General features: G+C 38.8%; 6 protein-coding genes and 2 long non-coding RNA genes across 8 annotated transcripts; 4 read left to right on the top strand and 4 right to left on the bottom strand.

The window, feature by feature from the left end:
• Window positions 1–7,643: 7,643 nt before the first annotated feature.
• On the top strand, window positions 7,644–15,715 carry LOC139131178 (alpha-N-acetylgalactosaminide alpha-2,6-sialyltransferase 3-like). Its single transcript, XM_070697148.1, has 5 exons — window positions 7,644–8,055; window positions 12,521–12,924; window positions 13,965–14,075; window positions 14,772–15,007; window positions 15,579–15,715. The coding sequence occupies exons 1-5, from the start codon at window positions 7,726–7,728 to the stop codon at window positions 15,713–15,715; spliced, it is 1,218 nt and encodes a 405-aa protein (XP_070553249.1). The 5' UTR covers window positions 7,644–7,725.
• Window positions 14,368–30,102, bottom strand: LOC139131177 (uncharacterized). The gene is made up of 7 exons (XM_070697147.1): window positions 29,973–30,102; window positions 27,134–28,218; window positions 26,179–26,338; window positions 25,091–25,309; window positions 24,572–24,673; window positions 23,144–23,353; window positions 14,368–16,267 (listed from the first exon to the last, which is right to left on the bottom strand). Exons 2-7 carry the CDS (start codon window positions 28,046–28,048, stop codon window positions 15,975–15,977), a joined length of 1,899 nt encoding a protein of 632 aa, XP_070553248.1. The 5' UTR covers window positions 28,049–28,218; window positions 29,973–30,102; the 3' UTR covers window positions 14,368–15,974.
• Window positions 30,103–32,832: 2,730 nt separating this feature from the next.
• On the top strand, window positions 32,833–41,327 carry LOC139130450 (probable iron/ascorbate oxidoreductase DDB_G0283291). The gene is made up of 7 exons (XM_070696240.1): window positions 32,833–33,106; window positions 36,655–36,770; window positions 37,445–37,517; window positions 39,086–39,202; window positions 39,896–40,093; window positions 40,392–40,502; window positions 40,859–41,327. Exons 1-7 carry the CDS (start codon window positions 32,951–32,953, stop codon window positions 41,033–41,035), a joined length of 948 nt encoding a protein of 315 aa, XP_070552341.1. The 5' UTR covers window positions 32,833–32,950; the 3' UTR covers window positions 41,036–41,327.
• Window positions 41,328–70,789: 29,462 nt separating this feature from the next.
• On the bottom strand, window positions 70,790–75,157 carry LOC139131187 (uncharacterized). Its single transcript, XR_011552073.1, has 3 exons — window positions 75,019–75,157; window positions 72,503–72,584; window positions 70,790–71,882 (listed from the first exon to the last, which is right to left on the bottom strand). It is a non-coding gene; the product is annotated as an uncharacterized lncRNA (long non-coding RNA).
• A 717-nt stretch (window positions 75,158–75,874) lies between these two features.
• LOC139131176 (uncharacterized) lies at window positions 75,875–81,672 on the top strand. The gene is made up of 3 exons (XR_011552067.1): window positions 75,875–76,108; window positions 80,617–80,691; window positions 81,101–81,672. It is a non-coding gene; the product is annotated as an uncharacterized lncRNA (long non-coding RNA).
• A 3,916-nt stretch (window positions 81,673–85,588) lies between these two features.
• On the top strand, window positions 85,589–123,923 carry LOC139132163 (ufm1-specific protease 2-like). The gene is made up of 15 exons (XM_070698553.1): window positions 85,589–85,837; window positions 93,933–94,004; window positions 114,120–114,282; window positions 115,138–115,235; window positions 115,901–116,114; window positions 116,445–116,722; window positions 117,113–117,200; window positions 117,998–118,149; window positions 118,391–118,493; window positions 118,647–118,793; window positions 119,865–120,043; window positions 120,601–120,699; window positions 121,126–121,228; window positions 122,636–122,760; window positions 123,614–123,923. The coding sequence occupies exons 1-15, from the start codon at window positions 85,589–85,591 to the stop codon at window positions 123,698–123,700; spliced, it is 2,157 nt and encodes a 718-aa protein (XP_070554654.1). The 3' UTR covers window positions 123,701–123,923.
• Window positions 104,708–112,446, bottom strand: LOC139131185 (solute carrier family 25 member 43-like). The gene is made up of 4 exons (XM_070697158.1): window positions 111,797–112,446; window positions 110,750–110,925; window positions 110,206–110,340; window positions 104,708–109,579 (listed from the first exon to the last, which is right to left on the bottom strand). The coding sequence occupies exons 1-4, from the start codon at window positions 112,320–112,322 to the stop codon at window positions 109,409–109,411; spliced, it is 1,008 nt and encodes a 335-aa protein (XP_070553259.1). The 5' UTR covers window positions 112,323–112,446; the 3' UTR covers window positions 104,708–109,408.
• Window positions 123,924–127,384: 3,461 nt separating the features above from the next.
• On the bottom strand, window positions 127,385–142,415 carry LOC139131175 (ubiquitin-conjugating enzyme E2 A-like). The gene is given in 6 exon segments (XM_070697146.1): window positions 127,385–129,753; window positions 131,946–132,034; window positions 135,165–135,254; window positions 136,100–136,125; window positions 141,969–142,049; window positions 142,232–142,415. Coding segments are annotated over 6 exon segments (465 nt in total). The 5' UTR covers window positions 142,276–142,415; the 3' UTR covers window positions 127,385–129,618.
• Between the last annotated feature and the right edge of the window lie 1,764 nt (window positions 142,416–144,179).

Here is a 144,179-nt window from a genome sequence, read left to right as displayed (position 1 = left end):
AAGCTTTCCCCACACAAACAAAACATTACCGTACACACTAATCCAAACTTCTCTACAAATATCCAAAGCGAAACAAACATTTCATTAACACAAACAATCGGATAAGAATGTAGGAACACATTTTCGAAACGAATCAAACACAAACTCGACACAAAAACATTTAGGATAGTTAGGTGGGGAGCCTGTTTCACATTTTTTTACATCTCGCTATACTGTCTATGATTCTAAAAATAAAGTCATCTGCCACTTTTTCTGTATACGCGGTTTGGCAAAACTCATCTCTTCAATCGAAAGTCGGGCGATTTCATGGTTCTTTGGGGCACTTAAGTGTACGTCGAGCTTAAGGAATGTAGTTACATTCGCGATGTTTTATTCGAAAATTATTTATTCCTTCAAGGGCAAATGCACATAATTTATGCTGTTGGAAATACTGGCCGCTCATAAACAAGACAATAAACTCAATATGCATTTTACTTATATTGTCAAAGTACCACCGACACCCACAAAAAAACAAATGGTTCAGTCCAGGTATTTGCAACTCTGCCATCCGACTGGTCAACAGGAAATCAACCATAGGTGTCTTTTGGCACGCGTATACGCCAGTCACCTAGGCGACGGTAATCTGCACCACTTATCACCATCGGGAAGGTACTCCTCCCCATATACCACTGGTGATCCCACCCTCAAGGCACTGCGTCATTCGACCAAGCATTGTTATTGTAATTTCCTGCATAAAATTAACAGCGAGGTCAACCGGTCAAACTCTCTTGGCATTTTTTGCCCACGTGTGAACACGTGGGCATATGTCGCAGCGATGTCTGTCTGTCTGTGTGTCTGTCTGTCTGTTGGTCCATTTTCTCAAAAACGGCTGAACGTATTTCAGTCAAATTTGGTAGACATCTTCAGAATTCAAATGGCTAGAACTGAAAAGGTTTTGGTGGGCGTGGCTTGGATATTAATGAAGTTATGAAAGTTTTAATTTTTCTGTTACGCCGCGTATGACAAGTGAAAACAATCGACTGTTTGAGGGCGCTGTGAAATGTGCTTGTCCAGGTTGGCTACAGCTGCAGCTGGATAGCTCTGGTTTCAACCACGGTCCCTCCGTGTTTCAACCTCGTATTGAACATTAAAAATATGATATTTTATTACTCATTCAACTCACTATTCAAGATAAAATATCGTTAGCAAATTAGCTTTATCCTTGGTAATTGATAGTTTCCCTCGCTGCTCGATCGCCAGAAATGAGTACATACGTTCTTAGCCCTGCGTACGATGCTGTGTGTTCCGCTACAGCTAATAGCCCCGCTCACCACAGCCCTGCAAAGGCCCGTACGTAGAGTTGGTGACTTCAAATCCATTTTTGGACTTGACGTAAAAAGCCAAATTACTGCCGAAATTCAGCGTTCTTGGCCCAAGTCATATCCCTGCCTACCTCAGCTACTCGATCGCTTCCAAAAATGCCAGTCTTTTATTCTTTTTTCGTAAATAACCGTCAATGTCGGCAACTCTCTCGCTAGCCCACAGGGAACTTAGTAATCTTGTTGTTGTTGTTGTTGTTGTTATTGTTGTTGTTGTTGGTGGTGATGATGATGATGACGATAATAAAAAATATTAAAAAACAATGTCTCATTCCTTGCTGTTGTTTGTCGATGTTGTAGATAATTGTAAAAGAAAACTGTAATCGTGACCAAAAAACGACGTAGGTCGCCCAACGTCACTCCCGTCCTATTATACAACCAAGGGTGGAATCGAGATGCCCCTGATCAAGGCTCATCAGCCACCTTCAAGGCCCAGAAAAAACACCCCATTCACGAGCGATCGATTGAAATGTGCTATCATAGGCACTGAAATTTATCTCACTGACCTAATTTGGGCTTCACTTGAACTACCGACCTGCAAACGAGTGGAAAAAACGGCGATTTCCAAGTCGTACCCGGTCAAATCGAACACATTTGAACTTCCCGGTCGATGGTGACGGCGCTTTCGTCACTGGGCATTTAAATTGACCAATTGGGGGCCCTGTAAAGGCTGCTTCGGCCAGCCGATTGTTTATGTTTCAATGCTCCCTGCTCGTACGCGTACATGTACGTGTAACGTTCAAAAGTACGCGAAAAAGTAGAAAAACCTTCATAGTCATGCAGATAACGGATACTTACCAACACTTTGTCAGGAAATCTGCCATTTTACTGTCGATAGTTAGAGCGTACACTTCCGGGTATTTGAATCCCCCCCCCCCCCCCCCGTTACAAGGATACAATGTACAAGCGTAATCAACATCCGGGCTCGTACTTGAGCGAGTGTACATTGTCGTTGTGAATGAGTATTCTAGGTGATAGTTTACAGTAAATGACGGATTGATTTGTCATTGGTATCTATATAAGTGTTATTCTACAAGAATGGAAATTGAATGAAGTTGAGACGGCGAAGTTTAAACTGTAGTGAATTTTGCGTTGGGACAAGCCTCCTCATGTATTGGTAATGAGAGCTGGCCGAAGCAGCCTTTACAGAACCCCCAATTGGTCAATTTAAATGCCCAGTGACGAAAGCGCCGTCACCATCGACCGGGAAGTTCAAATGTGATCGATTTTGACCGGGTACGACTTGAAATCGCCGTTTTTTCCACTCGTTTGCAGGTCGGTAGTTCAAGTGAAGCCCAAATTAGGTCAGTGAGATAAATTTCAGTGCCTATGATAGCACATTTCAATCGATCGCTCGTGAATGGGGTGTTTTTTCTGGGCCTTGAAGGTGGCTGATGAGCCTTGATCAGGGGCATCTCGATTCCACCCTTGGTTGTATAATAGGACGGGAGTGACGTTGGTCGACCTACGTCGTTTTTTGGTCACGATTACAGTTTTCTTTTACAATTATCTACATCGACAAACAACAGCAAGGAATGAGACATTGTTGTTTAATATTTTTTATTATCGTCATCATCATCACCATCAACAACAACAACAATAACAACAACAACAACAACAACAACAACAAGATTACTAAGTTCCCTGTGGCTAGCCCTGCGTACGTACGCAGTGTACGCTGTGCATTCCCTGTGTGCGTTCCTAACACACAGCGTACACTGCGTACGTACGCAGGGCTAGCGAGAGAGTTGCCGACATCGACGGTTATTTACGAAAAAAGAATAAAAGACTGGCATTTTTGGAAGCGATCGAGTAGCTGAGGTAGGCAGGGATACGACTTGGGCCCAAGAACGCTGAATTTCGGCAGTAATTTGGCTTTTTACGTCAAGTCCAAAATGGATTTGAAGTCACCAACTCTACGTACGGGTCTTGCAGGGCTGTGGTGAGCGGGGCTATTATTAGCTGTAGCGGAACACACAGCATCGTACGCAGGGCTAATACGTTCTCTACCTAGCCTCATGGCATGGAAGTGCTGATGAATAATATTACTTTGGGTCAAAGGTATTGAAGTGTCCAATCAGGTTCGTGCACAGAGTCCAAGGCCATGACCTACTTCATGTACTTCTGCACTGTTTTGATTTTGCTTCGCCAAGAAACGTATTCGTCATTGTCCATAGAAGTATGTTTGCTCTCCTTTGAGGTTGTTTGTGAAACAAATTCCGGGATAGGCCTTGGAATGCATACGATCGGCATCGCGGCAGTGCATGTAGCTAGCCCTACGAGTATGGCGAGAGTGTCCGGCTTTGGCTACGCCGCCTCCCACCTCCGGCAGGCGGCGTAGCCCCCGGCGTAGCCAAAGCCGGACACTGTCGCCATACTCGTAGGGCTACGCATGTAGCGTACCATGCTTGTGTAACTGCCGAGCTCAACGTGCATTCACGGTTGATACTCGTGTACAATCATGATGTGTTCAATTCTGATGAAGATTCATAAGTCTTACTTTTGCAGTCTTTTTTCCGTACGATAATCCCGACAATACGTGTTACTGTTAGACGAGGTGGCCATTTTATGATTCAATACTGCACAGCTACATAGCGTCACTATCGTGTGATCGAGGTACAGCATTGTTGAACGGGATACAGAAACTCTGCAGAGGGAGAAACGATCGTTGACATGAACAGTCAATGTACTTCAGCACGTAGTCCGCAGATAGCGGATCGAGAAAATAAACGTGTCCCAGTAAATAACGGAATATTTATGTACATTAACTCGATATTAATCAAATTTCCAGCTCATCGCAAAAAAATGTATTGCAAAGATTAATTTGTCACTGACAAATACTGCACTGTATGGAAAAAACAGTCTGTAGAATAGTTCAACCTCAAGTGGTATTACCCGAGACAAACACTTGTGTTGTCAATTTTGATTTCATTTCATAAACTTCATACTTCATCGAGTATCGTGTATTTCAGCCTTTGTGAAGCCATTTTATTGATATTTTCAATTTTTGTCTTGGCTTTGTTGTGGAATATGTTGAATCGTCTCCGTGGACTGTAGGCAAAAGTGTGACGGGGTCGAAGTGACTTGGGTACCTGGGGCCGACCAAAACCAGTGTGAATTACTGGGGTCAAAGCGGACAGCGGCCGGGATGACGTGTTCCCCAAGCGAGCTACCTTCAGAAGTCTGTTTCATCGCAAAAAACGTCAACTTTTAAAACCCGTCATTTATTTACTGATGTTATTCTCAGCATCACAAACATATACGCCTCTGCTATGTATCACAGCAAATAGTTATATTTGAGCGCCCCGTAAATGGGATCCTCGTTTTTTTGCGAACCCGGAAGTGTGTCTTGCTCAATGCATTTCCTACCCATAGCGAGGGAAACTGCCCGCGTTCCCATGCTCCCATGCACCCTTTTTCAATGCCAGTGCAACGCCATCTGTGCAAAATTTGTTGTGGTATGCTCCGTGTGATGGAAAACCTCTCTTATTCTAACAATGACGTAGTTGACTTTGGACTTCGATTTCGTAAATGTGATGTCCATGCAGTGAGTTTGGGTTGGCGCGCTTATAATGCAATCTTCGCCCGCCTGCGGTCCGATATCCCGCATTTATTAGCGATATTTATCTGTTTTGACTTGACCAAAGTTGGCAAAACTTGCTATGTACATTAAAGATACTATGATACAAGATTATTGAAAGTCATTTGACATTTTTTTCAGCCAATTCCCAATATGCATATTTAATGAACCTTCCAAATTAGGGATATATACTGGCATTTACTTGATAAAATTTGGCGAAACATGCTGTGTACATTGATCATTATACCAGGTTATAACAGTATTGAAAGTCATTTTGCATTTTCATGTCAGCTAATTCATAATTTGCATAAATAGCTAACAAGCTTTCACGGTTTGGCATATAGAGCTTGAAGGACTTGACCAAAGGTAATTACACATGCTATATTGTGATACAATGACAGTACTCAAAGAAATTAATTATTTTTATTTCAGCTAATTACATATTTGAATACTTAATGACCTTTAGATTTGATCTGTGGTGAAATTCATTGTGTTGATCATAACTCTTTAAATGTAGCAAAGCATGTAGCAAAGGTTCAAACTTGCACATAAATGCAATATATAATGAAACACGTGAGCATTTTCAGTTCATATCTGGTTTACTTTAGCCAATACCTTATTTGCAAATTTAATGAACTTTCCTAATTAAGGATATTTACCTGTCTTGACCAGACCAAAGCTGACAAATTGTTTTGTACATTAAAGATACTATGATACGAGATTATTAAAAGTCATTTAACATTTTTACTTCAGCCTATTCCTAATTTGCATATTTAATGAGAACATTTCAATCAATTCCTTATTTGCATATTTTAATGAACTTTCCTGATTGGGGATATATATTTGGATTTAGAATTAATCTGTGGTGAATATTATTCGTTATGTTGATCATAACACTTTCAATGAAGTTGCAGAAATGTGGCAAGGGTTCAGTTTGCATATAACTGCAATATATAATGAAACATGTGGGCATTTTCAGTTCATATCTGGTCTCTCATGTGTGCATATACAGACTGACGTTGAATAATTAACATAATTGTACTTGATTAGAATATGATGGTTAAAGGTGCATATTGTACAATGAATCTTATTTTAGAATATCACTGAAAATGTCCATCCACTATACATGGGAGTCTATGAGGAAAGTATGAATAATTTTCTTTCCAAAACAAAATAGGTAAATCTGTGTATTTATAGTCGACGTTTGATAATTTATTTTGAAGTACTTAGACTAGGATGGTTAAAGGTGGATATGGGTGCAAGAAATTGGATTTTGGAATTTCACCGAAATGTTGATTCACTGTACTATGAGAAAACTATGAATATTTTTTTACAATGCTAATAAATTTGTGCTTTTATATTTGTTTTATAGCTGATACAAATGTACTCGATTCAAATAGGATATTTTGAAGTTCAGATGTTGACAACAATATTGATATTGGAATTTCACCTAAAAGTATTATTTAACTTTTCATGGTACTGGTAGTCTCCAGGTTACTGTTAAATAATTTCCCTGACAAAACTTGTTGTATCTCTAATATGTGAGTAATCGGAATTGATCATTGCCCTCAGTGAGCTCGATTTACGATAAGACAAGCCTCAGAGTTGCCAAGGCAAGATGTTCATGTGACAGATAATTATACTTTTGTTCAGATTTACAGTTAAATGACCTCAAAGAATGAAATCAAGCAGTGAATCATTTTTATCTCCCAGAATATTTCTGAACACAGAAACTGCTCTTGGTTACTTAATTTTCATAAGTATCCGTCCCGTCCCCTTTGTAGTTTTCAAATATGAGGTGACCCCCCTGGATTTTGTCGGCCCACCCCTGGTCGTAATAACTGAACGCTCCCTTAAGAGAGTGTTTTTATTTAGAAATGAGACGTTCTACCTCAATGAATACACTCACCCACTCAACTCAGAGACCCGGTTGGGAAGGTGGGCCTCTGACCGACACCCGTTTAAAAATGCTGTTCGACAGGGTTTAACGAGCGATCTCACGCTCCACCTCCACAATATCGACGATAAAAACTTCAGACAGGTAATCCGCGAGAAAGACAAACGCAATAACAGTCCCTCCACATGGTATAAAACACGCTCTAACAACCTGGACAGAAGTGTAAATCAGAAAATTCGCGCATAGACCATTAGCCCTGCGTACGATGCTGTGTGTTCCGCTACAGCTAATCGCCCCGCTCACCACAGCCCTGCAAAGACCCGTACGTAGGGTCGGCGACTTCAAATCCATTTTGGGACTTGACGTAAAAAGCCAAATTACTGCCGAAATTCAGCGTTCTTGGGCCCAAGTCTTATCCCTGCCTACCTCAGCTACTCGATCGCTTCCAAAAATGCCAGTCTTTTATTCACTTCTCGTAAATAACCGTCGATGTCGGCAACTCTCTCGCTAGCCCTGCGTACGATGCTGTGTGCTAGCTGTAGCGGCCAACACACAGCATCGTACGCAGGGCTAATCTGCTAATAGACCATCTGCTGTTGGGCCCTACGGTTCGCGGAAATGCTTGGAAATGAACTGGAATAAAAGGGACGCACAGTTCAGCTCCCGAGAGATCACATAATACCGGTATAAACAAACCCACTAGTACAAACGCATATAGAAATACACATATTTCTGTGCGCGTTTGTGCAAATAGTCTTGTTTGTACCATACGTCATTACTATGTGACATAAGCTGACCTTTTTTGCGCATGCGCTCACTAAAAACAAAGCGTAGATGTACATTTCAGAGCCAGCTATGTTTATTCATGTTGACAGCGACGTGCGGGTGGCATGAAACTACGGAAACGCCGAATCCTTTTGATCGTCGCCGTCGCGATAAATGGTTTACTGCTTCTGTGGTACACACGCAGTCAGCTGCCGACAGAGAATGAGAGGGTTATGGAAGAAAGCGGCGACAACCGACGAGGATTTGATACTAGGTACACTGGCGACAACTCCCGGAAGCACATCCATAGCATGGAGTTACTGCATAGTGGTAATAACGTGTCCGCCGATAGAGCGCGACGACCGGCAAACAAAGAAACACGGACATCTCTCCAGCGGAGTAATCCGGTGAAATATTCGCCACATGGCTACGTCAGTATGGCGAATGAAAATAAGGTACGGGTGTTAATTTTAATATTAGGCACGGTCCCTCCGCAAAACCTGTCATAGACATTCGAAACAACCGTCTATGGTTAGGGACTTGTCAGTTTCTTCAGCCTGGGGGGGGGGCGGTGGATTCATGGGGGGGGGTCACCCTGTTTTTGACTTTGGTGATAGGGGGGGTCACCATGTTTTTGAAATGCCCAATAGGGGGGGTCATTGTGTTTTTGAATTTTGACACAGGCTCATCATTGCCTAAAATGCTAGTGTCAGCCACAAATTTCATCTTTCAGTCGTATTTTTCGGCACGCCCTTCGGGCGCGTAACTTTAATAATCAGTCATATTTTTTTAGCACGCCCAACTCTAACATATCAAGCATACATACATCAGCGATATCTGTATGTTCAATATTTTTCAGCGTGCTCTTCAAGCTCATTACTTTAATATATCAGACATTTTTCAGCATGCCCTTCAGGTGCATGACTTTAATATACAAGAAATATATATCAGAGATATCAGGATGTTTCATATTTTTCGGCGCGCCCTTTGGGCGCCATACTTTAATACATCAGAGATATCTTGATGTTTGCTAAGTGAAAGTGGACCATTATGAAATCTGCATTTCATATGAAAAGATGACAAATTCCTGATATTTTTCTGTTCTCTCTATGAGAATTCAGTATGAGAAAGCAACATGCACAAATATTTCACAATATATATTTGATACAGTGACTTATTTTAGAGATAGAAAAATGACAAGATATCTTTCCTTCTCATTGATGCAATTATTTTCCTTTGTTTCACAGGTTTTCTGTAGAAAGATGCTTTTTATGAACAAACTAACAGTTAAAAAAGGCAGTTTTTGTCATTATTAGCTGTACTTTTATGGTATCAATGTTACGAGAAAAGGTCATCTCAGACATTGCACACATCAGATTTGGGTAAAAAAGCTCTCTATGGCTCCTCAGGAGATTTAATTGGATGGTTGGCAAGTCTTAACACCCATCAAAGTTTGATTCACTGCTTTTTCCTCTTTGATATTAATGATTGACATCCATTGCTGTACAACAGTTCAGGACATCTGGTTAAGCATAGAAGTGTGAAATACATTCACAGCTCATTCAAAATACAGCTCATTCAAAATGTACTGTATTCAAACTTTAAGATTGACACTTTGAAATTCCTATCTTACAAGTGACATGTCAACAATTTCATTAAAACATAGAATGACTATTTAAAATATAAATATATATAAAATGTAAAAGGTCAACCCCGCTTTGGCTGGGTTGACCTTTTGATGAAGAGGACCCGCATAGCCCGCGTTACCCGGCCACAGATAGCTGCGTTTCCACAGCTATATTAGACCGTGCGTATTATCCAGTCATCATGATATGGTTATATTTATTGTTCAGGACGAGCCGGAGAATAACATAAGGGACTGTTCAGAATTTACTTCCGGGGGAGGGGGCACCCATTTTCTCCAGGAAAAATTAGGTGGGGGGGGCAGACAAAAATACTTCAAGCTTTTAGGGGGGGCCAAGGGAAAAAACATCAATTCAATATTTGCCCAGAATTTCTGATCTATACAATAATCCAATAATCCTGTATGTGCATCCAGAAGATCATGTGGCACTGCATCAATGCTGTGGTCAGATTGTTGAAATATTGTGTACACAAGAAATTTGCTGTAGTTCAAAAAGTGATCTCAGTGTGTATGAGGCTAGGAGAAATGTGGATAGGCTTACACATTGTGTATTTATGCTAATACTTTTGTGTCCCATTCATTCTGATATGTATAGTCAAAGATTTCTCGGTGACGGCTGGCAGAAAACAAAAAGAAAACAAATCAACATTATTGTTTCCTGTCATCTGAAAACATGACTATTTTAAAACTAAAGTTTGTTAAAAAAATTTGAAATATGAATGCTCTGTCAATTTTGAAAAATATTGCTTACAAAATGTGAACTTTGACTTACACAGGGTGATCTGCATTTTAATATGAACATTGGATTGTGAATGGAATGAGCAGAATAACATGAATTCATGTTATGGATAAGGTGTTTTGTTCAAGAAATGTTCTAAAATATTTCTCAGCATTGTTGCTTTCAGTGGCAGCTACTTGGTTTTATGGCAACCAAATTTGAAAAAAAGAGAAAAGTAAAAATACCGTCAAGGACACTATGTGCGCACATTCGGTTTGAATTGGTCCATTCGAGAATTATTTAAACCAGAAAAACAAGAATGACAAAAGCAAATAAGGTCTCCAACTTAGGTACTGGAGTATGTCTTACATAAAAGAGATTCAACTCAGTTTTTCTCGAGGGTCTATGTTTTTTGAATCAAATTTTCCTACAAATTGATACCATATATGCAAAATTATGTTCACAGCCTTCGAAACTGTCTCACAACATATTCTGGGTTGATGTAGGTCATTTAAGGTCACAAACTGAGAAAATATACAAATTTGGCAGTTTCGCAACACTTTGAGCTGAAAAGTTATCTAATAACATCCCTCAGGACTTTTATACCAAATTACAAAACTATCAGAAAAGTAATTTTGAGAAAAGTTTTCTTGACCAAAAATGACAAAATTGCCTTATTGTATATTTCAGGACAAGTTCCACATATCTTACTATTTTCATCTTTGGACATCTGTGTACCAAATATAAAAGCTGTCTGTCCAGGGGCTTTAAAAAGAGAATACTTTTTAAGATTTTGTGACCAAAAATGACAAAAATTGCCCCAAAATAGTAATTTTCCCAATTTTGTCATAATTTCAACAAATTAGAAGAGTAACACCCTTGCAAACATCCAACCCAAATTTGAGAGCGATTGGGCTGACGGTTTCAGAGAAGAATAATTTTTACTTAAAATGAGAAAAAATCACCAAACAATTCAGCAAAAATACAAAATTCTGGATATCTTCACGATATTCATAAAACTGTAGAAGGTTCACCTAAGGTACTTGCACAAAAATTTTCAAAGCAATCAAAAAAGCGGTTCTTGAGTTATTAATTGTTGACCATTTTCACATTTTCTAAGCTCATTTGCATAATTTTTGGCAATGCAGACTTCATTTGAACAAAATCCCATCTATAACATAGGATGCATCTACACATCAAATACCAAGCTGAAACGTGCAACGGTTCGCGTGTTTTTGATGTTGACGGACATACTTGATACATACATACACACATACATACAGACGCCACCGACTTCAGCTTATACGATAACCTCGCATTGGTATACCAAATGTGAGCTGAAAACTAGTTGGCTTTTGCCAATTTTAATTCCTAATGTTTAAAACTTTCACTGTGAGTCTGCAAGTTATTCAGCATCATCAAATGAAAATGTATGCTGACCTTGTGCATGTACATCTCACTTTCCAGAAATATCTGGATATCTGCAAATGATGTACCATTAAACTTCAAAGATATACCGGTATATCACTTTGCCAATTATCTGCTTCTCTGATTTTCTGTTCACCATTTCCAACTGACTTCTGTGCTTGTCTTTGTGTGCATCATATGTATCAGTGAGACATAACAAAAGAAGTATTCATATTTAGTAATTAACTTTTCTTCAGAAATTTAAAACCAGATATGTTTATTGCTAGCCTTTCCAAAAGTGTGCAAAACATTCTCTTTATAGTCACATAACCCTGAAATGTTTTGTTATATCATCGATTAAATGTCCACTACAGTTCCTGCAACTTGTTAGACTGGATATGTCTTAGTGTGTAAGCATGCATATATATATTAGGGGGGCATGAAAATAAAACAGGAAAGATGAGGGGGACAAGATTTTTTCTATAATTTACTAGAGGGGCCGTGGGAAAAATCACCCAGAAAATAGAAAATCCTCCAGCCTCCCCCTGGAAATAAATTCTGAACAGTCCCTAATATCACAATGTTAGTCCGAGTTAATACTAGCTCCACGCATGTGCGATGGGCTAGCATTGCCGCTGTGGGCGTATTCGAGTGAAAGGGTGCACGTTTTCGCGCTAAAATTGTCTTGCTGTTGGTTTGCAATGTGTTTACGTACTCAAGCCTTGGCTTGAAAAATGGAACTCCCCATATAACTTACTCCTGCCAAAAGAAGTATACGGCATTTTGGTACATTTGTACAGGAAAGAGAGAAAACCAACTCCGAACAACATTGCCCAAGTTTCTTCTTTCTGTCTTTTTTTTCACATTTTCTACTGGTATGAAGGTTTGGGTATGGCGATAGGGAAGTTCATCTGTCCAGGGCGAAGATTGTCGACTCCGCTCTTGAATATGCTGTACGCACAGGTTTTGGCAAATAGAAGGCTGTTTGGTGTGTAAATAAAATCAGTACAAATCCATGCCTCAGCGTCATACGAAGTTTCTCTTTTTTTACCATAACAAATAACCATACGCTAGTTTTGAAAGTGGTTTCCTACTCGCAATTAATGTAATTTTCACCATTTCGTGCATGTGTTTTTTAACCAAATTACAGAAACTCTCTCTTCGGTGCGATGTGTGTGCCCTAGTATCATCGTCGGGTCAGCTGCTCAACTCCAAGGCTGGAAGGGAAATCGACCAAGCTTCCTGCGTCATCCGTATGAACGATGCACCCGTCAACGGGTACGAGGAAGACGTTGGAAGCAAGACTACCATAAGGATAGTGTCATTCGTCGCCGTGAAAACGGAAAGGCTCGTCGACGGTAAAGTGCTTGAGAAGCCCCACAATCCGAACACCCTCGTCTTGTGGACGACATACAGACAAGGGATATCAAAAGTGATTCTCAAATTGTATGGGAACCTTTCAAGAGTGTATCCACACACCGACTTTTACTACGCGACCGAGGCACAGAATGACTTTGCAGATGAAGTTTTCCTGAACGAAACGGGCAAATCCCGGTAGGTAGGGACAGATAAAAGTTAGACTTTGGATGTGTTCCAGTCTTTTCTTGGTCTCACCCGCAACGTCTGCAGTTTGTGCAAGGTTGCACGTGTCAGAGCGCCCTCATATCGTTCAATATAAATTGTTCAGAAGACACTTATCGTTGTAATAGTGCAAACGAACACCGTCGTACTTACAATTCCGAAATGATGTATTTTGATATTTTCACTTCCGCCAGTGACAGTAATCTCTGATTAAATTTGAAGTTGATAATGTCGAAATGGAGAGAAAAGGTGTAACTTTGACACTGAACATCAAAACGGACATTTCTGGCGGGCGACATCCAAAGTATTTCAACTTGTGCTTTACCAACACGCAGCTAGGAATTGAGCCTCTGCCAATTTGTCATCGCACTCTTGGTCTACCAAAACATGGCATTATGCAGTATAAGGAAAACATGTAGGCCTAATTCGCGTTGAGCAATCAATTACTAAACACTAGTAGCGCTAAATACAAATTCAAACAGACGACGAAGTTTGAGATTTATTCCAGGGCCCCTCAGGGGCTTGTTATATTTTGTATGGCAAGCATGACCTTAGGTCTTCAGAATTAGTAAATAAAATCGCGTGCGGTCGCGTGACCTTGGCGACCATATTCAATTTTGCACAAATCCCAATTTCATATTGAAAAATCTTCTCACATGTCCAAAGGTCTGTTTATATAATGAATATAATATTTATTTATTCATAAAGCGTCTATATCCACTGTGATAAAAATTGATCAGAGACGCTATAAAATTACACTACTGTTTTAAAAATGTAAAATATATTTATGACGATGATTTGCCAAGAAAAATATACTGCTCAACTGTAGGTGTGCTAACGATTTTGGTGTACGTCGCAGGTGCGGCTACTCATTTGCAGTGTGACGTCACCAGTAAAAGTGAACGTATATATGGTTTTGCTCAAACTGTCTAATTGTTCGTTTTCCACCAGTGATGCAGCCATTCAAACTCCTAGATGTAATGGTTAACAACTTTGTTCTCCGTACTTTGCAGTGTCGACACGGGAACGTGGCTGTCAAGCGGATGGTTCACGATGCTGTTCGCTATGCAGCACTGTAACCAGATCAGGGTCTACGGTATGATCGATGCCGACCATTGCAGCAGGTAACTGGTGGTACACCCCTAGTACTTTCCAATGTCGCCAGAATTATATAAAACTTGTGACATTGGGGAGACTGTCTTCTCAATTTAACCGTCGCTTGTCAAAATTAATAAACGAAAATTCATGCAAAAACGAAAAAAAAAATCCTCTTTAACTACCATAATTTCCAGTAGTACTTTCTACGCAATTTTGATTTTTCTTGTTATCTACTATGTGAAGGAATCTTAAACGGGCAAAGTTGCTTTGAATTCGTCATTTCTTTCCTATATCTTCAAGCATTTGAGAAGTTGGTGGTATTGTTCGATATCTTTATTCGTACCTTCAATGCCACACACATACATACACAAACGAGATGAAAATGATACAGTAATTTCTGATATCTGCCAGAAAGGCTGACCGTTTATTCCAGAATCGACTAAAACTTTATTTCCGGTATCTACCATAAGGATATGCTAATGGACCAATGGTTATTCTAGAAAATAGTGAACTTGAAACATCGGCTGCATGAAGATGTAGCTGTAATTAATATTTCCGAGATGTAGTTCATCTCTTTCTGTACATTGTAAGGAACCCACAAAAGTAGGGATTTTTTCCATCAGTCTGCAATGTTATTTCAAGGTCACTTTCAACGGATATTAATTACAAAGTGTAATTTAATAACACTGTGAAAATAATGTTGGTACTTCATTTTCTAACAGACGAAAGAACATACACGACGCACCCTACCACTATTACAATAATCCCTTCTGGAGCTTTTGGACGTTGAGGGAGTGTGATTTCTATCGCCAGAACGAGGCCAGCAGGAATGCACACCGCTTCATGACTGAAAAATACATCTTTAGAAAATGGAGTAAGCGGTTTAACATCACTTTTCATCACCCTAGCTGGACCTTAACAGATTCTGAACCAAAAATTCCTGTTTTCTTGAATTCAGGTAAATGACTTACGATTTACTGTACTCATTGTTCTGTGTCTCTCGCTGGAGTCTGCGCAGTCGCTGAACACGGTATTGATAGTTTCACCATATTTCAGGGAGTCTTTGAATAACAGAATTGCACGTTGCTGTATCGCATCGATCCCAAACACATACACAGACAAACACTTGGAAAAAACTGAGTATTTGTTGAATTGAAAGCTGTTAGGTGAGTGGTTGAAGGGCCATGCATCCAAGTCTTTGTCGAATGAAGTGTTTATTTTCTTTACTAATATCTTATCACTTCTTCCTAGTATCCTACCTATGCATTTTTCGTGCGCACAGCGCAGCCAGCGACAGAACTGAGACTAGGTTGAATTTCCATGTAGACACGTGACCGGTAACCCGCAGCAATCAGCCAATTATATTGGGCCGGAGAGTGAGAATGTCTTCCCGAGTATAGTTACTAAAATATTGTTCATATATTTGACTTTGACCTTTACTGATACGGAGGTGTCGTTACAACAGGGTGATTGTGTATCGTGACCGTTCTAACGATCTTAAGTCTCATAATGACTTCCTTTATTTGCAGGGTGGAGCCGTGCTTGCTGTCATGGAAAAAACATCATGTTGCACTGGTATCTATTTTTCTCGTATTTACAAATTGCTTGTGTATATTTACGTGAGACATGTGCCTGGCCGGGCACACCATCATTGTTGATTGTGTGATCACGACTTAGGAGCGACATGCGTCGAATCGTCGAAAGCTCCCATGATTGTGACCTGCATGGTTTTGCAGTGGCTCTGCCGCCCTCGTTGACGGTAACAGCTATTTGTTCTAGTGGCTTGTTTGTTTCCAAAGATGACGACGACAGCGGTGATAACAACCAGAAATGCATTCGACCTAATATGGATTTCTCCTACGCAGCTGCCTATGCATGTTCACGTAAGGTGCAACTGGTTGTACGGTACTGAAAAACAAAGAACACTACTTAATATCTGCCAGTGCCTCCTTGAAAAGTGCAATATCATAAAGATCCCTGAAGCCGACATCCTTCTTCAGAGAACTATAGAAAAATTCGGGCGCCTCGCTGCAAATTTCCTTCAGCGTCAGAAGCTGCCGACCTGTATACTTCTTGAGTTTCGGTGCCAAGTGTCCTGCACCGTTCCTGTCCAACCACGTGGTGATCTCTGCGTAGCCCCACGATTCCACGTTGTCCTTTCCGGGATGTGACTCACCCAGATGTGGCGCGTCTTTCGCAGATTGAGCAACGCCGACTTCTGTAGAAGAAAACACAATAGTTGTAGAACACTGTCATTTATTAGTTTATTTTTTGTCAATTTGTGTTGGTTTGAATGTGAATGATTCATCTAGGTTTGAGAGGCCGACCAGAATTCAAGTAAGCCATGTTTTCGATGTTCATCAAATCACTGCTCTGAGCCTGTGTCTGAAAATTATTGAAGTACTTCACTCAATAAAAGACATCATGGCTCTACCTGATGATCATTGTTCATATTTGAAATCGGGTTGTCCAGAAACCAGAAAAATATTCCGTGTATCAGGCATATTCGTTTAAGGCCAAATAAAATTACGCAATTTCGAGAATAAAATCGAGAAAATTGTCTAGATTTTATGGGTCTCAGCAAACAGAAATATTAAATCTTCGACCAACCTAGCCGAAATTTCGAAGGTATGTTACTGGAAACGCATATTTCTTTATAGGTAGACTACAGACAAGGAAAACGAAACTTCACTTGACAAAAGCATCCTTAAAGAGAGCGGGTCGTCGGAATCAAACTCGATTAGGAGTCAAACCCGATTACCGAAAAGCTGTTTGTTTACTTCTATTGTCATATTTATCTCTTAACAGTCTCAACCTGTACAACACACACACTCTTTAACCGGCAATAAAATGGATAAAATGGAATGGAATTGCGCCTGTGTGACTTTCGTGTTTACAAACAGTGTGTTTCAGGCACGATATCTCGATGCACCACGTCAACATAGCTGCGCAACTTTAAATTTTACTGTGTACATTATGACAAACATGTTTTGTACCTTTCATCAATTGGTTTTAGTGTTTAGATGGTCGTATGGTACCAGACGACCCTTTTGCTTGGGATATCACAGTTTCGTTTGCCATTTTATTTCACTTTATGTTTTTTCCTGTGTTACGTGCAGAGAAACGAACAAAAGGGTGAACTCAGCAGTTAACGTTTAAACCAAATTTATTACAAAAATAAAACTAATTGCTAAGTCAGGGATAGAGTACAAGCTTTAAAAGTGTACAGACTACTTATCTCAGCTGGGACGGCAAAGCTCCAGTCTCAGAGTTGTAACAGTCAGTCGGATGAATGAACAGTCCTTTGGTTTGCAGGCTTGAAGCTACACAAAGTCCACAGTATAAATCCAGCGTTGACAGTGAAGGTCTTGAAAAGTCTTGAGAATGACTACTGCTGGAGTTTATAGTAACACACAAGAGACACGATCCCAAAAGTCTGACTGGAAGCTGTGCACGTCCCTTTTATAAAGGCATGTAAGAAAAATCTAGAACTTTTATTGACATGCTAATTACTGTTCTAAAATTATCTCCCTTACACAACTAATCAACTTTCCAGAACATTCCAAACATGACTAATTGAATTCAAGGTTGTGAGGTCATCAAGGGCAGTGACCTTGGGAATGTTCTAGACTAATTGAACTCAGGTCATGATGAGTGTGGGGGGAAATGACCTACATAACACACCCCCTCTTCAAAAAAAGAAAATTTTTCAAAGAAAAATCTTTCTTTTACAAATGTAATCTTGAAAAGGATTTAAGTACTCAAATTTTGTTTTACTCTAAAGTAAAATTTCTTGAAAGTGAACAACAATAAAATTTCTTGAAAGTGAACAACAATAATTTCTAAATACGAGAGAGACAGTCTGCAATTAAATTGTCTCTGCCTTGATATGTCTAATGTCAAGATTAAACTCCTGTAACATTAAACTCCATCTTAGCAATCTCTGATTTTTGCCTTTAAATTTCTGCAGAAAAACAAGAGGGTTGTGATCAATATAAACCACTATTGGCTGATTTGAAGAAGTAACATAAACTTCAAAATGCTGTAAAGCTAATATCAAAGATAAACACTCTTTTTCGATTGTAGAGTAGTTTCTCTGAGATTTGCTAAATTTGCAAAATTTGTTAAAAATAGCAAACAAGATGATCTGTCCCATGACTATCCTCTTGCAATTTGGTATTGGAAAACTCGAAATGGCACTGAACTTGGCATAAAGTATGCATGGCAAAGTCCGGTTATTTTTATTGAGTTCGATAAAGTCATTGTTCGGCAAATACTTGGCTTCCTCCTGGAGATATTCCGCTTTCGCAGGATTCAGTCCGTCTGGATGTTGTTCCACTGGATTACTGTCGCAGACATCTTCGGTGTGATAGATGATGTTTGTCCTCGTTGAAATATCTTGGAACAAATGTTCATGGATTGGTTCTTTCAGCTGTTGTTGTTGTTCTGGCTGGAGGTGTGCCAACTTTGTAGACTCCAGCTTCTCCAGGATTTCTGAGTTCTGAAGCTTGACCGAGCCCAGCTTTGAGTTTAGAGTATTTTCACTCAAGTCAGTTTCAGTATCACTATCTTCATAATGGTTTGAACTGACTGCACTGACAGGCTGAGTTATAGTAGGATTATCCCTATCCAAATATGGCTTAAGCATATTTATGTGACATAGCTGTTTTTGTTTTCGCCTGTCAGGTGTTGTTATGATGTAATTTAAATCACTCAATTTCTTATCAATTAGATATGGCCCAAAGTAACGAGCATGGAGTGGTTTGCCAGGAACCGGAAGTAGAACAAGAACTTTTTGACCTGGTTTAAACTTCCGTTTTGAGGTGCTTTTATTATATTTGGTTTCATTGACTGCTGAGATGACTCAAGATTTTCTCTGGCTAATTCACATGCTTTAGAGAGTTTTGTACGAAAATCTGACACATATTGCAAAATATTCAGACAATCATCATCGTCTGATAGGAATTTCTCTTTAACGAGCTTAAGTGGGCCACGGACTGTATGTCCAAATACAAGCTCAAATGGGCTAAAACCAAGAGACTCCTGAGTTGACTCTCTAACAGCAAAGAGCAGAAAATGAATTCCTTCATCCCACTGCTTCTCTGTGTCAAAACAGTAGGTCCTAATCATGTTTTTCAAAGTTTGATGAAATCGCTCAAGAGCACCCTGACTTTCTGGATGATAGGCGGATGACCTATACTGTTTAATGCCTAGCTGATCCATTACTTGTTGAAAAATACCAGACATAAAGTTGGAGCCTTGATCGGACTGGACACATTTAGGGAGGCCAATAAAGTGAAAAATTTGACTAAAGCTTTCACTATAGTCTTTGTCTTTATATTTCTCAGTGGTATGGCTTCTGGGAACCGAGTTGATGTACACATAATTGTCAACATGTACTCATTTCCTGATCTTGTTTTTGGTAGGGGCCCAACACAGTCTATTAGTATCCTACTAAATGGTTCTTGAAATGCAGGAATTGGCTGTAAAGGGCCTTTGGAATGGTCTGATTCGGCTTTCCTACCATCTGACATGTGTGACAAGTTTTACAGAAATGTGTTACATCCTGCCTGAGATTAGGCCAATAAAAGTGACTGAGAATTTTGTGATAAGTTTTCCTTACTCCCAAATGACCAGCCAGGGCGTTTCATGGGCCAGGCGCAATATTTCAGCACGATAGGGCTTTGGAACCACAATTTGATGTTTTATAGCCCAATCGTCATCAACCAAAACATCTGGAGGTCTCCATTTACGCATGAGAATACCAGATTTTGTATAACAGGAAACAGAGCTATCTGAAGTTTTACCTTCATCATCTACCCTGTCAAACAAGACAAAATATCTGGGTCTTTGTGTTGTTCTGCAATGAGATTTGATCTAGAAAATGTCTGACTTTGGTCAGCAGAAGTTTTACTGGAAGTTTCAAATCCACGAGGGATAACGGAATGATCCGTGTCAAACACCTGACTGAGAAAGGTGTCGTTTAAGTCAACATCTGTGACATTATTTTTGAGAGTATTTTGATTCTCGGAAGTTTTCTTTGACATGGCTCGAGTAATGGCACATGAAGGAAATAAATCGGGTATCTCTTGTTCAATTGGCTCTGGATCCTGATCTAAAGTAGGATTATCAGTCACAAGTGGATTAGTAATGACCTTGTCCCCAGCAAGGTCGTTTCCAAGAAGAAGGTGAATCCCTTCAAAAGGCAAAAAAGGCCTAATACCTAAAGTCACAGGTCCAGAAACAAAGTCCGAAGACAAATAGACATTATGGAGAGGAACAGGAATAAGTCATTGCAATCTACCCCTTAATAAGAACTTTAGAACCTGAAAATGACTTTTCAGAAAACGGCAGGGTATCTGCCAACAAAAGAGACTGGGAAGCCCCGGTATCTCTTAAAATTTTGACAGGGGTAGCAGAAGAGAAATCACTAGAAAGTGATATAAAACCATTATGAATAAATGGCTCGAAAATACCCATAATGCTATCTTGAGAAGAATTGACCTTGACCTCATTAATTGGGGATAAGAGGGGTTTAACCTCAGAAATGTGTGCACACATTATTAGACTCTAATTGAGTTGATGAAGAAATAAAGCCGGTTGGCTTAGATCCACTTTGACCACTTTGACCTTCACGTTTTCTTTTCAATTTGAAACAATCTGACATTAAATGGCCGTCTTTCTTACAATAATTACAAGAAAGTGTACCGAACTGTTTGTCAGAAGGAGATTGAGACTTGGGATCTGATGATGTGTGAGTGTTACTTAAATTTTGTGAACTGTTGTCATTTGATTTCCTACTCTCCTTTGAGAAATTCTTGGATGAAAAGGAGGAGTTAAATTTACCTGCATTGTTTCTGTATGAAAAGGACTGGGATGGTTTGCTGAGAAATGAAGATTTGTGGGTCAATGAATAATCATCGGCCAAACGTGCAGCGACCTCCAATGTATCTCCTTTTGTTCATTGATAAATGTCTTGATGTCACTCCGGATGCACCTTTTAAATTCCTCAATCAAAACGAGCTGTCGTAATTTGTCATAATTCTGACTGACCTTTTCAGAAGAACACCAACGATCAAACAGTTGTTCTTTTGTTCGAGCAAATTCAACATAAGTTTGATCCTTCACCTTCTCACAATCCCTAAATTTCTGACGGTAAGCTTCAGGCACCAACTCATAGCCCTTGAGAATTAATTCCTTCACAGAATCATAATCTGAAGCCTGCTCTACTGACAACTGAATGTAAATTTCTCTGGCTTTACCCACCAAAGCACTCTGCAAAAGCATAGACCAGGACTCCTTAGGCCAATTCAGACTCTGAGCAATTTTCTCAAAATGGAGGAAATATTTATCAACATCCTTTTCTTGGAAAGGGGGAACTAACCTGAAATGCTTAGTGATGTCAAACTTGTCTGAAGGGAAGAATTTTCCTGACTGTCCAAGCTCTAAACGTCTCATTTCTAACTGTAGTCGATGTTCTTCCAATTCTCTCTCCTTTTCTCTCTGTCTTTCTTCCATTTGTAATTCTTTCTCTCTCATTTGTAATTCTAGTTTCTTGATCTCCAAATTTGTCTGCATTTCTAATTCTAATTTTCTGAGTTCAGAGGTAGACTCGGGCTCATAATCTTTCAGGGTGGATTCCTCAAATTGGCCTAAATCAACTAGATGTTTGGCAATACGGTACTGTATTTCCCTCTTGCGCATAGATCTTTTGACTTCTACTTTAAGGAAATTGGCCAGTGTTATGAGGTTGTCTTTTCTGAGGGAATTAAATGTGTCCTGATCAAGGTCATCCATAAATTCGTCTGGTTTAAATTCCGCCATGATTAAATTTCGCTGAGTTCACAGTATACAGTAGTTTTGAAAAGGCTGTCAAAATGTTGTCAAACGGCTCAAAATATTCGTCTCCCGGACGAGCCCCCAATTTTGTTACGTGCAGAGAAAACGAACAAAAGGGTGAACTCAGCAGTTAACGTTTAAACCAAATTTATTACAAAAATAAAACTAATTGCTAAGTCAGGGATAGAGTACAAGCTTTAAAAGTGTACAGACTACTTATCTCAGCTGGGACGGCAAAGCTCCAGTCTCAGAGTTGTAACAGTCAGTCGGATGAATGAACAGTCCTTTGGTTGCAGGCTTGAAGCTACACAAAGTCCACAGTATAAATCCAGCGTTGACAGTGAAGGTCTTGAAAAGTCTTGAGAATGACTACTGCTGGAGTTTATAGTAACACACAAGAGACACGATCCAAAAGTCTGACTGGAAGCTGTGCACGTCCCTTTTATAAAGGCATGTAAGAAAAATCTAGAACTTTTATTGACATGCTAATTACTGTTCTAAAATTATCTCCCTTACACAACTAATCAACTTTCCAGAACATTCCAAACATGACTAATTGAATTCAAGGTTGTGAGGTCATCAAGGGCAGTGACCTTGGGAATGTTCTATAGACTAATTGAACTCAGGTCATGATGAGTGTGGGGGAAATGACCTACATAACACCTGTTACTTACGCAGGCTCAATGATGCCTGGCGTATTTAAGGAGGTTTTCTGTCCGCAAACAATCATTTTGCTCAAGAAACAGGGCATTTGATGTGTGTAACTGAGAGTTTGTTTTTAAAACGATCACGACTTTCGAATAGGCGTGTGCTTTTCCGCGCATGTCTTTGTCATGTGTTTTCACAACAAAAATCCCTCTGCTCTCTAATCCCTCTGCCCATATGACAGAGTACGGTCACTGCCTTTGTGGAGTGACCGTGCTTCGTCATATAGGCTCAATATCGCGGCAAGTGTTTTACCACACCGTCCGCTTAGTCGGGCTGGGCTGTACACAAATCCCAATTCGTGGTACCTCACACATGCACGTGCGCGGTTGCTTTAATGTAAATGTTCTCCGCTCCATTGCCTAGGCAACGACTGAAAGTGACTAAGTCGTGAGTCTTGTCACTTATAGGAATATTTATATAAGTTTTTAATATTTCGCCAAATTAAATGATCATGCAAAAAACTTATTTTCAATCTTCACTATATATAATCATAAACAACCATCGTCATATCACTTGTATCGCTTTTTTATTAATTATTCAGTCTTACCACTTTTCTTGACCACGACATCCTTGATTTTTCCACGGTCGCCGATCTCACGGACCAGATTTTGGAAATTTCTTCCTAGTAGCTCGTCGGAAGCGAAGTCGAAGTACAGTTTTGTTCCGACCAGAATTCCAAGCCAGCCGTCTGGGGAATAATTCCTCTCAACTCGAATTGGAATGTAAGATTTCTGCAGCTTGTATGTGTACTCGGCCTCTATAGGACAAGATTTAACAACAAAAGCATTTATAATGATTGTTTTCTTATGAATGATTCAAAGCGTTTTGCACTATCGTTGTTTCGTACACTATGAACAGGTGAAACTGTTGCTCGGTTGTACATCAAAAGTGTTGCTAGTCACACTCGGTAACATTTCCTCTATTTTTGATGCATGGATTGGTCAAACTGCCAAGTCAAGCAAAGCGTTGACGTTTCAATTCCAAACATTTCCTGTGCTATAAATTTCAACCTTCAATAATAGTTGTGTCTTGTATAGTTACTATAAAAGACACAACTATTATTGAAGGTTGAAATAGATAGCACAGGAAATGTTTGGAATTGAAACTTCGACGCTTTGCTTGACTTGGTAGTTTGACCAATTCATGTATTACCGTGAATTTACTATCATATACGTGCGAAACTAAATCATATAAAGAACAGCGTTGCCGCGGCCCTAAATGGATACCGGAACGAGACTGCCAATTCAGTTTCGCAGGAACTATGGACAATACGTGTACGCTCTGTGTAAATAACAATGAAGTACGCGTATTTACCAAAGTTCTTTGAAAGTGCATACTGTCCTCAGAACTATTATGCACTGAAGAATTGCACACTATCGGAACTAATTTGGGATAATTGGATCTTTTTTTTCAAAGTTCTCAAAAGTGTTAGGTGCCATATAGATGAATGTTGCAATATTACACTTAAAAGTACTCATAAAAACAAGTGTGTAACTTAAAAAAGAAAAGCTTACGAGCGTATATTTGCAGATTAAAACGACCTTACGTCACCATCCAATTACCCCAAATTAATTCCAATCGTGTTATTGGTCGAGTAGGAAATTGCGGTTAGAATTTGAAATCAGACGGAAATACACACTTAAAGGTATACTGTCCCCTGTTCCATTTTGCCACAGTTACCATGGAAAGAGAAAGTCTAACCAATCACAGATTTTAAGCGGGTGGCCACTTTTTCAAAAACAGCGCCCTCACACGGACATTTTGAATACCAAGGAGCGCCCTTTTGACCATATATGGGCATATTTAGATTACAGGTGACTGTATACCTTTAAAGCACTTACACATCACTGAAAGATGAGCACATCAAAGCGATACTTTTTAATTGGAATAGAAATCGAGCAAGTTGTGCAATGGTAAATCTTCATGTCTATAGCTATTTCAAGCACAATAACACTGCGTCATGCCGAACACTCACCCGATCTGCAAGGGTTACTGAATTTGTACTTCTCTGACATGCAAATTAAGACAACGTCGGCGCCTTGCACTGCCTCCGCCATCGCTGCCAGCGTGGAGCCACCTGAAAAGAGAAGCAAGTGCAATATCTCTTGTAACAGTAGAAGGGCAAATAAAATACACGATACAATTATTACGAGGGGAGTGTAGGGAGCGTCCTCGAGCGACGGATCTTTCAGTCTAACCCATGGTTACACTTCATATTTCTCATCAATAGATGAAAATGTATGTATTTTTGTACGTAAGTGGGTATAGGTAAGTACATGTAGGTATTTATGTGCATAACAACATGGATTTTCTCTCTCTCTCTCTCTCTCTCTCTCTCTCTCTCTCTCTCTCTCTCTCTCTTCTCTCTCTCTCGTGATTTCTTCCTTTTTCGTACTCAATATGTAGTAAATGTACCAATGATATTTTAAATTTCACAAAGAAGCCTCAACTTCTACGGAAAACATGCTCTGTTGCCACATCGAGGGTCGCTTACCCATTTTCTCAATATCCATCCACACATCATATCCTGCCGCTTGGAGTTTGGTTTTCAATTTTATCATCCGCTTCTGAACGTCCCAATTGTAGCTAATCATCACGTGACCAGTCGAGCCCCCTGTCTGTTGGCCAACTTCCTGTTCTTTAAGCTCCCACAGCGCGCCTGCGCAGGCCTTCTTCAGTCCGGCATCTTCTTCACCCTTAAGTCTTTCCAAAGCTGGAAATGTAATAGAATTATCCGACTAGCTGAGGCAAAAACGTCGTGGGAAGATTATAGATGAGGAATTATTATTGTATAAGAAGATGTTTCGAGACTTGTTCGTGGTTGTAGGGAGCTAAAATCGCAAATAACCTGGAGTAGATAAATGGTGTGAAAACGTAACTCCGTAACTCTATTTCACCTTCATGGCAAACCCTCGTGATCTTTGTCTGCGCATTCAAAATGGTAAATTCATTTATAATGTCATATTGTCTTGTGATTTATAAAGCGAACCTAACAAATGTGGTCGATGCACAGAAGTATTTACAGCAATAATTTAGTGTAATGGAAATTATATGCACCGGAAAAGAAGATCAAACTGATAGGTTACTTATATGGGGGAAAATTGAACGGCGTAAGCACAGTTTGGAAATGTAATTTCATTGGATCAGTGTTTAATATAGAATCTATTTGAAAACGGGTTGAAATCCGAGTCATTTTCAATACTGAACAAACTTTCATGAACACCCGTCGATCGATGACACGACTTCGTGCATATGTGCATTTGGTGAATTTTAGTATTAATCGGATTAAATATAAGTTATCACAAAGGCAGGTACATTCACGGTAACACTTAAATCGTCTTCAGTATAGAAAAGGGCATAGTTACAGTACTTCAGATAACCCAGGCCGCGTGAACAACCCTTGAAGAGGTGTGTGTTCGGTTGATGTAAATAGCGCTGATCGCAAATGACGTCATTTTGTCTCATTTGTATGCATAAATAAATATTTGTCCGCATTTTCCGCATAAACGACAAAAAAAACCTGCTCGTGTTACAATGCTACTTGTATGTCTTGGGAAAATTATTACATTTCACGTGACTAACCTTTCACACATCCCTTTGCTTTCCTTATTTTGTCTTTGTTGTCTTTGTGAAAAGCCAGAGTCCAGAGAGCGGTTGCCGAGAGTCGTTGTTCTTCCAGACTGTTACCGTCTTGTAACAGCTGCACCAGTAAGGGCAGAACACCGACTTCAACGAATGTCACCTATATACGGCATCGTGATGCGTGTCACAGATATAGAAAAGGAGGGTGTTAGTGACAGTAGCCAAGTTGAAACTTCATTTCCACCTTCGACAGCGTGTGGTTGCATGGCACTCGGTACTCAATAGTGAGTATCGGTGTTTTGGTGTGGATGATGTATGATTTGTTCGACCACTGACCACTGTCAGAGTTTGATGTCGTCAATTCGGACAAGAAACATATAAAGCGTTCAGCCATGCGTTCCCCGTTTTAACGATTCACACGAACCAGTTTAATTTCGTGATCATCAAAGTTTGTTCTCGAAGGTAATTATTCAAGGCAAGTGTAAGGAAAGCAATTGTGATTAATGTTCTCAGACTTCAAGCGTTTGGGTAGAACGCGCCTCAGGGACAGATAGTCGGACTCTCAAATTTCTACAATTCTTTTCTGATCTACCACGTGTGGGGGTTCATTTTAAAGCTCTCAGAGAAATAAAACCTTTTACCGGTTTAATTTTTTGAAAATCCAAAATTTTATTTTTCGCCCATAGAGTTCACACGGGAATGGCATTTTGAATTTCATATGTCGCAAAATGTTGGATAATTTGTTTAGTTCCAAACTTACACGGTGACCCCCGATTCTTACTGTAGATTTGGTAAGAGAATGTTGAAAGTTTCATTCCACACAAGTTTGAGCAAAAGTTTAAGCCTTTCACTCTCGAGGCGCACCCCTAATACCTTAAGATCTGCTGGTACACGCCATTAATTCCTGTACCCCATACCATACCATACCTTATAGACAGTAGAGAAACCTAGTCACCTTATTAACGTCGTTGAAAGCCAGCTTCGTCATTCCGTCCACCAGTTCGGTCACATGAAATCCATGTTCCTGCTCACGGTGGTCCTCCGCAGCAACGGCGGATTTCAGTAAAGCGACTAAGAATTCAATGTTCTCGTTTCCCGCGTTGATTTTGTCGTTCTCTTCGTCGTCGATGATGTAGGACAACGTCAACAAGGCCAGTGCCCTGTAAAGGAGATTGTCCAGCTCTAAGTAAAACTGAAACAAGGAAACTGCCCCTGCGTCTCGGAAGTAGCCACGGTTGTCGTTGCAGAGGCGTATGGCGTTGTGCAGCGTGGAAAGCACGGCTTCCAGATAACTTTCCTTGCGTTCGTCTCGTTCTGACTGCGAGGCGTACCCCTTCATCTGTTCGAGCTCCTCGATAAGGATCTTCACCAGTCCCGCCTTACCGACAGTCCGACACATTTTCGGCGACGAGTCGCACGTGTTCCCCAGAACCATGGTCGCTATCTCCAGTGCCCCAACATACCCCCAGAAGCTCATCTGTCCGGCTTGGTTCTCGTGCATCGTTGAGTGCCATTGCTTGTGCATTTTGATGTACAACGTTGGATAATCGCCCTGGACCAGGTAGTTGGCAAACTGCTCATGCTTCTCCGCGCTTTCCGAAAGATCATACAGCTCGTGCAGCTGCATAAGTCTGTTCAGTATCTCCGATTTTGACTCGTCGGCCGTCAAGTTTACCTCATTGGACAGAAATTCCAGAACGTTATCAATACTGGTGAGGTCCTTTTCAATTAAACTGTAATCAGGGGGACCATCGTCGACCTCGCCTTCCTGGTTTCTCCCTTCGACATCCCCGGCAGTTTCTCCTTCCAGCGGCTCATGTTTGAGCTCGGCTGCGTTGACTTGACGCGCTGAACTTGGAGAGCAGCCCATCACGCCGTATACCAGTCGATAGACAACAAGAGGTGCTGCGCATTCGCATTTACGAAATACACTGGTTCTGCAATTCGCCGGAGTACCGCGGTTTCTCAAAATCTCATTGCCTTTTCATCAGGGGATAGCCATCAAGCACATATATACAGATGAATCTTCGAGTAGCCAGTCTGTATATCAAACAAAAATATTGGTATTTTATCTTCGTTGTTGTGAATACCTAGCAGTGTAAAGTTGGCCTCATGGAGCCATCTTTTAGTTAAGTTGTTACGTAGATAAACTAAATGACTAAAATCTAACACATTTTGTAAAAGCTCAATTCCCCGAAATCAAACTTCTGGCCAAACGAAATATTCTGCCACTCGCTGTCTGAGGAACACTGTATAATTACTGGACCTTGTTACTATATAGCATTTTACACTGTTTCAAAGTAAGTAAATAAATAAATAAATAAATGAATAAATAATCAAACATCTGAGATGCGCCTAACACTGTCTAAGACCACTTACCCGATGAATCTTCCTACCCTTGTCCTGTGTCGATCAGAAGTGCCTTTTAAAGGCTAATATTTTATACCTTATCTAACAATATTACTCCAAAGTCAAGTTTATTGTCTCTCAGTGCAGGGCCAAGCCTATCGTACAGAATAATTGCAAAATGAATGAAAGATGAAGCCATAATGCATGGTCAGTGAATCTGGGGCTTATTATACACATAGAATATGGACACAGTGAAAAGCAATTTGAAGAAAATATATTCGGTAAAGAAAAAGGAATTATACAACAACAGTTTTCTCAAATGAACATTCAAGTCAAGCTGTTTCATCTAGATGTTGAAAAGCTTTCCATAAATACTTTGAAATTATGTGTGCGTCTTATGAAATGAGATGATATTGAATGCCTCGAGTATCTTTTGCATAATTTTTTTACAAGAAAGGCATATACTTTCCTGAAGGGGGAGCTTTGTAAACGGCGTCAAAATTGGTTCAAAAACAATTTACCAAATAAATCTTGTCCTGTATCGAACAGACACACCTTACAAAAGCTAATATTTGTTATACCAGTAAGAAATACTGAAAAAATGTCTGCATTGTTAGAAGATAATTTTCGGTGGTTGGTCGCACATCTCGTATATGTAAATGGAAAAGCCTGAAATTGCATGCCGATGAGGCAACGTTCAACATGACAGACTTTCAAAAAGGTTACACGTAAAGACATATACAGCTGTAGTAATTGACCTTGCAGGCTTCATTCGACTGCAAACTTCACCAGTTTGATTTGAATTATTGACAGTATGTCTAAAATCAAATAAATGCTCGACAATGAATACGGCATACAGGGGCCTCGAAAGCTTGGTTGGACGAAACTGTCAGCAGCATGGGTTTAAACAAACTACGTAATTTTGATTTATGAACGCTTAACAACATGAACCGGTACATTCAATGATAGACTTGCTCCAAGTCTGCGAGCATATTAATTTTTAATCAAAAAAAGAATAAATTGAAGGACCAAACTTCAGCAGACTGTCACACTAAGTGGTAGGCTGTTTTGTATATCGTGGGGTGAACGCCTTGCCAGCCAGTAACTCAGCTGCCGAGCGACTGGGAGCCAGTCTAATTCAATCAGAGTCCCTCCATAGAGAGACTGTGATTCAATGCATCGAACTACACCTCACTAAGCGTCCCCCAGCACTGTACAATAAATATGTCTGCCGCTGAATGACCCCTTACATTTTACGAAAGAACCGAATCAACGTACGTTCATAGTAAAAGTCAGCCCAGGACGGATCGCCGAGTTCTGCACGATGAAGTAAAAGGATAATGATCTGACATTGGTATTTACGCACGTACCAGTTAGGATATTCTGTGTTGAATCGGGGGAAACTCGTACATTGGGGGAACTCGTACATTAAAACTACGACTTACTCTGCGAATTCCAAGGTTTCTTTTTCCTTTGCTTCGACTACGTAATCTGTTTAGCCAAAACAAAGGCGCCCGTTAACGTAAGACCCTCGTTTCATGTGTGTTCAGTACGGTAGTTGTGTTCGTTGTTGTTAAGGGATAAGGTCAGGAGGTCAAGACATTGTACAAATTCTAACGCTGGCATGCGCTGTAGCATTGTCACTTCAGAGAGACCGGCTATAGCCACCCTGTCTGAATTTCAATTGTAAGCTTATATGTGCAGCAGAAACCTATGCATTGTGTGTTAAGGCTTCTTTGTCCTGGCTAAGCCCCAACCATAGCGTTCGCTCTGCAACACAGGTCACGTGAAAGGGGCGTACCTTAAACGCGGTACACCTGCTGTTCAACCCGTGTACTTTTTCCAATTCACATCTTTACAGTCTTTGTTTTCCATTGAGTTTTCAATTAGTTAAAACAACCCGCTTTCTGTTCCATTTGAACAGGAATATATATGCCCTCTTAGATAAAAGTCACAGCAACTCAACAATACACTTCACAGGTACAAGTCTGTGTCTGGAAGGTACAGCATGTATGTCACTGTCCGACATCTAATGTCACGCGGTCACTTCTTCTCGATAAAATTAAAGGAAAATAGCACCACAGTCCCTCCATACAAGCTTCATTTCCAATATATTCAAATAACCTCAGAACGGACCATTTATACAATGATCGCTAACGTCTCTACTCCCACTGGCACTCCGTGGTAACTCGCACGATTTCATTAAGTAGCCAGTCTTCAAAACAAGCCCAATTTTTTCACCATATGACATTTTCTTTTTTCCACGGAGGCACTGTAATTGAACACATAAAACAGGCGAAGTACATTTACATTTTTACATGTAAGTATGCTACCCTCGACGTAAAGAGATAATTCTAATTTATTCCGGGGGTGGTGGTGACAATTGATCACATGTGTCTGTCACTATCGTCGCTGCTTTGTGGAACCATATACCCTCCTGAAAAAGTTTCTCTCGAGGGTCTATGGTGGAACATGCGATTACTGCATAGGTTACGGATCCTATTGAAAACGAAAGTAACAAAAGTACAAGGTTATTGATCAACGCATTAATATACAAACTGTGGTAATTGTTTCAAAGTACCATGATGGTATCGTTTTTGTTCTGTAAACGGTGCGGGCTTTTGTTTGAAGGTTGATCTTATTGCAAATACATTGATATAGTACACGCCTCGAAACTGATTGACTTACACATTTTTATCAAACTTTCCAAAAGGGGATTTTTCAGCCTTGCTCTCTTACCCACGGTCCCTCCATAAATAGGAGGGACAGTGTCTTACCTAATCAAGAATAAAAATTAGGAATCGCCCTGCAAACGTTGGTACTACTGGAGAAACAAATTACCTCAACTCTATGACCGACATTTGACATTCAAATAGCTGCCATCCCCGTGTAACCGTATAACTTCATGGGGAGGATTACATTTTCTATTTTCGCAAAGCTAAGGTGGAGAAAATTTACTCACTCCACGAGCTTCGTAATGAGCCCCTCTAGTGGTAGATCAGAAGAGTATTGTATCTGTGCTTGAGGTGCACTCTACCTCGACAAAACTTTCAAAATGAAAAGAAACGGTTAACCACATCTACATAATTGATTTAATCTGATCAAGAACTGACGCGAGAACCAGGGACAGTGACTGTGTGTAACCATAGACAGCGAAAGCGAGACTCTAATGTAAGCAGTAACTTTCGACAATACTTTCATTTAATTTTTGTCAAATAAAAAAAACATCACATTTTATCAGTTATCGTCATCCCTACAGTATGTTTGACTACAAAGAATTAGTCTTGCAAACACAGCGGATTTTGTATTTATAAAAAAGGAAATGATGTTGTTTACTTGTGAATTCTAGTCGGAACAAAGTTTCAGTTGCCATTATTGCATGACCAATTGAACGCAGGTCATTTCCACATAGTTTGGAAGAAGGAAACATGACCTTGAATTTACCAACAGATCAAAGTACCGAAAAATACAGCAAAAACTAAAGCTTATTGGGTTTCGGATATACAATCTCATTCACTGATTGTCATGATCATTCCGAAGATTTCGGGAAATAACATTCACGGATGACCTATTGTATCTTGCCGTTTAAGTTATGCAAATTTAGGTTTTTCAATGTATTAGCAAAGTAAGGTTATAACGTGGATCAAATATCAAAAACGATTTCTCGTTTTTTCCATCTTTTAACAGTTTCATATCTTTTTATAGCTTACACAAATCATTCACATGTCATTCACATAGGTGTAAACCATAGACGCTGGTGCTGGCCCCATGGTCTATGTCCAAACACAGGTTTGTAATCTGGAAGAAAATCTATAGCACATCTTAATGCATTTCGGAAGTTAATTTTGTCACTGCACTGTATAGACAGTGGATCAATCAAATATGTGATGTTGCATCATAGACAGTAATCTGGGTGCGGAACGTTGAAGGTGGGTTTTGTTTGAATGAAGGGGATTCGCGCAATCGCGCCCTCTCGAGAAACACTCCGAATATCTCTTTGTAGATGTGTGGGCCTTACCATCTTCAGCATGCCGGATTGGACGGTCTGTCGTTAGGGCCAACGATTCGATATTTCTCTTCGACTGGTCCGTTTTGTTGTAGCCTAAGGTTTTAGCCACGTCTCAGCACACTGTATAGTAAACACCTATACTTTACGGTTCACCACCTGTAACCGAAGTTTTCCACATATCCCTGTCAAACAATACATATTTTCCGCGTCTCACTCGATTTTCCCGCCTAATAGAAGAGTCCGCATCTATGATCACAACTTGGACACTCCCACTGAACCGCGACCGGAGAGCAAAGAGCACAGGGCAACGATACAGTTTAAAGAGACTTTGGACATTATAAAGGGTTGCCAAAGATAATTGTACTAGTTTATACTAAAACGAAGCACGGGTGGTGTGCTGTAGCACATCTCCTAATGGCTCAAATTCCAGTGATAGATTTCGACGCCTTCGGCCTTCACAGAGACGGAAAAGATGAGACGAAACTGCAGAAACTCGTATCGGACATCGACGATGCGTTCAAATCTCATGGTATTGCGTATATTGTAAACCACGGAATGCCGAAGCAGCAGGTATGACCAAACGTGGCGTTCTTTCAAGTTCATACACGTTATCTATTGCATTACTTATTTCTGTCTATCAGTTGGTTTGTCTTTGAACGCGCGATCTCAAGAACGGCTCATCGGATCGAAATTGATAGACTGACCCTCTTTGATAATCATAAGCACTATTTGAATATCCCTTAATATAATAACCGGATGAGATCTGATGAATCTTGCTACACGTACTTGTCATTTGAATGTACCACTATTCCAGCTTTGAAGGCCATTGAACAGTTTCATGTCAAAGACGATGCTTATTTGCATGTGTAACCTGACAACGAGGGCGAACGTCACAATACAATATTTTACTGGTGTACCGTTTTGTCGGGTTCATTTTAGAGCTTGTTAAGGTAGTATGCGCCTCGATAGTGAAAGGCTTAAACTTTTGCTCAAACTTTCCTCAATGAAACGTTCAATCGTTCTCTTACCAAATCAACAATAATAAAATTCGAGGGTCACCGTGCAAAGTTTGGAATTAGCTAAACAATTGCCCAACATTTTGCGATATTTGAAATTCAAAATGGCCGCCATTCCTGTGTTAACTCTATGGGGGGAAATAAAATTTTGGATTTTCGAAAAGCTAAGAGGGTTAAAGTTGTTCTTTCTCCAAGAGCTTTGAAATGAACCCCCCAAGTGAGTGGTAGATCAGGAAAGAATTTTAGAAATTTGGGAGGCCGACTATCTGTCCCCGAGGCGCGTTCACCATAAGTAATAACATATTCACTATCTTTCACGATATTAGTAAGTCTTTCACTGTAAAGTTAATAACCTTACGTTGACACATGTAGACACTGATGGTTGTTTATCAGACACACGGCAGTCGACTTTGTCCACCTAAATGCCCTAGAGAAGGCTGTCAGATTTTTCAATAAGATAATTCAGATCAAACGTCCAGCGTTTGCTAAAATCAACACTGCACCAGACACATTCTGTGGTTTTGTTGACAGTGTTTTAACGTGATATAAGGAATAGACCAAAAACAAACCCGAAAATTAGCCAAAATTATCAATTACAGGGGCCTTATCATACTTCAAATTATTGTGTATTGAGCCCTCATTCGACTGCCTTTTCTTAACCTTTTAACAATTGATCACGTGATATTAGTCAGTGTTTTTGATAACATAGAAGCTAAAGTTCTCCATTTTCGGATTTGGGCGTCAACATATCGTGTCCTTTCTGATACTTACACAAACCGTCAAAAGAGCCATCCTTTGTGAAACGGTCTCAATGAAGATATCAGTGTCACTGCAGAGTTCATAAGGGAGCGTTCAGTTTTTACGGCCTGGGGGGGGCGGCAAAATCTTGTCGCCGGTGTTCAAAAATATACAGACCCCCCTGCATTTTTCGTGAAAAAAAGATGACCCCCCCTTTGTCAGACGAAAAAAATTGATGAAACCCCCCCCCCCCCCCCCCCGCTGAAAATAACCAAAACCCATATGTCAAATTTACCCGCATGGTTTGGATTTGAACTCCGGTACGCGGCGCACTTTATTCGTGTAGCAGAGATGCCAGTGCACAAACTTCTCAGCCACATCCATTGAAACGTCTGTTAAGGTAAAGGCGCCCGAATTCGGACGCGCACACGCTTTAGAACGTTTCTGCGCAGATTTAACTCCAGCCTGCCGCAAATGGGTTATTTTGTAGCGCATGTATTTAATATCACCTGTCATTGTTGAAATTGCCCTTTTACCTAATTTTTTGTCCCAGTCTCTTAGAAATACATGTTACCTTTAACCTTGTCATATTCTGACCCCCTAGGAAGCTGGTTTTTATTCAATATGAGCGTAAAATTAACATTTCTCTCCCATTTACATGGCGCATATTACCCATTCACCTGGAGATATTGTAAAAAGTAGCGTGGTGACACCCTTTTATTAAAAGTGTAAACTAAATGGTATTATGTCAGGATTTTATTCGCCAAGTTTCGTCAAAATGACACCATTCAAAGCAACAGGAAGAAAGTTCGAAAATTATGTAGTGATATAATTTCCATATCGTTATTTTGTAATCGATACGTATGTTAAAATTTCTTTACAAACATCATGAAAACTATACATTCGATAGATATGGATCTTAATCCTTGGTATTTATTAAAATTAACTCATTTGCTAAGCGTTTTATAATTGCTTTCTTTAGTTTAAGTGAATTATATCATTTTTATTTATTCTAACGACGCCATTTTAACGTCCGTTTCCATGGAAACGAGCGTGGTGACCCCCATTTTTTATTTCATTTTTGCACTTGCACAACTTCCAAGAATATTTGTGCAAAGTTTCAAGAAAATGACACCACAACCTAATTTTGACGTAATTCGTAGTACTTCACCTTAATTAGGACGACTGTAAGGCAATTTTTAACTTCATTTCCATAGACAACTCATGTACATGGACATTGTATAAAGTAAACTTTATTGGAGTGGTTCCCCAAAGGCAGCCCTCAGGTTAAGAGAGTCATGGGCCATTACGTAAAGTCAACTTTATTCTAGTGGGCCACCAAAGGTTGCCCGCCGGTAAAGAGGGTCGATCATGGCTATTGCATAAAGTAGACTTTACTGGACAGGGCCGCTGAAGGCGCGCGGCCATTAAGATTGCCGTGGGGTATTACATAAAGTCAATTTATTGTAGTGGGCCGCCGCAGGCGGCCCGCCGGTAAAGAGGGTCGATCATGGCCATTGCATGAAGTAAACCTAATTGGAGTGGGCCGCCAAAGGTGTCTGCCCGTTAAGAGGGTCATGGGTAATACATAATGTATATTTATTGTAGTGGGCCGCCGAAGGCGGCCCGCCGGTAAAGAGGGTCGATCATGGCCATGGCATAAAGTGAACTTTATTGTTGGTATTATGTTTTTGAAAATGTGGTGACCCCCCTTTCCTACCAGTGAAAAAGCGATGACCCCCCCCTTTGCGGATTCCAAAATTACTATGACCCCCCCCCCCTCCTGGATTTTGCCGCCCCCCCCCCCAGGCCGTAAAAACTGAACGGTCCCTAAGTCCATGTATATCCTTCGGCGGACAAAACCTGGCCTTATGTCCGCATTTCAATGACCTAGTTCTGTGTTAGATTTGCAGTCTGTGATTTGTGAATGCTTGAGTGGGATGAACGCGATGATTTGTGTTCTGTTTTCATATGAAACAGGTGAGTGGGGTGAACGCGATGAGTGGGGTGTACGTGATACTGGCGAGTTTCATTCCGAATCGTGAATCCGACAGAAACTAACTCACTACTGCGCGGACTCAAAGCGTTCAATCGCCAGGAAGACCTGACATGGGTTGCCAAATTTCAAATATGTTTGTATTAAATAGAAGAGACAAACGAGAAACTGTCGCAAATGATTTTCTTTTTTAAAAGTTCACCGACGTGAACCAAGTCTTGTTCTTTGTGTAATGCTTGCGCATACTTTCACTGCTTTACAAGGCGTGTCAGTGACAGAACAATCTATTTCGAGAGAGTCATTTTTTTTTCTTACGTTTTCCGTTCAAGAAAAGATGAACAATCTTTCCGTCGACGTTTGGCTTTCAGATCGATCTGGCATTTCGTCATTTTAAAGAGTTCACCCTATTACCCGCGGAGACGAAGGAAAAATATGCAAGGGAAGAAAACAAGATCCATGGTTACTTGGGTCGAGAGACAGAAAAGTAAGTCACAGTAAAGGAGATTATATCGACACAGAGGATCCGTATCATTGCACATGGCTGCGCATGCGTTCAGACGTTTGGCAAATGATTTGTTCCATCGAACATCCCGTTAATGGTGATGTGATTTCCTTTTCTTAGTTGAGAGAGAGAGAGAGAGAGAGAGAGAGAGAGAGAGAGAGAGAGAGAGAGAGAGAGAGGAGAGAGAGAGAGAGAGAGAGAGGTGTTAAGTGAAGTCCAATACCAACGGAAACTCCGAGGGAAAAGATGATAGGAAACGGCACATTGGAGCAACGATTGTCTCAACAAGAAACTGACGATAATTGGCCTTTCTTAAACACAGCACGGCAAGTGGTGCAGACGTCAGCCTAGACAAGCCCGTCTCTTTGGTTCAGTGCCCATGGATCCGTCGTTTAACTACGACTGCAGAAATATAAACGACATACTGTATTTCATAGAATATAGTATGTGCATTTCTAACCGACTGTCTGTCTATATATAATATCTATCTTATCGATCTGTCTGTCTGCCTGTCTGTCTGTCTACGTATACTCCCTGACTGAAATTAACATAAGACTGATGTAATACCGCTCTCTCTCTCTCTCTCTCTCTCTCTCTCTCTCTCTCTCTCTCTCTCTCTCTCTCTCTCTCTCTCTCTCTCTCTCTCTCTCCATTAGTTTCAATGTAAAGGAAAGACCCTTGCCGGACTTCAAGGAATGTTACAATTACTATCCATGGATGAATAAAGACGTAAGGGAGCCGTCATTATTTACGACCTGAGATCAGAGGAATCTGAGGGGTTCACTCAAAAAATTGCTAGGTGCAAGGGGGGTTGCTGAAAACGTGAAGAGGAAGAAAGGGGGCATGTCAATTTTTGTGAAGTGTACTGAAACGTTTGGTGCAGTTATGAAATGATACAAAAATTATAGTAGAATGGAATGAAAAATACATTACATTATAAAGTAGTACAATTTTATAAAAACTTGGTGCAATTTGATATGTATATCAAGTATATTGTTATCATTACTAAATTAGCAATTTTTCAGAATTTCCTAATAAATAAATTGGTATACTTGCCTGATCAAGGATGAAAAATATCTACTCTCCATTCTATAGGGCACTGATTATTTAGGAAAATCTATAAAGAAAGCTAATTCTACAAAGTATACAAAACTTGAACTGCCTTGATAACAAATCTATCTTTTATTGCAAGAAAATAATTTGTCATAGTCCAAAAATACCTGAGCAATAGAAATTTCTCGTATATTTCAACCAAATGTAAATTTACCCTCTATGTTAATTTTTTGTCTTGTTTATTTTCTCTGCCCTCTTTGACACAAGTTTTTGCCATCTCTTGATAAACACGATATTGCAGAAACGAAGTTTTGGTACCTTATGAATAAAATGCCTAAAATACATTATATACTTTACCCTTATAAATGTTAAATATAAAGAGGAGTTCATACAGAGATGCTCTCAACAGCTATCATTAGTGCACAGGATCTAGTTGTGAATTCATTCTTTACTATCACAGAAACACATATCAATAAGCATTGATATTATCAGGCTTTTCATTGGAAGCTGGCAGCAGGAGAAATCGAATGGTCATCGAGGTCATTTCTCCGGCAGTAAAATCTCAAAGTTGCAAACAAATAATGAATGGATTAAGAAAAATACTGACTCTGTCTGTTACTCCATTAATATCGTTTACAGAAATGTCAGATTTTGCAACTTGAATGACATAATAAAAATCGCAGACTTGCCATTCCTGCATATTCTTTGATTTGCATTCTGCGATCTCATGAAAACTTAGAACTGTTTTTTAGAAGATACAAAATGCATTTTCATTGATTGATTGTTGAATATTGTTACTCAAACACTGATCAGGCAAAATATGTAATAAAAATATCAGTGTTCAGTGTCATTTTCGAACACTTTAACTAATGCAAAATAAATTGAAACACCTCTCAGATTTTACCATTACACACATAGATCTCTAAAGACAGTACATTGCATTGCATTGCATTACATTACATTACAATACATTTTTTGGATTACATATCATTACATCGCATCACATTACATTACATCACATTGCGTTACATTACATCACATTACATTACATTACATTACATTACATTACATTACATTACATTACATTACATTACATTACATTACGTTACTTTACAAAAATATTTTTCTTGGGTATTCCTTGCTATAAACATTCAAAGTATGCATGCACTCCTCCCGACTTTTGTTGCTCGTACCCTGTGACGCATGAAGTATATTAATATTTTCCATATTTTCCGTTTCTCAAGTTGATATTCGATGGGGAGATACCAGGGGCTGGAGACACCATGTTGACATTGTACAACGAAATGGCAAGGCTATTCACCAGAGTGCTGGAGATTGTAGCCAGGGCCGTCGAAGTTGATGTGAGTATAAAGTGAGCATAGACACTACAACAACGGCTTTCTTGTGTGATCGCTTGCGCTCGCTATCACTCAACTTGTTAAGAATGTTAAGAATATTGGGACGCTGAGATTCTTAATTTTTTTTTCTGGTCTACCATTTGTGGGGCTCATTTTCAAGCTCTCGGAGTAGGTAAAGTTTTCACCGTCTTAGTTGCGTGGAAATCATTGTCCCCATAGCGTCCACGCCGGGATGGCAGCCAATTTCGAATATCGGTAAATAAAAGGAAATCTGTTTCTCTGTACCATCCATGGTGACGCCTTATTTTTATCAAAGCTCTTGAAGGGAAATTGTTTCAAGTTTCCTTGTAAGTTTAGGCAGAAGTTTTAGTCTTAAAATTTCGAGGCACACAGTGCTTTAAATGTGATAAATTCATATCAATATTACACATTTTGATATGTACAAGCCTGAACCGTGTGACTATATAAAGTATTGATCTTACTTTTGAGTCTAGTCATTTTCGACTACTGCGCACATTATGACGTTACGTGCGAGTCAGTGTAATAATGCGAGCTGTATCATATACAAAGCGGTTCCAGTTATAAAATGTCATCTGATCATTGAACAATAATAATAAGGGGTCTGCAACAGATATATTAGAAACCCCTATGGCTATACAGACATTAAAACATTGTCTTTGTCTATTTTGGAAATAGTTCGATACCTTTCGCGGGTTGCACGGGGGATTGGCCGGTCACTCGCCGACCCATGAAAATAACTCAACTCTCAGATATGCTTTCTACCCGGCATTGGAAGAGGGCGCCAAACCGGAAGACAAGCAGGTCCGCTTCGGAGAACACACTGATTATGGAACACTGAGTTTCGTCGTTACAAACAATATAAGTGGTTTCGAGGTACGTATTGAAGAAAAAATTGTCCAGGAGACAGGAATATGGGAGTATTCACCTTGTCTGTTAGTTCGCAGTTGACGGAAGTATTAAAATGACCCTGTGAACGTGAGACTGATGTATGGAATTATACTATAAAGTTGACAATTTCTCCTGTTATTTGCCCCTCTTAGTCCCCTTTAAATCCCACTCCGAATCATCGACTTTTTGACTTACTTTACAAATGTCACATTACTGTAAATTCACTCTTGACTATCCATTTCATGTTCTTCATATTCGTTTTACTCGTTTATCCCCCCGACAGTTTCAAAACCGATCCGGTGAATGGCTCCCCGTTAACCCGATTCCCGACGCCTTGATCGTGCTGTGTGCAAATTGCATGGAACGCTTCACCACTGATAGGTACCGTGCCGTGGTAAGTACAGCCTCCGATATTATCTTTACGCTGATCTTGTTGAAGAAGGCGTCACGTTTATGCATTCCCTTCCGATAGCAACGATGTCGCTGTAATCTGCTGCACAACCTTTGTTTGTTTGTTTAATTTATACATATTTATTATTTGTATGAAATATTCAGTTTATTTATTTATTTATTTATTATTTATTTATTTTATCTATAATCCGTGTATCAATTTCAGTTCATCGATACACACTTCGAAAGCCTGACAGACAGCCGTTTTGCAAAGCTCACATCGTTACGTCTAACAACAAGCCTTCAACGAAACAACACTGAAAGTAATCCTAAAATCTCTTAATAATGTATTATTTTCAGCCTCATCGTGGGGTTTTCGTCGACGGTCAAGATAGATACAAGGATCGGCAAGCCATGGTATTTTTTGGATGTCCGGACGACGTCGCCGCCGTCGGCAGCCTGGATGGCAATCCGAGATACGAGAAGAAATCCTACCTGGGATATCTAGAGCAACTATTCCATGAAAAATTCCAGTAACACCGAAAACCAAATTTGAATACAAAAAACGATGTCAAAGGTTATCTTAAAGGGACACAGTCGTCAGAACTGCGCTCAAAGGTTACATGGGACCCATACGACCAATGTAAACACTGTATCCAAGGTACGATGGTGATTGATGATTCAGAAAGTTAAGACATGTCTGTCATAATCTACATGATAAAATTTAAATGTTGAAGCTATGATGATGAGGTGCATCTAAATATCGTTTGCGAAATACATTGTTTGTAAACAAGAAACTCGCACAGGCGCAGTTCCGACGACAGTTTGCCTTTAAAGTTCCATTAGCTGTATCTTTGGCGATTTTTCCGTTAGTTTGATTGAAATGATCACTGGCTCATGTTGAATAGCCTGTCATATAACAGCGAATCGCATATTATTCGGAGACATTACGTGCCCTACAACTAAATAACATGTGATTTTACAACGGAAATTTCACTTTCTGTCCGGACAGAAATACAAACTCTGTTGACACGCGGATTGCAACGTAGGCATTCTTCTGCACCTGTGCGAGCCATTTACAGCAATTTCAAAATAAATATTCATTACTTATGCCCGATACTTACGTCGTAGTCCATTGTCCGAGCACGTTGCGTAGCCAGATGTCTGGCATTCCATGACGCAATGTTGTTTCGATCCCGCAATAAGCGTGAACTTGTACATACCAGACGTCAAACAAACGAGCTCGGAAGGGCAACACGTTTGAACAAAAATTAGCAGTTTTATGTGGCTATAACATCAATAATCATGTTTGTTTTTCGTAAAACAACATTTTGCAACAAATATGAGCCTCCAACATGGAATTTTCCGAGGTAAAAATGGTCAAAAGTTACAAATAATGGCCCTTTAATACAACAGTTTTTAGGCAATCAATAAAAATAATTGAGAACACTCGCTCATCCGTTTATATTTCGTTCATTTGATTTGTGCTGAGTCATTTGAAATGAAAGCTCTGATTAAAGGTTATTTTCTGAACTAAAATAATGTTTTAAAGGTACATATAATATAGTCTATGGTCAACATACCCGTTATTTCTCTTCATTAGTCAGAATTTTTGCGTTTGTCTCTCGGCGCCAACTGAAGGGTCAGCAAATCCTTACTAAATGAATGTCTTCGAAATAAATTTTTCATTACAAGCCCAAGTCTTGTTTTACTTTGTTTGTTTGAATGTTTGCCGTTTTGAAACAAAAAGAAGAGGGTGCATGAGCTGTATGTTTGCGTTGTAAACAAAAGCCTATCCAATCTATACTGTTAAATCTAGCACATCTCTTGAATGGGAGGATACAAGACTCCAGACAGATCGTCTCCTAGAGAGCATAAGGGAATGGTTTGTCCACGTGGCAAGAGGTGTTTTCCTTTCAGAATTTGAACAAGCATTGAAATATTAGGAAAAAGTTGTGTACCTCTTGAAACCCCCACACGAGGGTAAGGTCAACTCAAAATCTGGAATGAGGGGTATTAGGCTAAAGATTAAAGGTGATTTGAAACAAGCTTAATCTCCATTCATTTTGAGAGTTCTCCTATGTGATATGCATCTTCAAGTAACCTCGTGACAGAGCTCACAGACAAGGAGAAAAAAATACAGAGCGGAAAGAATATAAGTGTACTTCCATGGAAAATAAATGATAAACTTGCAGCCTTCCATCAAAATTTGCTTTGGTACCTCACGTAAGCTATGAATTTGTTTTCTCAATCAATATGTGCTCTGCTGTGGTGCCAGCTCTGCAGGGACACTGTCATTGAAAAGGTGAGTGTTGGCCTCGAACTTCCAAAGATGCTCTTCCTTTCCAGAAATTTAAAACATTCACTGAAGGAATATTCGATCCAGCGCGTTTAGGGACTGGTCAGTTTCTTCGGCCTGGGGGGGGGGGGGGCGGTGGATTATTTTTGCCGACTTCAAAAAGTGGCTGACCCCCCTATTCCCAATTTTGAAAACAGGGTGACCCCCCCTATTCCAATTCGAAAACAGGGTGACCCCCCCCCCCCCCCGCGCGAGGACATAAGTAAGCAAAAGGTGGACATAAATATATATATATATATATATATATATATATATATATATATATATATATATATATATATATATATATATATATATATACGTATATATATTATATATTTTACATTTTATATATATTTATATTTTAAATAGTCATTCTATGTTTTAATGAAATTGTTGACATCTCAGTTGTAAGATAGGAATTTCAAAGTGTCAATCTTAAAGTGGCACTCCCATTTGGTAACATTTTTAAAACACATTTTTTTAGTGCCAACGGTCGATATTTGACGTGGCGACTGCGCGCGGATCGCGAGATATCGATAAAAACATGTCTTCAAAAAAGTAAAAGTTTGAATTCCGGTGGCCCACCTAAATTCAGCTTCCGAACATCGAACGTTCGGCACTGGGGCCATTTTCAACTAAGCTATGGAGTACGAGTCTACACTGACGCTGCTGTACGCCACAGTACCACTTGCCTTGGTGATCGGTCATGCCCCGTGGGAGAAAGCTGAGTCTTACTGACTTGGTGATAAAACGAAAAACAATTTTTGCTGATTCTACCAGAATTCGCATAGGTGACTAGCCCAGTTACGTGCGGTTGATACATAGCGGCCACCGCGTGGTATGCATAGACGCATACCACGCGCGCGGCGAACCACACGTACTGTGTGGCAGACGACAAAATGTAGTCATCGGAGGCGGCTAATATTTAACACGTAAAAACTTATGTTTATGTGGTATTGGTTAAAAATATAATACAACTGATTTAGAATAATGACATCGACAAAGCTAAGAAGAAGTTTTCAAAAACTGACCTGTGGTAAAGGCATAATGCTGTATATAGGCCTAAAGTCTTCGCAGTGGGAGGTCAAATTGCGTCGTTCGAACTTATTATGGACTCCATAGAATATCGTCAATCAGCACAACAACAAACCTTCGGGGGTTTCGCGTCATAATCAGAAACGATCGTAAAACTTCGGGATGTGAAAAATACCTCGCGATCCGCGCGCAGTCGCCACGTCAAATATCGACCGTTGGCATTAAAAAAATGTGTTTTAAAAATGTTACCAAATGGGAGTGCCTCTTTAAAGTTTGAATACAGTACATTTTGAATGAGCTGTGAATGTATTTCACACTTTCTATGCTTAACCAGATGTCCTGAACTGTTGTACAGAAATGGATGTCAATCATTAATATCAAAGAGGAAAAAGCAGTGAATCAAAAACTTTGATGGGTGTTAAGACTTGCCAACTCCTGAGGAGCCATAGAGAGCTTTTTTAGCCAAATCTGATGTGTACAGTGTCTGAGAGGACCTTTCTTGTAACATTGAAACCATAAAAGCACAGCTAATAATGACAAAAACTGCCTTTTTTAACTGTTATTTTGTTCGTAAAAAAGCATCTTTCTACAGAAAACCTGAGACACAAGGAAAATAATTCCATCAATGAGAAGGAAAGATATCTTGTCATTTTTCTATCTCTAAAATAAGTCATTGTATCAAATATATATTGTGAAATATTTGTGCATGTTGCTTTCTCATACTGAATTCTCATAGAGAGAACAGAAAAGTATCAGGAATTTGTCATCCTTTTCATATGAAATGCAGATTTCATAATGGTACACTTTCACTTAGCAAACATCAAGATATCTCTGACATAAATCTCTGATTTATTAAAGTATGGCGCCCGAAGGGCGCGCCGAAAAATATAAAACATCCTGATATCTCTGATATATATGCCTTGTATATTATTGTCATGCACCTGAAGGGCATGCTGAAAAATGTCTGATATATTAAAGTAATGAGCTTGAAGAGCACGCATAAAAATATTGAACATACAGATATCTCTGATATATGTATGTTTGATATGTTAAAGTTGGGCGTGCTGAAAAATATGACTGATTATTAAAGTTACGCGCCCGAAGGGCGCGCCGAAAAATACAACTGAATGATGAAATTTGTGGCTGACACTAGCATTTTAGGCAATGATGAGCCTGTGTCAAAATTCAAAAACACACTGACCCCCCCTATTGGGTATTTCAAAAACATGGTGACCCCCCTATCACCAAAGTCAAAAAAAGGGTGACCCCCCCCCAAGAATCCACCGGCCCCCCCAGGCTGAAGAAAATGACCAGTCCCTTGCAATGTGGCAAAAAACTTCAATGTCGCGATCCGTCATATACTAGCACTTCAGTAGTACCAAACTGAAGGCAACTTTTCTCGAATCGCCATTGTGAATCTTGTGAAACGATATTGCACAGTCTAGCAACTTGGCCATTATGGACCACGCAGATTTATCTTGAGAAAGGTTAGAGACACAGTTTTTTTGCTATTTTATATTGCTACATTTAAGGAAAATGGTTTTTTTAACATTTTTCACATTTGCATAATCTAGAGAACGATTTTTAAGAGCAAAAGAGGGTATCAGCCAACTGTATTACCTTTACAGCAGTAGCGTATGGTACTAGGTCGATTGACGCGTGACATCTTGAAGCGCCCTCATTCATCACGTCGAAGATCATTTCCTGCCACTGATGATGCAACATTAATACGCAAAAAGATTTTCCCGTAGATTTTGAATGATCTTTTATCTACAAATTCTGACAGGATTGTTCTTAACAAACCTAATATCAAATAGATGGTACGGGATTATTTTATGCGGTAATGATCTGAAAACTATACGTGTTCTTGCACGAAAGTCAGTATATAAGACAAAAACATACAGGACTCTCGGTAACTGTAAAACGTAAATATTTATTACATTTCACCATGATTATTTATCTTTCTGTGACAGTCACAAACCTCTCTACAAGAATACAATCATTTTGGAACGTTTTTATCTTGAAAGAATCCATCTACTGGTAAGCTTTTTCCTAGGTATGTAGTTTTTTTTGATTTTGTTGTTGTTATTTCTTTTTATTAGTTATCCTTTATTCCGTTTTTCAGGCCCCTTTCGTTCATATTCATATTCTCCATCCTGATACAGAATTTGTGTAGCGTGTAGCCTTTTTCATCGTCCATAGTAGATTCTTGCTCACGTCTCCTGTATCTACACTCGAGCACGGTTATCAGCAATCGTTCACCACAACGCATGTTGAACAGACAGAGGGTGGTAAGCACCAAAATGCCAGCGAACCGATGCAGCTGCAAACGCCGTGCGAGGTAATGGCACTCATGGCGCGTAATCAAGGCCAATATTTCTAACTCCCCATTTTCAACTATACAACTCGACATTCAACATTCAAACTCCCCATTTTCAACTATACAACTCGACATTCAACATTCAAACTCCCATTTTCAACTATACAACTCGACATTCAACATTCAAACTCCCCATTTTCAACTATACAACTCGACATTCAACATTCAAACTCCCCATTTTCAACTATACAACTCGACATTCAACATTCAAACTCCCCATTTTCAACTATACAACTCGACATTCAACATTCAAACTCCCCATTTTCAACTATAAGCTTACAACTCAACATTCAACTATCGAACTCAACATTTGGGATTGCTATTCCCCATTTTCAACTTTCGAACTCCACATTCAACTCTCGAACTCAACATTTAGGATTCGTATTCTCCCTAGGCATCCCTAACTTGCTTCATTGTAGTTACCCACGTTTTTCCTTCTGGGCTATACTACGTCAGAACGCGTCATAGATACGTCACATGACGTTTCGGAGTTTTAGAGTTATTCCTATGTGATGTTCTAGAGGGTCCAAAAATATGGACCGGAAACACTTGTGATGCTATCAAGATTTACCGCCGACCTCCGCCATCACTTAGGCCTAATTCGGTCGCTATCTAGCTCTGCATGGCAAGGCTGTGTGTTACCGGCGTTACACGGCCTCCCACCACGCCGGTAACACACAGCCCTGCCATGCAGAGCTAGGTCGCTATCATGTCATCTAATCAAGAGCGTGCATGCGTGGCTCGCCATGGCTTATTTTAAAATTAACAACTCGCTTGTTAATTTTCACACTATTACAGCCAAAACACAACTCAAACACTAAACTAGCTCTGCATGGCAGGGCTTAGCCCTGCGTACGATGCTGTGTGTTCCGCTACAGCTAATCGCCTGGTGAGCGGGGCGATTAGCTGTAGCGGAACACACAGCATCGTACGCAGGGCTAGGCAGGGCTGTGTGTTACCGGCGTTATACGGCCTCCCACCACATGTAGTGGGAGGCCGTATAACGCCGGTGACACACAGCCCTGCAATGCAGAGCTAACACTAACACACCAAAGCACATACAAGACGAGATGGCTGATTTGTGAAGCCACTTTCCCTACACTGTGACCACTATGTTCAACATCATGTATTTCACGTTGAGCGGCTTGCACCAGCTGGACAATACGCTCACTACACATTCAAATGCCACTTAACTGTGACAAAAGTCTAACAAGACTCTCACACCTACGTGACACATCTCCCCGTCTGTCGGGCTGGTCAAGGTCAAGTAGCAGCCTAGACAAACTACCACTGACGTGGTCACTAACGAACCCGGTGGTGTCGTCCAAAATTAACTGCGAGGTCACCATATGTTTGGGACTCCCTAACAAAGTGATAAGTAGTTTCATGTAAAATGACACCGACGATTTTTTAAAGTCGTATTTGACTATATGTATGCTAATTTTGGCTTGTGTTGGCTGGCTAGTGGTCTAGGGGGACCTATGACTTCGATAGTTGAAAATGGGGAATACGAATCCAAAATGTTGAGTTCCATAGTTGAAAATGTGGAGTTCGAAAGTTGAATGTGTGGAGTTCGAAAGTTGAAAATGGGGAGTTCGAAAGTTGAAAATGTGGAGTTGTATAGTTGAAAATGGGGAGTTCGAAAGTTGAAAATGTGGAGTTGTATAGTTGAAAATGGGGAGTTCGAAAGTTGAAAATGTGGAGTTGTATAGTTGAAAATGGGGAGTTTGAATGTTGAATGTCGAGTTGTATAGTTGAAAATGGGGAGTTTGAATGTTGAATGTGGAGTTGTATAGTTGAAAATGGGGAGTTTGAATGTTGAATGTCGAGTTGTATAGTTGAAAATGGGGAGTTTGAATGTTGAATGTCGAGTTGTATAGTTGAAAATGGGGAGTTTGAATGTTGAATGTCGAGTTGTATAGTTGAAAATGGGGAGTTAGAATATTGGCCTTGATTACGCGCCATATATGGCACTCAACGAACGTCTTCACTTACTTAATCTGTGCCATAGCTCTGAGTTTAGCCAAACTCTCTTCATAAGTGAGTTTATGTTGGTTGGCAGCCAGTGCTTCTCTTCTCTTAGCACTGCGTTTTCTACATTCAACAATTCTCTCTCTCCTGGCAGCCATGGTGCGCTCGATCAATTCATCGTATGCCGGGTCGGTCTTTATTTCCACTGCATAAGCTCGCGCTCTCTCGGTTTTGGACTTTTTGACAACTCGAGAGTCTCTCCGCCGAGCACCTCGTCTCCTTGCAAGAGTGTTCTCTTCTGTCTTGGCAGCGACAGCATTGCTTTCACCGTTTGCAGAATTTTTATCTTTATGGCTAGAATTCCTTCTCTCCTTCCTCTTAGATTTGAGTTCGGTTGTGAAAAGCTTCGTCAGACGCTCGTCCGTCACCATAGTGACCGATACGTCTGTCGTATCCCGGATGTCCTCACTGGTTGTGTCTTCGACTTCCATCTCCGGTTGAACTTTATTCTTCCAGAATAACCACCATTTCTTCCCGTTCCGTGGTTCTGCTTTCTTTACCTTTTTTTTCTCTGTTGAGAATGATGATAAATATATTTCATGAAGAAGACTTATTGCGTTGATACGATGTGACACCTGTGCCTGATTCGACACCAGCTTTCGCTTGACTAGAAGTGTCAGTCGATTGCCGTTCCTCTCCAAGATTAGTGAATTATGCATATGTCAAAATAAATGAAGAAAACCATTTTGACAGCATGAATCTTGAATTCAATCGAACCAACACCAGTATAGAGTCTTTGAATTTCCTGAGAGAAGTAGTGCAAATACAGGTACCTTTCTTTGGGCCGAGGAACCGCTAAGGCTAGGCAAATATATATTTGTTACCGTCACGTGAAGACATAAAAATTAAAAGATTACCAACGAAAAGCATTCACTTCATTGACTTGCATCCGACAGTCATTTGTTTCAGTTTTTTAAAATGTAATTGGAGTACACTTGCATGCTGCAGACTAAATATCTTTGAGCGAATTCGATTGGAATACACTGATCAATGTTTTGACAGCCATCGACCAAATCAGAGTTTCAACTTACCGGTCTTGGACACTTTGCGGAGTGTCTCCCCGACCTGCAGATGATGTTAGGTTCCCCATGTTTCGGTTATTTTTTGTAGAAGTTACAGAAAAAACGTTGCTGAACAATATTTGAAAATTGCTCGCTTCGCAAGTGTTACGGATATCAAATGACAAAGGTAGAATTGTTACGTTCTTTCGTTCCCAGGTGATTGCGTGACGTCACTTAACTTTGCATCAGCATGGTTCTGATAATGCTCAACGCCCTCAAGCGGTAAAAACATTATATTCATATTCTGGTGAAAGTAATGTACAAGGTCTGATAGCGTTCGAGTCATCATCAAACCTCGTATCGAGCAGAAGAAATAGGGAATGGTGAATTCTCGCTCTGTGTTTTACTGGCCTACCAACTTACGCTATGACGCTGCAAGCCCTACTTTTAAAATTTAATATTGGGAAAGCGTAGGTACGAGATACTAGGTCCATTCCGGCCCAACCTCTTTTTATATCATCGACTGACGTTCGATGTTTCGGTTATTTTTTTGTCGAAGTTATAGAAAAAACGTTGCTGAACAATACTTGAAAATTGCTGGCTTCGCAAATTTTACGGAGATGAGTTCGATACATTAACAATACACAGAGTTTCCTTGATGATCCTTTAAGTTGGGATGTTCCTTCTCTAATGTTTTTCATATTTGATCAAATTTTTCAGCACAGAAATCGTTCATTCAATAACTTTGGTTTGGTTAAAAACCTACGCGTCGGTTACTAGAGATTTCTTGTTGAGATCGCTTTTCCCTTTTTCTCAATAATTATGAAACAGCGATATTTCGTTTAATTGTTTGACAGTTTTGCATTTTATATAACTATATATTTAAGGACGGGGTTTTTTTAACATTTGCAAAATTTAGAGAACGATGTTTAAGGCAAAAGAGTGTATCAGCCAACGGTTGTTACCGTTACAGCAGTGCCGTATGGTACAAAGTCGATTGACGCGAGACATCTTGAAGCGCCTCCAATCATTACATCGAAGATCATTTCCTGTCATTGTATTGATGCAACGGAATATTTTGAGTGATATTTTGTTTACGTAAACTCCTACGGGATTGTTCTTGAGCAACTAATATAAAATAAATATTTGTACGGGATTATTTGTTGCGGTAATCATCTGAAATCTATACACGTGTCTTGTACTTAAGTCATTATATACAGATACTATCGGTTACAGAAAAGTAAATGTTTATTACATTTCACAATGAATTTTTATCTTTCTGTGACAGTCACAAACCTTTTTACAAGCATACAATGACTTTGGAATCTTTCTTATCTTGAAAGAATCCAGAAAGTTAGCTTTTTTCTAGTATGTAGATTTTTTATATTTTTTGGTTTGATAATTCTCTTTTTTATCCCGTTGTTCGGGTCCTTTTCTTTCATTTTCATATTCTCCTGATAACAGAATTAGTGTAGTCTTTTTTCCTCGCCCGTAGTGGATTCTTGCCCACTACTTTTATGACGTATTTACTCGAGTAAAATGAGTTATCGTTCACCACAACGCATGTTGAACAGACGTAAAGGTGGTCAGAGGCAAAATGTCATCGAACCGATGCAGCTGCAGAGGCCGTGCGTTCAGGTAATGACACTCAACGAACGTACTCGGGCATCGTCGACCTTTACTTAATCTTTGCCATGGCTCTAAGTTGAGCCAAACTCTCTTCATAAGTACGTTTATGTTGGATTGCAGCTCGTGCTTCTCTTCTCTTAGCACTGCGTTCTCTACATTCAACAATTCTCTCTCTCCTGGCAGCCATGGTGCGCTCGATCAATTCATCGTATGCCGGGTCGGTCTTTATTTCCACTGCATAAGCTCGCTCTCTCTCGGTTTTGGACTTTTTGACAACTCGAGAGTCTCTCCGCCGAGCACCTCGTCTCCTTGCAAAAGTGTTCTCTTCTGTCTTGGCAGCGACAGCATTGCTTTCACCGTTTGCAGAATTTTTATCTTTATGGCTAGAATTCCTTCTCTCCTTCCTCTTAGATTTGAGTTCGGTTGTGAAAAGCTTCGTCAGACGCTCGTCCGTCACCATAGTGATCGATACGTCTGTCGTATCCCGGATGTCCTCACTGGTTGTGCTTTCGACTTCCATCTCCGGTTGAACTTTATTCTTCCAGAATAACCACCATTTCTTCCCGTTCCGTGGTTCTGCTTTCTTTGCCTCTTTTTCTCTGTAGAGAATGATGATAAATATATTTCATGAAGAAGACTACTCGCGTTGTACTATGTGAGAGCACGTGGCACCCGTGCCTGATTCGACACCAGGTTTCTGGCTTGTGACTTGACTTGTCAGTCGATTGCTGTTCCTCTCCAAGACTTACTGAATTATGCGTCCGCCAGAATAATGAAGAAAACAATTTTGACAGCATGAATCTTGAATTCAATCGATCCGACACCAGTATGCAGTCTTTGAATTTGCCGAGAGAAGTAGTGTAAATATAGGCTACGTACAGGTACCTTTCATCGGACCGAGAAATCGCTAAGGCTAGGCAAATACATATTTGCTGCTGTCACGCAAAGACATATAAAAAATTAAAGATTCTAAACTAGAGGGATTCACTTCATTGACTCGCATCCACCAGTCAAAAGTTTGAGTTTCTTTAAATTTTAATTGGAGTACACTAATATCTTTTGGCGAATCCGATTGGAATACACTGATCAGTGTTTTGACAGCCATCGACCAAATCAAAGTTTACATCAACTTACCGGTTTTGGACACATTGTGGAGTGTCTCCCCGACCTGCAGATGATGTTAGGTTACCCATGTTTCGGTTATTTTTTGTAGAAGTTACAGAAAAAAACGTTGCTGAACAATATTTGAAAATTGCTCGCTTCGCAAGTGTTACGGATATCGAATGACAAAGGTAGAATTGTTACGTTCTATCGTTCCCAGGCGATTGCGTGACGTCACTTAACTTTGCATCAGTATGGTTCTGATAATGCTCAACGCCCTCAAGCGGTAAAAATATTATATTCATATTCTGGTGAAAGTAATGTACAGTGCAGTGTCTGATAGCGTTCGAGTCATCATCAAAACTCGTATTGAGCAGAAGAAATAGAGAATGGCGAATTCTCGCTTTGTGTTTTACTCTGGCCTACCAACGTACGCTATGACGCTGCAAGTCCTACTTTTAAATTTTAATATTGGGAAAGCGTAGGTAGGAGATACTAGGTCCATTCCGGCCCAACCTTTTTTTATATCATCGACTGACGTTCGATGTTTCGGTTATTTTTTTGTCGAAGTTATAGAAAAAACGTTGCTGAACAATACTTGAAAATTGCTGGCTTCGCAAATTTTACGGAGATCAGTTCGATACATAAACAATAGACAATGTTTCCTTGATGATCCTTCCAATTAGGATGTTCCTTCTGTAAAGATTTTCATATTTGATCAAATTTCTTCAGCACAGAAATCGTTCATTCAATAACTTCGGTTCGGTTAAAAAACCTACGGTTACTAGGGAATTCTAGTTGAGATCGCTTTTCCTTTTTCTCAATAATTATGAAACAGCGATGTTTCGTTTAATTGTTGACAGTTTTGCATTTTATATGACTATATTTAAGGACAGTGTTTTTTTAACACTTGCAAAATCTAGAGAACGATTTTTTAAGGGCAAAAAAGGGTATCAGCCAACGGTTGTTACCGTTACAGCAGTGCCGTATGGTACAAAGTCGATTGACGCGCGACATCTTGAAGCGCCTCCAATCATTACATCGAAGATCATTTCCTGTCATTGTATTGATGCAACGGAATATTTTGAGTGATATTTTGTCTACGTAAACTCTTACAGGATTGTTCTTGAGCAACTAATATCAAATAAATATTTGTACGGGATTATTTGTTGCGGTAGGCCTAATCATCTGAAATCTATACGCGTTTCTTGTACTTAAGTCACTATAGAAAACAGAAATATACAGATACTATCGGTTACAGAAAATAAATGTTTATTACATTTCACAATGAATTTTTATCTTTCTGTGACAGTCACAAACTTTTTACAAGCATACAAAGACTTTGGAATGTTTCTTATCTTCAAAGAATCCAGAAAGTTAGCTTTTTTCTAGTATGTAGATTTTTTTTTTGATTTTTTTTTTTTTTTTTTTTGATAATTCTTTTTTGTATCCCGTTGTTCCGGTCCTTTTCTTTCATTTTCATATTCTCCTGATAACAGAATTTGTGTAGTCTTTTTCCTCGTCCGTAGTGGATTCTTGCCCACTACTTTATGGCGTATTTACTCGAGTAAAATGAGTTATCGTTCACCACAACGCATGTTGAACAGACGTAAAGGTGGTCAGAGGCAAAATGTCATCGAACCGATGCAGCTGCAAAGGCCGTGCGTTCAGGTAACGACACTCAACGAACGTACTCGGGCATCGTCAACCTTTACTTAATCTTTGCCATGGCTTTAAGTTGAGCCATAGACCTTAAAAACGTTTTTAAGGTCTATGGTTGAGCCAAACTCTCTTCATAAGTACGTTTATGTTGGATTGCAGCTCGTGCTTCTCTTCTCTTAGCACTGCGTTCTCTACATTCAACAATTCTCTCTCTCCTGGCAGCCATGGTGCGCTCGATCAATTCATCGTATGCCGGGTCGGTCTTTATTTCCACTGCATAAGCTCGCTCTCTCTCGGTTTTGGACTTTTTGACAACTCGAGAGTCTCTCCGCCGAGCATCTCGTCTCCTTGCAAGAGTGTTCTCTTCTGTCTTGGCAGCGACAGCATTGCTTTCACCGTTTGCAGAATTTTTGTCTTTATGGCTAGAATTCCTTCTCTCCTTCCTCTTAGATTTGAGTTCGGTTGTGAAAAGCTTCGTCAGACGCTCGTCCGTCACCATAGTGACCGATACGTCTGTCGTATCCCGGATGTCCTCACTTGTTGTTTTCGACTTCCATCTCCGGTTGAACTTTATTCTTCCAGAATAACCACCATTTCTTCCCGTTCCGTGGTTCTGCTTTCTTTGCCTCTTTTTCTCTGTAGAGAATGATGATAAATATATTTCATGAAGAAGACTTATTGCGTTGATACGATGTGACACCTGTGCCTGATTCGACACCAGCTTTCGCTTGACTAGAAGTGTCAGTCGATTGCCGTTCCTCTCCAAGATTAGTGAATTATGCATATGTCAAAATAAATGAAGAAAACCATTTTGACAGCATGAATCTTGAATTCAATCGAACCAACACCAGTATAGAGTCTTTGAATTTCCTGAGAGAAGTAGTGCAAATACAGGTACCTTTCTTTGGGCCGAGGAACCGCTAAGGCTAGGCAAATATATATTTGTTACTGTCACGTGAAGACATAAAAATTAAAAGATTACCAACGAAAAGCATTCACTTCATTGACTTGCATCCACCAGTCATTTGTTTCAGTTTTTTTAAATTGTAATTGGAGTACACTTGCATGCTGCAGACTAAATATCTTTGAGCGAATTCGATTGGAATACACTGATCAATGTTTTGACAGCCATCGACCAAATCAGAGTTTCAACTTACCGGTCTTGGACACTTTGCGGAGTGTCTCCCCGACCTGCAGATGATGTTAGGTTCCCCATGTTTCGGTTATTTTTTGTAGAAGTTACAGAAAAAACGTTGCTGAACAATATTTGAAAATTGCTCGCTTCGCAAGTGTTACGGATATCAAATGACAAAGGTAGAATTGTTACGTTCTTTCGTTCCCAGGTGATTGCGTGACGTCACTTAACTTTGCATCAGCATGGTTCTGATAATGCTCAACGCCCTCAAGCGGTAAAAACATTATATTCATATTCTGGTGAAAGTAATGTACAAGGTCTGATAGCGTTCGAGTCATCATCAAACCTCGTATCGAGCAGAAGAAATAGGGAATGGTGAATTCTCGCTCTGTGTTTTACTGGCCTACCAACTTACGCTATATATGACGCTGCAAGCCCTACTTTTAAAATTTAATATTGGGAAAGCGTAGGTACGAGATACTAGGTCCATTCCGGCCCAACCTCTTTTTATATCATCGACTGACGTTCGATGTTTCGGTTATTTTTTTGTCGAAGTTATAGAAAAAACGTTGCTGAACAATACTTGAAAATTGCTGGCTTCGCAAATTTTACGGAGATGAGTTCGATACATTAACAATAGACAATGTTTCCTTGATGATCCTTTAAGTTGGGATGTTCCTTCTCTAATGTTTTCATATTTGATCAAATTTTCAGCACAGAAATCGTTCATTCAATAACTTTGGTTTGGTTAAAAACCTACGCGTCGGTTACTAGAGATTTCTTGTTGAGATCGCTTTTCCCTTTTTCTCAATAATTATGAAACAGCGATATTTCGTTTAATTGTTTGACAGTTTTGCATTTTATATAACTATATATTTAAGGACGGGTTTTTTTAACATTTGCAAAATTTAGAGAACGATGTTTAAGGCAAAAGAGTGTATCAGCCAACGGTTGTTACCGTTACAGCAGTGCCGTATGGTACAAAGTCGATTGACGCGAGACATCTTGAAGCGCCTCCAATCATTACATCGAAGATCATTCCTGTCATTGTATTGATGCAACGGAATATTTTGAGTGATATTTTGTTTACGTAAACTCCTACGGGATTGTTCTTGAGCAACTAATATCAAATAAATATTGTACGGGATTATTTGTTGCGGTAATCATCTGAAATCTATACACGTGTCTTGTACTTAAGTCACTATATACAGATACTATCGGTTACAGAAAAGTAAATGTTTATTACATTTCACAATGAATTTTTATCTTTCTGTGACAGTCACAAACCTTTTTACAAGCGTACAATGACTTTGGAATCTTCTTATCTTGAAAGAATCCAGAAAGTTAGCTTTTTTCTAGTATGTAGATTTTTTATATTTTTTGGTTTGATAATTCTCTTTTTTATCCCGTTGTTCGGGTCCTTTTCTTTCATTTTCATATTCTCCTGATAACAGAATTAGTGTAGTCTTTTTTCCTCGCCCGTAGTGGATTCTTGCCCACTACTTTTATGACGTATTTACTCGAGTAAAATGAGTTATCGTTCACCACAACGCATGTTGAACAGACGTAAAGGTGGTCAGAGGCAAAATGTCATCGAACCGATGCAGCTGCAAAGGCCGTGCGTTCAGGTAACGACACTCAACGAACGTACTCGGGCATCGTCAACCTTTACTTAATCTTTGCCATGGCTTTAAGTTGAGCCAAACTCTCTTCATAAGTACGTTTATGTTGGTTTGCAGCTCGTGCTTCTCTTCTCTTGGCACTGCGTTTTCTACATTCAACAATTCTCTCTCTCCTGGCAGCCATGGTGCGCTCGATCAATTCATCGTATGCCGGGTCGGTCTTTATTTCCACTGCATAAGCTCGCTCTCTCTCGGTTTTGGACTTTTTGACAACTCGAGAGTCTCTCCGCCGAGCACCTCGTCTCCTTGCAAAAGTGTTCTCTTCTGTCTTGGCAGCGACAGCATTGCTTTCACCGTTTGCAGAATTTTTATCTTTATGGCTAGAATTCCTTCTCTCCTTCCTCTTAGATTGAGTTCAGTTGTGAAAAGCTTCGTCAGACGCTCGTCCGTCACCATAGTGATCGATACGTCTGTCGTATCCCGGATGTCCTCACTGGTTGTGTTTTCGACTTCCATCTCCGGTTGAACTTTATTCTTCCAGAATAACACCATTTCTTCCCGTTCCGTGGTTCTGCTTTCTTTACCTCTTTTTCTCTGTAGAGAATGATGATAAATATATTTCATGAAGAAGACTACTCGCGTTGGTACTATGTGAGAGCACGTGGCACCCGTGCCTGATTCGACACCAGGTTTCTGGCTTGTGACTTGACTTGTCAGTCGATTGCTGTTCCTCTCCAAGACTTACTGAATTATGCGTCCGCCAGAATAATTGAAGAAAACAATTTTGACAGCATGAATCTTGAATTCAATCGATCCGACACCAGTATGCAGTCTTTGAATTTGCCGAGAGAAGTAGTGTAAATATAGGCTACGTACAGGTACCTTTCATCGGACCGAGAAATCGCTAAGGCTAGGCAAATACATATTTGCTGCTGTCACGCAAAGACATATAAAAAATTAAAGATTCTAAACTAGAGGGATTCACTTCATTGACTCGCATCCACCAGTCAAAAGTTTGAGTTTCTTTAAATTTTAATTGGAGTACACTAAATATCTTTTGGCGAATCCGATTGGAATACACTGATCAGTGTTTTGACAGCCATCGACCAAATCAAAGTTTACATCAACTTACCGGTTTTGGACACATTGTGGAGTGTCTCCCCTACCTGCAGATGATGTTAAGTTACCCATGTTTCGGTTATTTTTTTGAAGAATTACAGAAAAAAACGTTGCTGAACAATATTTGAAAATTGCTCGCTTCGCAAGTGTTACGGATATCAAATGACAAAGGTAGAATTGTTACGTTCTTCGTTCCCAGGTGATTGCGTGACGTCACTTAACTTTGCATCAGCATGGTTCTGATAATGCTCAACGCCCTCAAGCGGTAAAAAATATATTCATATTCTGGTGAAAGTAATGTAGAGTGTCTGATAGCGTTCGAGTCCTCATCAAACCTCGTATTGAGCAGAAGAAATAGAGAATGGTGAATTCTCGCTCTGTGTTTTACTGGCCTATCAACTTACGCATATGACGCTGCAAGCCCTACTTTTAAAATTTAATATTGGGAAAGCGTAGGTACGAGATACTAGGTCCATTCCGGCCCAACCTCTTTTTATATCATCGACTGACGTTCGATGTTTCGGTTATTTTTTTGTCGAAGTTATGGAAAAAACGTTGCTGAACAATACTTGAAAATTGCTGGCTTCGCAAATTTTACGGAGATCAGTTCGATACATAAACAATAGACAATGTTTCCTTGATGATCCTTCCAATTAGGATGTTCCTTCTGTAAAGATTTTCATATTTGATCAAATTTCTTCAGCACAGAAATCGTTCATTCAATAACTTCGGTTCGGTTTAAAACCTACGGTTACTAGGGAATTCTAGTTGAGATCGCTTTTCCTTTTTTCTCAATAATTATGAAACAGCGATGTTTCGTTTAATTGTTTGACAGTTTTGCATTTATATGACTATATTTAAGGACAGTGTTTTTTAACACTTGCAAAATCTAGAGAACGATTTTTTAAGGGCTAAGAGGGTATCAGCCAACGGTTGTTACCGTTACAGCAGTGCCGTATGGTACAAAGTCGATTGACGCGCGACATCTTGAAGCGCCTCCAATCATTACATCGAAGATCATTTCCTGTCATTGTATTGATGCAACGGAATATTTTGAGTGATATTTTGTCTACGTAAACTCTTACAGGATTGTTCTTGAGCAACTAATATCAAATAAATATTTGTACGGGATTATTTGTTGCGGTAGTATCATCTGAAATCTATACGCGTTTCTTGTACTTAAGTCACTATAGAAAACAGAAATATACAGATACTATCGGTTACAGAAAAATAAATGTTTATTACATTTCACAATGAATTTTTATCTTTCTGTGACAGTCACAAACTTTTTTACAAGCATACAAAGACTTTGGAATGTTTCTTATCTTCAAAGAATCCAGAAAGTTAGCTTTTTTCTAGTATGTAGATTTTTTTTTTTATTTTATTTTTTTTTTTTTTTTTTTTGATAATTCTTTTTGTATCCCGTTGTTCCGGTCCTTTTCTTTCATTTTCATATTCTCCTGATTACAGAATTTGTGTAGTCTTTTTCCTCGTCCGTAGTGGATTCTTGTCCACTTCTTTATGGCGTATCTACTCGAGTAAAATGAGCTATCGTTCACCACAACGCATGTTGAACAGACGTAAAGGTGGTCAGAGGCAAAATGTCATCGAACCGATGCAGCTGCAAAGGCCGTGCGTTCAGGTAACGACACTCAACGAACGTACTCGGGCATCGTCAACCTTTACTTAATCTTTGCCATGGCTTAAGTTGAGCCAAACTCTCTTCATAAGTACGTTTATGTTGGTTTGCAGCTCGTGCTTCTCTTCTCTTGGCACTGCGTTTCTCTACATTCAACAATTCTCTCTCTCCTGGCAGCCATGGTGCGCTCGATCAATTCATCGTATGCCGGGTCGGTCTTTATTTCCACTGCATAAGCTCGCGCTCTCTCGGTTTGGACTTTTTGACAACTCGAGAGTCTCTCCGCCGAGCACCTCGTCTCCTTGCAAGAGCGTTCTCTTCTGTCTTGGCAGCGACAGCATTGCTTTCACCGTTGCAGAATTTTATCTTTATGGCTAGAATTCCTTCTCTCCTTCCTCTTAGATTTGAGTTCAGTTGTGAAAAGCTTCGTCAGACGCTCGTCCGTCACCATAGTGATCGATACGTCTGTCGTATCCCGGATGTCCTCACTGGTTGTGTTTTCGACTTCCATCTCCGGTTGAACTTTATTCTTCCAGAATAACCACCATTTCTTCCCGTTCCGTGGTTCTGCTTTCTTTACCTCTTTTTCTCTGTTGAGAATGATGATAAATATATTTCATGAAGAAGACTTATTGCGTTGATACGATGTGACACCCGTGCCTGATTCGACACCAGCTTTCGCTTGACTAGAAGTGTCAGTCGATTGCCGTTCCTCTCCAAGATTAGTGAATTATGCATATGTCAAAATAAATGAAGAAAACCATTTTGACAGCATGAATCTTGAATTCAATCGACCCAACACCAGTATAGAGTCTTTGAATTTGCTGAGAGAAGTAGTGTAAATACAGGTACCTTTCTTTGGGCCGAGGAACCGCTAAGGCTAGGCAAATATATATGTGTTACTGTCACGTGAAGACATAAAATTAAAAGATTGCCAACGAAAAGCATTCACTTCATTGACTTGCATCCGACAGTCATTTGTTTCAGTTTTTTAAAATTGTAATTGGAGTACACTTGCATGCTGCAGACTAAATATCTTTGAGCGAATTCGATTGGAATACACTGATCAATGTTTGACAGCCATCGACCAAATCAGAGTTTCAACTTACCGGTCTTGGACACTTTGCGGAGTGTCTCCCCGACCTGCAGATGATGTTAGGTTCCCCATGTTTCGGTTATTTTTTGTAGAAGTTATAGAAAAAACGTTGCTGAACAATATTTGAAAATTGCTCGCTTCGCAAGTGTTACGGATATCAAATGACAAAGGTAGAATTGTTACGTTCTTTCGTTCCAGGTGATTGCGTGACGTCACTTAACTTTGCATCAGCATGGTTCTGATAATGCTCAACGCCCTCAAGCGGTAAAAACATTATATTCATATTCTGGTGAAAGTAATGTACAAGGTCTGATAGCGTTCGAGTCATCATCAAACCTCGTATCGAGCAGAAGAAATAGGGAATGGTGAATTCTCGCTCTGTGTTTTACTGGCCTACCAACTTACGCTATATATGACGCTGCAAGCCCTACTTTTAAAATTTAATATTTGGAAAGCGTAGGTACGAGATACTAGGTCCATTCCGGCCCAACCTCTTTTTATATCATCGACTGACGTTCGATGTTTCGGTTATTTTTTTGTCGAAGTTATCGGAAAAAACGTTGCTGAACAATACTTGAAAATTGCTGGCTTCGCAAATTTTACGGAGATGAGTTCGATACATTAACAATAGACAATGTTTCCTTGATGATCCTTTAAGTTGGGATGTTCCTTCTCTAATGTTTTTCATATTTGATCAAATTTTTCAGCACAGAAATCGTTCATTCAATAACTTTGGTTTGGTTAAAAACCTACGCGTCGGTTACTAGAGATTTCTTGTTGAGATCGCTTTTCCCTTTTTCTCAATAATTATGAAACAGCGATATTTCGTTTAATTGTTTGACAGTTTTGCATTTTATATAACTATATATTTAAGGACGGGGTTTTTTTAACATTTGCAAAATTTAGAGAACGATGTTTAAGGCAAAAGAGTGTATCAGCCAACGGTTGTTACCGTTACAGCAGTGCCGTATGGTACAAAGTCGATTGACGCGAGACATCTTGAAGCGCCTCCAATCATTACATCGAAGATCATTTCCTGTCATTGTATTGATGCAACGGAATATTTTGAGTGATATTTTGTTTACGTAAACTCCTACGGGATTGTTCTTGAGCAACTAATATAAAATAAATATTTGTACGGGATTATTTGTTGCGGTAATCATCTGAAATCTATACACGTGTCTTGTACTTAAGTCATTATATACAGATACTATCGGTTACAGAAAAGTAAATGTTTATTACATTTCACAATGAATTTTTATCTTTCTGTGACAGTCACAAACCTTTTTACAAGCATACAATGACTTTGGAATCTTTCTTATCTTGAAAGAATCCAGAAAGTTAGCTTTTTTCTAGTATGTAGATTTTTTATATTTTTTGGTTTGATAATTCTCTTTTTTATCCCGTTGTTCGGGTCCTTTTCTTTCATTTTCATATTCTCCTGATAACAGAATTAGTGTATATATATAGTCTTTTTTCCTCGCCCGTAGTGGATTCTTGCCCACTACTTTTATGACGTATTTACTCGAGTAAAATGAGTTATCGTTCACCACAACGCATGTTGAACAGACGTAAAGGTGGTCAGAGGCAAATGTCATCGAACCGATGCAGCTGCAGAGGCCGTGCGTTCAGGTAACGACACTCAACGAACGTACTCGGGCATCGTCAACCTTTACTTAATCTTTGCCATGGCTTTAAGTTGAGCCAAACTCTCTTCATAAGTACGTTTATGTTGGATTGCAGCTCGTGCTTCTCTTCTCTTAGCACTGCGTTCTCTACATTCAACAATTCTCTCTCTCCTGGCAGCCATGGTGCGCTCGATCAATTCATCGTATGCCGGGTCGGTCTTTATTTCCACTGCATAAGCTCGCTCTCTCTCGGTTTTGGACTTTTTGACAACTCGAGAGTCTCTCCGCCGAGCATCTCGTCTCCTTGCAAGAGTGTTCTCTTCTGTCTTGGCAGCGACAGCATTGCTTTCACCGTTTGCAGAATTTTTGTCTTTATGGCTAGAATTCCTTCTCTCCTTCCTCTTAGATTTGAGTTCAGTTGTGAAAAGCTTCGTCAGACGCTCGTCCGTCACCATAGTGATCGATACGTCTGTCGTATCCCGGATGTCCTCACTGGTTGTGTCTTCGACTTCCATCTCCGGTTGAACTTTATTCTTCCAGAATAACCACCATTTCTTCCGTGGTTCTGCTTTCTTTACCTTTTCTCCTCTGTTCAGAATGATGATAAATAAAGTTCATGAAGAAGACTTGCGTTGATACAATGTGAGAGCACGTGACACCCGTGCCTGATTCGACATCAGGTTTCACGTGACTAGAATTGTCAGCCGATTGCCGTTCCTCTCAAAGACTTAGTGAATTATGGAGCCGTCAAAATAATTGAAGAAAACCATTTTGACAGCATGAATGTTGAATTCAATCGATCCAACACCTGTATGCAGTCTTTGAATTTGTCGAGAGAAGTAATGAGAATTTACGTACAGGTACCTTTCATCGGCCCGAGGAATCGCTAAGGCTATGAAAATACAAATATGTTGCTGTCACGTGAAGACAAATAAAAAATTAAATTTTCTTAAGTAGAGGGATTCACTTCATTGACTTGCATCCACCAGTCATAAGTTTGAGTTTCCTTCAATTAAAATTGGAGTACACTTGGATGCTGCAGACATCTTTGAGCGAATTTGATCGCAATATACAGGTCAGTGTTTTGACAGCCATCAACCAAATCAGAGTTTACATCAACTTACCGGTCTTGGACACATTGTGGAGTGTCTCCCCTACCTGCAGATGATGTTAAGTTACCCATGTTTCGGTTATGTTTTTGCAGAAGTTATAGAAAAAACGTTGCTGAACAATATTTGAAAATTGCTCGCTTCGCAAGTGTTACGGATATCAAATGACAAAGGTAGAATTGTTACGTTCTTTCGTTCCCAGGTAATTGCGTGACGTCACTTAACTTTGCATCAGTATGGTTCTGATAATGCTCAACGCCCTCAAGCGGTATAAATATTATATTCATATACTGGTGAAAGTACTGTACAGTGTCTGATAGCGTTCGAGTCATCATCAAAACTCGTATTGAGCAGAAGAATTAGAGAATGTTGAATTCTCGCATTGTGTTTTACTCATCAAACCTCGTATTGAGCAGAAGAAATAGAGAATGGTGAATTCTCGCATTGTGTTTTACTCTGGCCTACCAACGCTATGACGCTGCAAGCCCTACTTTTAAATTTTAATATTGGGAAAGCGTAGGTAGGAGAATTAGGTCCATGCCGGCCAACCTCTTTTTATATCATCGAAAGACGTTTGATGTTTCGGGTACTTTTTGTAGAAGTTAAAGAATAAACGTTGGTGGACAATATTTGAAAACTGCTGGCTTCGCAAATTTTATTGAGATCGGATCGATACATTAGGCCAAAGTAATTAAATTCTTTGTTTTGCGTCCACTCAAAATGGGAAAGTACGCGTCTAAGCGGCTGAAAAACACACACAAGAAAATTAACACAAAGTAATTTGATTGCAGCAAATAAAAAAATGTAACCAAATTTTTAGTTCAGAAAAGCTAAGCGGGTATGTCCTAAAATTTCCTATTCAAATACACTATGTGTTTTTTTCATGAAAACCTTAAAAACCTAAGCGGGTGGGGACGCTAAACAAAGAATTTAATTAGGGACTGGTCAGTTTCTTCGGCCTGGGGGGCCTATGGATTATTTTTTGCCGACGTCAAAAAGTGGCTGACCCCCCCCCCTATTCCAAATTTTGAAAACAGGGTGACCCCCCCCATCCCAAATTTCGAAAACAGGGTGACCCCCCCCCGCGCGCACGCGACAACTGTAAAACAAAAGGTGGACATAATATATATATATATATATATATATATATATATATATATATATATATATATATATATATATATATATATATATATATATATATATATTATATTTTACATACATTTATATTTTAACAGTTATTCTGTGTTTTAATGAAATTGTTGACATGTCAGTTGTAAGATAGGAATTTCAAAGTGCCAATCTTGAAGTTTGAATACCGTACATTTTGAATGAGTTGTGAATGTATTTCACATTTTCTATACTTAACCAGATGTCCTGAACAGAAATGGATGTCAATCATTAATATCAAAGAGGAAAGAGCAGTAAATCAAAAATTTTGATGGGTGTTAAGACTTGCCAGCCATCCAATTAAATCTCCTGAGGAGCCATAGAGAGACATTTTCGCTAAATCTGATGTGTGCAGTGTCTGAGATGACCTTTTCTTGTAACATTAAAACCATAAAAGCACAGCTAATAATGACAAGAACTGCCCTTTTAACTGTTATTTTGGTCATAAAAAGCATCATTCTACAGAAAACCTGAGACACAAAGGAAAACAGTTGCATCAATGACAACGAAAGATTATTTTCTATCTCTAAAATAAGTCACTTTATCAAATATATATTGTGAAATATTTGTGCATGTTGCTTTCTCATACTGAATTCCCATACAGAGAACAGAAAAGTATCAGGAATTTGTCATGCTTTTCACTTTCACTTAGCAAACATCAAGATATCTCTGGCATATATCTCTGATTATTTTTATAAAGTATGGCGCCCGAAGGGCGCGGAAAAAAATATGAAACATCCTGATACCTCTGATATATATTTCTTTTATATTAAAGTCATGCACAGGAAGGGCGTGCTGAAAAATGTCTGATATATTAAAGTAAAATGCTCGAAGAGCACGCTGAAAAATATTGAACATACAGATATCTCTGATATATGTATGCCTGATATGTTAAAGTTGGGTGTGCTGAAAATATGTCTGATTATTAAAGTTACGCGCCCGAAGGGCGCGCCGAAAAATGCAACTGAATGATGAAATTTGTGGCTGACACGATGCATTTTAGGCAATGATGAGCCTGTGTCGAAATTCAAAACACACTGACACCCCCTATTGGGCATTTCAAAAACATGGTGACTCCCCTATCACCAAAGTCAAACACAGAGTGACCCCCCCCCCCATGAATCCACCACCCCCCGGCCGAAGAAACTGACTAGTCCCTTACTTTGGCCTTAACAAGAGACAGCGTTTCCTTGATCCTTGGGATGATCCTTCTCTAACATTTTTCATAACTGATGAAATTTCTTGAGCACAGAAATCGTTCACTCAATAGCTTTGGTTTTGTTTTGAAACCTACGGTTACTAGGGATTTCAAGTTGAGGTAGCTTTTCTTTCTTTTCAAATTACTGTAACATAGCGATATTTTGTTAACAGTGCGTTTCACCTAGGTACCGCAACTCAGCGTATGAGACGGACATATTTCCCCTACAACACAAACGATAAACTTAGGTGTCACGACACATTTGAAAGTCACCGACTCATTGATTATTACAGTTAACCAGCATGTAATTGTTTGAGGGTATGTTGCCGAGGGGCCGCACTGTACTTATCCTGCTGGTGGTAGTGTTTTTCTACTTTGACGCGTGAGGGCACTGTTCAAACCTGGCTCGTGACGTGTACTGTGGAAGTCAGGAGGAAGTAGATTGACTTGTACGCGTGACCTCAGTCAGTGCATACAGATAGGTCGGGGCAGGAGGGAGGGGGAAAACTCGAACGCGACGCACCAACGTAAAGTTGGCGTCATCCTCATCCTCATCCTCAGCCTCAGGTGACCTTTCTAGCTGACGCTGAAAATGACGCTACTCAGCGTCAGCTTCAGCGTCGTATCCGAAGATTGCCGAAGTTGCACTACTCGATGACGGATAAATGATAAAATTCGCCCAAAACTTAAGAAAATAACAACTCCATTCTTTCTCAACTTTCTTTTGAATCGTAAAACTGGTTCGCAGGTAATATTTTATCGTTAGAATATCTCATACAGACTAGTTTTTTGGAAATGTTCGTAATTTTCAGTCCATGGATCCGTGGATGTGTTTGTTGGTATCCTCTCAACTCTTGCGTTAAGATTTTCCAAAAATTGGTGCAAAAAAGTATTCTTGACCGCGGACATCCGGGAACTTGCGGATTTTTACGTCATTTTTGCGTCACACTGCCGTGAGAACAAATATTGAAGTGTGGATTTTTCAACATTTAGTACAGCATTCAAATTTTCAACATTATGTCAATGATAAACACTAAGTTCTGTATGGAAATCCGGTCACGACATGCGACATGCGACCTGCGACTTCAAAACTGCGACCTGCGTCCTGCGAGTTTGAAACATGCGACCTGCGACTTCGGCATTTAGACCTAGGTGTAACCTGCGACTTCACAACAGCGACCTGCGTCCTGCGTGTTTGTCAAACTGCGATATCAGTCTTGATTTGTTCGCACCATTGCTCTGAACACGAGCCTGAAAAACACGAGGGACACCATTGCACTATATTAAACAGCTGGTTTACCGCATTCTCGCGACCAGAGCATTATTTTCGCACCGCTGGCCTACGCAAAAATCGGCCAGCGAAAGAATTCAACCAGCGATAGAAGTGCATGAAGCTGTGACGGTAGAGAATTCCACAAACGAAGAGCACAAATTATTTTCCTTCTTACGAAAGGCAAACCGATCTGAAATAATGCAATAGCAATAGGGTTTAAACGTCTACATCAGTGTTTAATAGTTTCTGGAACTTTTCTGCCTACATGATCTAAAATATTATATACACACAAAAAATAATATGTACATATTATAGTATGTACATATTAGGCTTAAAGACTTAAAAATAGGATTGTAGGAGGGTTTAATTATGTCCTGTTTTACAGTTTTAACTCGCGTTATCTATAAACGAACTTGAGTCGGTCTCTGGCTATTCATGGTTAGCAAATATGTTTGCACTTCTGTCAATATCAGTATTATTTTAACTGCTTTACTTTGCATATGTTATTTGTGTAGACAAATGTAGTCCGAAGTTAACCAGTAAGAATATTTTTATTTTTCCAACAGAACAAAAGTTGGATCAATTCGATTTTTTGACGAAAAGTAAAAATGAAATTAGACGAAAAGATGGCAACATCCGATGATCAATCACTAGAGAATTGGAACAAAAATGGAAATGTTAGAAAATGAACGACAATAACTGAAAATTCGAATGTTTGCAATGACACTGACGCAGTTATGATACAGGGGGGACAACTGATGAATTAAACAGACAGCTAGATGGTTATACCACAGTGAAATGAGGATAAATACCAGAGATTTCTAAAAATCAAAAAGTTTGTCGATAACATAAGGAAAGAAGCGAGGTAAGGCAGACGAAGAATATCTAAAATAATTTGAAATTATAATATAAACATATAAATGCCTATCACGTAGCATATTATTTTCCATGCATTAACACGGACTGTCAACATTTCCGTCATAAAATTATCTCTCCAGATGAAAATGAGTGAACTGGTGTGTACATGAATTGAGTTTTGCCAGACTTGGTGAACGATTTACCAAAGCGAAAGCAATGGCTCAATCGATGTTGAACGTTAAATCTCCTTTCCACGTTTTACCCTTTGAGCGCTGTAATTTTCTCCCACCAAAATTTTAGTGCAAAATTTTACCAATTGTATGATTTTTCTGTAATTTTTTGATAATTTTGGACCAAATCGACATCACATTTCATTGGCTACAGGTTTTTCCCAATTTTTTTTGCAAAAATTGGAGAAAAATTGACAGGGGTTTATTATATAAAGGGGACAAAAATAGACTTTGGCGCTCAAAGGATTAAAGTTCACGCAAGACGCCTCCAATCTAATACTGAGGAAAACACCATGAAACGTTACGTGTTGTTGTCACATGTCGCAGTTGTGAAGTCGCAGGTCGCAGTTTGACAAACACGCAGGTCGCTGTTGTGAAGTCGCAGGTTACACGTAGGTCTAAATGCCGAAGTCGCAGGTCGCATGTTTCAAACTCGCGGGACGCAGGTCGCAGTTTTGAAGTCGCAGGTCGCAGGTCGTGACCGGTCTTCCATAATAGTCAAATCCCATTTCACCTCACTCGCGTGCGTGAGGTGAAAGTGACGTCACTCCGCGGTCAAGAATACGTGGTCCAAAATGTGTAAAAATCGCCACCATGAGAGGCGATATGAAAACCCTAATTATTCAGAGGATATATAAAACAATTAACTGGTATAACTATGACTTGAGGCCTGAAAAGTCAAAGTATTAAACATACAACCTTTGAACTTTAAGGAAATACTCCGTAGACCAGTACGCGCGCACCCGGAGTATGTCATGTGGTTGCAAGCCTGTCACACGAGTACCAGTAGGACGTACGCCCTCTATGGTCACCTCTCTCGTCCGAACATGTTATGCAGAGTTGCATTGAACTTACATTACAAGTATTACTGGTGAGACGTCGCGTGTTTTGCCTGAAAAATGTCAATAATTTTTCTGTTTTGGTAGAGCAATGGGGTGTGAATTTATTAGAATCTTTTTTTCTCTGATGGTGAAACAAGACAGGAACAACAGTGACACAGGATCATGTTTTACTTTCCAAGATTTTATTCATTTCAACAATATAAGATTACAACAAGTAACAACACAATTTTACATAATCAAACTTTCTAAGGTTAACAAAGGATGAAGAGTGAATAAAATTTACGTTTTCCCGTGGTAAAAATCTTACTTAGGGAGTCGTCATTATTACGACCTTGGGGGGAAGTCTGGGGAATTTCATGGTATTCTGAAATTTCGAGTAAACCCCCTGCCAACCCCAATGCATTTGAGTAACCCAGTCTCTAACAGAAATTTTGACTGATCCCTCCCTCCCCCCCCCCCCCCCCCCACTTAGACCAGTTAAATACCAAGACATGTATTTGTAACATTTACAAAACTACAGCAATGGTACAGACCTTTCATATCCTGCTAGAATATCATCGGTTACCTCATGACTGTTGAAAAAGATGAAACCGGCAAAAGGAAATTCAAAGTCACAATAAAATGTAGATACAAAAGCTCATGCTGTGACCACTATCCAACCATATAATATTGTTTACCATACAGTATTGTTTACTTTGGATGGGCATCATGACAAGGTTTTCACTAAGATATCTGACAGGGTAGAATCTGAAAGCACAGGAGAACAGTCAGGAGGCTGGGGGGCAGTGTCAGAGGAGTTGTACCCTCTCGTGTTGAAAATTTGAGAGATTGATGGGTGCAATAATGCAGTCTGGTGCAATATGAGAGATGTTATCAATTTGTGTAAAACTGTTAGAACACCCCACAGGGGAAAAGTGTGAGAGGCGTGTCCCCTCTGCCACGTCGGAAATTTTGAGAAATTAATGAGTTCAATGATTCAGTCTGGTGCAATATTAGGTGTTTTCTATTTGTTTTTACTAAGTAAAACTGTTAGAACACCCCAGGGGGAGAGGAAGTAACAGGGGCCGCATTAAGAATTTTGAGAAATTGATTAAATGGTGCAATCTGAGAGGTATTTCAATCCATTTTGTACCAAAAATTGAGCAACTCTTCTTTCTCTCCAATTTTGAACCCCCTTGTAGCTTTCAATTTTTTGAGTGACTACCCTCACATTCCTCTGACCCCCAGGCCCTTCTGTTAAATTACTCTAAAAGACCCATAAAAATATTCTTGATGGCCTTAGAACTAAATTTGTGAACAACATGTATAGTAAAAGTGGTCAATTTTGATGCAGTCTTGCTGATGCATTTTTATGGGGCTTGAACTCACAATATCTACAATTCTAATTCGCCTAGCTTAGCAGTCAGTTAAAACCCCTACAAATAGGCGTTTCAACTAGCAGCAGCCTGGTGGCTCATGTAGCTGTACTGTGATTATATTCAAGAGAATCCATAGGATAGCTAGGTGTGTGCCTCAATCAGGCAAAACAACAATTAGCAGTAATAGCAATAATAATAAATATCAATTTCTGCAAATCATTTAAAAATATACTACCAAGGGCACAGTATTACTCCTATCTGACAAACAAAGAGAGGTATTCCTATTTCCACTTATTCACTCAAAATGCGATTGTGTTTGCAAAGAGTTTGAACTTTCAATTTTCATAGGCAGAGTTCCGTTTTAACAGCAACTTTTCAATTTTGTAGATCAACAGTAAAAATTTGATGGTCCTTTGCTTGAAATGTTAAGATTTACTCAGAGTTAAGTTATACACAGATGAGCCAAGAATACAATGTGCAATATACACACCAGATAAACTGGTGAGAAGGAAACTTACAACAGCTCAATTAACTTTAAAATGTTGGACGTCAGAGAAAACTTGAAAGATTTCAATAACTTCCTAGTTGTACGAGTAGTATGTGTAACATTAAATGTGAAAACTTCTTGGTTTCAGATATTAATGTGCAACTATATTTTGACAATTACTGCAAGCAAAATATATTGTAAGTCAACATTGTCAACTGCAAGTTCAAAGTTGTAATCAAAAGCAGGCAACCACTGGTAATTGGTCGATGATAACTGATAAATTCGAACCTTGGAAGGAGTAAATATATGCGGTGTACTGATCAAAAAACAATATGGTGTCAGAGGGATAGGTCGTCAACATAATATCGTTTTTTATTCTGTTTGTGTGGTGAAGTGACCTGATATTATCATTCATCACTCATCTTATTCAATCTACACATGATTTCACTCGGCAGCCTTCATCTTTGTGAAGATTTACTTAATTCAGTGATACCATGACAGATTTTTTTGTTTATGTAACAAAATGATTGGAACTGATACAAATAAACTGGAGTCTGTTTTAATGGTATGGTGCATCTTGCCATATGCCTTCTTGTGGATTGAAATCCCTCATCAGTGTATGGGGTTTCCTCCATGAAATATTTGCTAGAGTTGATCCACTACATAAAACATAGCCTCACAACTTTTTTCTTGATCATATTTCACTACAAATTGGCACCAAATAAAACTACATTATTTTCAGTGTCTTCAAAATTGATTTATAAGGTATTCAGGGTTGGAATAGGTCATTCAAGCTTGCAGACTAATATTTGGCTCCAATAATAAAAAATCATGGGTTCCCCCAGTTTGAAAAATGATTTGGCTCAGGTACTCTCCAGGGATTTTTATAAGAAAATGCAAAGCTATCAGATAAACACCAATTAGACAAAAACACTTTTTGACCAAAATTGACAAACATTGCTCCAAAAATACAAAATTTTGCATTTTCTCACTGTACAAAAATATCTGACTTAAGTCATCCTAAGGACCTGTATACTGAATATCAAAAAGTCTGACAAGGAGTTTTGAAGAAAAAATAGATCTACAATGACAAAAATAATCTCAAAAATACAAAGTTGCATATCTTCGCACGATTTTACAAAATTGTATTGCTGTCATCCTAAGGGACATGTATAATCAATATTAATGTGTCTGACCAGAACTTTTGAATGATATTTTTGGTTAAATATAAACATAATTGCCTTAAAATTTAAGTTTTAAAATATTTCATAACAATATGGACAAATGTCAATAAGGTTATCCCTGCAGAACAGTATATTTAGATTTCTGTGGCAATACTAGAGTTTATTTGCTTCTTCAAGCATAACCATTCTTTTCCTTGACATAAGGTAAACTTCAGCCTCCTCCAACAACACAATTGTGATGTAGTCTACAACAAACCTGAGTGAGAAAAATAGAAATATAGATATACTATTAATACATTTTTGTAATTTCTTTCACCAATGAAAACCTGTGGTAGATAATATCATAAAATGTATGATATCATGATAGGGCTAGCCCATAAACTTGTGCACAGTAACATTGGAAATGTAATTCAATAGAATGTAATAGTTCAATAATTATATGAGTTCTGTGTGCAATAAAAAATATTTCTTAAAATACTCTTATTTAGCATTGGTGTTGATGACCTCCACTGCTTATGCATGTGGCTCCTTGTTGAGCCTGATTACCCAGTATACTGTGCACCAGGATGCTTAAAACAAGTCCTTACGGCTGCTTTCTAATACCAGTGCAATGACACATACAAATGCTATGCTGACAAGCTAAATATTGATTTTTTAGCAATCTTTTTGTAGTAAAATAACAACTTACATTGGACAAATATAAATAATGAAAAAAATATCAAAAGTAAGCATTACAGGCCCTCTAAATTTTTGAGAGTTGTAATTTATAAACTTACACAATTATCCCAAAACCATTCACATGATACAGCTCAAGTTGTAACTACAAAATGGTACACCAATGTGAGAAGCAACATATGAACATAATACCCTACTTACATTGACGTTTCTTTCACATTCCTCTTCCAAAACAATTTTCTTACCATCTGTTGTTAAGGCAATGTCATAGCATTCAAAGATACTGTCAAAACAAACAAATATCCATTATTACATCAGAATGAATAGACACTGTTCACAGACGTTTCATATCAAAAATTAGTCTTTTTTTAATACTCTCTGTTTTCAACAGACATGCCATAAACCTTCAAAAGACATGCCACAGTTTGTTTTACTTTGCATATAAAAAATGATATCAGTCTTGCAATCGTTATATACAAGTGGAGCTGACAACAGTTGCCCTAAATGGGCAGTGACACATATGATTTGAATAAAATATCAATTTTAACATGGTCTTCATTTCCTTCTTTTGGCAGGTTACATCTGAACATATTTTACAGTACATGATCCTCATACAAATTAAAGTGCCTCTTATTCAAAATGTAAGAACTTTATTGCCAATCAAAAAAGTTTAAAAAAAAATAATGTGAAAATTTAAGAAAGTTTGACCAAGTCAGTATGGAGTTAAATTGTTTGGAAATCTTGAAATTGGAAGAATAGTGAAGCCAGGAAATTGGGTGATTTGCAAACATTTGCAAACATTAACACTTCTTTATCAAGCAACCTACGACTGCTTGACAACCTTGAAGATGAACCCAAATAATAATATTTTAATCTTGGGTTAACAATGTCATTAAATTAAATGAATGTCTACTAAAAAGTGATTTTGGTGCAAAATACCCTGTGTTGGGTGCAGCGCCCCTTAATTAGCAAGTTTTATACCACTGCAAAGTCTCTGTGCAACCAGGTGACACATTCTGACTCATCATGATCTAACAGCAGATTCCTGCATAAAATCTTGATTTGAAAACTTGAATCACTTTGTAATAACATAAAAAGACCAAAACCAATGAGAAAACTTAGCAGTCACAGCCTTAGCACAGTAAGAGAGATGCACCAGAGTGTCCGTGCAACCAGGTGACACATGGTGACTCAGCATACTAAAAATGCAGTTTCTGCAAAAAAGTTTGATTAGACAACCTAAATCAGTTGGCAATAGCATAGAAAGATGAAAACCAATGAGAAAACTTAGCAGTCACAGTCTTAGCACAGTAAGAGAGATGCACCAGAGTGTCCGTGCAACCAGGTGACACATGGTGACTCAGCATACTAAAAATGCAGATTCTGCAAAAATATTTGGTTAGACAACTTAAATCAGTTGGCGATAGCATAGAAAGATGAAAACCACTGGGAAAACTTAGAGGTCACAGCCTTAGCACAGTAAGAGAGATGCACCAGAGTGTCCGTGCAACCAGGTGACACATGGTGAGTGACCGTGACTCAGCATACTAAAAATGCAGTTCCTGCAAAAAATTTAAATTAGACAACTAAATCAGTTGGCGATAGCATAGAAAGATGAAAACCAATGAGAAAACTTAGCAGTCACAGCCTTAGCACAGTAAGAGAGATGCACCAGAGTGTCCGTGCAACCAGGTGACACATGGTAACTCAGCATACTAAAAATGCAGATTCTGCAAAAATATTTGATTAGACAACTTAAATCAGTTGGCGATAGCATAGAAAGATGAAAACCACTGGGAAAACTTAGAAGTCACAGCCATAGCACACTAAGAGAGATGCGCCGGAGTGTCCGTGCAACCAGGTGACACATGGTGACTCAGCATACTCAAAATGCAGTTCCTGCAAAAAATTTAGATTAGACAACTTAAATCAATTAGTGATAGCATAGAAAGATGAAAAACCACTGGGAAAACGTAGAAGTCACAGCCATAGCACACTAAGAGAGATGCGCAGGAGTGTCCATGCAACAAGGTGTATAATGCTTTGAGCATTTTCGACCGTTCTTACTGGAGCATGCATCCTATCAAGAGAAAAGTGATAATATAAAACAAGGCCAACCACCTTAGTGTTTGTAAATAAGTAGACTTTGATGTGTTACAAGACATCTCTTTGACTCTTTTGACACAACTGTGAAACATCTGGTGAATTTAAGAGACACGTACGCTAACAATCATTGCTCTTCACGATTGTAGAAGAGTGTATACTGCTGTGTGTTACACCCCTAAGGTTAAAGTGATCAGTCTAACACAGGCATTTTGTCTTACCTATGGTCCTTCGAACTTGTTTGTTTTTAAATTGGAAAAGTCTAACCTCCATTGGTTTCAATACGGATAAAAAATGTTGCTAAGAGATTTGCTATTGATATTTAGCAGTGCCATGAATACAAAAGCAAGCACAGTAGCTTTGTACGGCTTTGGACCATAACAATCAAACACTAAAGTGCTGAATCTGTCGAGGTCGATCATGATGACTGATGTATGTAGACACAGTCAGAGGCGGATTGTCATGTAGACCTGGTTTCGTCTGACCTCTGAATTTTAAAGACCTCTGAATTTTAAAACCGCCTGCATGCTAACACCAGAGATATATGAGAAATCGTATCCTTGTGTTACAAGCCTACGATCAAGAATCGAACAGACTACTATACTTGTACTCACTTGCTTCGAAATGGCACAAATGAAAACGTGCTTTGACAACCAGAGCTAGCACAAGGTATCAAGAATGCAAGGAATTACCCATGCTTGGACTTTCAACTCTGATCTTTGACATCGAAACATAACCAAATATGGGTGTGTCATAGCCAACAACCACATGACATATTTACAACCAGATGACAGGACTCCCAAACGCGCGTACTCCCTCTGTACAGGCTGCTCCCGCTTTCACAGAAGTGAAACGGAAGTGAGAGCGCCGCCACTGTTTGGAGTGTGCATAGGACCGTGACCTCTGTAACGACCCCCTAAGAGTCATTTTATTATGATGATAGCAAAATATTATTACGATCTCACGGCTCGAAATATGAATGGAAAAAAATCACTGTTGTAATTTTCATTTATAATTCAATGTCTGCGTGTGCTACGTCATACGATGGAATCCCACTTTCTGTAATTTAACTTGTAACTGAGGTACACCGGCTATGCGTTGCGCGGTAAATTCCGTTTTAGGGTACTTAGGTGGCCTCATTCGGAGTTTTCTAGGTCACGATGCTGAAGTTATTTGCTCACGTGTGAACACGTGAGCATATGTCGCAGCGATGTCTGTCTGTCTGTGTGTCTGTCTGTCTGTCTGTTGGTCCATTTTCTCAAAAACGGCTGAACGTATTTCAGTCAAATTTGGTAGACATCTTCAGAATTCAAATGGCTAGAACTGAAAAGGTTTTGGTGGGCGTGGCTTGGATATTAATGAAGTTATGAAAGTTTTAATTTTTCTGTTACGCCACGTATGACAAGTGAAAACAATCGACTGTTTGAGGGCGCTGTGAAATGTGCTTGTCCAGGTTGGCTACAGCTGGATACATTTTACCCACAAACCCTAGCGGCATAAAGCCAGTCTTACTGCACTTACTGTACTTGTACATTTCGTCTCCCCGCCATCGTCGCGTTAAAATCAAGTTATACCGCCGTATCATAACGAGCACATAGTTCTTCGCTTGTCTCCACAGCCTTTCTGTGCTGTGAGTACGCTTATCCGGCTTTTTGCTGTACAAATTCTGAAGCGTGATTTTGATGGACTGTCGGTGTGGTGTCGGTAAGTAATTCAAAGTAATTTGTGTGTGATGTGTTGATTCTATGTCGTGATTTGATGTATGCACCTTTGTTCGATACCACGATTTGACTTGGACGCTTTGAGTTTACGGTTGAGAAAGTGAATAGTACGGTACATGCATCAAAAGAATTGAGAAGGAGCGCGACTGTGACTCGATCGCGACTGGGAGCTGTAGTTCCGAACTTGACTTTTTCATGGCATAGATTTGTACGGTCGGCTCTTGCCCTGCGTACCCTGCTGTGTGTTTCGGGCGTTACACGGCCCCCGCCACTATCATCTACATCATCACATCTTTCATCTAGTCTAATGAGGTCTTCCAAATCCTTTGTATTCATTTAGACCCATATTTTTGAGCAACGGCTTTGAGATTTTCTGGCGCACGTTTGTGGTCATTATAAAGTGAGTCTTGGGTCGACTGTTCAGAGATGACAGCTGTAGTTGCTTCATTGTAAGAAGGCAGACAAGGCCCTCTGTCACAAACCTTAAAAAGTCTGTAGCATGATTGAAAGAATCCATTACTTTACGCTTCACTGTTCTGTGATTAAATGTTTTCTGGCGTGCGCCAATGTCAGCGAGCTATGGCCAGTAGTTGGTAAAAATGCATGTTTCACATTGTTGAAGCTATCGTGCTATGGGGAGTTGTATGCCATTGTACATTATAGAACCCAAACGTGTAAGGCAAACCTGCATGACTAAACACTGTAAAAGTCTGCACGTTAGACATTTTAGACACGTTAGGTGTGTACACGTTAGGTTTGCACGATACACGATAGGTCAGCATGATTGGCATGGTGGATTTTGACCGATGTTGAAAACCTAAAATGACATACACGTTAGACATTTTAGACACGTTAGGTCCGTACACGTAAGGTCTGCACGATACACGATAGGTTTGCACGATTGGCATGATAGAAATTGGAGTCATGTGGAGAACCTAAAATGACATACACGTTAGACATTTTAGACACGTTAGGTCCGTACACGTTAGGTTTGCACGATACACGATAGGTTTGCATGATTGGCATGATAGAAATTGGAGTCATGTGGAGAGCCTAAAATGACATACACGTTAGACATTTTAGACACGTTAGGTCCGTACACGTTAGGTGTGCACGATACACAATAGGTTTGCATGATTGGCATGATAGAAATTGGAGTCATGTGGAGAACCTAAAATGACATACACGTTAGACGTACATTTTAGACACGTTAGGTCCGTACACGTTAGGTTTGCACGATTGGCATGATAAATTTGACTCATGTGGAGAACCTAAAATGACATGCACGTTAGACATTTTAGACACGTTAGGTGTGTACACGTTAGGTTTGCACGATACACGATAGGTTTGCACGATTGGCATGATAGATTTTGACCCATGTTTAGAACCTAAAATGACATGCACGTTTGACATTTTAGACACGTTAGGTCCGTACACGTTAGGTTTGCACGATACACGATAGGTTTGCATGATTGGCATGATAGATTTTGACTCATGTGGAGAACCTAAAATGACATGCACGTTAGACATTTTAGACACGTTAGGTCTGTACACGTTAGGTTTGCACGATACACGATAGGTTTGCATGATTGGCATGATAGATTTTGACTCATGTGGAGAACCTAAAATGACATGCACGTTAGACATTTTAGACACGTTTGGTGCGTACACGTTAGGTCTGCACGATACAAGATAGGTTTGCACGATTGGCATGATAGAGGTCGACCTTACCGTGTTTGTAGGCCATCACGTGAATCTTGAGAAATATCGTATAACGTGCCGACCTAAGATTCACGGAGCTAACGTGTCTAAAATGTCTAACGTGTATGTCATTTTAGGTTGTCCACGAGTCAAAATCTATCATGGCAATCATGCAAAGCTATCGTGTATCGTGCAAACCTAACGAGTACGGATCTACCGTGTCTAAAATGTCTAACAAGTATGTCATTTTAGGGCCTCCAGATAAGTTGAATGGTACAGTCATGATATACACGTTAGACATTTTAGACACGTTAGGTCCGTACACGTTAGGTTTGCAAGATACACGATAGGTTTGCACGATTGGCATGATAGATTTTGACCCATGTCGAGAACCTAAAATGACATGCACGTTAGACATTTTAGACACGTTAGGTCCGTACACATTAGGTTTGCACGATACACAATAGGTTTGCACGATTGGCATGATAGATTTTGACCCATGTCGAGAACCTAAAATGACATACACGTTAGACATTTTAGACACGTTAGGTGCGTACACGTTAGGTTTGCACGATACACGATAGGTTTGCACGATTGGCATGATAGATTTTGACCCATGCGAGAACCTAAAATGACATGCACGTTAGACATTTTAGACACGTTAGGTGCGTACACGTTAGATCGGCACGTTACACGATAGGTTTGCACGATTGGCATGATAGAGTTAGACCTTACCGTGTTTGTAGGCCATCACGTGAATCTTGAGACATATCGTATAACGTTGCGACCTAAGATTTACGGAGCTAACGTGTCTAAAATGTCTAACGTGTATGTCATTTCAGGTTGTCCAAGAGTCAAAATCTATCATGCCAATCATGCAAATGTATCGTGTAACGTGCTGACCCAACGTGTATGGACCTAACGTGTCTAAAATGTCTAACGTGTATGTCCAGATAAGTCGAATGGTACCATATGTCAATCGTGCAGTCATGATATACACGTTAGACACTTTAGACACGATAGGTGCATCCATGTTTGGCGTGCACGATACACGATAGGTTTGCACGATTGGCATGATAGAATAGGACTTATTTGTACGCCCTAAAATGCAATACATGTTAGACATAGGTTCTTTAACGTTAGGTCTGCACGATACACGATAGGTTTGCACGTTTGGCATTTAGGCACGTTAGTTCCAACCTGGCATACACGTTAGACATTTTAGAAACGATAGGTGCGGATATGTTGGGTCTGCACGATACACGATAGTTTGCAAGTTTGGCTTTTTGGTCACGTTAGTTCGGCTGTTAGTTCCGACCTAACATGTCAAACATGCACTACTAAAATGTAAAAATGTCTAAAATGAAAAAATCCCGACTTCTGGACATGGATGATGTCAGCTACGCTGGCTCCTCTGTAGAATTCATCCATTAGATGTGATGGGGCCGTGTAACACCTGAAAACACACAGCACGGTACGCAGAGCTAGCTAGGTCGGGTAGATTTCTGTGTACGCTGCACTGTCTCCAAAACCCACGTGGGTCCGGCCCGACAGCGTATCCCTTAGCGTACACGAGAGGTCCTGCACGAAGAATAACAACTTGACTGGTGTCAATGTTATTACTATTTCATAAAAATAGTCCACGTAAGGATTGTTTTGTGACAATCGACGAGAGTCATAGGCTGGTTAGGCTAATTTTGTCGTGGCACCTAATTTTGTCGTGGCAAAGCCATAGATTAGGGTTAGGGATTTAGATTGGGCAATAGTTTTCGTTCTCGTAGATGTCGCGGGGACATGGATATTCTAGGTACACTGGTAGCAATGATGAATAGTTACTATTATTGTTTGTGTATAGGGTCTGTTGTGGTGCTCCGAAAGGGTTTCAGGTAATATTTTCATGATATCGTCATAATAATATGTCTGATCATTTACATACTTTTTTAGTTTCCTATAATGTGGGACAAGCTACTGAATTTCGATGGTTGGTACTCAGTGGCAAAGACTTTGCTCGGAAAATGCGTTACCATCAAAAGCGAATAAGAATGTAAAATGCCCCCAAAAATCTTCCAGACCCCCCCCCCCCAGGATATCAAATGGTCCACCCCATAGGTGGGAAGGCTTGTATAATGAAAAAATGACATTTATTCATCATATTCATAACTTCCAGACAAATATTGCTTGCAAGATCCTGGTAGTAGGCCACCACTGTAATTGTGATAGATCAATAAAGCCTGTCGGCTGGTAGGAACTGATCAATTAGTGTGTGTGTGTAGTGTGGAGATTTCCTGACTTTCCATCCTGTAAATTTTGACAATTTTCTAAAGTACAGCTTGTAAAAAATTACACAAGTTTAGTAATATGCAGATTAATTTTAGTGCCCTTTCTTATCCAGCTTTGAGTGTTGAATGAATCATTATGAGGACAAAATGGTAATGTGATGAAATGTCACAGGACAAAGTGATGATAAACCATGAATTCATTTATTATTCATGAAAAGTATACTCTATGAGTGAACTAATGAGGTTTAAATGGGTCCTAAAAGATAAACTTAATTTGATGAGATTTACATCCGTGTGTTGCCCTTATATTTCATTAAAACAAAATGACATGTCATACACACTAGCTATTTGAAGAGATTGTTGGACATGGAAGTTGTGTGAGAAATGTTAACAGAGCTTTCGATAATGTTGTATCACTGTTCTAGTAAATGATATGGCACTTCATGGAGTCAACAAAATTTATGACAGTGGTCATTTTAATCCTTGGTGTTATGTTTTTTTTCATTTGCAGAAGTGGTCTATTGATGATTACATCACCACAGGGCATTCATTAGGACATTCCAATTAAATCCACATATTTTTTTGTGTGAGTTCATTCACTTTTGCCATTCTTTGTTAGTCCATGCAGCTTTTCATTGTGTGTGCATTCAGGCATCTAGGTAGATATTTCAGACATGCCCAAACCGATTTCAATTTGTTCTTTGATACTATCAATGCCATCAGGCAGCCATTATGTTATATTTTGTGGCCATTCACAAAGATATGTCTGACATACCTGGACCAATGTCATGCAAACTTGCCTTTGTAGGAATGGTGTCGTGTCATCAATGATGAACTTGTTGGTCAATAATTTCCATGAAAAAAATGGAATAAGTTCTTTACATGTTGTAAAACATCAAATTCATCTTTTTTGCCAATTTTTTTCACTGGTACAAATATGTATATTTAACAGGATGCAATGGATGTCTTACTTTGATTTTTTGTTTCTTTAACAGATTATACCAGGAGGCCATATACGTGGTGAAATTCACTCGCCCACAGGAGGCGCAATAATAACTTGCCCATAGGAAGGGCGCAATAATAACTTGCCCATAGGAGGCGCAATAATCATTTGCCCATAGGAGGCGCAAACAATAACTTGCCCAAAGGGGTACAACACAATCACTTGCCTATAAGAGGCACAGACTGCCCAGTTGAGGCACAGTTGCCCATAGACGGTACAGACTGCCTGTAGAGGCGCGTTCAAGATCACAAATTGATAGTCAACAAGCATTGGTTACAACATTGCTGATAGTACTTTGAGCAAACACTGTTGTGGTTAATTTTGCATTTAGATCACAACTGATTTGACATTGATAATATTCAGTATTAACTTGCAGAAGAAAAAAAATAAGGCAGTAAAGTTTTGTCTTTGTCTTCCTCAGTGTACATTGTGAAATTATACCGTGAATATTTAACAGCACACAAGTTAGTGCTCTATCATTTACTTCCTGATAGGAAACAAGAGTATTGTTTACAGGCAGATTATTTGCAATCAAATAGAATTACTTCAGCGTACTGAATATATAAGGAGACTGACATTTCTCTACAATTCTGAAAATTGGCATTCATTTACTTCATAATAAACAAGAACAGTCATACCACATTCTATCATTGTCTACTTATTACTGACAACCCTTTTAACTGCTTTTTTCTGTCTACGTCCAGCTTCCCCAATAAAGTTGGACCTAAATTTTGTAGTGAAAGGGTTCAACGTCTAAACTGCACAATATTGACAAGCAATAACACATTCATAGTCTACAATCTCAACAAACACAATCATTCTTTCATCAATACTTCAACTTTTAAGGTTTCACTTTTCATAGCATCAGAAGAAATCAAGGAAGCAATAAGCAACATCAGTCAAATTATTAATTTTTCTTCCTATACAAGTGCTTGAATTGACTGTAAGAACTTATTATAATATTAAGCACACCATAACACAACGTTACTATAAAGTACAATGAAAGTAAAAAAACTGAGCATAAAAGCAAAAATGAAAGAAGTAAATTGTACATGCAACGAAAAAAGACAGTTGCAGACTCTCACAGATGTTACACAAAGGTTATGTCGAAGGTGATGGTAATTGCTTGTTCCGTGCTATAAGTCTAGGACTCTATGGAACACAAGATCATCATCATGCAATAAGAGTACATACTGTTGACTATGTAATTGAACATTGGGACAGATATGAGGATCCAATTAAAGGTGAATATGAAAGATGGCATATTGTCTCTCAAGATGACTATAGGCAGTATATGTCCAGATCTGAACCAGGTAATGCAACTTATGGAGGGGACATTGAAATAAATGCTGCAGCGCTTGCATATAACATTAATATTGCAGTTCATCTTGACACTTTAAGTGAACCATTAGAGACTGTTGGTAATTCTTCTGTAAGTATACATCTTTTGTATCATGCAATCCGTGTTGAAGGAGAAATTGATAGTGGTCACTATGACTTTCTGCAAAGCACAGAGCAAAATTTGTCACAAGCAATAAATGTAAACAGTTTTGGACCAGTACAAACAGAGAAATCTATGCCGCAAAATAACATTGTGTAAATTATAGAGAAATAGAGAAACAGAGAGACATGATTGCCAAGAGAGAAAAGAGAGAACAAATAGAGTTTAGGCAAAGCGAAAACCAAAGAGATTTAACAGCCAAGCAAAATAAACGAGCTGATCCAGCATACAGGCAAACTGAAAGGCAAAGAGATATGAATGCTAAGAAAATTATGAGAACTGATGAGCTGTACAGACAAACTGAAAGGCAAAGAGATGTCAATGCTAAGAAAACTATGAGAGCTGATGATGTGTATAAACAAACTGAAAACAAGAGAAACAGGACATCAATGAAATTGAGACGGTGTGATGATGAGTACAGAGAAAATGAAAGGGAAAGAAATGCTAATGCTAAAAAGACAAAGAGAACTACCAGGTCTTCAGGGAAAGCGAAAAGATCAGAGATGCCAATATTAAAAGTATTAAAAGAACTGATAAATCATATAGAGAGAGAGAGCAAATGAGAGATAGATTAAACAAACTAAACAACAGAAGATGTAGTGCTGCCAAATCTATTGAAGAGCTGATACAAATTTTTCACGGTGCAGTTCAGAATGGCCCAAATTTTGTATGTGTGTGCTGCCAACAGCTGTGGTACAGAGAAAGTGTTTTGAACTACAATAATGTTAAAGAAAAGTTAAACACCTTTGCATCATCTCAGGCTACAGATAATGATATGGCACCATTATGTAAAACTTGTTATTCATATTTAAAAGAGTCAAAGTTGCCTCCTTGTTCTGTGGCCAATAACATGTCATTTCCATTAATTCCCCCGAGTTACAGTTACATCCACTAGAAGAAAGACTTGTTGCCTTACGCATTCCATTCATGCAAATAAGAGAATTGCCAAGAGGTAGACAAGTTAGTCTCAGAGGTAACATAGTCAATGTTATAGCTGATGTATCAACTACTGTCTCTACATTACCTAGAACTTTAAATGAATCGCAGACAATACCTGTCAAATTTAAAAGAAAGATTAGCTATAGTCATGCCTATCAGGTAGAGAATGTCAGACCAGTGAAAGTCTTACAAGCAGCTAATTGGTTAGTTAAAAATAGCCCCTTATATAAAGCAGAACTGATTACAATATCTACAGATTGGGTTGTTTGCAGAAAGGATGAAAACCACAATTGGCAGGAATTTTGTGAGGAAAATGACGATCATGATTATTCTCACATGTCTGACAAACAAACATGTAAACAAGATGACAGTAATGATCATGATGATCATGATGATGATGATAATTGGACTGAAGAAATAAAATTGGAAGATCATCCTGCTGGCACACTGGATACAATGCTGTCACCTTTATATGATCAACACACAGACTCTGATGGCGCAGTTTGTTATGCACCAGGCGAGAACAATAAACCACTAGGAATATTTCAAGACAAATATTCTGAGGAGCTCTCATTTCCAACAATATATTGTGGTCAACCCAGACAAAAGAAACGCATAGTCCCTGTATTATATAGTACATTGTGTAAATGGGAACTTCGACACAAAGATAGGAGAGTTGCAAAGTCGATGCCTAACATTTTCTTTAAACTAAAAAAATTACAAATCAAGCAGATTAAAGACAAGGCAACATTATGTTTGCGAAAATGTAATCTGAAGGGCCGCAAATTAACAGCTGGTGAGCTTCAATCACCACAAAATGTTGATAAAATTGTTCGACTTGATGAGGGATTCAGAGTGTTGAAGACACTTAGAGGTTCACCACCATACTGGGAGAGTGCAAAGAAAGATATATTTGCCATGATACGTCAACTTGGTATTCCAACATTTTTCATGTCATTTTCATCAGCAGAATCTAAATGGATACATCTATTGAAAATTCTTGGAAGGACAGTTCACAACAAGGAATACACAGATGACGATGTATTGAACATGTCTTGGAATACAAAATCTGATTTGATAAAATCTGACCCTGTTAGTGTGCTCGACACTTTGACTATTCATTTCAACGATTTATGCATGATTTCCTAATGAGCTCACATCATCCAATTGGTGAAATACACGATTACTTTACAGAGTGGAATTCCAACAAAGAGGATCACCACATATACACATGCTTGTATGGATTAAAGATGCACCACAATATGGTGAAAATAGTGATGATGACATCACACAATTCATAGATCAGTATATTACATGTTCAAATGATACCAGTAATGAATCCTTCGCTGAATTGATAAATTATCAAATGCACAGACATGCAAAAACCTGTAAGAAAAAAGGCCAATGTGTTTGCAGATTTGGATTTCCTGTGCCACCTATGCCAAGAACAATGATATTGCAGCCATTGCCAATGGATACTGATGAAAGCACAGAACAGATCCTTCAAAAGCACTATGAAATATCAAGACTGTTGTTACTGATTTACAATTTGGAGAAACTCTTTCTTTTTCTGAATTCTTAAATAAACTACAACTTGATGAACAAACCTATATTAATGCAATACAGTCATCTCTAACATCAGATAAAATATTCCTCAAGAGGTCACCAAATGAAATAAGAATTACAGCTACAATGAAACCCTACTCAAAGCTTGGAGAGCAAACATGGACATTCAATTCATTCTTGATCCATATGCATGTGCCTGTACATCGCATCTTACATTAGTAAAGCTCAACGTGGAATGAGTAATTTGCTCAGTAGGGCTGTGGAAGAAGCAAGGGAAGGATGTCATGATATCAGAGAAAGTGTCAGGCATATAGGAAACAAATTCCTTAATCATGTTGAAGTTAGTGCTCAAGAAGCTGTTTACCTTGTTATGCAAATGAGACTAAGAAGAGCTTCACGCGGCTTCACATTTATAACACATCACCCCCTGATGATAGAGTTATCCTATTGAAACCTCTTGATGACATACAAAACATGCGTCCAAATGCTACTGACATAGAAAGTGATAGCATCTTGAAAAAATATGAGAGGCGCCCAAAAGCCCTTGAGAAATTGTGCTTGGCAGACTTGGCAGCATGGTACAGTTTTCAAAAGTTAAAAGATAACCCGCAAGATCATTATCAAGATAATGATGACTTCTACAAAACTGATGAAGAGGATGATGATGATGAAACAACACAATATATCAGATACGTGGCCTTGTGTATAAAAAACGCACCAAAAGTAAAGTTATCAGATATGTTCGTTTCCATAGGGAAAAAGACAAAGAAAATCATTACAGAGAGTTAATAATGTTGTTTTATCCTTGGCGAAATGAAAATGAACTCCTTGCAGGGTGCAAAACATACTATGATCGTTACATGCAAGTAAAATTTGAAGTAGATTCTAAAGAAAAGGAGTACAATAAAATGCTCAGGAATTAGATCAAGCTATTGAAGCAGTACAAAACACAGCCATTGATATGTTTGATAATGTTGCTCCAAATACACAACATCAGGAACATCAAGACATTTTAGAAGGATCAAGGCCAAGTGACACATTGAGTATGTTTGCACCATGTGATGAGAGTCATTCTAAATATGACATTGGACAGGACATTGGCATCAGTACAATAATCCCATTATTGAAGATCTTCAACAACCACGAATGGCTGATAATGAATTATATCCACTTTTACAGAAACTCAACAAGAAACAAAAAGAAATATTCTATCACATAGTACATTGGATGAAACAAGGACAGAGCCGTTAAATATTTTGTAACAGGTGGCGCTGGTGTAGGGAAATCTCTTGTTCTCAAATCATTGTATCAAGTACTTTTAAAATATCTTTCAAATCTTCCTGGTGAAAATCCTGACAACATACACTTATTACTAGTTGCACCTACTGGAAAAGCTGCTTACAACATTAAGGGTACTACAATTCATTCAGCTTTTCAAATTCCTGCATCCCAAGGTTTTCATTATAGACCACTGACATCAGAAAGACTTAATACTCTACAAGCAAAATACAGGAACTTAAAAGTCATATTCATAGATGAAATCTCCATGGTTGGTAATGGTATGTTAAACTATATCAATCTCAGACTACAACAGATAATGGCCAACAATAAATCTTTGGTGGTGTCAGCGTTGTTAGCTTTGGCGACTTATATCAATTAAAACCTGTCTTTGATGGTTGGATATTTAACGACCTTCAACATGATTATGGGCCATTGGCTGTCAACATCTGGAAAGACCTGTTCAAAATGTTTGAATTAACAGATATTATGAGGCAAAAGGATGACCAGAATTTTGCTAAATTACTCAACCGTATACGTGAGGGAAAGCATACATCTCATGACATAAAAGTTCTGCAAACTCGAATAGTCAGTGTTGATAAAAAAACTTCATCTATTGATGAGTCGACAGTACATCTTTATTGCGAGAACAGACTTGTTGATGACCACAATGCAATAGCATATGACAGACTTACAGGAATAAAAACATGTATACCTGCTACTGATACAGTCATTGGCGATGTCTCTGAGATCATAAAACACAAAACATTAGGTATTGTTGTCATGCTTCCTGCTCAAAAACAATGGGGTTAGTTTCTAAATTATCAATTGGAACAAATCAGCGTATTGAGCTTTGCATTAATCTGTCTGTAAATGATGGATTGATAAATGGTACTCCAGGAGTAATCAAATACATCGATGGACCTGATTTGCATCATGTTACTATTCTATGGATTTTATTTGATGACGATTGTGTTGGCAAAAACCTGCGACGTGAAAAACGGCATTAATACATGACAAAGTATCTCACAGATGGACGCCAGTTTTACAGATATCACGGCAATTTTAGAGTGGGAAGACACAAAAATGCAGAAGTTGTGAGAAAACAATTTCCACTCAGACCAGCTAGTGCCAAAACAATACATCGTTGTCAAGGTGATACACTTAACAATGTGGTTGTGGACTTCAGTACAGCAAACAAGAGAAATCAGTGTCATGTACACTATGTTGCTTTAAGCAGAGTGACTAAACTTACAGGTCTCAACATAACCACATTACAAGAAAATCAAAATCAGTTAGCACTGATGTTACACAAGAGATGCAACGCATGAGAACCCATTCCATGCTACAACTCTGTTTCACATTACCATATATTATATCGAACAGATTCATTATTACTTATCAAAATGTGAGATCTCTTCATTGCCATTTTCAAGATGTTGCTAGTGATTTCAGCTTAACTTCAGCTGATGTACTAATTTGCAGTGAATCAAGACTACAAACCGGCGATCACAATGATGACTTCAAAATAGCAGACTTCAACCTTTTCAGACAGGATGATAAAAACCGTCAAAACAACACCAGACCATATCATGGTATGGTTATGTACAGCAAAGAAAACACTCTTGAAGCTACCCCACAGACACTGCATTGTTTTAATACAGATTTCTTAATTGCAATACACAAAACAACATTTGGTTTAGTTCAAATTGTTGGTGTTTACAATCCACCATCATCACCTACATCAACTTACAACATGCTCTTCTTCAGCTCATCCATACACTTGAGTACAATCTACCACCGTGATCATTGGTGATTTCAATGTTGACTTACAAAAGCAAACACAATCTACAAGACAACTATCTGAACTTATGACAAAGCACTTCAACTACACACAAGTTATTGAGGAGTCAACAACAGACTATGGATCATGCCTTGATCACATTTACACTAACATCCATTGCATGCAAAGTGGTGTACTTGAGTCATACTATAGTGACCACAAACCAATTTGGATTGCATTGTAAAATAGAATTAAATCAAAAACTGCGGTCATACTAATTACTGCCCGTGACTACCCGTAGCTGCCTGAGAACTGTCCGAGAAAAAGTGGGACAAACAGGTTCAGTTTATTTCATGCCCAGCCAACCCAAAATATCATTGATTTGACGTTAACCTGATGTTTTCTCCAGCCGTTTTGAAACACTGAAGACACCGGGCTTCGAGGACGTCGCCAGCTTGACATTGAGTTCATACCATTCAGTCCGAGAGATGGTACAATAATCTCGCCAAACGCTCACAGTTTGACAGCTTACCACCCCTTGCACTGAATGGTATGATCTCACAATCAACTGTAAAGAAAAAAATTGAAAGATTTCTGCAGTGATGTCAATTACACTTAAGGATTACTCAGCAAGGGCACTTTGCAAGACCAGTACTGGTTAGCCACTTTCATACAGAGGAATTTCTCCTTACTACTCTTACACAAAAACACTCCATTATTTCTCCGTACTACTCATACTAACTCTCTATTGCTATTTAAACTATGTCCTTCTCAATGGCTCATTTTAATCTATTTTCTTGAAAGATTTATCAAAAATAGCCATGTTGTTTATCTTTTACTTGAGTTCTTAAAAAATAAAAATGGTTTTCTGAAAGAATGCGTATATGGCTTTTCATTACTTTATGGTGATATCACTTTGGCCTATACAGTGTGAAGCACTGTACCAATCAATTGCACTTGTTATGTAAATGCTGATACAATGCCAGAAGCCAAAGACATTCAGCATTTTTTCCACCGAATTCATATTTGTAAATAAAAAGGCCGTTGTCATTGGTCTGTCATGATAATGTCCATGATCTTGATCATCACAGCTTAAAAAACTTTAAAACTATTGGCAAAAGTTTAAATTTACAGACAAATGCAATATCTATGAAAACACGTGAGCATTTTCAGTTCATGTCTGGTTTTCGTATTCGTATTCGTATTCGTATTGGAGTCACTGACAGAAATTGGTATTTTTAGTCCAGGTTTCAGGTATAAACGTGCAATATTCGATATTTACTAAGGTTTAAATATTATGATAATTTGATTCGTAATTTCACCTGCCAAATTTTGTTAAATTTACATAAATTTGAATTTGAAGATTTTAAAGAATTTTGTTTACCTCATTTTATTTGAAAAAAATTACTTAAAATCGGTTGGGATCTGGTAGGGCAGCATTTTTGCTTGCCAATGTCTCTTGACCGGGCAGCTGGATGAACCCCGAAATCAGGTAGTCAGTGCCAATTGGCTGTGATATCGCAGCGGTACTTGTGGCGTATATCGAAGGCGATCGGGTCATTGGGGTCATCGTGGCAATGACCCCAATGACCCGATCGCCTTCGATATATACGCTACAAGTACCGCTGCAATATCACAGCTAGTGCCAAGTAGGCCTAATGGGACTCATGCGAGCGGACAATGGTATTACATACAGGCAGTTGTCACACGTGGCAGTTGTTGTGCAAAGGAGCTGCCCCGGACTGTGCCATTATTTTGCGGGGAGGGCAGATTTTTGTGAGGCACTGCAAAACGGGTGACTGTTGAAAGCTATGATGAACGGGGCACTTGTCCAGGACAACCATCTAAAATTATAATAACAATACAATACAATGCTTTACAAAACTCTATCGCTCAACAACACACTCAGCCTGCGGCAAGGCAATTTACGAAATTGCAAGTTACGAAAAAATTGTACGTGCTGCTACAGGGGAGAAAGTAACAGAAATCAATCTCAATAGGTAGTTTATCTTTCAGAGTAAAAATGTGAGCAATAATAACATAAAACCGGACCGACCGATAATTCATGTATTATTAGGCCTACATTTAATCGGGGCTCAAAGTAGCGACCATTTTCAGTCACATAGGCGACCAAATTTTATGAGATTGCGACTGAAATTTTTTCAAGACATTTCTCCATACGTGATCAAATTCAATATGTATTCGCTCAGTGTTCACGAAGCATTGTCCCGAAAGGCCACGACCCCAAAATACGCAATGAATAAGCAGTGCCGCGCTAGCCGTTGAGCGGAGTTACTCAGAGGTTTGAGCGCGTTCTCTCCACTGCACAGCACTGCCAATGTGTCTGCTGATGTTATCTTGAATGATCTGTCATTTTACTACAATCCAATCAAGTATCAGAGGCAGTTTTGTGCTGTCACATCACTTTCAATTGAACCAATCATATAAGGGACTGGTCAGTTTCTTCAGCCTGGGGGGGCCGGTGGATTCATGGGGGGGTCACCCTGTTTTTGACTTTGGTGATAGGGGGGGTCACCATATTTTTGAAATGCCCAATAGGGGGGGGGGGTCAGTGTGTTTTTGAATTTTGACACAGGCTCATCATTGCCTAAAATGCTAGTGTCAGCCACAAAATTCATCATTCAGTTGTATTTTTCGGCGCGCCCTTCGGGCGCGTAACTTTAATAATCAGTCATATTTTTCAGCACGCCCAACTTTAACATATCAAGCATACATACATCAGAGATATCTCTATGTTCAATATTTTTCAGCGTGCTCTTCAAGCTCATTACATTAATATATCATACATCTTCCAGCATGCCCTTCAGGTGCATGACTTTAATATACAAGGCATATATATCAGAGGTATCAGGATGTTTCATATTTTTTGGCGCGCCCTTCGGGCGCCATACTTTCAGAGATATCTTGATGTTTGCTAAGTGAAAGTGTACCATTATGAAATCTGCATTTCATATGAAAAGGATGACAAATTCCTGATACTTTTCTGTTCTCTCTGTGAGAATTCAGTATGAGAAAGCAACATGCACAAATATTTCACAATATATATTTGATACAGTGACTTATTTTAGAGATAGAAAAATGACAAGATATCTTTCCTTCTCATTGATGCAATTATTTTCCTTTGTTTCATAGGTTTTCTGTAGAAAGATGCTTTTTTATGAACAAATAACAGTTAAAAAAGGCAGTTTTTGTCATTATTAGCTGTGCTTTTATGGTTTCAATGTTACACAAGAAAAGGTCCTCTCAGACACTGTACACATCAGATTTGGCTAAAAAGCTCTCTATGGCTCCTCATAGATTTAATTGGATGGTTGGCAAGTCTTAACACCCATCAAAGTTTTTGATTCCCTGCTTTTTCCTCTTTGATATTAATGATTGACATCCATTTCTGTACAACAGTTCAGGACATCTGGTTAAGCAGAGAAAGTGTGAAATACATTCACAGCTCATTCAAAATACAGCTCATTCAAAATGTACTGTATTTAAACTTTAAGATTGACACTTTGAAATTCCTATCTTACAACTGACATGTCAACAATTTCACTAAAACATAGAATGACTATTTAAAATATAAATATATGTAAAATGTAAAATATAATATATATATATATATATATATATATATATATATATATATAATTTATGTCCATCTTTTGTTTTACCTTTGTCGCGCCCGGGGGGGGGGTCACCCTGTTTTAGAAATTTGGAATAGGGGGGGGTCACCCTGTTTTCAAAATTTGGAATAGGGGGGTCAGCCACTTTTTGACGTCGGCAAAAAATAATCCACCGGCCCCCCCAGGCCGAAGAAACTGACCAGTCCCTAATCCCAGCATAAAATGTCATCAAAATATAGGGAAAACAAGTCCATCAACCGGTAACTGCAACATGTTTCACGCGTTCACGTGCATAATGAATATTCGCGTTGGTGACATGTGTAATGAATATTCGCGTTGGTGACATGTGACCGGCTAGACCATTTCCGGATATCGTCCTTTGGAAAGCAGATCAAAGCATCGATTTCATCAAGCTTGGACTGGATTAGCCTGTTTTATAAAGGTTTTCGTTTTCAGCTATCAACTTTGTTGAAATATCATGGCAAATCTGCCGGGTAGCGACTGCAATTATGTAGGACAGACCATGGATGTACAAAAATAGAACAGCCGTATCTTTGCGTTCGACTCGGCGATCGACAAACACTGGGATTTAATGCGCATATACGTTTGAGTTTTATTCTCTTGCCTACAAAATATCTTTCGAAAAGTTGATAGTTGCTGCATTTCTATTCAGAGTTTTGTTGAAAAAAAGTAGCTATCTACGGCTAGCGGTTTAATTGGTCCCCTAAAATAGTATTGCTGAAAGTTTTTGGAGTGACCTACAGAACGGAGTTGTGAGCGGGGCAAACTACGTAAAGCTAAAATTGGATCGCACAGTAACAAATGACGGAAACCGATCGAGCCAGTCGCGACAGCTACAAGACTAGCTGAAGTCTATTTATCATAGAATACAGGTATTTCTCGATACAAATTAATTTCCATGCATTCTGATGTATCTTATCATAACGCAAGTTGATCAACATGGTTCTGGCAATGACAGTTGACGCAAACGCAAGGAAAGAAAAAGAGATGCGCCGTACTCAAATAAAGACTCTGACAACAGCACACACATCAATTTAACCTTTATTAGGGAAACAAATGTACCGATCGGGACATAGGCCTATGATACAATTTGATTCATCTCGTTTTCTTTTATGACGCTTTCCCATATCATATGAGATGATATTTCATTTGCGACAGCAGTCTAAATATAGCATGTCATATATATAATTTTTGAGGTTTTCGTGACACTACAAAAGCTTCTAATATTTTCAAGGTCCAAGGTTTGCCCCTAAAATTTCGACTTGGGGCATGCGATCAACAGAAAATGTTAACGTTGAGCCCTGCATTCACTGTTGTTATGATGATCACTTTCACAGAGATATCAGTTTAAAAAAAGAAAATTACCTTTACAACTCGTCAAATTTGGCGGGTCAGCCAAATTTTCATTATCGATACTAATGATGTCAACAGAATGTTGAAGTTGGTTGTTGTGATAGAAGTTAATACGAAAACGAATACGAATACGAAAATGATGTTTGTTTAAAAAATCTTTCCTCCAAAGACTACTGCTGGCCCATAGGCGCTTTTAGCTTGGTAGTCTGCTAAATAGTTTGATTTTCGGCTCAATCTATCGATCCCGTGGTCAATATGCCCGCCACTGTAACCAAGTGAGTATTTAGGGTACAATGGCGGGCATATCGAGTACGGGATCGATAGATCGAGCCGAAAATCGATCTATTTAGCAGACTAACCAGCTAAGGGGCGCCTGTGTACTGGCCGTTTGTTTTTAAAATCTCTCCTCTAATGATAGCGACGATATCTTTCAATGTAGGGCCTAAAAAGATTTGATCTTTTCCAATTTACATTCTCAAATATTGAAGTATTGATATATTGTCATATAAAAAGCACTTAAAGTTCTGTAAAGACAGAACTTTTATATAAAACGTACGAAATTTGGACTAAAAATAAAAAATTTTGTCAGTGACTCCAATACGAATACGAATACGAATACGAATACGAAAACGAATACGAAAATAACTTCAGCATCGTTCCTGGGTCGGGGTAAACAGAACAACCACATTTGTGGACATTTGCGATTTGAACGTCTCAGAATCTAGTTCCGCTATAAACATGAGCAAAGCTTACCGTACTGACGTTTTGGTTGCTCTATCAATCATATCTCTTCTGTTCATTCAAACTGCGTATACAAAAGGTAAGTTGATAGATAACGTCTAACTGTGAAGTGGGACGCCAGTGAGCTGCATTTATAATTATATACAGCTTTTAGGTTTCCCTATTGTAGTACGTATTTTTCTCAGAAAGAGACGCTAGCTGCCAGACTGCACCTAATTTCCAACAAATTAAAATATTAAGCTCTAGAGGCACCAGTTAATTTCCGTGATCGTGGTTTTGTGAAGGGATCATTGGGCGACAAAACTTGCAGTGTGATCATGACCGGTCGATCGACCGTGTTCTTTGTTTTTTAATGTGGTACTGAAGTGAAAGCCTTGCTATCGTTATTTACCCAATTCATGGAGCTAACAAATTAGCTCTATGCCCAAGTGTACGTTAGACTGGCCCCAGTCGCCTGGCTTTTCTCGACAGCTGAGTTACTAGCACGATCTGCGCAACGCGCAACGGCCTACCATTAGCGCGACGGTCTGCTGATGTTTTAGTCCCAGAATTTCTTATGTTTTGATACTTATATGCCCACAGACGCGACGTCAGACTTTTTTCACTTGCGCAAAATTCTGCATTCCAAACACATCTTCTTTTCAGAGACACTAATAGTAAATCTGCTTATGGTGTCACGTGCAAGAAATCCAGTCGCTTGTAAATGTTGCGTTTTCAGAAAATTTAGTATCGGTGACAGAGAGTTCACAAGACAACATACCACCAATGACATTTTGCATCGCCCGGTCTGCACGGCTTGTAAGGTGACATCCTTGGCGAGCGAAGTTGCACATTTTGTGGACATCTATAACTTTGAAATAAACGAACATGCTTTGACGTTGCATTAAATGTTTATATTGCTCAACACTGACAATGCTGACCAAAGAAGCTTTTTCGAAGGATTTTTTTTGGATTTCTACAACATTACACAGTTACTTTACCCCATTAAAGCTGTACCCACGACAGCAAAAAAGTGGGCATCAACTTGTCTGAAACAAGAAATGAACAACGTAGCTTAACTCGGTTCTGAAGGTATTCGAGTAGGGTCGCGGGTCGAGGGGTGTCAATAGCCATATAGGGCAGCTCCTGGCTATTGACACCCGGGTGTCAATAGACACTCCGAATTAATACAATGAGGTGCCAATTACGTGTAAGAGTGAGGTATGTACAGGTTGTTTGAAGGCGGATGCGTTACGCCAACAAGCTGTACACATAACTCACTCTTAATTTGCATCTTATTATGTAATGATGGATGCCATGCCTTGATAACGACCACTGTGCGACAACGCGAAGACAGCTGGCACTTCAGGAACACGAAATTGGCTGGCAGAGCGCTGTGAAACGCTGCGCCTGACATGTTAACCACGCCACGATCATGCTCTAGCCCTGCGTACGATGCCCGGGGTATGATGCCGTGTGTTTCCGGGGTTATAAGGACTAGGTTATGCTGGTGTCAAATGTGAGCACGGTTACTCTACCTGTGGTCAAAATCTGTCCCAAGGCATTATAGTGCTGTAAAAGGAGTCAACAATTAATTTTATTGTAATTTTATTCAATGTTACTCAGTTTGTAAAATTTGAATTTCGTTATTAGCTCATGTGTTCACAGTATAGGTGAGCAAAATGACATGTCGCAGCGATATCTGTCTGTCTGTCTGTCTGTTCATCTGTCTATCTCTCTGTCTCTCTGCCTGTGGGCCCGATGTCAAAATGGCTCAGGCCAAAGAAACATTGTGCTGTTCCGATAACCCTACCAACCCTATTTTTTGCCTGACGACCCTAAACTTTTTAGAGCTAGGTAAACATGTGCAGAAGTAAAAAAGAAAGAAAGAATAAACTCGTAAAATCACGTGTTCGTTACCTGGCATTTGATTTTTGCTTGAACAAGGATGTCTATGTTTTTATTCCTTTTATATGTATGATACATTTTTCCGGAAATGCTGTGACCAGTGTTTGATCGCCCTGAACCCCTGAAAATGCATATTTAAAAATAAAAATATTTTGGGAAAAAAATCCTTGCCAACCTAGCCTATTTTTGAAAACCATGTTATCGGAACAGCACAATTTATTTTTTTAGCCTCATCAGATCTGAATCTAATCTGGTACATAGAATCAGTTTTGCAAATGGCAAGAACTGATTAGGTTTTGGTGGTGGATGATGGCTTGCTTACTTTTTGCTCATTTGCATAATTAATGATTTTAGAAAAAAAACGACTATACATTGAGAAAGACTGCAGGGAATTTGCTACAAATGTTGACCATACCAAGATGCGTAAATCATGAAAGGTTTTAGGGGGTGACATGAAAGATAACTGCTAATTTGCATATTTAATGAACTTTCCTAATTAGGGATATATATCTGTATTGACTCGATCAAAATTGACAAAACTGGGTATGTATATTCAAGATAGTATGATTTAACATAATTGAAAGTCATTAAGCATTTTTACTTCAGCCAATTCCTAATGTGCATATTTAATGAACTTTCCTAATTTGGATACTTATCTGAATTGACTCAACCAAAGTTGACGAAACTTGCTATGTACATTGAAGAATCTTCGATACAACATTACTGAAATTCATTTAAGCATTTTATTTCAGCAAATTCCCAATTTGCACATTTAATGAACTTTCCTAATTAGGGATATATAACGTGACTTACTCGATCAAAGTTGGCAAAACATGCTATGTACGTTAATGACAGGTTAAAACAATATTTAAAGTCATTTCACATTTTCATGTGAGCTAATTTACAATTTGCATATCTAATAAACTTTCACAGTTTGGCACATATAGCTTGAAGGACTTGACCAAATGCAATTACACTTGCTAAGTGGTGATTATGTGACCACAATGACAGCAGTCAAAGAAATTTAGTATTTTTATTTCAGCTAATTACATATTTTTACTCTTAATGACCTTTAGAATTAATCTGTAGTGAATATTGCTCATGTTGTTGGTCATAACACTTAATTCCATGAAGTTGCAAACATGAGGCAAAAGTTTAAATTTACAAACAACTGTAATATATAATGAAACACATGAACATTTTCAGTTCTTATCTGGTTTGTTAATAAAAACTGAAAAACTACTGGTGTAGACACACAATCATCACTATTAACTAAATCCAGAAGGTCAATTCACAGTCCCTCAACACACTGTGGCCAATTTCTCTGGCAACCTCAAATTGCCATCGCACAGGGATCGGAACAGTGCAATCTGGGTATGTTGCTGTGTATGTAGTATTGAAAAACACAAGTATTTTCTTTTTTTGTATTAATTCAATGGCACTTTTAACCTCATCCATACAAAAGAAAATATTAAAGACACTGTAGCTGTAACTCTTGAAATTTGTGGACCTGAAAAAAGCTTTCTTTTTTCTCTGGTTTTCTTTAAATTCTACAAATTTAAAGGATATAGTCTTTTACCATTGAAAAATTGGACAAGCAAATTTAAATTTTAACCGTTATTTTGATTTCCCGCCATTTTTAAAAATTGGTAATATTACAAAGAAAACATAGCATACGGTGTCCCAGTGGAAAACATTCAGCACTGTACATTATATTTTGGACTATTCTGTTGTTTCTGTGAAGATTCAAATGCATATATGCAAGTATTTACGTACTACGTTTTTGCTTTATTTGCATGAGGGTGCCATTTTATGTTTGGGCAAAGAGTTATTATTTATCTTGCTCAAAATTGCACATGTAGTCCCAGCGGACAGTTTAATGTACCTGTATAAACACCCCTCAATGAGTACATTCCAATGAACTTGTTTTAGTTTGGCAGTAAAATCACAAAAATAATGCCAAAAAGATAGGATTAGAGTCAAGAGTCCAGTGTTTTAGTGTCAAAATGTTCATGTACTGATGGCAATCTTCATTAGCTATGAATACACAGCGTCACTGTGCTGTGGCGTATCGATCGCGTTAGGATCAGTCGCCACCCTTGACCCGAGCTCAAGCAGGATCGCTATTGATATGCCACAGCTGCAGCACCGCTGCACAGTCACAGCTAAATCCACTTATGAGTGTGAGAGAATAGCGTAAATGAAGAGTAAAGACTGCCATAATGAAAGTCAACAAACCGTCTTTTGGTAAAGGAATAAAACGGAAGACCCCGGTGACTATGCTTTATCATTTCTGTACATCCTCAAGGTTGCATCGCAACACCGATAGACTAGCGTGTAATTGCAGACCGGTGAACATCAGCTGTATCTGCAAAGCATGCATGTTCATTTTGTGTAATTGATAGACAAATTTACAAATCCAACTGGGAAGTTCAAGCATGAACAATACATAATATTAAAAGGGATTTTATAAAAACAGTAAACATGCATATTACAAACAATGATCTCTTCAAGAGCGTTGATGGGCATAGCTGGAGACTGGCATTTTCCTTCACACAATTGACATACCTGACTTCCAATTTGAATGACCTAACAAAGTTGTTTTTCATATCAGACATGACTGTTTCGGTTTTTTTAGCTCATATTTGGTTTTTATATAAATACCAAAAAGAGCTTATACGGTGAGTCAGTGGTGTTTGTATGTCTGTATGTATGTGGGTATGTATGTGCGGATGTATGTCCGTCACACGCAAAAGCTCCCATACCGCCAAAGCTACCATCTAAGTATTTGGTGTACAGGTAGATGCAGGGGTTAATTGAGATGTGACGTTGTTTAAATAAATACGTCAGTGTCAAAAACGTGCAAATGAGGTAAGAAAAAGGGAAATTTTGCAAATGTTCAGGAGTGGTGGCATGCCAATGACTGAAACAGGATACTCCACTGACCTTGAGTCATTTCCTGTCATTGTTTATGAACTGTTACATATTAGCAGACCTGCTCAAACTAAGGGACGGACCATTAGATCTTGGGAGGGGGTTGGTCACAATGAAATTGTGAACATTTTTTTACAATTGTAAATTTCTAAAAAAAAATTTTTCCAAATGAGAAAAGCTGTGCTAATTTTTTTTTCTGAGTAAATTTTCAGATTTATAATTTGTTTTTAGTTCGACGCCGTCTGAGGATACAATATACATCCATATCACTAGCGCAAATAAGATTGCATGCTGTAACTACAACATACATATGGCCTAGTGATTTATATTCTGATAGATTTCGCGAAATGTTTCAGATCATCTTTTGATAAGCTGAGAAGCTGTTTGCAAAAAAATGATGTGAAATTTCAATATTTGTGTTTTTAGGACAATTTTAACCCTTTTTTGATCAAAACATCTATTTCTCTGTAGCAGCATTTCCAACTTTTTGTCACACTTGTTTTTCTGGTTTAAATATTTCTTGTTGTTTTTCTGGTTGTACTGTGCAGAAGTCATTGTCATAACATCCACGTAGAATTTTCCTGCACTGAACAGACAGAAACAACATTTATTGTTGATCTTTGGTACCCATACTGGTATGTACCAATTCTGATCAAATGTGAGCGACCGTATAATTGCGGTATTTTTTTTCCATCGTGTGAAACAGCATCCAACCCATACAATGTACTGTTCATTGTTGTGGATGACCTTAGGCCAACCATTGGTTGCTATGGTGATCAGATGAGGTACTTCACACCAAATATTGACCAGTTGGCAGCGCAGTCTGTCAAGTTCACCAATGCCCATGCACAGGTAAGTTGCAACTTTCTGATATGAATTTGCCATGTATGTGTTTCTTGAAGGCTTAATTGAGAATGATGAAATTGAGTAATTTCTGGATGAGCTTAAAACTCGGATCATACATGTACAGCACCTATTGACTAACCTATCAGAAGTGCCTGGCAAAATGCCCATCCTTAAAAAAGAATGGTTCAATAGCTGAGTTAAGTTGCTACAATTTTTCCAATGCCGACCACTCCAAACACAATAGCTTTACGTAGCATTCACACATACTTACCCGCCATAATACATCTCATACAAACTTACAGCAATGAATACACCTTGTTCATGAAGAATGTACATCTGTAGGTGTTCAGAGCAGTCACAGACTTTGAACGTCGCCAGGTATAGCGTGACAATTTTCAAAACTTTTGTGGTTCGTATCAGACCCTCACTACCTTTTGCTATTGGTGCAGACTAGAGTTTTCATTTGTGGGAACTGAAGGCTATGGTTGAATTTCATACATTTGTATGCATTCCTGAGACCAGTCAAAGTTAGGATGCTTATTTTTTAAAAATCGTTATTAATCATATCTTTTTACATCTTTTTCTGCTGATGTAAAGCAAGCAGTGTGCGCTCCCAGTCGCGTTTCATTCCTAACTGGACGTCGCCCAGACACGACCAAACTCTATGATTTCTACTCGTACTGGAGAACACAGGCTGGAAACTTCACCACGCTGCCCCAGCACTTCAAAGACAATGGCTACTTCACTGCATCAGTCGGTAAAGTTTTCAACCCAGGTATAGCGCATTGCTGCATTTTGTATTTTCACTTCGACAAATGCTCTGCTCTACCACAGAGTTTATTTTAGATTTCCACGTGAAGAAGCAGCTTCAAGTGTGTTTAAGAATGTTAATGTGACCCATTACTACCCATTATGTATATCAAAGCCTCCGGTACTCAACTTTCTCTCCAGTACAATGTGTCAAAAATTCAGCGAAATAAAAAATGAGGTGTGGCTATAGGGGTGCAGCCATACACTCCCAGTATATCCCATCTCTCCAATTCAGCAATATTTGTCATGAATCCTATTTTTGCCCGTTACGCCATAATTCTGCACAAGTGACAAGAGCCGATTCTGAAAATTTCGACAAGACTGCCAAGGAGGATGAATTTTGGTTAATTGTGATCACAAATATTAAAATAAAGTGCTTATGATCCAACCTCAAGCACTAAACTATTAGTCAGGACAGATGCGCAAGACAAAATTTTTCCCGAGTTTGTGTCATCCACAGCAAATATTGTGCAAATATTGCTGTATTTAGCTACCGACCTACAATCGAGGTCGGTGCTGTTTAATGTTCAACAGTGATTTGACCAAGTAGATAGCCACACCTCTGATTGACAAGTCACATTGACAGGGAATTAACAGATTTTCATCTTGTGTATCTCACTTTTCTCTGTCCTAATATTTTATTTGACAAAATGTTTTTGTCATTTCTAGGAATATCATCTAATAATACTGATGACTATCCGTACAGCTGGTCTGTCCCTGCTTATCATCCGTCAACTCAGAAATATAAAATGGACAAGGTAAAAGAAACATCTTGAACCAGGAAAGAACCCCATGTTTCCCCATCTATTTTTGTGTGTGCACATATTTCTTGTACTGGAAACAGAGTTCTCCCTGAATAAGGTTACAGGGGTGTGGCGCCATCTCGCAAATTCAGAACATCTTTTTGTGAAAATGCTATGTAACAAAAATTTTTTCAAATTAGAATGAAAAAAATCTGCATATATCCACAGGAAAAATCAGCCTTTGCCACTCAAGTCCTCTTGTAAATATTTCCTCAGGAAGAACTCTGCCAAAATAGTTGACACTTTGCAACTCGCTCACACAATAAAATGTTTATTAAGGTTGTACCTACATGCCTCAAAAGTTAAAGACAAACTTTTGCTGAAACTTTCCTCAATGAAATACTTTAAACCCCTCTCTCCCCAAAAAAATCGGGTGTCACCTACAAAGTTGTTGCTAGAGAAACAAATTACCTAACATTTACCAATATTTGAATTTCAAAATGGCCGCCTTCCCTGTGTCAACACTATGTAGAAGAATCGTGCATTTTCAAGCAACTAAGACAGTGAAAACTATTCTTTCTCCAAAAGCATTTAAATGACACCCCCTCCCCCATGGGTTAGACTTGACAAGTACTGGAAAAGTTTTGAGAGTCCAATTATCTATTCCCGCATTCATAATAGTGTGAAAGAGAACATGTAAATTTCCTCATGCTAAGGTATGAATGAAGATTTTACAAATTCAAAGTTTGACCTCACATATAAAACTACAAATTTGATGGTCAGTGTACTGTCTTCTGAAAGATTTGAGGTCATTTTCTAGATCTGAAAAAGCAACTTGTTGTGAGTTATTCAAAAGCACACGATAGCAGTGACAATGTGACATAGGACAAAACCTTGAAGGTGATGTTTGTTTGTCGATTTATTTCCTCCAAAGGTATGTCCTGGTAAAGATGGTGAGCTGTACATGAATTTGGTGTGTCCTGTTGACGTGACGACCCAACCAGAGGGGACCCTACCGGACATACAAAGCACACAGTATGCCATTGAAATCCTGAAGAATATATCAGCAAAACACCAGATGAACACCATTGAAGAGAAACAGCCTTTCTTTCTCGGCGTAGGCTACCACAAACCTCACATCCCACTGAAATATCCCAAAGAATTCCGTGACCTGTATCCACTGTCCTCCATCAGGCCGGCACCTGATCCGCACTACCCACCGAAGTTTCCATCGGTTGCATGGAATCCGTGGACTGATGTACGGAAGAGGGATGACATCATCGCTCTCAATGTCAGTTTTCCGTATGGTCCAATACCAAGAAATTATCAGGTAGAGTCTTCATTTGTATGTGTACAAGCATCTCCCAAAGAAAAGTTAAACCTCAGCACAGTGCCTTGCACATACTTTGTGTTGTCAAAGCTTCCAGTGTTCATACCCTTGCATGTTTTGTAACACCAAACCAGTTATATCTTTTGAAAATTTACAAAAAATTTTCCTATTTAGAAACTATAATTAACAAAAGCAAAGAAATAGAATCAAGTGCTGGAGTCGCGTTTTTTTAGTTTTAAAATATTTTTGATGAATTGGTTAAAAAAATGTGAATATCTGCACATGGGTATTACGAAACATTGATATCTACTCATCTCAAAGTATGTGAAATTACAATGCATTAGTGTGTCAGTAGCGTTTATTTGAATATTTGTTTCAAATTTATGAAAAATTTGAGAAATTTTGCTGTTTTCGTCTCACATTCCTGTCCAACATCACGCAACATCATCATGTTTTTTCAGTTGCTGATACGGCAGAGTTACTACGCGGCAACTACTTACACGGACAGCCTGGTTGGTCAGCTACTGTCAAGCTTGGACCTGTATGGATTTTCAGACAACACTGTCATTGTGCTGGTTGGTGATCATGGTAAGTGAGAGGCTAGCAGTCCTTTATCAAATTTTACGGGAAAAAAATGCTTTCCTTATCGTTCAGTCTAGGCTTTGATGTGTGATACAGCTGGTTAGAGTCTGTGTACCATGAAACTCCAAATAAAAACCTGGTGCAAGAATGCTTGAGTAATGAACCGATCCATAAACAGGTATACACGTATCATGAGATGATGTATGCGAGAGTGATAGTGTACTATTCAAAACTGAGCAATGTACCCGTCGCTGAGGTAGTTTATTGTTTTTTCGTAATAGCAGCATATTGAAATTCTAGTGTGAAATTTTAAAAAAAGGTGATTTCCAGTTATTTATTTGAGAGCTAGTATGTGTTGCAACAGTGCCATATATATATATTGCAAATATAGGGCTGTTACTTTCACAGCTTGACCGGTCAGATCTCTGCATTTATGCCATCAATGTATTGACATGTACCTGAATATTTGTGTAGATATTTATTTCTAGATGTAAAATATGTGTCGATATGTATGTATTCTTATTTTTCTCCCCATCTCAGGCTGGTCCCTTGGAGAACACCAAGAGTGGGCTAAGTACAGTAATTTCCAGGTTGCAACTAGGGTGCCACTGCTTGTGCACATACCTGGTGTGACAGATCAGCTCTCGCAGACAGAAGGGAAATTTTCCTTTGTGGATGTGTTTGAGACTTCAAGGTCAGATGCTGGATTGAACAGGACTCAGGATGTATGGAAACGCAGATATAGGGCAAAGGAAACTGATAGAGGCCTGAAAACAGCTGGAGGGAAATCTGATGACCTTCAAAGTCCACAGGAAGGGAAGTTGACTACAGGAAGAGAGTCTTTTAATTTAAAGTGGGCTCAAGGCTACATGAGCGATAACCATATTGAGCTGGTTGATCTTTTCCCAAGTCTGTCTGAGATCTGCCGATTAAAGGTGCCACCACTGTGTCCTGCAAATTCGTCAGAAATCGAACTGTGCACGGAGGGGCTTAGTTTTGTACCCCTTATTGAGAGCTTAACAAGCACTGTCAGGGACAGCGCTGTTCAGTTACACTGGAAAAATGCCTCATTCAGTCAGTATCCACGACCTTCGGACCAACCTCAGGAAAACAGTGATCTGCCGCATTTAAAGGACATCAAGATCATGGGTTACTCCATGGTGACTGACTTGTACCATTATGTCGAGTGGATCGGTTTTAACCCACGGACGTTTTCCCAGAACTGGGATGATCTTCATGCCAGGGAGTTGTACATACTTAAAAACGATCCTTCTGAAGACAATAACGTAGCTATGGAACCCACATACGAAGACCTCGTCAAGAATTTGTCAGAGCTCTTACGCAAGGGGTGGAGGCATGCCCTGCCAATGAATCTGCGGCAATCATCCCATGATTTGCTCACATCAGTTTGACTGAACACAATGATACATCATACAAAATCTAGGTGATGAAGTTATTTAAATCAGAGTAGCAGGCCAAGTTGGCTAATCCCAGTGGACCATAGACTTCTAACCAAGGACCACTGCATTTTACACAGGGCTGAGCAATTTTTGTTTTAATCTAAATTGTTGTCAGAATTTTTAAATTTTTATGCGAAGATAGATATACCTTCTCTGATCTCTGAATTTATATATATACCCAATATCTTGGTTTCTTTGTTTCATGACTTTTTATTGCAAATTCCATACACGACAAAAATAACACTTCATTCTTTAAAACTTGAGTGTGTGTACAGAAAGAAACACATAAAGCTACCTATAGAGGGCAGTAGTTGTACAACTCAGGTTCCGAGAAATCACCAGGGTTATGCTCCTGAAGAGATGAAACGATATGACATGTTATCGCATTAACACATGTACACTTGTAAGTTTTTTTGAGTGAGAAAGACAAAAAATTTTCAACATTGAACTGCCATTGAACTGAAATAGACACAGCACTTCACGTTTTCTAACCCATGGTCTAGTTTACTTCCATTTATACTGTCATGCTATTGCTAGCATGACTTTATAATTTCAGAAAGCTGAGCATGTTTTCAATTCTGGAATCTTCACAAATTAACAAAGAATTTTTTTTTGTTCTCATGTTGAAAGATGCTAGTATTGTAAATTGCACAGGAATTTTTAATTTCATTGCTAAACACATATGGTGAAGTCGTCTAACTGTTCAACTCAAAAATTTAAATCCTGAACAAAGGATGAAATGGACACTTTAATAGCTACATGTACAGTCCAGGGTTTTAAATTGTACTTTCATGTTATCCCTGAGTGGTGGTGTCTCTGTATGATGCATTTACAGGCAATAAAGCAATGTTTGTCACTTTGCAAGTCATTTATGACATCCCTGGCTTAGTGTGTTTCTTTCAACAGTGAAAAGAAGGAAAAACTTCTAAAAGAGCCTGACAAAATGAAGGAAACTATGCATCCAGAAGAAATATTTTTGTTTTCTCCTCCATCAATGCGGTAGAGTTGTGTGCGTTCATACAAATGATGGCCATACCTCTAGCCAATATTTCCTTAAACTTTATACAAGATATAACACGTATTATATCATACCAGTATATTGAATGCGCAAATGCAGCGATCTGATCGGTCAAGACGTGGAAAGAATCGTGGTGTATTCGTGATATACCACGGTTGGCACATGAGCAAGCTTTCAGCAAGAGCAAAAATCCTTTTTTGACATTCCCTGCCATAATTTCAATATACTGTTATGATATAATAGCAATAAATCACACCAAGCGGTGGTCTACCACTCCATTTTGACCAGTTCACTTCATATATGCACAAGTGATATATATATATATATATATATATATATATATATATATATATATATACAGCGTTCTCACCAGGCCGCGATTCCGCGACATTCTCGCGTATTTTTCTGTTTTGTCGCGGATTTCTTGGGCGTGCGCGCCAATAGTGGCGCGCCTTTGAAATTATAAACTTTCGTGGTGCCAGCCGTATGGCCGGCCGGCCGTATCATACAGCCAGTACTTTTCACCATGGACGTAAATGATTGACTAGACTAATTACACTTCCTGGTTGAAACCGAGGCAATCTGGAAGCAATACCCGTCAGAGGGCGTACTTAAACCACAGTCACTTGTGATTCGATACATGGCCGATGTGTGGTATGCATTACGTATACCACACAGCGGCCGTCGTGTATTGAACCACACGAGACTGTGGTAGTCTGACGCACTGGACGTGTTCGCCTTGCATACATACCGGTACATGTCAACGGAATTCGCGGAAGCTGGAGGCGTCATGGGCACGATAAATATTTTCATAGGCTACGACAACAATAATCCGAACTACGAAAACACAAGAATGTTAAGCTTGTATATCCCTAAGGAATTACATGAACATTTTTCGAAAACTACGAACTTGAAGCTGGTAGCATTATACTGTGAGTTCCGCATGGCAACCAGGGTCTGGACGGGCGCGACGTTGTGTTCGTGCCGTTGAGATTCATTGAATTTTTGTTTTCAAAAAATAACGCAACTTTGTCTGAGATAATTTTTAGGTCTTTGCTATGTTTGGAATCATGTATAAACTTCGCGGGAGATACGTGTTGCGTGATGTTATCAGGCATTTGCTCCGTTCCTCGCCCACGCGACCTAGTAACTACGACTGGAAATGATTGACAACTTGCCCACTGCCGATTGATAATATTATTCCAAAAGTAGTTCAGAGGTTTAAATGTGGAATAGTTGGAGGAAAGTTCTCTTATTATGCAAAAAATTATCAATTCTTGGCTTGCGTATGTGATAAGTATATTATTCCAGCGAACTCATACGTGAAAACATGGACGTCTTTTTTCCATGCTTCGATCAATTGACAAAATTTGTAGCCTTGGCTGGCGACCAAAATTTCACGTCAAAAGTTGATGATTGTTTACAAACATCATAGGGATATGTTTCCTGATCTAAATAGATGCCATAGCACTGACATGGCCTGTTCCTTCTGCCGATTGTGAAAGGGGGTTTAGTGTGCAAAAAAACGTAACTAATGACAGAAATCAACTTGGAGCTGAATGGCTGGACACTCCAGCAACTACTGTTATGGTAGAGGGCCCCGAAATGGACTTTCACACTGGAAAGAACGAAAGTCCCATAGACTTTTCATTAAGAGGCACTGATATTCAATATCAGTTGATATGTTTACCGAATGTTTACAAAAAAAGTTGTTAAGCTGAATGAGTTGTTGAGTCCTTTATTTTTTCCATGCATAGGATAAGGTTCGTATTTGCAGTTTGACTTTTTTTAACATATTTATATATTGTCTCACAAAAATCATCCGTTGTCCCGCTTTTTTTTGGTCAGCGGGACAAAATGTCCCACAAATTTTTTTTTCTGGTGAGAACACTGTAATATATATATATATATATATATATATATATATATATGCGCTCGCTATCAATCGTGAATATTTGTCGTGAACTGGTCAAAATCTCGTGGTATTTTGTCGCTGGGTGTGCTTTATTGCTGAATTATGAGAACAGGTAAGATGCATTCTATCATTCAGTCGTCAGAAAGCAGGGTGAAGGCAAAGTGCCATCCTAGCTTGGAAAGCTGGATTGAAATCAATTCTGTTGCCCTTGATAACATGCATTTTATAAGCAAAAGCCAAACAATAGCCATAGTCTCTTTTACAAACTCTGTGACAGATCACAAGCAGTCACGAGAACAGATGTAGTTTTTGAGCGTCATACCAAATCTACTGAGAGATTCCACACAAACCATAAATCAATCAATCTGCGGATAGTCTTACTATGGTGCCAGTTAAGTAGTATGTTCACAATGTGCTCTTGTGTGCTTGTGATAGCTTTAGCCAAGAATATCACTAACTTTGGATTTTCAAGACTGAATCAACCGATCCAAACTTTTTGGTGATTTTCATGTTTCCCTTGCAGAAAGTCACGTTCAAAGTGCAAGTTACTCAATAATTTCAAATCTTGTACAAATGGTGCCTAATATTTCACTGTTTACTGAATAATGGCACACATGGGAAAATATACACAGTGTTAAAATGCCACGTTTTCATCTGTTGGAAATGTTAGATTTCTGCACAACGATGATGAACAGAAAACATCGTTGGATCATGAAAGATGTAACTTTCATAAAAACCACTCTACACTCAGTTATGGATGGTTGACAAAATGAACCAAAATGTTAGTGACATTTTCTGACAATGATGCCCCTTGTCATACAATGACAACACACCTAGAAAATGGCACACTTCACTTTTTTCCCAGTGTTAAGATAAGTTGTATTCAAACTAATTCACAATGCAGCAATACTAAAACTGATTCACAATGCAGCAATACAATGTATTAAAGCTTTAACGCAGCGATATAAAAGCATGTACATTCACTTAAAGCAGCATGTCTCCCGACTGAAACCAAACACAGGAAACAACATCAAAGCTGCTGCATTCATGAACCCTAGTTGTAACTCTTGATATATTTTTCATATGTTAAAGTTCATTGATGTTTTTCCTTATTCCATCCCCCCACCCATTCCCCTACAAAAAATTTCTGAAATTGCTTCATGTTGAATTAGTCAACACAGTCTGTATATGTGTCACATTTGATCTTATTGTTTACAACTGAATTCAGTCTTGACCAGAATTCATTTGTTGACAAACAACATCGCACGTTGAACGCAATGCCGCGCATCTGCAAGGCTACATACTGTGTATTCAAAACATGCCAGACCCGTAACTTCAGGCGGAAGGGGAACGTGACAGCACAATGGAAATATTATCAAAAGTTACAACCATTACTAAACTAGTAAATTCTGCCGGATGAAATCTCTGAAATTTTGAAAAGCTTTCATCCAACAGACAGCCTAAAGTGCACACCAAAGCTTTTGTAATTTAGACGGGTTTCACTCATCAAGGACTAATATGGCAATGTCGTAGAAGCTCAAATACAAAGTGATGTATGCTTGTACTCTGGGTGTAGGGTAGTACATGTATGTGCATTTTTCTACATGACATGTTTATCACTGATGTTTTTCAAATGTACTCTGACACTTATGCAACTGTTGAGAGACAAAAATGTTGCAAAAACAAAACAGACGATGCTTTCACTAACTCGGCAGTTTTGAAGCTTTATGAAATTCAGAGTCTAACAGGTGTTTGGAAAGCAAAAAAAAAAAGAGTTTTGGGTCATCCATAGAATGGAAAAAATTCTAAGATGTAAAGCAGTGACAGTGTTGTGGTTGGAGAAAAAACTAAAAAAAAAATATAAAGGGTATTTTTCCAGTGAACTTCCCCAACTCAATCATGCAAAACCTTCTATTAGCTAGAGCAATGGGACGAGTCATGCCATCATGCAAATCTACCTATTCTACACTCCTAGCAGAAAACGATTTCAGCTCATCAGGTCTAAGACTTTGATCTATACCAGGTTTCGGGGTGTCTTTGGTCATGGAGACTGTGTATCCGTTCTCGTACAGGTAGAATCTTCTCATTCCTTCAAAGGTGACGAACATGAAGCCATGGTATGGAACAACCTGTGTGAGGGGAAATGGCAATGTGATCATACTGCAGATATTGAATAACTGGAATTAGGATAGACTCTGTGATTAGAAATAGATAAGAAATTCATCAGCAATTGATAAAATCTCATTCAAAATGATTTTACTGACACTGAGAGAATACCTTAGTTTCATGCTAATAATACATGTATTAACAAGATTCAGATCACATTGATAAATGACCACTGATTTTGGGGAGCTAATTATTGCCCCTTACCCCCCCCCCCCCCCCCTAAATTTTGATTTTTTAAGACCAGAAAGAAATAACACTTTTGGTTATACACAGAGGTATGACAAGGAGAACAGAAAGGTCTTTCAACAAAATCTATGTCTTTGGTACGGAAGATGAATAATCAGTGTGTTAGTCCATTGACTTCAACAATACCTAGTGTAGAGAATCTTGCTTATCTAATGCTCACAAGTGAAAAGTTGTGGACTCTATAGTAAAAAGTGTCCTAAAATAAGAAAGTATGAATAACAAAATTCTTCTGGTACCACTTTTCATTGTGACTTTTTAGATATCATGATTTGCACATGAACTGTAGATAAACAAACTTTCTGAAGTTTTACATTGAAAAATAACTGGATTAAAATCTGCTTACCTTCAGCAGGTTGGCAGTGAGCCCTCTCCACAAACCTACAATGCCGTATTTCTGAAACACAACCCTAAATCCCGCAATCATGCCATAAAACTTCACATCAGTTCCTCCTCCTCCCGTTAAAACTCGACTCTGTGCCTTGAAAAGACAAGGTTTAATAAAGACTGGGTCAGTTGTCTCTATTTCCCATTTACAGATACAATAACCTGGTTCACACAGGCAAACTTGGCCAGGGCCAAATATGTCTGAGCACTGACTCAAGGTATTAATAACTTAGTTTCCTGACAGACATGATTGCAAAGACAAAACATATCATCATAGCTTTAGCTCTATGTGACCTCCGACCTTCCAAAGTTCAAAATGGCTGGCTTGGATACCATCATGATGTTTGTACTGTTCATAATTTTTGACCAGGTTTTACACACAAGAGAGGCTAATATGACCACCAATGCTACTATTTTAACAATCAAAGACAACTTCAGTAGTGGAGACTGCTTTGAACTTAGTTCAATGAGCACACACACACACACAAAATTGCACCACTTACTTGCAACTTTTTCCTAATGGTATCAAAGGGATAGGACGCAGTCTGTGCAAATGCAGCAGCTATGCAACCGTTGAAGAAGTTCTCCGTTGGAGACAGCATGTATCTGGGTTTCTGCCATACAGCTTCCTGAAGGATTTCATATGCCCAGAAGTAAGTGGCTGCAAAGGGTATAGTGCCTGAAACAGACACCAGAGATTATTATTATGATTAACGTGTAATTCTATAGATAAGAGAAAAGATATCGCCACCAATAAAGAAAGCTGCACAGGATTTATGCAACATACCTGTGAACCAAATATCAACTCAATCTGGTCTGCAGTTACAGAATTTCAGCAATTTGACGGCTTTTGCTTTTTTACTATTTGCATATTCTGAAAAACAACATGTTCATTTGAACAAATTCACATCTCCACCCTTGGGTCCTCATGCTCACCAAATGCTGAGATGATAGTAGCTGTGGTTTTAAAGTTTTTGATACATACATACATCCGTACATATACATATTCTATTAGACTATGCTTCAGTAGCACTTACTCTAGTGGTCAGCCTGAATTTGCCAAGCTTATGTAAATGACTTTACACTATTGCTGCTTTCACTGTATTGGGGCTTTATCCTTTGTCATCAGACAAATTAAGATGGTCTTACAACTTATACAAGTAATGTTCTTCAAAGACTTGGGGGGAGGGGGTAGGGATGTGTTGTTGGGGTTGTTGTTTATGTGTTGGTTCTCAAAATTTGGTTTCCTATCTTTAACATTTCAGGTAACAAATAACTGATGTGTAATTATTGTTACTGACGATGATGATGATGATGATGATGATTACGATGATGATTACGATCGTCATCATTATCATCACTATGATCATAATGATAAAGATGAGTGACATGATGATGATGATGATGATGATGATGATTACGATCATCATCATTATCATCATTATGATCATAATGATAAAGATGAGTGACATCATGATGATGATGAGGATGATGATGATGATTGTTCACAAACAGAACTTACGGGGTGCAACCGTGTATTTGTATCTTACCCATGAGTGAAGTCCACATCCCTCTGTAAAATGCAAAAAATCCTTCCTGGCGAAATATTGTTTTGAAAGCGTGGACTATACCCCTATAATGCCTTCCTTCTGTGGGGTGGATACGTTGTACTATCAGTCTTGTTTTCACCATGTCGGTGGGATAGGTGACCACTATTGCTACAGCGCCGCCAAGGGTGCCCGCAATCAATGCATCCGGCGTACTCAATCGTCCATAGTTGTCTTGGAGACGCTCCCTGAAGTAATTAAATGCTGCGAACTGCACCGCAGAAAAGGGAAACAGTCTGATGCATCCCATAAGATTTCCTTTCCAGAATGCCCTGATCCCCTCATTTCTGTACAAATTTGGGAAAGTCCGCAGAAAACCCCGTTTGGTGTCCTTCGTTCCGACTTGGGCCAGAATCTTCACGACATCCAGCGGTGAAGTGAGCGATCTGCTGGCGATGCCAGCAATCCCTCCACAAGCAAAATTTTGGAAAAATGTCAGTCTATGGTCTCTGTTCGGTCTACCTACCATATTTACAAACTACAGCTCTATCCAAACACACTAAGACGGTAAACCAACGTCGACATCATGTTGCCACTAACCGCATCTCGCTCCACGCTCGCGACCTTACTTTTGTATGACCTTTAAACTTGTTCGCCTGTATAAGTGACCCAACATATTAAAGATCCTTCCGCCTAAATGATAGGGGTAAAGAAATGTCGTGTTAGAAAATTAACAGCGAATTAAATTTAGATTTCATCATAAAGAAGCTTTTTAACTGAAGAGATTTGTCTTACCATGATTATTACAGGGAAAAGCACAGTTTAGTGATCGGGTACTATTTTGTCTTCGCGTATAAATAAAAATGCAGAAAAGTTTGTGACTCGTTCGACCCGGAAGTGGTTTACCGGCAGATCAGAAGCATGAACAACGTGAAGGTTTTTCGAGAAAGTGTATTACAGGTACTGTTTATTCGATTGTCATCGATTGTTTGTTTATGGTACAGTGTATTACATAACCAGTGAATGAATCTGCCACTTCTTGATGTCAATTATCGAGTTTTGTCGGACACAGTATGTGCCGATGGCGCTGTCACATGTGTCACCACTGGCCACATGCCATATGGCACTTTGTACATGTACACCACGCGTGGTGCAGTACGTACAACCATAGAAGGGGGCTCTTCTGTCTATGGTACAACTACCGTATCAGAACTCATTCTGTGAGTGTGGGAACATGAAGAAGGCTACCTCCAAGCATGTTGTTTTTAGAGACAAGAAGAGCATAAAATTGTGGGGGCGGCGCCTTGTCAAGAATTATACCGTGTACAACCTCACCCCATAGTTTTGTGGAGGGGCCGCAGGCCATAGTTTTCTGCAGAAAAGTTTGCCTCATTGTCAAATTAGGATGACAAAAGTGGCATATGTTTTCCATAGAAAACTACAGTGTTGTACCAAAATTTTGTGTCGGAAGAGGTAAGACCTACCATCACCTGAAATTATTGGAGGGACCATGCAATCTGAGGGAAATAGATAATTATTCCTTGCCACAAAAAAATGATGTGAGGTTTTCTTCGTGGAAGTACTGGGTAGCACTAGATAGATAGTCTGGATTAATTGTCACTTGAGTCCTGGAGCCTGACCTTAGTGTAGTTACTATTAATATACTGCTGTAGCCTTTATTTTTGACACCAACATCCATCTCATGATCTCCTATGTTGGAAACAAAGACAGTCCAAAAGTTCACCAAAATAATTGATGCAAACCTAGGCACATGAATTTCATGGCTAAGCAGTCATTCATGCAGACAGTATTAACAGAAATCTCGTGAGCAGAATGCTTACATGCTAATATGTACCTTTTCCAAACTTCGAAAGCTAATTCGCAGTGTGTCTTTTATATGCAAATCTCTAACCTGAAGCATGAAAGATGTAGGTTCTCTTTTCAAATGAATACTTTTGGCATCTGATGCAGTATACAACAGTCCCTCCGTCATGTCATGGCGGGACTTGAGTTTTCTGTGTTAGTTGGTCGACTATTAAGGTGGAAAGTCTCTTGGGGACAGATATATAATGGACTCATACTTTTACAATATTCCTATGGCCTACCTCACGTGGGGGCTCATTTTGAAGCTAGTGGAATAAATAATGCTTTCACCAGCTTAGTTTTGTGAAAATCTGGAATTTCATATTCTCCAAAGAGATAACGCAGGTATGGCAAGGGAGCAAAAGTTGAATTTTTTCATTTCCAAGGTGTGAACTACTTTAACTACTTTTTGCATCACTGTAGAAGTCTCCCCAATTAATTACATCAATTCTGATTTCCACAGCGACTCAATCTTCATGTCGGAGGCGGTGATGGGAGTAATGTCCTGGGATTTCTGGTCAGTGTCTCGACAACAAAATGCACATACGTCACCAGTTGTACAGCATGTCTTCAATCACGGAACTTGAGTGATGAATTGATTAAAACACAGCATCTACTTCCAGCTGGTGAGGAGACATTTATTGATGTAATATAACCACTGTATAGACACTAGATGTGTTTCATTTATATGAAATAGATTATCCCAATGCTTTTATCTGTATTTCAACTTTATTGAGTCCCCGACAAGAAATATCTACTTAGTGTAGATCGTGTGCCCCCTAAGCCAAGTTAATGCTACAAGATCAGAAAAGTTCTCTTTGACTCAGGAAATTTTTACATACTACCCGTACTGGTACAGGCTTGATCGATGCAGAGAACTGTCAAGAAACTCCCAAGTTGGCTTGAAAAGAGTTAGAGGGTACACTGAACTGTGGTGGCGCACTTGTTAGGTGGGACTTATCTGTCACCATTACCAATTTCAATATCCAAGTAAAGAATATCCTTATCCTCTTTCTCCCAAGTTGCATTTATTTTATGATTTGTCTGTGGAGCCTGGTAGAAAGAGGATTAATATGTATAGAATAACAAGCATGCTGAACATTCTGCAAGAGTATCCCTTTCCCAGACAGACAGTATCACTTCCCCATCAGACAACTCAGTGAAAAGCGGTATTTAGCCAAAACCATACGTATTTTTCCACCCATTTGGCTTGGTCTGTTCCAACAGCTTTAGTCCATAAAAATCGTTTTTACAGCATCTGTTATTTCAGGGGCCTTCAAATGTCAAATGTTTTGTTAAAATGCACCAAATGGGGATATTGTGCTTCTCTAGTTTTAACGAACTTGACCTGATGGCGAAATATGAACTTGGCAGGAAATGGGTAAATGTTATGTAAATACCATTACAATGATAAGTGAGTGCACATTCTGTCGAATTATTTTTTTTTACTCATCTCAGAATTCAATTTGTGTCTTTTGCAGGTCTTGAAGTGTGTGGATTGTTTTACGGAGATGGGTCTCAAGCTAATGCAGCAGATGTTCTCAGAAAGTGTAAAGCAGTAGTTTCCTTGAGTTTCCTGGTAAGTGAAATGCATCTATATATTCCAGAGAACAGCGCCATCTATTGGCAACTGATGATGAAAGCCAGTGTGCCCTTATCAGCTTATAGCCACGTTGACTCAACACTTTTTCAAAAGTGTTCCCAATGACCGATGAAAATTTTACATACTACATGAAGGAAATTTCAAGACATTAATAAATTGACTCAAAGTCCTAAGAAGCTAGAGAGCAAACTCTCAAAAGCTCCTGAACAACACAACATTTGAAAACCTTATTCAAAATAAAGAATTTTCAGTGTACTTGCAGCCTGTCGCAGAACCCTTCAATAAAATGCCATCCACAGTGCGTTGCTTCAGTGCAAGAAGGTTGCAGCTGACATTTTGGTGGAAATCACTCTTCCCCTTGAAATAACCCAGAATGACTTGTTACATCGGCTAAAATTCAATCAAAGTAAAACTTTTGCATAAATCATTTATCCCAATATTTATAAGCCCATTTTTCACATTCATGGTAACAATTACTAAAATGTAAAGTTTTTCTGGTAGACCTGTCAAATACTGAAATTTTCAGATTCAACCTTACTGCACTGATGCATGATTGACAATGAAAACAATAGCGCAGGATAGTATATCCACTGGAGGCAGAGTTTCTAATCCTGTCTTTCTCACCGTTGTTATTTTTGTAGGAGACTCTTGACGTTGACAAGCTCTTGATACTTCACGTTGCTAGCGGCTCAGAAGAGATCAACGACGACAGCTTCTTCTGCTACCATGCGGACGAGAACCGAGTGGACAGCTGTGACGTCGAGATCATCGATGATGTCAGTCTGCAAAATGAACTGATGATGTTCAGAATCAAAGCGTCCTTGACATTGGAATGTGAATTTGAGAATATAAATGGTCAGAGTTCAGAAACTTTTTGGACATTATTGTGTTCACGTTTTCCTCCCAACAGCAAATCCTCTAAAGGGCTTCAGAGCTGTTCAGACATTTTTCTATGGATATTCCCACTGTCTGGATGGACCATTAGAGTTAAACTTTACAAAGAAATGACATGATGTTATGGTTTACAAATCATAGTAACCTAATAGACTGTCAAATAATATTTCAGTTCAACTTGCCCGTAAAATGTAATGTAAGAGCACAAATCAAGAATTGTGTCATAATTATTTTTCAAGTGGCTGCCTTGTTTATTTTTCACTAAATATGTACAACCATTTCCCCTGACAGGTTCAGCTGAAGCGCTAGCTGCTGGTTCACAACGCTTACAGAGTAAAGTGTGTGAGAGCAGTACAGTGTACCACGTCAGCAACAGCGGCATTCTTATGCAGTCCGATGAAGACAGAAAAGGAATGAACATCACTGAAATTGCAGCAGATTCTCCATGTGAGAGGATAGTGGGATTCATTCAGGAGGATGAGGAGGAAGATGGCTTTGATGTCCCGGGCATGAAAGGGAAAATTGGAAGGAAATCTGGCAAAAAATCTACGAAAGGCAAAGTTGCTAAGGTTGTTTTAAAAAATGTTCAATTGTCTTTAGAAATGTGAAATATTTGGACTACAATTGGCATGCATGATCTCTGCTTGGGTGGGAAGCTACCGTTTTTTTTGTACAATGTTGATTACACCAGTAGCATCAATGGTTTGGCACTAATATGCTTAGCAAACCTTTTCCTTCATATCTCAGTTTCACTTCAATGTTCGATTCCAGTGGTTTATTTCATACGCTGTTTTGTCCTGTATACATGTGCATGCAATGACACTAGTATTTGATTCAACCTGGGCAATTTTTCTTCAAATCAGATTTATATTTATATTTGCAAGCTAAAGAGACTTTTTTGCATGATAAGGATAACCTGATGTGATATTTCTTTCTCAACTGTGTATTTCTATTTCCAGGAGAGTATTAATATCCAAATATTGTCAAATATGAGCAAGGACAATCAGCATATTCCGAACAGCGCCCCCATACTTCATTATCAGCAACGTATGTATCAGCTTTCAATTCAAAACCTTTTTTCCCAAACAATGATTGAATATTCTTATTTAAATCATGTGAAATCATTTGTGCATGATTTATTTCCAGTGACATATTCACTTCTATCAAAACTTCATCTATGTTTATTCAGTTTATATAGACAAAGAGCTATAGTACAGATGCCTATTGTAATAGAACTCATGGCTATTGAGGAAATCTTCCAGACAAAAATCTGAGATTAACTTTCTCCAATGTCTGTCATTTAATACTATATAAAGATGTGCCTCATAGAGAAACTCCTTAAGGTATTTTGAACCTGAAAATTTAAAGAGTTACAGTTTTGCCCAAAATTTCCTCAAGGAAACATTAAACCATTCCCTTTTGAAAAAAAGAATGAAATTTTGAGGTCACTGTGCAGACTTTGTTACTTGGGAAAAATTATTGCCCAATATTTACTGACACTTGATTATATGGCCGCCATCCCTGTGGTAACTCTGTGGGGATAAATAAAATTTTTGATTTTTCACAAAAATAAGGTTGAAGAAACTATATTTACTTCAAGAGCTTGAAAATGACCCCCATAAGTGGTATACCAAAAAAAAAAGGTTCTGGTATTGTTGAAGTTTGACAGTACAAATATCTATCCCCAAGACAAAGTATTGTCAGATTTCTCTTCCTTGACGTATTGTCAGATTTCTTCTCCTGAAACTAACCAATATCTTGTGGTTTCAAATTACTTTTCCCATATCTACTCATTGCATCACACAACAAAGACTCTGAAAGCACTGTTGACTTTGCATTTTCAGGAAATTTCCAGCACATATCTGTTCATTTACCCATCAATGTGGTCGCAGTGGCTGACAAGAATTCCCCTGTCTCAACATTACCATCACTGTTTTCTCATGGAATTTGTACCCAAATAAAATCAATGGAAGAGTCTTTACTTCTCTTTGCCAAGGTATGAAATCTTTCTTTGCATTTCTTTACCTTTCCGTCGCAAACTTAGAAATTGATTTTGTCAGGCAGTGCAACATGTATGTACAGATTTGACAAGTTAAAAGTGAGCCTTACCATTTGTGTTGACCACAAAATTCTATGAAAATATCTGACACCCCACTGTGCATGATTCACTGCTTGAATGTCTCTACAGTTGAATTATCACATTCATAATCATCATTCTGTTTGTTCATCTCTTTCAGGATTCAGATATTCTCATCCCTGAAGCATATCACTTTTATCTTCCTGGTTTTCCACATCTTGTATCCACAGTTTATCCACAGGGAAAGACGGAAGAGGAGCTAGGTAGGGTACATATTTCCCTTGCTGATTAGGGTTGCCTCTGTGTTTTGACACCAGTTCTCCCTCATTTCAGCAATGATGTATGGCCATGACAGAACAGGTACTCATAGTACAGAAGGCACAAATAACATTGCGCATCAACCATTCTCTCATCAGAATCACACCGTCAGACGTTGCATTCCAGACTGATGTTGCCCAAGACCAGGCCGCTGTTGAGGAGAGTTAACAGGCACGTCTTCGCCGATGAACCGTCAACTGATGTTTACTTAAAGAATACTCATGTAGGACTACCGCCCTCAGGAGGTGAGCCAGACAAACAGATAGACAGAAACATACAAAAAAGCAGACTGATAAAGAGTGGCCAAGAAAATGAATTGTCGCACAATTTGCTTTTTAGCAACAGCAAATCTTAGAAGAAGTTGACAAAACAGATTTGGCTTACATTGCAACTTGACCATTCTCTTGAATTTTGTTTGCTTTGAATATTTTCTCACAAATCATGCCTATAGATTCTAATATTTGCAATGATACAATTAACAAATTATTAGATTTGATTTTTAGGTAGTTTGGGGCATCGCAAAATTTAGACTTACACATCTGCCCTAACTTTTCACAAGGAAATTTAAACTTTTTGAAATCAAGATAAAATTTGGGTCACCATACAAACTCCGGTACTTAGAGAAACAAATTACCTGATATCTAACAACACTTGAAATTCAAAGTGCCCACCATCCCTTTATTGACTCTAGGGGCGAAACACAATTTTTGATTTTTCACCAAAAAATAAGCCGGTGAAAACTTTATTTACTCCCTGAGCTTCAAAATGAGCCCCCACAAGTGGTTCAGCAAAAATGTATTATAAAAGTTGGAATGTCGGAATATCTGTCTAGTGTCTCGGAGGTGTATTCTGCTTCAATATTGATGGCTTCTTGCACTGGGACATCTCCTCGATGGAATGTTATAAAACATGAAAAAAATTACTGAAAAGTGGTTTTTGGTTGCAGTGACACGTCCATGAATGCAGGACCATGCTCTGACTCAGAAAAGTGATTCAGCGAAACAAAATCCCAGTGAAATGTTTTGTATTATTGCTTTATCTTTCAAAATTCAGTTTATGCATCGGCCCTTAGGGTCTAAGGTTTATGTAGCTTTGCTAGCATTACATTCAACAATCCAACAAACTTGCATGGGACAGTGCAGCACTGTCACTTTTTGATGACTTTTCTTTTCTATTTTTGTCATCAATCATCAATATGTGTAGTTACAGCTACTGGCCCTTTGATGTGTGACACAAACTCTGAATTTTGCCAATTCCAAATTTCCAAACCAATCCATCACTTTATGAAAATATTTCATTTGTGTTTTGATTTCCAGTGGCTGATGGGCAAGTCTCATTGGTGTATGGCGCCTATGCATATCATCACTACATGCAAGACAGAATGGACGACAATGGATGGGGTTGTGCTTACAGATCACTACAGACCATCTGTTCATGGTTCAGACTTCAAGGTTACACGGATAAACCAGTACCAACTCACAGAGAAATACAACAGGTATTGAATGATATCCTGTCACAAGCTTTGCTGTTTGCTGTTTACTGTTTTTTGGGTTTTTTTTAAATTCCTGCTTACAACCAAACTCAAATCCCTAACCTTGTCATAGCACAACCGGTCACTTCTCCTGATAGCAAGTGCCTTGTGGACAGATAATCTGACTCTCTAACCTTTAAAAATATTCTTTTGACCTACCACGTAGCGTATGTGTGATTTCATAGCGACATAATTACCAATTGTAGGTATGCTGATACAGAATGAGGCTTGGTTGGATTTTTGCACTTCCAAACTAAGTCTTTCGTTCAGGGGAGGGGGGTTGAGGCCAAACGCACGTGGTTGCGGTTTACCGTGCACACATTTTAATTATCCACAGCCCCTAAGTACAACAAGTCATTGATTAGCATCCACAACAGTGCCAGCATCCAGATCATCAACTTTTTACAGAATCTTGTCAGCTTTGTACCGCTGATAGTATCAGCAGCGATAGATGGTACCCCTCCCCTCCCCCCTACTGGGCATGTCACAGTTAAATGTTTTCACCTTTTTTTTTTGTTCAGGCCCTGGTGGATGTGGATGACAAACCAGCAAAATTTGTTGGCAGCAGACAGTGGATTGGCTCCATAGAAGTCAGCACCTGTCTCAATCAGTTATTTGATGTAAGTAGGCATTTCATCCTTTGTGTCCATGTAGTATTTCAAAATGAAATAAAGTGGTGCTCACTCAGGATAGAGAGAAATTGCAGACAATATTGTTGAAGTTACAAAATCAACTTTCAGCTATTCTCTAATGGTCAATAGCAACTTTTATTCAGTTTACAGTAAAATGCATTGGTTTAAAGCTTTATTTTGCCGTTGTAAGATTTGAAGGGTGACAGATTGACTTAACCCTTTTTATCACCATGGTTTCACCCAAACCCATTGAAACCTATTGCTATCAATGGTAAGTGTTGAACAGGTTAGGTGAGTTTCCTTTGTAGAAATAAATAATGCATTCTCCCCACTCTAGTTGGGGAGATGGGGTGTCTGAAGCGTTATTAAGTCAGTGGTGTGTTAATTTTCCCGTGCTTCCATTGTGCTTCTAAGGTGACCTCCAAGATCATGTTTGTCTCGAACGGCGCCGAATTAGCAAACAAAGGACGGGAACTTGCCGTACACTTCCAGACACAAGGAACTCCGATAATGATAGGTAAGCTTGTCGGCAGGTGGACGAGGCTATTCACTGTGAAGAATGCATGGTACAATCATGCCAAATACTTTGACCATCTGGACGTCTATTTCTCCGGAGGAAAATGTACATTAAAGAGGACAAAACTTTGGAATCCATTTTTTACGATTGCTTACTTTCTAAGCATTTACGTCCATCAAGATACAGAACAAGCAAATTTGAGTACATCATTACAAGTGTAATCAGCCATGTTCACACCGGCATCGATGAGACCTGCTTGCAAGATCTTGTTTTTCTTTGACCAGTAACCTATTGTTGAAATCCTAAACAAGAGACAAAAAGAGAGTTCTTCTGGCCTTTTTTGTCATATTTATGGCCAGACAAGTTGTCTATTCAACAATGAAATCACTGAACTGGGATTCATTGCGTAATCGCATTGTAACAAACCGGGATAATGGGTTTTATATGAAGGCCGCTTTGTTCAGAGTACAAGCAATTGAAGGCAGACTGTGCCTCCAGGACAGACTTGCAGACTCAAAATCCAACAAATCTATTGTTGGCAATAGCTAGTGTAGGCTTATTTGGAAATGCAAAGAGAAAGTGAAGTTTTCTGCTTCTTGTCTTTGCAGAAACCAAAAATCTAATTTTCTCGCCTACCGACTAAACCGAGAGAATGGCAGATATTTGGAATGGCAAATACTTGTACCAATGAATTGTGGCAAATACTTTTGATTATCCGAAAATTTGCAATCTTTAATCTTGGTTTCCATTACTGATTGAAATTTGAAGTTCCAAAGCAAACTATAGGTGAACTTTTCAAACTTTCCTCCTCAAGACGTGCAATGGGCTATAACTCTTTCAGAATTCATTTGGATATGATACTTACATATATCTGTATTGTTGAACACCACATTCTCTGTGGGCAATGAAAGATATACTTTGTAAATGTGTTTCCATAATTCTGTTATGTAAGAATTAGCTGAGTAATTGGCGGATCTGCTACCCCATTATATTTGCAGTCGCCGGTAAGGGAGCATCAGCTCTAACTTTTGGCCAAGCTTATTTTTGATCTGTGTATTACCATGGAAGTACAAAGACCTAAATGTAAACTGGAGTGAACATGAATCTATTTCTAGCTTAAACTGCAGAATGTGACTCATCACCTGTAAAATTTGGTGCTCCAGCACGTGTCACGTGGGAACACGGCACATGGCTCTTGAATTAGCCATACCCCTGTTATACTACCTACAAACGTCACCTTAGTTTGTAAACTTCAAAACAAATTTAAGCCGCAAAAGAAAATGAATTTCTAAAAAATATGGCATCGATGTAATATGCATTATAGATACGCCACTCCAAGTTAGAAGTGAAATACTTTTTGATTTCTTTCATTCTTTTGGGGGGGTTTTCTGTTTTAATTATTTCCAGGTGGGGGTGTATTGGCTCACACAATCCTGGGTGTTGATTTCAGTAAGACTAGTGGGGAGGTCAAATTTCTGATACTTGATCCGCACTACACTGGTGATGAAGATCTCAAAGTGATTCAAGACAAGGTAATTAACTTATGCACTTGGCCTTCCTGTCTTCATTGTGTTCTCAGATGCACAACTCTTTTTCCATATCTGTTTCATATTCAAATTCAAGGGCCAGTAACTCTAACTTTTGATGGTTTTTGTCACTATTTTTGTTTTTAACGTCAGCCGCCATTTCTTGTTCTACTTGATACTTCTCAAAGCATGTTGAGATACACAGTATTCAGCTTGTCAACTCAGCCTGTACATGTGTAAACTGCATTGTTATAGTTGACAAGTGAATTCTGTTCTAGGCTAGAATTCAAATGTAAATAATAACAGTGCATAATAACAAATAATAACAAGCTAAATAGTGGATGTTTCAATGTTTTATGGAGTAGAATAAGAACTTGCAATTGATAATTCACAAAAATTGTGAAAAAAAATCTAATTTGCTATGGAGAGTCCTTTATGTTATGGTAAATGCATTCTTCAGAAATTGTGTATATGAGATGCAGTAATTGTAGACTGAATGACTTTGTGCTTATGAAACAAACTTTTAGAAATATTTGTAATGTACGGCATACATCTATCAAGTCATTTCATTACAGCTAGCAAGTAGGAAAGTTGAGGAAAAACATTAATTCAAACAGACATCCAAAGTCATTGTGTGTTGTCAAATGACGAAATTTTGTGATGCTGTCTTATTTTTTGTGAAAAATATCAAGATATAGCTATTTCAGTTACATGCATTATTTGATTGTTGAGGTGCCATGGACTGATTAAGTTCCCAGAAAAATCTTTTTCTATTTACATCATATTCTTTCTTCATCATTACATCCCTATGACAGGGGGAGGCCATGAAAGTCTTACTATGATTTTTCCATTCCATTAGGGCTGGTGTGGATGGAAAGGCACAGACTTCTGGGACCAGACTGCCTACTATAACCTTTGCATGCCGCAGAGGCCCATCATGATTTGAATAAAATTTGCAACGATCAGCAAGCAAACAAACTAAAACGGACAATGGAACGCCACTACCACAGTGGTTATGAAGAATTTGTCCAATTATCCAACTCACTCTCAACTCTCTCAAAGGGACAATTTTTGAAATACAAAATTTTATTATCAATTGTACATTAATTCGACTGTTGGAAGTGATAAATTTATCATTAAATTTCCTGAAAGGAATATATATATATATATATATATATATATATATTTGGAAGTGAATTTATAAATTTACCATTAATATATATATATATGTACATTTACATTCTGTCAGAATAAAGAAATGGATGAAAAGAGAGAATTGTGGCTTGTCTGACATCACCTTGGCTTCTAATTTTCACTTCTTTGTAGGGCCTTTGTTAGTCCCCATGGACACCGTCCGGGGGGACTTATAGGTTTGGTCATGTCCGTGCGTGTGTGCATCCGTGTGTGCGTCCGTCCGTCCGTCCGTCCGTTCACGCAGATATCTCAGACATGCCCTGGTCAATTTCTTTCAAACTTTGCACAAGGATAGTACCCTACCCCATACAGATGCACGTCGATTTGTTTCACAATGCGATCAAATTTGGCCGTGTTAGAGGACTTTTTAGTTTTCACCACCATAGACTACCATGTATAAGTCAGCTGTCCATAGAATCCCATGTATAAGGCCAAGTAAAATAAAAATTTAGTTTCTCATCGTATTCATATTGCAAAAAGGATTCAGTGACACAGTTTTTAGTCCCCACCGATGAAGTCCAGGGGCCTTATAGATCGGGTCATGTCCCTCCGTTCACGCAGATATATCAGATATTTTGACAATGTCACGTGACCTTTGACCTCAAATATACATATTTGTCCATAACTCAGTAACCACAAGTGCTACATCCTTCATGTATGGTATGATGGGACAGCTTATGACGCCACATATTGTACCTCATTAATTATGCACATATCTAATTTTGAGCGAGCCAATAGAGCTAGAGGTCTGATTTTTGGCATATAGGGATTAATTAGCAATACAATTTTTTTTTTCAGAATGTCACGTTACCTCGATGACCTTTGACCTTGATTATACACATGCATAACTCAGTAACCACAAGTTCTATACCCTCCAATTTTTATAGGATATTAGACCTGAAGATGTCACATCTTGTACTTCATTTATTATGCGCAAATATATTTCTTGGCTGGCCAATACAGCTAGAGGTCTGATCTTTTTCCCGATTTAGAACCATAACTTAGACATGCCTCATGTGTTTCAAATTGGGAACAACGACATAGACCTATGTGCCCATAGATCTCAACATATACACTCCAGTGATACTTCTTGATAACCACATTTCCCTGCCCCATCAAGACTAATATTCCTTTACAAGTGGGGACTATGTCACTGTCAATGACTTGTTTTGTCAAACTTGGAACATAGAAAAAGCAACAGAAGATTTGGCTGTTGATGCAATGATTGACAGCTGAGTTAACAACTTGTAACATATAATTTGCAAACAGCAAAGATTTCTGGAAACAAATAGCACATCTTTGAGGGATAAATTCTCCATCGCTACATATGTAGTCAGATTGTGTGACATGATCAAATTTTTGAAACACGTGAGCAAAGTCCACTCAGACGGCAAATAGTTTTTGAAGGTAAACTCTGAGTCTAGTAGAGCTACTTACTGGTATTGATTGAATCTGCTCACCCCCTGAGCCCCTGTAAACAGGTCCCAAATCACCATCGACAACAATGGGCCAAACCATGGTGGTAAAAGGGTTAAAATTCACATGCATGTCATTGTTGCATTTACCTTTACAACTGTTTACCATGTACATATAGACACTTCTAATGTCAACGTTGAATATGAACCAAGTAGAAAAAGATCTGAATCATAAATTGCTGTAAGCCATTATCTTCCATAAACTGCATATATTGTGTCAGACTATGCCTCCATTAAAATTTTATCTTTGAAAGAAAATTAAGAGTATTTTGGGATTTGGGTAGTTGGAAGTGTTGATCTTGTCATTTGAAACGCTGTGCAAGGTCATTGAAATTCATGGCGCCAAGAGACCTGCTCATATTCTATCAGGTGAATCTGTCAAAAACATTGTATTCATATGTCATAGTAGGATAAGTCTTTGTGTTTCTTTTTGTTTGTGATATGGTCTTCAAATTATCACGTGTCAAATATGTTATGTGGGGACAGACCAAGTCAATACTGTACTGATATATGGAAAAATTATACTTTTGCCAGTTGTTTACCAACCCTACCTGTTAGCAATGGATGAAACTACCAAGAAAAAAAGTTTCTGCCACTGAAAATGTACACGTGGCTAGTAAAGTGGCACTTCCTGGAACAAGAAGATAAATATCTGAAGATTAGGCATCATCCAGCATGTTTACAAATACACAAATACATCACTGACATAGAAGCTGCACCTCGTCCTCTGCATTTGTCGACTCCCATCACCATTAGCTGTTGTACAAGCAGAAAATATTCAGAATTTTTATGACAAAGGGCCAATGAGATGGCCTCTAGTTTATAAGTATGCACGGAATAACTTTATGGGAGTTATTTGCGATGGTATTTCAACCAAAAAAGTTTCAGAGCTGACAAAATATGGACGACACCGGTACAACAATTTTTTTTGCCATCCAGCCTAACAACAGGTAAGACTTCATTGACTGTAGTTGACTGCCACAGCACAAGGCAGTGGTCCCTGTTCATATTCAAAGTAATGCTCGCGGAAGTAATTTTTTAAGTAATTCTAACCCTTATAGATCATTTCCCTGGTCTACCAGTTAAACAGGAAGCTCTCAATAAAAAATGAAAACATATATTCCCATAAATTTTATGAACCTTTAATTCATTAAGGTAGAATGTGCTTTGGGGACAAATATTCAAACTCTCAAATTCTTACTAAACTTTTCTGGTCTACACCAATTTTGGGCTATCATTCTTGGAGTAAGAAAAATTTTCAGCCTTCTTAGTTTTTTGAAAATTCAAATTTTGTCTTCCCCATAGAGATAACACAGGGATGGCAGACATTTTGAATTTCAATTCGGTAAATGTAATAGGTTATTTGTTCGTCTGGTGCCAAACCTTGCACAATGACCCCTTATTTTTAATCTTGATTTGGTAAGAGAATGGTTGAAAGCTTCACTGAGGAAAGTTTGAACAAGTTCAAGTCTCACTTTCGCGGCGCATACTACCATATTGGAGTACAACAGAAAGACCTGTTGAATACAAACTATTATGATTGCATTCACTATCAAGTTTTATTATTATGATGTGCTAAGTGTCACTGAAAAAGATGTTCAATCTCCTTGTACACACTGTCTGCATTAACAGATGATAAGTGTCTTATGTTGTGAATATGCCTTAGGTACAGGTGTATTTTGTGAACATGCTTGTTTCATTCTACAGAATTAGAAAGGAAGTCTGTGTTAATAGCTGGTCATACATATTCATTCAAGACTTATCATTATACAACAGAGCGAACAAAGACACCATGTATGCTGATGCTGTATGTTCAAGGAATTTCATTGTCCTAGTATTGTTATTACTGTAAACCCCGACATCAAAAACATGCTCTTCAATGGAGGTTGAACGAAGCAAACAAACTCTCTGGTGCAAAACACTTGACCACCACCGAATAAAGTAACACTGTGACTGCCCCGTTTGATGAAACTTGTTTTATTTTTGAATTTTTCCCTACATGATACAAGACTAGTAAAGGGTATCAAGAGTGTAAGATTATGTACAGAATGAAAATCTAGCTAGCCTATACCACTCATGTTTTTTTCTCAATGTAAACAGCTCGCTCAGTCATAAATAACACTCATCAAATAAATTAAACATGACTCCCTTGGTCTCTATAACGGGCGGGGGAGGGGAGGGGGTCGAGACAGGAACATGAAACGGGGAGCCAGGGAGATTATACCACTTGTTCAGTAGGGGTTTTGCAAGCTTACACCGGAGAAAATGTCATGTGCGTTGAACAACACTGAAAATTGAATTGAGCGATCAGTTGTCTTGCTTTGTCAACGTGCACAGTGTAATTTACTATTTGAACTAGTACTACAGTACCACATCCATTTTGGTCCACAAACTAATATAGTAGTTGCATGAACTTGACTTTGATGAAATATTTGTTTAAAAAAATATTTGTTGAAAATTCAAAGTAAATCTTTACATTTGAGCCACACAGCAGGACCCTTTTAATGTTGAACCAGAAGACATCCCTGCATGTTGGCATAAATGATAAGGTCTCTCAACCTTCCAGGATTTCTCTGCTTCTTTCAGCCACTTTCAGCATTTCTTAAAATTTCATTAAGTCAGCCTTTTAACAACGTGTTTTATGTAAAATTGTAACAAGTCTGAGTGCCAACTCTTTGAGTATGTTTGCACATCAGACAGCCCTTTGGACATATATACCATGACAGAAATTGTGTTTACTGATAATTGAGAAATTTCTCCTGTCTATACTTGCCTCCACTCAAAGTCCTACTCTATGTCAGGCATGGGAAGCACTTTAACCAGGTCCTGAGACATCTGACAATGTACAAAGATTCTTCTTTTGGCCACAGAAAGCTCTGTACCCTACCCATTGTTTACTTTTGTGTATATGCAAGGCTTAGAGAGCACGGTTCCTAAGACTATGGTTGAATTTCATGATTTGGGTAAGCTTTGCAAACCACGGACCCCCCTCCCCTCCAACTTCCGATCTGAACAAATGGTACAAACTACATTACCCCTCCCAGGACCATATTCCTGTCATGATCCCCTCCCCTTATTATGAACTATCACAATATCATCTCCAAAGGGAGGGGGAATAAATGGGGGGGTTATGAATTTGCCAGTGTTTTCTCTATGAATTCTGAGTGGCACGACAGCATAAATGTATCAGAGTTAAGTGCAAATGTCTTCCGATGTATCTACATGTATTACTTAATGTTTTTTTGTTTTAAGTCGGGTGTGAAGACATCAAGATAACACAGTGTTAGACAAGTCCAACAGACTAAATGCTCTCTTGACATTGGCAGTAGACATAGTATTAAACTGTGTGTCATAAACCATCCTGTAACTGATTCTTACTACACTTCATGCACAGGGAAAGACAAAGTACAAAATAACAACAGGGGGGGGCAGAAAAAAAAGCCGTGCCTACTCACTCCGAAAGTGGGTGTCACCAAAACCCCAATTGTTTCAATGAAAAACAGTCCAGCAAAAATTTGCATAATTATAATCATATCTTTAATGAGAAACTGTTTAGTAACCAACACAATTTTTCGACAGCCAAATGAAATGGCACACCAGGGCTATTAGTATACATACACGTACAGTTCCAGTCTGGAGGGGCGAGGCATTGCAACTAGGAGCACATTGGGAACTCGGAGACCCATACTCTTAGGAAATGAAAGAAGACTTGTTTTGTCTAGCTTGTGAACAGTTTATATATCGTTTACACTTATAAATTACAATATCTGGCTTGTCCCCTGTCAGCACACACAGCGATATACGCACCCATACAGTTCACAGTTGACACGGATCAACTTTAGGCATCACTGAATGTCTCGTTCTCCAAAGCTGCTGCAGAAAGCTGCAACATTACATATATATACACACATATGCAATATGCATGTATCGTAGCAACGTCCAAAAATCAGAACATCTTCAGTTTCCAGGTCATAGGTCAAAGAGCAAGTCCATTGTGCTTGCAGCAGGTCAAAGAGTAGCCAAATTCAAGGGAACATTTAAGTATAAAGGATCTCCATAATTTGTGAAAGCTGTCCATTTCGTAACATAATGCGGCACAGTCAGTAAATATGACAATCTCACTGCCCCTAGGTATTTTTTTTTTCACTGACTATTATTCCTTGGGTTTGTTTTCATTTTTCCCGTGGAGCAGCTATCATAATGTGGCATCCATCCAACTTTGTTCCACTATGGCCGATACTCTCTTTTCGTATTCCCGTCTGTTTTCCTGGTACAACTGAGCTGCTTGACTATTTGCCGGGCTGTTGGGATTCGGCTCATCCAGAAGGGACTGCAACGGCACGGGACATAGGGGAGAGGGAAAAGAAAACAAACAAACAGAGAATAGCTGTCAGAAAAGTTGTTGCATATAGGCAATCTATGATGATGTCACACTATGCAATCTCAGCCTATACATTACATTTGGCATCTAACATAACTCAAGTGACATGACACTCTCGCTTGTATAATGATGGCCACCGGTATTTATCATTACATCATATTACATGTTAAAATACGGATAGTTTTCAATCGGATTCGAACCCACAACATACGGCATCAGTCGCCTAGCTGAGAGGCCTGAGACAGAACCAGTCGGCTAAATCTCCACTCCCAAAAAAGAGTGGTTCAATAGCCGGCTAAGTTGTTACATTTTTCTGACTGAGACCTTTCAACACGTTGTAGAGTTCGTGAAGCACTCACGCACGCATGCTCACTATCATACATCGCACATACACACTTTATCAAAGCGAAGAAACGAATTTCATCGCTTTAACTGGGCGAACGATAACCTCGGGGACAATTCTGTCCACCAGCAAAAAAATCGTTCAAGAGCTGTCATACAGGATGATAACAGTAATACATTTACCCTCTGTGAACATTTCATCTACCTCTGACGCACAGTGTTTTTTTCATAACTCATGAGATGTAGGGTTGACCAGTGGTAGTTTGCGGGGAATCCCAAAACTGACTTAAGGTAGCGGTAAAGGCTAGAGCGTCAGTTATAAACTTCAATAAAACTATTAAAACATGAAAGTAGTCAACATTCTCTGTGGAATAAAAAAAACTAGACATTTGGGGTCATAAGCATTGCAGAGTTATAGCCCATTGAAACTTCTGAAAAACGGACCAAATAAGAGGAAGTTGGGGAGTCCTTAGTGTATTAACTATGGTAGAGGTCCCCTAGCTTTTAAAAAAAAGTTTGAAAAGGGAAAGTCATTTTTTACTGTTTTTAGGAATGTTTGACAAGGCAGTGCTTGCATTCAGAATGCGTGACTGCTATTATAAATGCATTTTTAGATTTTTTGAGTGTCAAAGAGGTGTCAAAAGTGAGATTAACCAAAAAGACTGCTCTTTGACTTCAAAAGAGGGGTGCAAATATGGCTTGTTTTCAACAATTTTGACAGAATAACAGTTTTCCTACATAATGTTATACCAATTAAATCCAACCTTTGAAATGAGATATGGACATGGAATTTTTACAGCCTATTGACAAGGTTACAGATAAGATTTGTACGGCACAATTTTCCTATATTTGAAGTACTTTTTGAAAAATCACATTTTGAAATTTGAAAGAATTTTTAATAATTTTTTGATATGTAAACCCATGTAAAATCATAAAAACAAATTTTATTTACAAATCCTGCCGTACAAATCTTACAATCAATAGTGTCAACATATTTATAACTAATTTGGTAATATTAATTTATTATTAAATTCAAAGATGTAAAAAAATATGAAAAATTAAATTTTAATATTGATTGGTGTCATATTTCAAAATCATGGCTACAAATATACAATTTTTATATCCTTTTGAGAAAGTATTAACTAAGGGAGTTATCCTGAAAATTTGAACTAAATATCTTGATTCTAACACTTGAAACTTGACATTAACTCTGAGAAAAGAATTGGTGCAAAAATAGCCTTTACCGCTACCTTAAGGTAAACAGATATTCAGACTCTCAAATTTCTACAATTCTTTTCTGATCTACCACTTGTGGGGGCTAATTTTAAAGCTCTTGGAGAATAAAAGACTTTCACCGGCTTTTTCAGAAACCCAAAATTTAATATTTTCCCCCATAGAGTTAATACAGGAATGGCAGCCATTTTGAATTTCAAATATTGCAAAATGTTGGGTGATTTGTTTCGCTAGTTCCAAACTTTGCATGGTGACCCCCAATTTTTAATGTTGATTTGATGAGAGAATGGTTCACAGTTTCATTCAGAAAAGTTTGTGCAAAAATTTTAAGTCTTTAGCTTTTGAGGCACATGCTAACTTAAATAGAAATCTTTGAGAAAAATTGTACACAGAGAAATCCACAAAGAGAAAAGTTCTAAGAGGTGGGTAGGGCACACCAAGAGCAATGTTTCAACGACTGACAAAAAGTCGAAGTTCATAACATGGTTCTAAAATGGTGCCCACCGACAAGTCCACTAGCTTTCAAAAATTCACTCAGGTAGACCCGCTGGAAACTTTCAACCTACCTGTATTGACGTTAATATTGCTGACACATCGTAAGTGGGGCTCCAACGATTTTGTAGGATATCCAAACATATGCTACCGTCTGCATAAACTGTAAGGAGGAGAAATAAGAAAGAGGGCTGACTTTGTGAATTCTATACTTCTGTCACAGCAAACTTTTCCATTTGTAAAGCAGAACTTCTGCACTTGAAATATTTCCAAATATGTAAACAATGTTTTTTTTCTCAAAGGGACAAGTTCTTTTTTTTTTCCTGGGCCTGACCCTGAGTGACTTAAACAGACTGACAATCAAATTGGCACAATTGGATGATTAATTAAGCTCCTAGGTGCCAACTATTTCACAATCTACAAGTACTTGAGATCATCGCAAAAAGAAAATCCCTTATAGGATTTTAGTTTAATCATCATTGCCTTGTGGGAACTACCATTTTCACCAAGTACAGATACATGTCAACACAACAGACAAAGCAGATGAGTTTTCCCCCGTTATTTCACAGCTCTTTTGTTTGAAGGAACACATAAAATTTCTCATACATACACACTGAAATGCAAACATTCACTTGAATAGCGATGCAAAGATGGGTTTGTCAGATATCAATGTTGCCTGTTTACTTGATTCATTCTGAAAGACTTGTGGCAATGAGTGACAATACACAAAATCTTTCAAAAAATTACTTTTACTGCACATTAAAATTTAGAACACAGAAATTCTAAGAGATATTTGGCTTGTATCTATTCTCATTTTTAATGTCTTTGTTCCAACAGACAATACCTGAAGGCCATGATACTATTTTCATTATGTTTCAATAGGAATCAGGCAAACAGGCAGAGATATATGCAAATCATCTGTTATTCGATTTGCAAACCCAAATCAATATCATCAATACAATAACTAGTAACGCTGTAGGTCAGAAGTCATCAACTCTACCTATAAATATGACATGATAACTTTGACGTTAAAAGACATAAATGATCACAGCATGAACGTAAACTATGCCAACTATGCTAGTCAAAACAACAATGAACTGTGACACATGACCGATCACATGATTGTCTTTTTTTCTATTATTCTTTCAAACAATATGGCTACTTCATTTTGTGAACACTCTTCATGATTTCAATGATCACTCTTTCGGTAAACAATATATGTCGCACGCAAACTACTCATTTCGGAGAATAATTTTCAAGACAACGATTTCACGAGACAAATTCGAACGGTTAACGGAAGTGACTGAAATAGCAATTGAGCTGGAACAAGAAAGTGAACAGATTACTGAATGGTCACACACGACATTGATAGTATAGGTATACAAACAAAGTGTATTGACCCTATCCAGTGCCCCGTGGTCATACGTTTTATAATTTATGTAGCCTAAATAACATGCATTATATTATGGTCAGTTTGTTCAGGAAGACCTTTTCAGGTCAAATTATTTGAAATTAGCATACTGTATGAGCCAAGGCACAATGAAGACCACTGTGATACACATAATGTTGTGATTTGAACAATCCCTATAAGTGATTTGAACAATCGCTATAAGGGTCAAGTCAATAAAAATCACAGAATTTACAATGCCCTATACCTGACAAGACAGGGAAAATCAAGCCCAAATCATGTTTTGGAGGCTTTTTACCAATTTCATCTGACTGCGATAAGACCCTTGCTCAACAACGATTTAAAGTCTACTGATGCTGCTGTCTACACATGACTGAAAGAATCAAATCTCTGATCTGAGAAGTTCAACTCTGGAATGTAGTCAACAAAGAGGAGAGGCATTCGCCACAAGTTCAAGGATAAGTCTAATCGACAGGTGTACAGAAATAGACCACAAAACTTTTTGGTAAGATTGAGGAATACCAGATCAACACCAAGCCATACAACAATTCACCCCAACATGCACCGTACAGGGTGGGTTTCAATATGTCCTTATGAAAGGAATGGTAAGAGAAAGGAAATTACCAGTGAAACACAGGATTGAACCTGCTGCTCAGTTCCTCTATTCTAACACAGCGCAAACTGCGTGTCAATTCAGAAGAAACCACACCTCCTGCATCCTTACAATTTGAAATGTGAACAATGGCAAGATTCAAAATGAACCCAATCTATAACTGTCCACAGAATATGATGGTGACATTATTGCCTTAGAGATTTGCATAAAGTCGTCACGATTATTGTTGCATGTCCTTCTCGGAGGACACGGTCTTCTGGACTTAAAAGAAAAATTTATGATGGGGAAGAAAAAGATCAAATAGTGATTGGGAAAATTGAGGAATGAGACTTTAGCCTATAAAACAGAATATCAATGAAAGCCTCAAGTCAATTGTCCAAGTTTCTCTGAAGCGGCCAAGGTAAATAATATGATATTGGATTTTGATCTCAACTTTGGTATGAGGGATCATAAAGTGTATGAAATGTGGTACTTTCTATCCTGTGAACGTTTCACTGTTACATTGCCTATATGAATTCAAAGCACTGAACCTTGCAGAAGAAATTATACTTTTGCTCTCTCTGATGGCAACAGAAAAATCTCGATTAAAGCATGCAGTCTCCTGTCCAAACAGGCAGCTTTAAAGTCACTTCCTGACATACGCTCATATCAAAGCACATCAAATGACAAGATGTGTTATTCACTGTGGTATGTGGGAAACTCTGTCTGGTTAACAAGATATTTTTGTCTTTTGTAAAGTGTGAATAGGATTCTGTTCTGGTTCACAGCAGGTAGAATATTTAGCTGTCAGCCGTGCAACCTTGCTTGCCGATATGTTAAATGTGGGTCAAACCCTACCATAGGGTACGGTGGGGTAAAACTGAATGCCAGTTCGGCGAAAGTGCTCAAAGAAATACACAATTTCAACAGATGCTTTGCTGTCACATAACTCCAATTTTTTTCCTGATGCTGTGGAAGCCAAAACATGGTGGCAACAGTCCAAGAATATACGAGGGCCTCTTACAAACAAGTATTTTAATGCTTGCTCTCTTTTCATTCTATTTCCGAAGACTTGCTTACAACACAGCCACAGCATCAAGGGTGGGAAAATCACATGTAAGCACCCTTGTCATTGAGCACTTGACACTTTAATTATGGAGGCAACTACTTTACACATTAATTCATCTATGTTATGAACTTCCACTTGAAGTAATGTGCTTATTTGCCACACACAAACGAGCACTCTCTCAAAATGGCCCTGCTGAAGGCCCATCTGATAACATGTCAACTCACCATTTGGATGAAACATTTAGAAAATAAACCGAACTGTAGGTGGTTTGTTTGGATATTCTTCTGTAAATTCTATTTGTAATTTAAAAGTACCTGCAAGAAAGAAAACAGCAAGAAAATGGCATGTTATTCACTTGCAAAAGTTGGTGGAGAAGATACAATTTACAGCGACAACATGCCTGTATTGGGGCCAACAACCAAGTACTTTTTTCCTTGTGCTTTACACCTTTGAGAATTCTTGAGCAATCTCATCAGGAGAAACGGTAAATACTTGATGTATTTACTTTCTTGGCTGATATTGTACATTATTTTCTTTATGAGCTAGCAGTTCAGAAGTATTCCAAAACAACATGCTACCCAATGGTAACTCATTTTTGATATGGCTCCCTTTTTTGGGTGTTAGGTTCGGTTACAATGTATCTCACATCCTACATGACATCCCCCACCCATCCCACTCCCTGTAAATTCAACCTATGATGTGCTTCCAATTTGAATTGTTCCAAAAACCACAGTTAGCATTTTACTAGGCACAATAATAAAAGTAAATGGTTGGACAGCCCCGGCCACAAACCCTCATACCTAGGCAGTATAACAATATCAATAATCAGTCCTCCCTGTTTTCAAACTCTTGAAATCTCATTACAGTATCACAGTCAGAGGAAAACCATTCTTTTTATGTAGATAACAGAATCACATAGATGGCACCGTCTCCCAATGTGACCTTCAAAAATCCTGCTACATGGATCATTACAGTGGACAGCTCAATGCACACAACATTTGAAATACATGTATCAGAGTCCCTTAGTATAATTGAAAACAGACATCAAATACTTGTACGGCCCTGAACTGAAAAGAAAAATGCCATAAAATTCCCTTTGGTTGAAAGTTTATGAGAACGATAAAAGACCAGACAAGTTTGCCGACGAATTTGTACTTACCATCTTCAAAAGGTGTATCATGAGGCCTGAAAGAGAAAACAGAGGTGGGTTAGGTTACTTGCCAACTTCAGCATGTTGAGGAAAACACTACCAGAAGATAATGTTTCATAGTTCTGCTTTGTGAGCATGTACCCTACTTTGTGTATGAATTAAAGCGTGTGTGTGTGTGTTGGAATGTTGTCTACGCTTGTACATGTGTGATGAGCATGACATGTTTTTCAAGCTGAAGGTCTGTCTTTGCGTCAAATATGAAAATTTTAACACATGATAAATTCCTCTACACCCATTAAATTCGGTCAGGTCCGGTACAAAAGAAATGTTTGTCACTTCCTTGTAGAAAACTGGCCGCTTTACAGACCTACATGGCACTGCACTGCATTTTATGTTGAAACTATTAACGTTGGAGCTTTGAGCAGTGCTGATTGTGAAAGACGAGCCAGCAAACGCAACATCAATGGCACATCATACCTCAAATACAAAATTTTGCAAAATGTTAAAGATGGTAAACTGGGTCTTAGATTTGATACCACGCTAAAGCTAACATGGAAAAGTGGCTTAGATTTGGTGTGGTGAACATACTTGCATGCATGCACCAGTGTGCGCTCCAGGATTGTAAATCTACACAATGTAAGGCTGTTTCATGGATTGGAATAAACTGGCAATTTACAGACATTTGCTTAATCAATCACTACAATCCTACATAACTTTCATGGGTAATTGGAATCAATTCTATAACATTTAAAAAATGTTGCTTTAAAAGTAAGGCTGTTCAACATGTGAATACTCCAATTTTGGTCTAGAGATATGTGCCACCTCACAAACAGTTCATACTGAACAACAACAAGAAGGTAGCTTGATTAAGATTTTCAAAGGGCCAGTGGCGGTAAATTTTGACGATTTTTTCACTATTTTTACTTTTAATATCAACTACTGTTTCTTGTTCTACTCCCGAAAGCATGTTGAGATACACAGTATTCAGTTTGTCAAGTCAGCTTTTACATGTGCAGACTGCATTGTTATTATGGACAAGTGAATTCCGGTCCACATAAGAATTCAAATGAAAACAATAACAGCACATTTTTCATGTTATAGACCAGGGATCACTTTGGGGCGCGATAACGCGATATTTACGCTCAAAAATCAGAAAAATCGCATTCAGAAAAATCAATTGGGCAAAAAAGTCGCGCCGATAATTCAAATGGCGCGTACGTGATACCTTTACGCGATCTAAATTCATCGGTAACATTTGGCAGGTTTTCAGTACAGAACAACTCATTGTGTCGCCGTAGAGAGCACTATAATTACGCTAGAAAAAAGCTGTTGCAGAGTTACCCGTTTCAACAGCGTTTGTGATTGGTTGCCAACAGGCAGTTTTGCGTTCATTGACAAATCATTGGAGTCAATACAGCAAGTGTTCATTGCTGATGTACAGTGTGTTGTCGTCGCTCAAAATGGTGCTTTCAAAGGAACATTCGTGTCCAGTACGAGTGGTAGTGCGAAGAAAAAACGAAAATGCACTATTCTGGACTACTGTACTTCCGTTACTCCTGCACTATAAAGTATGGATTTGATCGCCTCCGATTACAACTACACTCAGTGTGACAGTTTTCAGACAGGGTGGTGAATTTCGCCCAAAGCCGTTTCATAAATGACCAGCAATACGAAATCTTATTACCATACCCTTCGAAACTTTATTGTGTTTATCCGCAAACTGTTAACACCGACAGAAGTGGCATTTAGGGGGTCAAAGTTGCCAAATTTTTGCCCCCATGTTGAGTGTGTGTAATCGGATGTCGTATTTTGAATGTGATAAGGGGCTAAATATAGTTATTTTGAAACTTCGAACCCCGATTTTCAATTTCGATGTGTTTAGAAAACTATATGGAAATATTTCGTGATAATTAGTTACGTTTAATCCATGGACGACGCAACTATATTTCAACGTGTATAGCGCTGCTAGATATCGGACACGGGCTGTCCCTGTGTGTTGCGTTCGACACCTCGTACCGTACGGTGTGGCTAACTTTACCAAGTTTGTAGCCCGAAATAGCTTTTACCAAAAAAATCCAAAACGGGACGGCAGCGTCACGTGACTTAATATGCTGTAGCATGACTTGTAAAACGCTATCAAAACGGAGCGAAGTGAGTATAACGAACAGCATGTCATTAAATGTCTGAAAACTCAGGTCGTCCGAAAACTGACTCACTGAGTGTATTGTTATGCAAATTAACCAATATGCAGAAAATCAGGGAAAGTTAGGTCCGGTTCCCACAGACTTTGAAATTCTCCCACTGTTTTTTTTCATGTGCGATTTTATCTCATGCCGTTCTTGAGCCAGGGTAATCCCTGTAGACGCTCTATTGACAGACTAAATAGTCTGTGTTTCAACATGCATTGGAAAGTAGAACAAGAACTTACAATAGTAATTCAAAACAAAAATAAAGAAAAAATCATAAGTTGTCGAAACTAGCCCTTTAAGGGTAAGTGTTAAAGTGATCAGGAAACAATCTATTTATAACAAAACAGAGAAAACATTCATACTATAGATTTCTTACAAATCCAAGAAAATACAGTTAACTGTAATCAAATTCATACTGCCATAGATGTAAATAAAGGAACCATAGGAACTGTAACTGTTGATGACTCTTGTTTTTATTATAATCCTGGTAAACAAGTCTATTTTCTTATTTCTCTCCAAAACATATGCTGAAATAGTAACTATAAACCAGTGGCTTTGTTAAAGGGGGGAAGGGGGGGGAATGGTAAATGATTTGGACCCCCTCTACCATTTCTGCTGTCCCCTTACAATCTGTAATCTGATTGCATTGATACACCAAGGGGAACTCCAATGACATTTACCTGCTTACCGCCCTACCGCCCTAACCAAAACATCACAATCACAACATGTAGTGTTACAATATGTAATGTTATTGTTGCCGGGCAAATTCAAGTCAGGACTACAATTCATTTGTCATTGACAATGAAGGACATCACAAGAATACAAGTTGTGTTGGGAGGTTCAGAATATGAGATGTGTTGACATGATAATTTGGGTGCAGTGCATGAAACTGTATCGGATGACTGAAACAAAAACGACCTCAAAACACACAAAAAGGTTATTTACAGCTAGTGGGGCTTGGATTCTTGGGCATAAAAATCAACAAAATATACTCATCAACTCTGCTCTGTAGTTATAACTGATAACATCGAAAAGGAAAAATTCCTAGAGTCTTAAAACAATGCTATTAGAATGTACATTTATATATCAGTGATAATTCTCTCTTCATAAATACTATGAATCTATTATGACAACAATGTCCTGTTTTAAAAATAGATAATGATTTACATCAACAGAGATAGTTTCCTGAGATTTTGTCTCGTTTTATGGCCAACAAAGACACTGCACATTTAATACATGAAAGACAAGTTCCCCATCGTCTCAGGGGAAATGAAACGCACATACAGGGCAGCTTTAGTGAACAGTACCTGCAGAGTAATAATTCAGGATGAGGGAATGCTAATTTGCTAACCGGGCATGTAAAGGCATGTGTCTGGTATGCAAATGGCGCTATTCCTAATTGTGCATTTTATATTTAAATGTAGATCTTTTAAAACAAAATGTTACACTACCCAAGCGTATCGCTCTACACAGTATCTACGGATCTCCAGTCAATCTTGAGGTGTTTTTTTCACCAGTGAGACTGCACAGACATCACTGTTTTGTAGTGTACATCAGTACAAATACCATGGAAAGTACTGATCAGCATTGCCCTCTCTACCAAAGCTCATAGACTTACATGACCAGGCTAGTACATGTACACAAGTGTGTCTATTAGTTTGTGAATTATTCAGCTTGTACCAACACTGTAAATGTTGACTCGTGGGCTGGTGGAAACAAAGTCTTGACTACTCATCTTTATTTTGGCTTCTAGCCTATGCCTTGAAGCTTGTGGATCTGAAAAATCATACGCTCACCCTAGAGTAATCTGTGTTGTTGCCATGAGTGTCTCTTACAAAAGTGGTAATGCTGCATCAGTCAAATAGGAAAATTGGTTTACATTGACAATATTTGTAATCAGCATGACTGTTGCTACAAAGATGACACAGATATGAAACCACAATGAGAGTCCCTAAGGTGTAACTTTGACCTACATTTTGTTTGAGTAGTAAAAGTCCAAAAGAACTTGAGCAGATATTTGTTGACCCTCAGATTCAGAAAATTCTTGTAAATATTTTTGTGAGCATATTCACTGGTAATTGCCTATGGTGCTACTTAACAGCATTATCAATTTGACCTTACTGAAGTGAATACACTTGGGGAACATGCCAAAGCCGATACTTGTTGAAATTGTTAATTACACATTATGGATGTATCTTCAAGTGTCATATTTTCCCTTAGCCAGTTAAAACCTATCCAAAATCTTTCATCTGAGTGTACATTTGAACAAAAAACGCACAAAGATATTTGGACACTTGATTGGCTTGAAAGTGAAAGCAAGTTATAAATTGAGACAAGTTAATATTTGAAGTGACAAGATTTCAGAAACACGGATTTCACAGATTGGAAGAAAACTCAAGTGCATGAGACTTCTTTTGTTTGTTTATCAAATAAAACTGTTGCAGGCTATGGCAATGTTTACAAACACAATTTAGGGAAGTGGTTGGGCATGTGTTTTGGGAGGGGAGACGTTGGTCATGTGTTTTGGAACTTCCTTGATATGTTTAGACTTGCTGAGATACAAACTACAATTCAACATAAAACTGGTTTCATGTGCAAGTGGTAATGTTATTAAAACTATAAGTCAGGTAAATCATAATATGGAGAAAACACTAGGTAATGACTGACAAAATGGGGGGAGAGGGTTTTTCCCACTGTTCATAGGGGTGTAGGTGAACATCATCTCTAGCAAGGGCAAAAATTACAGAATCCAAGTCTATCTTGGAAAATGCTTGACTGTATGCATTGCAATTCACAGCAACAGTAGCCTTGAAGATGGATATCAATTATCATATACCAGTGGTATAGAAACCACGCTGACACACAGAAGTAACGTACTTTGTACTTCGCTTTAGTTCACACAACAATTTACCTGTGTTTGTAAACAACGACGAAAAACGGAACAACTAAAATGAGCATGTGCACCCAATTGGCACGGCAGTTGTTGTAACTTGTAGAATCCAGTTATTTGACATATATATTGCGTGACCGAAACAAAATTACAGAAATGGGCCTCCCCCACAAATGAATGAGAAATATAGACATGAGACACGACGAACAGGCGGAAACGAGGGATTAGCAATATGAAAGTCACTATTCTCTATGACCAAAAAACCTCCAAGGAAGTGCATGTGACTCAACAAGAAAGTTTGTAAACACTGCGTCACACAAAGTCACCAGTTCCACGGACGTCACATACCTATCTAGGACATCACGTTACGACACTGCACGAAGACAAGAATGAAAAGACGGAAAAAAGAGGAAGTAGTGCTGGTGATGAGTTCTTTTGTTGAAGCACAATATTCTTATATTAACATCGAAGTCGTTAGGCTTTCGTCATGTTGTAAAAATCCAGCACAACACAACGTAAACAAAATAGCTGTGTCAACAAATTATCCATCCGTTCTGACGCACGACTCGCCTGTGTTCAAAGTGCAAAACAACAGCAGACGAACAAATGGGAGCTTCTAACGACTGAAGCAATTACGAGCGTAATACAATGGATTAGAGACCCCTATCCGTCGCTAAACTACATTTTGAATTTATTTGAGCTAGCAAAGACAGCGGAGGCCTAGCTTGGGCTGTAGCAATGCTCCAATTATTCCGCAAAGTTAGTTGTGATTGTGCAACGCCAGTTGGTGAAGACTCACCCAAATATGACGGCATTCCATAGCATAATGTTATTTTCTGACGGTGCACCGCTGACACCCGCTGGAGGGTCTTCTTGTAACCTGTGTAGTGACACAGTAAAATATAACATTGATAAAGTATATCGCAAGAAATCTCATAAAGTGACGTGACATAATTGAACCGACAGGAGTCCGCCATGTTGGTTTTCCCTCTGGTTCTACTGCACCGGTCAAAACAAACAGCAAACACAATACAGAATTCGATTTTACTATTGTATTCTTACCTTTTAAAATCCCTCATTAACCGCCTTCTAGCAGGAGTTGACATTGTGAAGTAAACCAAACCTTAAAACTTCTAAATTATGGCCCAGTTGATGTGTAAATTACAAATAAAATACGTGAATTTCCTTCTATCTCTCCTCTATTACTCAGAAAACCCGTTGTGGAGTGTGACGTCATGCATCCGGGCAGTTTCTTTGTGTTAAATACCTAAACGTCATTTACCCACAATGCACCATGAATTCTCTAGACAACAAAGAGGGCGTGTCGATATGGTGAGGCTATGAATGCATGAGGAGGGAGTATGACGATTGCATCATTTGTGCTCGAGGTGACACTGTGATCGAGCCTCTTGACCGGTATGGATGGGCTCATACTCTTATTAAGTAATTCAAATCATGGCTTCGCAAACCGGAAATCGTAAACCTAAACTTTAATATTTATTCAAAGTGTGAAAGTGGAAATAAATGAAAAGAGTCCAAAAATTTTAATTTGTTGTAATCAATAAAGACAAAGCACAGCGACTCCGGCAATCATTTTTTTCGTTGTTTTTAGCATGTCTGTTTGTTTATGTTTGGCCTTCTCTTTCTTCTATTTTCTGTGTGTAGAATGATAGTGGTGTTTAGATTGTGTTGCGTATTTTGTTAAAATACAGAGGTCAACGTTCTCGATCTCACCCCCTACCTAGTATATGCATGTACCTTTCCTCTCAGTCGCCTATGCGCACTCGCGATACCTCTAAAGTTTACAGCAACCGTGTCTGTGAATTTTTTGCAAGACTTAGGGACTGGTCAGTTTCTTCGGCCGGAGGGGGGCCGGTGGATTATTTTTTGCCGACGTCAAAAAGTGGCTGACCCCCCTATTCCAAATTTTGAAAACAGGGTGACCCCCCTATCCCAAATTTCGAAAACAGGGTGACCCCCCCCCGCGACAACAGTAAAACAAAAGGTGGACATGAAATATATATATATATATTTACATACATTTATATTTTAACAGTCATTCTGTGTTTTAATGAAATTGTTGACATGTCAGTTGTAAGATAGGAATTTCAAAGTGTCAATCTTGAAGTTTGAATACAGTACATTTTGAATGAGTTGTGAATGTATTTCACATTTTCTATGCTTAACCAGATGTCCTGAACAGAAATGGATGTCAATCATTAATATCAAAGAGGAAAAAGCAGTAAATCAAAAATTTTGATTGGTGTTAAGACTTGCCAGCCATCCAATTAAATCTCCTAAGGAGCCATAGAGAGGCATTTTAGCTAAATCTGATGTGTGCAGTGTCTGAGATGACCTTTTCTTGTAACATTGAAACCATAAAAGCACAGCTAATAATGACAAAAACTGCCTTTTTAACTGTTATTTAGGTCATAAAAAAGCACCTTTCTACAGAAAACCTGAGACACAAAGGAAAACAGATCACGTCGCATCAATGACAACGAAAGATATCTTGTCATTTTTCTATCTCTAAAATAAGTCACTTTATCAAATATATATTGTGAAATATTTGTGCTACATGTTGCTTTCTCATACTGAATTCTCATACAGAGAACAGAAAAGTATCAGGAATTTGTCATGCTTTTCATATGAAATGCAGATTTCATAACGGTACACTTTCACTTAGCAAACATCAAGATATCTCTGGCATATATATCTGATTTATAAAAGTATGGCGCCCGAAGGGCGCGGAGAAAAATATGAAACATCCTGATACCTCTGATATATATGTCTTGTATATTAAAGTCATGCACAGGAAGGGCGTGCTGAAAAATGTCTGATATATTAAAGTAATGTGCTCGAAGAGCACGCTGAAAAATATTGAACATACAGATATCTCTGATATATGTATGCCTGATATGTTAAAATTGGGCGTGCTGAAAATATGTCTGATTATTAAAGTTATGTGCCCGAAGGGCGCGCCGAAAAATACAACTGAATGATGAAATTA

This window comes from Ptychodera flava, chromosome 4, assembly GCF_041260155.1.
Source record: "Ptychodera flava strain L36383 chromosome 4, AS_Pfla_20210202, whole genome shotgun sequence".
Classification (NCBI taxonomy): domain Eukaryota; kingdom Metazoa; phylum Hemichordata; class Enteropneusta; family Ptychoderidae; genus Ptychodera; species Ptychodera flava.
The sequence above is the reverse complement of the archived record's forward strand: the minus strand, read 5'-3'. Positions and strand labels throughout refer to the sequence as shown.

Coding starts and splice junctions, on each gene's coding strand:
- LOC139131185 (XM_070697158.1), bottom strand. CDS start 112,322: ATGGTAGGTAGACCGAACAGAGACCATAGACTGACATTTTTCCAAAAT. Junction 110,341..110,749: donor CCATTAGGAAAAAGTTGCAA/GTAAGTGGTGCA, acceptor TGTCTTTTCAAG/GCACAGAGTCGAGTTTTAAC. Junction 109,580..110,205: donor TCACTGCCAACCTGCTGAAG/GTAAGCAGATTT, acceptor CCCCTCACACAG/GTTGTTCCATACCATGGCTT.
- LOC139132163 (XM_070698553.1), top strand. CDS start 85,589: ATGCGTCCAAATGCTACTGACATAGAAAGTGATAGCATCTTGAAAAAA. Junction 94,005..114,119: donor TCAAACTGCGTATACAAAAG/GTAAGTTGATAG, acceptor TGATTTCCACAG/CGACTCAATCTTCATGTCGG. Junction 117,201..117,997: donor CATACTTCATTATCAGCAAC/GTATGTATCAGC, acceptor TTGCATTTTCAG/GAAATTTCCAGCACATATCT.
- LOC139131177 (XM_070697147.1), bottom strand. CDS start 28,048: ATGGGCTGCTCTCCAAGTTCAGCGCGTCAAGTCAACGCAGCCGAGCTC. Junction 25,310..26,178: donor AGCAAAGGGATGTGTGAAAG/GTTAGTCACGTG, acceptor TTACATTTCCAG/CTTTGGAAAGACTTAAGGGT. Junction 24,674..25,090: donor GATGGATATTGAGAAAATGG/GTAAGCGACCCT, acceptor TTCTCTTTTCAG/GTGGCTCCACGCTGGCAGCG.
- LOC139131178 (XM_070697148.1), top strand. CDS start 7,726: ATGAAACTACGGAAACGCCGAATCCTTTTGATCGTCGCCGTCGCGATA. Junction 12,925..13,964: donor AACGAAACGGGCAAATCCCG/GTAGGTAGGGAC, acceptor CGTACTTTGCAG/TGTCGACACGGGAACGTGGC. Junction 15,008..15,578: donor TCCTGTTTTCTTGAATTCAG/GTAAATGACTTA, acceptor CTTTATTTGCAG/GGTGGAGCCGTGCTTGCTGT.
- LOC139130450 (XM_070696240.1), top strand. CDS start 32,951: ATGGCTCAAATTCCAGTGATAGATTTCGACGCCTTCGGCCTTCACAGA. Junction 36,771..37,444: donor TTGGGTCGAGAGACAGAAAA/GTAAGTCACAGT, acceptor TCTCTCCATTAG/TTTCAATGTAAAGGAAAGAC. Junction 40,094..40,391: donor ACAATATAAGTGGTTTCGAG/GTACGTATTGAA, acceptor TCCCCCCGACAG/TTTCAAAACCGATCCGGTGA.